The following is a 133947-nucleotide window of genomic DNA, read 5'->3' as shown; positions in this document are numbered from 1 at the left end:
GAAAAGAGGAGAGACGAGAGCCTGAGAGGGCCAAAGATCTGGACTCGGATCAGGACTCGGATTGGTAAGAGGGTGGGTGCAGGCGAACAGGGTGGGTGGGGGGGGGCGGTCTGTGGGCTTTAGAAGGGGCAAAAAAGGGATCTATTCCAGTCTCAAGAGAAGGTCAGTGTGTAAGCTGATAAAGGCAGGAGGGAGTGCGAGTCAGCTGACGCCTGCAGCTGTGTTTGGGACATCAATATGAGCCTTGTTCGGCCCGAGCCCCCCTCCCCCGCTCTCTCTCGCCCTCTCTCTCTCTCCCTCTCCCTCACCCTTTGGCATCCACTATCTCCTGTCTCAGCGTTGCCATAGCTGCACCACCCACACACGCTGACACAACTTTGACTAATAATATTCGTGTCAGCCAAAACATAGAGGCAACGTATCCATTTTCCCCTTCCATTAAAGGACACAGGTGTAGCAGTGTTTACTACGGCTCGCCACAGAGGCTTTGGGGTCTAATTGTAGATGTCATTGTCCTTAGGGAAATGTGACTCGTCCTTCAAACACAAACCATTCTGGGACCCTTCACATCTCGTTAAATCTTGAACCACAACGATGGGTCGGGAGGATTATAGTTACCGACTGTAGATGTTTTTGGTTTTCCCAACGATATCCTGTCATCACTCGCTTCGCTGTTATATATATTATTGCAACCAGACACAGAAAGAGGATGAGGAATGTCGGGCAAGTGTCTTCCCTGTTGTTACAATACTAGAATGTCAAGTATTTAGGAAAAGGTTGGATACTTGGTGCCGATTTTGATACCACAACAGTCATTTTTAACACAAAATATATGGTATTTAGAGGTCAGATTTGTCCTGTCTATGATACTTTTTACATCAATCATGCTCAAATGTGTGTCTAGTTTTGATGCTAGTTTTATAATAGATTTGTATATGTTGTTTTGATGCTTTTGACAACTCCACCAGGGACACGACGACACTTGAACCAGTTGCCCTCTGGTTGGTGGGTAAATACTTGACCCTCTGCACCCCTTTTCCCCCGATGACACAAAACCTGAAAGAAAGTCAATCCATTTCATTCTTTTATTTTGAACCCTGGACCCTTTTATACTTGTCTTTTTATTGAACCATCTAGTCTTTATAAAATAATTATAAATACATTTTAAAAAATCACAAAAAGGAAATTCATAAATAACTCAACAACCTTTCTTGATTTTCTGGATTTTAATATGTTTTTTTTTTATTGTTTTTTAGTTTTTATCATCATTGTTGCTTTGTGTTTTGTTCTTGTCTGTTACTACATACTATAAAACGTGGCATGACTGTGAACTGGTTTGTCCCTGGTTGTCTGAATAAACAGAGCGAAGTACATGACCTATAGCCACATTTCTTTTCTCTGGTAGTAAAGAATAGCATTGTGTTTATCTTGTTTACCATCCACTTTCCCTCCGTGGTGCCTCCTCTTTCTCTCCTCCTCCCTCGCTCTGATTTATAAAAGTAGAAAGTAGGCCATGTGCTCATAACTGCTGCATCAAGACGCACGGCAAACCTCCAGAGGCTCAGTGTTTACATCAGTCCAGACAACTGCAGTGTGTGTGTGTGTGCGTGTGTGTGCGTGTGCGTGTGTGTGCGTGTGCGTGTGCGTGTGTGCGTGTGTGTGTGTGTGTGCGTGTGTGTGTGTGTGTGTGTGTGTGCGCGTGTGTGCGTGTGCGTGTGTGTGTGTGCGTGTGTGTGTGTGCGTGTGTGTGTGTGTGTGTGTGTGTGTGTGTGTGCGCGTGTGTGCGTGCGCGCGTGCGTGTGCGTGTGCGCGTGCGTGTGTGCGCGTGTGTGCGTGCGCGTGCGCGCGTGCGCGTGCGCGCGTGCGTGTGTGTGTGTGTGTGTGTGTGTGTGTGTGTGTTATATAAAAACACAGGCTCTGCTGCAGTGTGTTTGTTCTGCAGGGCTTGAACTCTCACCACCTGGATTTCCACAAATGATGTTTTTTCCAAAAACTGCAGTGTCATTCCCACAAACCTGAGAGTACAGCCTATTGTGGTACTTCAAAGTAGTCAGGTCGAAAAGAATATATTTATTTTTTATGCCCTTAATCTTAAAAGGACACATCGAAACAAAGGACGTTTATACAATTTGATAGATATTTATTATGACTTCTGTGACTTCTCTTGTGACTTATCTTATCTATGAATTGTGAATATAATTGACGGAAACATCTTTAGAAATAGAGAACAGTCTATAAATTCAAATATAATTGAAAGGTTTGCTCAAAATCTGAAATTATACATCTCAAAAACACACAGTTCTTTGGAAGAGCTTCAGTGCTGGTCTGTGCTGCAGACAGTAGTGTTCTGATGGCCAGACGCTTGCTTTAGATAAACGTTATGTCCAGCAGCTCAAATAAATAGATTGAGTTTCAAAATGACAAAACACACAATCCCACGCCAGGTTGTCTTTTTATTCATCCCAAACTTGACGTGGAACATCACGTAAATCACGATTGGACCCCATTTTGTTCATACGCACGCTTTATAAAGGAGACCCCTGACCTGTAACGGCCTGGCAGCATCTTGTCTCCATGGAGATAACTTGATGCCATACTGTAAATGTAACAAGCAGAAATATCTACAAGCAGGTAGCAAATTAAGCGCATTTTAAATCCTGATTTGGCCTTGGTTTAGTCCTGGTCTAGTCCAGGTTTAGTTACGGGTTCAGTCCTGGTTTAGTCCCAATGTTGATGTGGCGAATGCTCCCTAAACCTTTAAATAAGCAGAAATATGTTACAATAGAAACAAATTACTCAAGTGCATGAACTGAAAACTGCTCACTCAATCTTGTTCGTTACTAAAACCTTTATCCACGCAGTTATTTTGACACTTTATCACAGATATTCCACAGCCTCGGATTCGCCGCTCTTTGTGTTGAAGCTTTTATTGTGGCGAGGCACTGGAGCATGAGCAGACTGCAACAAAGAGAAAACACAAACGCTGCCTGTTTCCTTTTATTGATTTATTTTTTTCTCTTTTTTTTCCCAGTCGGCAAGAAAACCATATGTGTTTATTTGGGCTGCAACGATTAGTCCCAAATGAAGCAACCACAGAGCACTTTGCTAACGGTTTCCACAACAATAGAATCAGGCCGCGCCAGAAAAAAAGGGCTTGAATGGACGTGAACGAAAGCGACACAACGCCAAAAACGCCCCGCAATTACGAATATACGACGATGAAACGTGTTTACTCATTTAATAACGGATTACATTCCTTCACACGCAGACCGGGGCAGACTGACAGATGTGTGGAGAAAGGACAAGGCTTTGGGGACAAGATTGAATCAAGATCGTGCACATGTAGGAAAGAATTATCTGAGATTTTTTCATTTTAAGTGTTTGCATTTGGAATTGACGGGGAAAAAAGGTTAATTATTGGTCATTTACACCTCTTGAGAAGCTGTAGTTCCAAAATGCAGTGTCACAACTGACTTTCTTTTAGTTCCAGTCCCTAATTTTATTGGGAAATATGTCTAATTACATTTTCTGAATAAGACTCACAAGGAGAACATTTGTGAAGGAAGTAACTCATCATGTTTTGGGGGAGGGGGGTTTTCTCCAGCAAACATATTAACCAATTTAAAAACTCAGTACATCATTTTAAGGGCGAAAAGTCCTCAAAATGTTGCATATTAAACATGAGGAATAAAAGGAAGAAAAAGATTTGCGGTAAAAAATAAATAAATCCCAAGTAATAACAGTGTAATCTCTTCATTTTACTTTTATTTTGTTGTCCGTCATTCATCAGTCAATGTGAGGCCTGCAGGATTTTGATTAAGACCAGATTTGGGAGTTGTCAGATGATTAAAATGACATGTCAACAGCAAAATCTGATCTGATCCCAGCACCAATATATTTCGGCTCATGGTACATTTGATTATATTTCACTGTTTGCACATCATTTCTTTCACTGACCACAGCCAAAGCCGGAAACACTATGATTTAGCGCAGACTGAAGATCCTCTACCGGCCGTTTTACACCAAATCCATGTAGCCTCTGATCTACCGGCTAAAGCTTTGACATTTGACATCATTTGTTCAAACTGATCCGTCAACTTGATCTCCATTATTTCCACTGCATTCGTTTTTTCTGCAGCCGCGAGATCAACTTCCAGTGACTTTTCCCCTTATTCTCAGCCTGTTTTCCCTCCGTGTTCATCTGAAATATGTGAATTCTCTGTACACTGGTGTGAATTTGCAGTCTGCAGTTGGACTTGGAGTTTTGGAAGATGGTTCTCAAGCCTCTGAACAAGGGAAATTAGTTTGATTGTCCTCGAATTGTACCTCCAGGTTGTCACAATCTCTTAATTTATCAATCAAGGACATGCTCCATCCAAGTGTTTTTGCTTTGTGCAGTATCATTCACTATACAGAGTTGGGTTTGTTTTAAATGTTATCTTGGGACCATTTTATTGTGTATTGTTATCTGATTTCCCGTTGCTTGTTCCGTCCCTCGATATGGTCGATGCGTGCTTGGTACTCTGCGTTTGTCCTTGTGAGTGACTCCACTTTTGACTCAAGATGATGTTTCTGAGAGGACAGCGCTGTTAACTTGATTGCAAGCTTGTTTGTCTCCAATTCTTTCTCTTCTTTCACTTTTTGTAGAGCCTCGAGATCAGCTGCCAGTGGGTTTTTCTCACAAATCTCAGCTTGTTTTGTTTTCCTCCAAAAAATGTGAGTTCTCTGCACGCGGTTGTGAATTTTCAGTCTGCTGTTCGTCCACTTGAGCTTTGAAACCAGAGATTAGCTGGTTTATAGAATCTTCACATTTACGGTCGCCTTATTTTTTGTGTCTTCAAGTTTGCACATCTGTTAACTTACTCGTAAACTCACATTTTTTCTCTGCATTCTCTTTTTGTGGAGCATCTTTGTCTCTACAGAGTTGGGATACAAGAGCGTGGAGTTCATCTTTATCTATTGTTGACCCACCCAACATATATATATATATATATATATATATATATATATAATATATATAAACATATATATATATATATATATATATATATATGTTTATATATATTATATATATATATATATATGTCTATATTGCCAATATCAACACACTCATGTCCCAAAAGGCCAATGGAAATGGAAAGGAAATCCCAGAAATGCAAGCATGGCAGATATTATTCATGCAGATCAACTCTCCACTGGCTGAGCTTGAAACGATGCTACAAAATGTGTTCAGAAATCAGGTTGAACCGGAGTCATAAGTTGAGTATCTCAAACTCCAAACAGCGATGGGCGCAAACATCAGGGGTGTGGAGCACCTAAGGGTGGGGCACATCACCCGCGGCAACGAGGTCCGAGACCTTGAATCTCAGAAACATTTCCTTGAGGAGAAAGTGGATTTACTCACAAAGATAAACACTGATTACAAAGCTTTTGTTTTTGTTGAGGGACTAAAAGAGCAATTTGAAGCCAGGCGTTCAGAGGCTGGGTCAACAATAGATAAAGATGAACTCCACGCTCTTGTATCCCAACTCTGTAGAGACAAAGATGCTCCACAAAAAGAGAATGCAGAGAAAAAATGTGAGTTTACGAGTAAGTTAACAGATGTGCAAACCTGAAGACACAAAAAATAAGGCGACCGTAAATGTGAAGATTCTATAAACCAGCTAATCTCTGGTTTCAAAGCTCAAGTGGACGAACAGCAGACTGAAAATTCACAACCGCGTGCAGAGAACTCACATTTTTTGGAGGAAAACAAAACAAGCTGAGATTTGTGAGAAAAACCCACTGGCAGCTGATCTCGAGGCTCTACAAAAAGTGAAAGAAGAGAAAGAATTGGAGACAAACAAGCTTGCAATCAAGTTAACAGCGCTGTCCTCTCAGAAACATCATCTTGAGTCAAAAGTGGAGTCACTCACAAGGACAAACGCAGAGTACCAAGCACGCATCGACCATATCGAGGGACGGAACAAGCAACGGGAAATCAGATAACAATACACAATAAAATGGTCCCAAGATAACATTTAAAACAAACCCAACTCTGTATAGTGAATGATACTGCACAAATCAAAAACACTTGGATGGAGCATGTCCTTGATTGATAAATTAAGAGATTGTGACAACCTGGAGGTACAATTCGAGGACAATCAAACTAATTTCCCTTGTTCAGAGGCTTGAGAACCATCTTCCAAAACTCCAAGTCCAACTGCAGACTGCAAATTCACACCAGTGTACAGAGAATTCACATATTTCAGATGAACACGGAGGGAAAACAGGCTGAGAATAAGGGGAAAAGTCACTGGAAGTTGATCTCGCGGCTGCAGAAAAAACGAATGCAGTGGAAATATACATATATAATATATATGTTTATATATAATATATATGTTTATATATTATATATATATATATATATATATATATATATAATATATATGTTTATATATATATATATATATAATATATATGTTTATATATATAATATATATGTATATATATATAAACTCATCATGCATTTTATCCGTCCCCATCTTTTCTGTATCATTTTGACTATGAAGGTCAATAGCCAGCAGTGGTGAGCTCTCTCTAAGTTCTCTCCTGTCTCTTGTGTTTATGTGAGTTTTATTGTATTAGGTTAGTACTACTATATGCACAATGTCTCTTGTGGTCACATGACCTTACATTTATATATGGAACACTATTACACATAACTGTGTGGACACAGTTGGACACAATCTCATGTGTTGTGTGGCATATGCCTTGTTCTTGTGGCGGCCAATCTGTTTCATTTTTGTTTTTCAATGTATTTATTTTTGTAACGCCCAAAATCACAAGAGCAGTGGCCTCGAGGGGCCACAATCTGTGCCTAGGGCCTCTCCAAACACCATCACACTAAACATTACCAAAGAGGGTGAAGTGCTTTACAAGGACCATACAATAGTAAATCTTTCTTACAATTGAGTTTCTGCAGTTTCAAGATAAAAACATGTATTTACATAACATATATAACATATATTCTACTGCAACTTACATACATCTTCCTCTTATTTCACATGATCAATTACCTTAATTTTGCTCTGAATATGTCGCCTGTGTACATCTGGGGGTGTGTCCAGACTGTTTCCTCACTGAGCTGGCCCAAAGATCAGACCAGAGTCGATCAAAGTCTTTAAGGAAATAATAAATTGTATTTACCCCAATTTAGTGCCTCAGAACGTCTCTGAGAAGATGCATCTGGGCTGAAATCAGAAAACTCCCTAGAAACGCTCCTGGTGTGCATTAGTTTTCATGTCGATTGCCATAGTAAAATGATCAAAGTAAAGCTTTTTGTTGCTTTGTTGTTGCTTTTCTAATACTCAAAGGGCGAGGTGCAGTGTTTCTTGTCTTTGGTGAAATCGACAGCGTTGTAAACTTTTCCACATAAAACACACTGAACGACTGAACGGCCGCTCTGATCACAAACCATCGGACCGTCGTGTAACCTGCAGACTGTGAAATGGAGTTCACGATAGCTTCCCCCCCATTGGCCGTGTATGAACGCTAACCCATAGTGCTGAGTCAACACGGGCCCTGCTGCAGTGAGACTCCAGCAAAACAAGGACGCTCACAATTAGAGGCTATTTTCAGTCCTGTTTCAGTCCGTCAGAAATAATGGGCACGGTGGCATTTTCAAAGGGAAGACGTATGTTCATTAAGTCAGCGTGCTTGTCCAATTTCCTCTCTGTAATACTGGCTTTATCAGGTAAAGTCTAATTACTCAAAAGTTAATGGTGCATGGTATGTTTTCAGTTCATTTAGTCTGGGCAGCCAGTCGTAATGTGCTTTTTCCCTTTTTCCCTGGTCTCTACATTAGTTTTATGAGGCTCGCTGTGATCTTATATGAGGTAAACATCCTGCTCCGAGTCAGTTCAATTAACAACAAACCAATTAAGAAAGCATCACATAAATTATAATTGTAAAGCAGTATTTCCCAACCTTTTATTGTCTCGAGTTCCCTCTAACTTGAGTAATGATGGTTCTGGTACGTAGGATGAGTATGCGCTATGTTACCAGTTATTATATTAAAGATGTAAATCGTTCAATACATTCAAATACAATTATATCTTCTTTATAAACCTGAAAAGCCCTGGTAATTGCTCACAGGTTGGGAAACACTGTATTATGTGTTCAGTTTACATTAGTCAGGGCTAACAATTAGTGAACTTTCTGGCCTAATACCTCAATCTACAATCTCTCTCATATAATTCTGCCCAAATATGGAGACTGTGGTGCGTTTGGCTTTGAGCTGAACTAGTGTCCAACTGTTTGGCAATCGTTTTTCTCCACATCTGAACGTGTACATTACAATTCTGTGGGAAAATGATGGGAGTTAATTTCAGTATTTGTTTCAAAATCACAGCATTCCGCAAACCAGAAATAGGAACAAGTGATGAGCGGACTGATACTGATATTAACGCAAAAATATCAAATGAAAATCCAGTGTTTGGACCAAATTTAAATACATTTTTAAATATTTGTTCCTATTTCAGTTTATTTTCACATATTTAAATCATATTTAAAGCAGTTCAAGCTGGGTTAGGCAGTGAAAGGAGTGAAATTAATATACACAATATATCAAATATGTAGAGCAGTTATCATTAACATTATCGGATTGATATTGCGATACCTGCCATTGTAGTCCGGTACTGGATCAAAACAAGAAGCACAGGAACCAAAAGTAGAACTGAATTTAATGTTGCTTTTCTGTACTGCACATGTCGCCACATAATAACGCTCAGAACACCTTTCATTTAAGCAAACAATCGTTCCAATGAACAATCAAGCTCACAGATCTTCCATCCTGGGCCCTTCCCCCTCTGAGTGATGCGAGGTTATGTTCTTATCGTTGCACCACATCTGTATTCATGACTCACTGTCGTCCCGTGCCTCGTGCGCCGACATCTTTAAAGCGTCGGCGCGCACGGACCCCTCTCATTTCTCCAATTTCCTTTACATCACGCCAAACAACGTAACGCCGATGCCCGGAGCCGTAAAAGCGCCTTTTTTCTTTCTTTAACACGAATCCTGGCATCTTTTTCTAATTCCATTTCTGTCTTAGGCCCGGAGCTTTGTACTGCCGCCACGTATTATTAATATTCTGTGGCAGGAAGGCGCACAGGGAGATGAAAGACGTCTCATTTTCAGTAACCTAAATAAACACGCACTTTTATCCCCCTCCGCCTCCTCCACCTCTGCTTCCCATCGCCTTTGTTCTCCTCTGTCTTTGTAGAAGTCCTCGTTTCCTCCTCCCTCGTCCCCTTCACTTCATCCTTGACGCCCACCACCCTTCTCGCCGCTCCCGTAACTCAGCTGTTACTTGGCAACGTGGGTCCAGCTGGAGCCCGCATCAGTACCAGCCTCCCATCGCCATGTCCTGTTGCCACGGTAACAGCCGGCATCCGTTCCGCTGTTGCTAAGGTGATGGAACGCACACTTGACGCTGGAGGAGAAGACACGCTGAGAGAGAGAGAGGGAGATGGTGGTAAACATATTCCAGGAGGTTTATTTGTGTTTAAAGCAAAAGGCACATGAAATACTGTTATTGTGAGGACAAAACTGGGACAGACAGAAATACATTGAATGGATGCATAAAAGTGACTGTGAATATTCTACCAGTTAAATATTGGAGCAACTGCCAAACCAGGCTTGTAACATGTCAGTAGTTTTGCACCTTTATACACACTTTTGTCCAGGATTGCACTATAGATGCGGTAAATGCAAAGTAACTAATTATCATGACTCACTTTACTGTAAATGTTTAGATTTTTTAAGGGTAATTGTTCTTTTTTTAAACCTGTACTTGTACTTGTAATTGAGAATAATTCTAGACATGCTAAAAGATCTTTAAAATCATGGAGTTACTGAGTACAACACAAGTCCCAACTGTCCCAATGCACTGCTGTCTCACCACTGCGTCTGCTCCTTTTACACCTACAAACACACAAAACACTGTTTTAATTGGCCAGAACTCTGGGAATATGTGGATTACAGTTTAAAATTACTTAATTCAGCTTTAAACTGTGAAATTAATCAAGATTTGTTTAAAAGTCTGCTACTAAAATTGTGTTAATTTGTACTTTTTTGTTTACTTTATACATTTACGTAAGTACAATTATAGCAGCAGTATTTGTGTATGCAGTTTTTTTTTTATGTTTGTATTTTTACACATTTTCAGTACACTTTCAACCACAGAGTTTAGTTTTTTGTTCAAACTTCAACCAAAATTGTCCAATGACACTCAAAAGGTCTAGTGATATATAACTGACTGTACAATCCATCCATCCATCCATTTTCTACCGCTTGTTCCCTTTCGGGGTCGCGGGTGACTGGAGCCTATCCCAGTGACTTCGGGCCTTAGGCGGGGTACACCCTGGACAGTGGCCAACTTGTCGCAGGGCCGACACTGACTGACTGTACAAATCTATCTTTAATCTTTGTCATTTTGATCTCGTCATGCAAAGTCTAGAACTCAGGAGGCCTAAACCATATTGAACATAATACGGAATGACTATTTTTCAGTTCTAAATATAAGACTTTGATAATTTTGTTGTTTTCTATGAATAAACGAAGGTTAAATGTAAGTCGCCCCTAAACGTATCACATCAGTTACACACTTCTATAGAGTCTATGACCATCATTTATCAACAACTAGATGCCCGTCTCATATGCCTACAAAGCAACATTTCACAAACCTATTATGTTTCATGGTTAAAAAAAACCTCCAACTGAAAAGAAGCTACAAACAGATGTGTGTTTTTTGTCATTATTTCTCCAAGCGCCTGCACCAATAACAGCATTATCTCATCTCTCCAGCCCAAACCCTTGCACCTGCAGCATCTTCACCGACGCTAAAAATAACCTCTGCTAAACACATAGCGACCGCGCCGAGAGCAGCGTGATGGATGCCTCTCGCCGCTCCGTTATAATTCCTCCGTGGATCAACGTCACCTGATCATTTCCCCTTTTATCGCTAATGTCTACGCTCTATATTTAAACTCACGCAAACACACGCCCTCTCGCTCTGCCTTCTGTAGGGGGGGAAGGGGGTTCAAACTAAAACAAACCCCAGTGTGCCCGCCCCGCCCGCCCCGGCTCTCGCATCTGTCGCCATGGTAACCGCATCCATCATCATCTGCCGGCGCGCGATCAATTGATTCATTATTGAGCGAGGCGCGGACCCCCTCCTCCGCTTCCCGTCCACGTTCGCTCCGAGCTCCTGCCTCAAATCCATCCATTATTGACGAGAAAAGAGAGAGGTTTTGGGCCCGTCCGCCGGGCCGAGGGGGAAAGGGCGAGCCGCGGAAAGATAAAGCGGCGCGTTGTACGGCAGTTACGGGAGCGGGAAAAAAAACGATATGAATGGTCCTCTCGTAAACATGTCATTGGACAAAAGTGCTGAGAGCCAGGCGCCATTTTTAGAAGCTTTTCGCGGGATCACGACAAGCTACAACTGAGCAATTTGTGCTAGTCCTTTCACAAAGTAGGAGTTGTGACCTTGATAGTATTTTTAGATTTATAGTCACCAGGCCTAATCGTTTGAACTTGTTGAAGGAGGTTATTTCACTCTTTTCATTTACTTGTTTAAGTCCTCTTCTCTGGCTCTATCCTGACAATGTTCAAATATAAATCTGAGAAAATGGATTTTATCTGCACTCTTCTCTTTTAAAGATGATGCATGTTTTATGTGTTTGTATTGTGATTTCAATGCATCTTTGCTTGTTATATAAAGCATTTTGAATGACTGTGAGAATGAATTGTGCTCCACAAATAAACTTGCCTTGCCGTAAAGCAGCGCCACGTAAGGCTGCTGAATAACTAAATAAATTACTTTAAATAAATTAAAGTGTGCCTTATAGAGCTGAAAATACGGTAATAATAGCATTTGCGGCCATCTGAGAATGTCTGATCTCGGACGTTCACACTTGTCCTGGTTGTGTCCTGGATTGAGGGCCAGTTTTGTCCAGACACAGGTTTGGTCCTGTTCTAGTCCCGATTTAGTCCAGGATTTGGTCAGAATTGAGTCCCAGATCAATCCCAATTTTGATGTGGTCTATGTGCAAGTGTTGGGTGGGGCCTTGACTTTACATTAACTAAATCAAAACTGGTCAAAATGATTCAACCCAAAACTACTCAAAACAATAACGACTGACATATATGTTCAGAAGTGATACAGATCTACTTGTTTTGCAGTGCAGCTGATACAGGAACGATGCAAGCACAATTCTCACAAAGAGATCAGAACATAAAGCTGCGACACACGAGCGTTAACTGTTCGGTGATGGGTGTGGACGTCTCTCGAACAAAACAAAACAAAACAAAACAGAAAAGCCGCTGAACTAAACAAAGAACTGGTAAGTATGGAAACTGCACAGAGGACGACGTCAGCTGGTCTATCTCTCTGGGAATGACATCACCGTTTGTCCCTGTGGCGTGGCTCAGCGCTGGGAACTCTCCGAGCGCAGTAAACAGGACGTCCCTTTGGAAGAATGGAGTGATGGGGCCTGCTTTTAACCCAAGCTTTTCACCCCCGTGGCCCCGCACACACACACACAGGCACACACACACACACACACACACATCGAGCATCATCTGCACTCTAAAAGCCGCGTACAGTGCATTAGATTAACCCGGTGTTTGTGATCAGGCAGAGTGCAGTGATCCGCGTGATCCGACGGTCACTCAACCCCACTCGACCCATAACCTCAATGTAAGAGGCCGTTCATTGTTCAGAGTCGTATAATACACGCTGGACGGAGGGGACGAAAGCCGAACAGTGGAGATGATTGTGCTAACATCCCAATAGTAATTACCTCGCAAAATGAAATGTTGTTTCTGCTGTTTTGTGGCGGTTCTCGGCGGGAAATGAGTTCAGGGGCTCCCCAGACGATAAGGGGTAAATGCATTTAGTAGTCTTAAACACGTCTTGACACCCTTTAAATGTAGTGGTAGGTATAGATTCCTGTTGTTGGCGTACAAAATTAAAGTTATAGATCCTGAAAAGAAAACCAATTAAGACTATTTTACTATTTCGTGGGGAGCCTGATTTTTGTGTTTTGCCATCGTAAATGCTAACGCTTTTCATGGGGGCCACGACTGAAGGAACCACAGATTGTGCTTGCTTTATATGAATACAAGTGTGATTTTCTGGAACAGTTAGTGAGGAGAACATATTCTAGACAGTCCTCCAAGTCAATCGACAATTTGCCGCATGTCCTTCCCCACTCCACATTTCACACTGCACTGCTCAACAAAGCTAACAGGCTAAAAAAGCGCATCCGATTTTCAAATCAAAGCAACATTGGGAGGTATACGCCCACTTTAATCTGATCCGTCACCAATAGACCTATATTCTTTTGTTTTGAAAGTGCTTTGTGAGTTCAAATGTGCCCAAGCAACAACTGTCATCCGGCGTTATGGACTTATATATATACGGTCTAATTGAGTGAGGAAAACTACACCGGGGGAGGCAGCAGATCAAAAGAGACTTCAATGTGTTAATGAATCTACCAGCTAACATAACAGGCCGCTCCTATTTTCAGAACCGATGTCAAGTCACCGCTGCAGCCGCAAATAGACTCCAAACAAACGGCGCCGGATCAAAGCGCGAGTAAACTAGGTCAGAGTGGCATCAGAGCGAGGGGAACGGGACCTGGAGTTTATAACGTGCAGTACGGGAGTAAATAAAACAGTAAATGTGTTTGAGGTAAACGTGTCGAGGTTATGCAATGACAAGATCGACTTAAGTGTGTGTTCATTATCAACGGACAAACGTGATGGACGTCGCTTTGAAAATTGGGGTCTAGTTTTACAGTGCAGTTATCACCAGTTTGTGATGTAATATGTAAACATGATTGATGAATGACATTTTTTTTGTGTTAGAAATAGGCTAATCAAATAAACCAATAAGCCCTTTTCATGAAACGCTAGTTCTGTCAGCGAGTAGGTGTTTTTGTCTCAAATCTAAAGGCTAAATCAAATGAACTGAAACATAATTAGACAACTTGAGAAAAGTGCTCTGAATGCCAAGTCGATTGTTTTTAGAGATTGGTTCAGTTTGTGGCGTTATTTAGCATCGACAGAAGCACCACTTTTTATAAACACATAGATTTTCCCCTGGTGAAGTATTTACTTTGTATTCAACAGTCTTAACATGCTTTATTTTTTTTAAGATTCTACTGATTCCCCAAAGAGAATGAATGAAACAGGAAGTGAAGAGCTGCACTATTAATGCAACAGGAACTAGCCAGGTGCATGATCATAATAATAATAGTAATAGAACAATTGCATACATACTGCCCTTTACACACTTCTCAAAGCACAACAGTTGGTCAGTATTACTTTGCTGCTCATACTCACATACTGTAATAATCTGCAACTGTAGCCACACCTGCCCTGGGACTGATGGTCAGAAACATGGGCATGAATGAAGTGTACTTTTATTTGTTCAACCTTTATTTTACCAGGTTGTGCGGGAACCTGTTCAGTGACAATGTGCATTATCTACAACAATGACAGCATGTAAATCCCTGTTTAAGTCAACGGGTTTAAGTGTTTAGTGATTAAAATGAAAGGTATCAAGAGAGTTTGTTCAGTAGTCAAAATTAAAAACAAACTAAATTCATGATGATACGATACAGAAAGTTGCAAAAGTTATAAACTGGCCACAGCAAAGAAACGACTTCCAACAGGGCCAGTTATTTCAGGCAGTTACTTCACATCTCATCCAGTTTAAATGTGACAGCAGGCAGAATATATGAGCTCCTTTACATTGCTCTAGATATCCACAATGTATTCATGCGCACGCTGGATCAACAGGGATTTGGTGTGGAATAAAAAGCAGGGCTGAAGCCGGGGAAAGCTTAGAGGTCCCGACGCAAAAAACAATCAAGATCTGGACGTCATTTGACTGGATTGAGGACAGGAGACAATCGCGTTTGAAGGGGCTTGATATTCAGATGTTGTGAAGTCCATATCTCTGCTGTCTTCCCGCGTACTTATATTTGACTGAAATCCCAGTGCAATGTCTTTATCCCACCCTCTGCGGGGGACGGTAATCTTCGTCACAGATTTGACGCGACAAATCCAGGCACGGATGACACATAAGAGCAGAATGTGCAGTTTCCTATGACCTGCACACAAACGGCATAACTTTAACACATTAAAAGAAGCTCGTTAGAGGTCTTTAGTTCTTCTTTTGCGCTGATAGCTAAATTAGTTTTGTTTCAGTACAGATATAGTGTAAAAGCAGACAAAAACGAGACCGCTGTGCACTGTCTCCATCAAATATATTATCAGCCACAAACAAGGAAGTGATGCTGGGGTGCTGTTAGCGTGCTAGTTGTTTTTAGCATTAGCACTAGCACTAGCATTAGTATTAGCGCCACTCTGGCCACTGAAAGATGGCGTGAGCGCTTATAAACACTTATAAACTCACTGCAATGAATAGTTAGGATGTTTTGAGTGTTTAGGAAACTATTGGAAGTAAAATGAACAGATAATTGATCATTAAATATGCTATTGTTTATAAAGAAATGCTTACTATTATCATTTTGTCAGTAATAAAGTAGAATTGTGGGTTAGCTTACATTGACTTTTGAAGATGTTGAAGATTCTCTGACCAAGACAAGCCTTTGGTAACACAAAATAAACCAGATTCCCTCACTGTGTCTATGTAAACTACTATTTCAGCAGGTATGAGGAGCTTCAACGGCTTTTTCTGAATCTGAATCGATGGCCCAATGCCTTTTCCGGTTTTGTTTTTATGTATTGGCGCTCTGTTGTTTCACTGAAGCACCAAAGAGTTAACAATAAAGGGGAAATCCATCTCTTTTGGTGTTGCTAAAAACAACAGAGTACGGCCAACACACAATGTCCCTGGCGGCCTGTTGCGTTTCCTCCAAAAGCATCCTCCTGAACCGACTGCACTGGGATCAAACACCGTTACATAAACATACAAATAACTGAAGGAGAAAATTGTAAAAAAAAACAAAAACAGAAATAGTGAGCGTGAATGAACACCATAAAGGAAGTACAGGGGCAGATAAGCAGCTCCCCGTGTGCTCCGGCTCAGATTCAAATTTAGCTTTTTGCGTAGGGAATTGATGAGACACACCGCTCAAAGCAAGAGTCTTCAAAGAGAGCGCGGTTACACAAGATGCAAGCTGCTGAACCTCTTTGTAGAGCGCACCGGGCAAAGCGAGTGGGTTTATGCAGCAAAATTGCAACAGGTTACGTAGTGTTCAAGGGAGCGGTGAAGGGCGCAGGGGAAGATCAAAATTGTTATTTTACTTTGCCACAGAATTTTGAGATGACTTTGAATATTGGCAACAGATTCCATTAAATCCCTTCTTCTTTCTTTTTTGCGCTGTAAAAACAATTGCTCGTGTATAATGTAAATGTGAACTACGTAACTGTTTGTTGTTGGATTCGCTACCTGCTTTCTTCACCTAGAATGTTCCAGAATATATTATTAAATGTATTTATCTCATTGGAAATAAGCAGATGACAGCATCTTGTTACGGGTAAGGTTTGTGGGGAGAAGACAGGGATTTTTGAGCAATATAATTAAATAAATACAAGGTATACATTTAATGCCATAGGATAGAACATTCCAGACAAAACAATAACATAATAGAACATTAAAATCTCGTACTTGCCCAATCTCTCAGCTCTCAGCAGCTAAACAGGACAGGGCCTGGTTGATACTATTGAGCTAACTCTTCTTCCAGTCTATTATTCAGGCCTAGGAGACTTCCACTCCTTAGGGTCCACGCTAACAAATCAACAGGAGCCCAGTGCAATGGTTTCTCATGAATTAGTAAGCAAAAAACAAGAAATATACCCATAAGTCTATAGTAACATTACCAAATAGCACTTTGGTCTGAATACAGCTTCATGTTAGGGATTGTCAACATAAAACACACCAGTGAGTGGAGACGTGAGACAAAGAGAATCAGATAAGCCGACAAACACTGTGGTACAAATGGTTTCATCAGTCAGAAAGAGGAGGGGAGGGTCCGGGGCTTTCAAAAGACTGTTTCAACTAGATTACTGAGCTGAGCGGTTTCACTGTTTCCCTGTTTTGAAACGCGACCGCTGGTTTTCCATTTCAGAGGCGGCCCCCGCTGTGCGACTATCTGAATCGCTCTAATGTGTGGACTCGTATTAAAGTCATAGGGCGTGTTTACCTTCAGGGAGATGCTGTGGACGTCCTATAGAGCGGAGGAACATCTGAGGAGCACATGTCCCTGTGGTTAAGGGGTCAGAAGTGAAAGCAGGGCCTCTATGTACATACTGTATGTAGCATGCACTTTATTCATATGTCGTTTCATCATGTAAGAGAGTTTGGCCCATATTACAATGAATCAAACATGAGGATCTTAAATGTGTTAGCCAGTCACACATAGTAAAAAGATAGTAGCGTAACCAAAATGGATGAATAAGGATGTACAGCTGAGTTGGCAGGAATGGGGAATCCAATAGCTTAAATTGGCCTCTACACCCCCGAAGCGTCATGGAACCAGTGTAACATTTTCTCACATTCGAGCCCGTCTTTGGTCCCTTCGGCCCATTATTTTTTCATGACAATGTGAGTGCGTCGAGGATCCTTCAAGACGAACGCGCTTCCCCCCCAACCCACGACACGTCTCACGGAACAACAACGGTAAGACAGATCACCACACGGTCTGACGGTGGAGCTATGTATTAATATTACATGCACCACTCTGGGCCGCGGTACAGCTGAGAAAGCAAAGTGAAAGTACATTCTTATGGAGGCCCCCGCGCGCACACTTCACCACACATTTAGGTTGGAACTCCCCCTCTGCCTACTTCCTCTCCTGCACTTCAGGCACCCACACCCACCGGCTTCCTGTGCACACCGACTACAAAAAGCGTTACAAGAAACTGCCCACTGCCAAATCTGCTTCACGCTTTTCTTATACTTGTGTTTTATGCTCATGAGTTGACGGATTAGAGCCTGGATCAAGCTTTCAAACTCTTAATATATCATGTATTTCAAAAGCTCTGTGTAAAAATGAGTGAGAATCTTACTTCCTGCGCCTTAAGAGTTGGGCGGGACGTGACATTCGTTAAAAAAAAGTACATTGGAATAACCTAGATTTATTACTTTTGCAGATTTCTGGTGTTTTTAAACCGCTCTTTGTCCTTTACTACGTCTGTGAGTTCATAAACCAAAGGGTGAGTGCAGTAATTGTCAGACATTGAGACATTTAAGCACAAATTCCAGTCGTCTTTCCATGGCGAGCGGTGCATTGTTCACATCACCCCCCTCCCTCTGCATCCATGAAGCAAGAATCAGGGGCAAAGGCAAAGCACGCCACCTGCTCAGCCTCCTCTGGTCGCATGGGCCGGAGCTACAGTGTGGGGGCCCCGGAGCTTGTAAACTATGGGGAAGTCTGTCAAGCTGCTCCCTCCCCTTAATCTCCTCCTGACATAGCTTCAGAGGGCAGGGATTTGCTACGTCAATGCAAGAATGGTCCTGCGGTGTGTATGCAAAACAACCGTGTGCTTTCAAAGGCAGCGTGAGACAGGAAGACACCTCACACACACAGAGAGAGAGAGAGAGAAAACAGTGCACATAAGTGAGTGAAGTTAACCCTTTCTTCACCTCCTGTTCGGCGTCTCTTCCTCTTTTCACCGGTGGAAAAACACATGACAGGAAGAATGCTCAAAGTGATGTTTTTGTATTTTTTTAAATTTAGAACAGAATATACAATGAGGTGTGAAAGGAACGTGATGAGCCTGTTACTAGGGCAGTAGTTTGATGTATTTAGAAGACTGCCGAGGGTAAAAACAGAGATCTAGACAGACAAGCGAATAATTATTAAATCACATGCTATCAAAGGTTGTCATGCTATTTTCTGCCACTAGATGGAGTCACGAGTTACAATAAAAGCTATGTTAGTCCAGAATACTTAATGAGATGTACTATTGTATGAGATAAAACTGTTACTAGGGGTTTTATGGTGTTTAAAAGATTCCAATTATAAACTCAGAACAATGTAGGGCTAAAACAAGTTAATCAATTCATCGTAACTACAAGCTTGATAATCAAATAATTGTTTTCTGTACATTACATAGACTTCAAAGCATGCCATGTGCTGTGGAGAAAGGGTTTATGAGTGAGACAGAGCAGCAATCATGGATTTAAAAGAAGTCCAGACACTGCAGCAAATGTATGAACGGCTGTGATACCACTTTCTGCCACTAGATGGAGCGAAGAGCCAAAATACAAGGTTCGTTAGCACAGAATATGAAACTAGGCGGGGCATTTGATGAGCTGAAGCTATTACAGGGACAATATGAATATGAATATGTTTGACAGTGTTTTCAAAATGGTCGACATGGACGATAAACGCACAAATAAATCGATCGTACCACTGTTTCTACCACGAGTCACAACCTCTTCTACAACGTCAGCTTGAATATGCAGTGATTTTGGATCCCAAGGGCACTCAAGGGACCTGCAGCAACATGGATAACAAGTGTATTTCTAAAAGTGATTAAGTTGTACAACATTCAGATTAGTGAATGATTGTCGTCTGCCAGTATTAAGATAGCATTACAACCATCTACATGTCTGTAATGTTTATTCATTCCTGACGCTATTGATAATATGAAGGCTATATTTGTGTGTGTGAGTGTATTTGGCATTGTAGGACAGAGAACCGTGAAGCTAAATCAGATGATTAGCTTTAGCTAATTAGCTTTAACTTTAGCATACTATTTTATGAAAATGTCAAATATAGGCCTAATCTACATGAACACTTTCTGTTTCTCCGCTTGAGCGTGCCACATCATCACATCCTGAAACCTCACACAACTCTTTCGACCCATATTTTTGCATCTATCTTTAAACGCACAACACGTCCTGGTGCATGTTTTGCAGTAGCCTCCTCCCTCTTTGTTAGAAACCTACTGTACGTTGTCATGGAGAGGCCGGCGCCACAGAAATATGAGCCGCACTCAGGCCTTTGCCAAGAGCCATAATAAAGACTCACTGCCACTTGTGTGTACCGCGGCAACACGATACATTAATTACCCCCGAGCGAGCAAGTGCGGCTATGTGTCATTCACCAGTATGAGGGCAAAAAAAAAAAAAAGACGCGATAGAAGAAAAATTTCCAAGGCACGTCCTGAAAATAAAGCGGGACTGTACGTGCTCGGGGTATTAACTTCTACTCTGATGACCCATTTTTCCATCTCAAAGGGTTTGCAGTGGTGGTTATAAAAAAAAAAGGAGAAGCAGAGATGGGGGGGGGGGGGCAGGCTACAAATCCTGGTGGAGTTGTGCTGTTCTGTGGTTGGGGCAATGCCCTACTCTCATCTGTTTTTCCATTTCCTCCCCGCTGCAGCCACTCTCTAATTTAACATATTCTACCGCAGTGGGCTTCCTCCGGCATGTGTCCACGGGCGGCTTGTTTACACTCAGTGTGTGTGAACGGGATTAAAGACTAAACCAGGACTACGCACAAGGCTAGAACCAGAGAAATTACCCAAATAGGGACAAATAGTTCCAAATTTGCCAATCTGCATATAGATGCAGATTGGCCACGAAATCGAGCTATTTCCTTGTAGCTCTTGACTCCATCTAGAGGCTGTGCAGAATATAGCGGTTATTGTAACATATTCGTACTTGTTCATTGTGTTATGTCGCTCCGAATCACCCAAGCAAGTTGCTATGTTTGTGAACTCTGTTCATTGACAATGGCAATAAACCTTTTCTGATTCCGATTCGTGCTGAGGCTGTGTAATTTCCGCATCAAACATCCAGAATTTTGCGGTAAACATCAAAAACATGACATTTTGTTGCCTATAAGTTCCTAGTTCGTACACTGACAATGGCAATAAAACTCATTCCGATTCGAAACTCTGTCATTGAACTTTGATTTAACTCGTGACTACCTCTAGTGGAAGTAAGAGGTATCGCGGCATTAGATGTTAAAATCCATTGTCTTTTTTTCATCTTCCCTGTTACTACCGCTTTGTGACGTTGCGTGTTCCCGTTCGTCCGCGAGCAGCTTGTTTAGATTCTGAGTGAGTGCAGATGTGGGTGTGGTGGACGACCTCACTCGGAGCAACCATTCAGCTCCCAGTCACAGCAACGACATCCAGCTCATATCTCCTCATCACTAGATCCACGATAAGCCGGAAATCCAATCGTTTGCCTCAGCGCTGGGGTAGACGGTCTTCTTTCAACCTGCCGATACAGACCAGCCTGCTTGTCCAAACGAGACATTGGCTTGGGTTCATTGACGCAAGCGTTCGTGTTGCTACATGTCGCGAGAGATATTGTGCAGTTAGTGTCAACTGCATGCTAAAATAGTAGCACTATAGTACAGTAACATAGTAATGATTCTGTTGAGAAACCAGTGAATGTAGTATTGTGTTATCATCATAAATAACCATGATATTGCTTTCCACCAATGGATGGATTATTGAGCTACAAATAGGTGTTTAACTGAAAATAACGCTAAGTCAGTGTGCGGATGATTGAGTCCATTGAAATATTAATCTTTCAAGGCAGTGGTTTTCAAATTGGAAATAGTCTAGTGGTCGGTCGGCTCTTATGGACTTAGGAAACGCATTTGTTCTCGTTTCATCCTGTTTACCCGCACACGTCTGGGTCAACCTGTAGTCGTATTCACTTCCCACTTTAGACACGGGCTAGTTTCTTTTTTGGTCAATTTTATCCATTTCCGAAAGGTTGCACTCGCGAGGGATATTTCCGACAGCAAACACGAGGATATTTGTGTTGGTAATGACCGGGACAGTGAGAGGAAAGAGGAGATTGTGGAGACTGGTGCAGAGCGAGGCTGCAGCTACGTGGAGCTGCCATAGCAACCACTTATAACAGAGCTATTTCTGTCCTCTTTCAACTCCCAAACACAGCTGCTCCTATAGAATACTCTCATCCCGCTGCTCTAGACATACAATCTGTGTACAGCATGTATGGCATGTTCAGCACGCTTTGTCAGACGGAAAGAAGACTGTTTTTTGTTATTTGGTTTGGACATTATCAATTGCGACTTGTGAAAAAGGGGTAACATCTTCCAGTCTAGTGCATCCATCCATCAATCAATCAATCAATCAATCAATCGATGTATGTATAGCAACTTGTTTTTATTTTGCAATTTGATGGTTAATACCTCGGATATCCATAGGTTTCTCTACATTTTTGATTTTCAGTGTTAAATTGAACAACAAAACCCCCAAAAACTATTATTTCCCTATTTTCACAATGGAATTGGGAAACAAGAAACTAGTTTTGTTTCTAATTTTGTATTTTCCATCTCAAAGCGAAAATCCAATTATACACGGAGTGATGAAAAGCACTGTCGCCAAAGCAATTAACAATCCAAAACACAATAATCTATCTTTTGAATGATCAACACAAAATGTCGCTTGTAAACAGGAAGTTGAGACCCATGTCACAAAAAAACGAGGAAAGTTGCATGTTTTGTTATATTACATTTAACATAATTTAACAGAGAACACAGAGGTCCATTTGGCAAGGCAAGTTTAGGAAAAAATGCATCAAAATCACGAAATTAATACAGTTTGAGACATAAAACAGAAGAGTGCAAAGAAAATAAGTTCACTATTTAGCAATGTGGCTTAAATACTTTGCATTATTGTGATTTAAGAACACATTATTATTATTACCATAATATTGTACAGCAAAACCAGTCTTGCCAATCGCTTCTGTGCATAATTCATGTCAATAATGATTTCCCAAACACAGACTCATTATTACTCTCCCTGAACATTTTGTGCAAAACCCATTCAACATTTCATTGGCAGATCAGGCCCCTGCTCTGTGTCCTGGGACCGCGGCGGTGCCTCCAATAACAGCTTATTCCCTGCAAGTGTAATTGAGAAACAGGGTTCATCTGTCACAGTGCAAACATCATTACCAAAAAAGGATTAGAAACTGTTAAAAAGCCGCCCTGGGGAAGCACATGGCCTCGTCTCTGCTGCGGGGCCCCAAACGCCATTGTTACCGCTGTCAAACCGGTCACCACTTTGTTCCCCTGACGCGGCCCCGGAGCAACAGCGCCCCCTGCTGCACGCGCGCGAGAAGGCCGCGTGTTTCGGTGCTAAATCCCGCCGCAAAGAGCTGACTCATAACGCGTCTGATGAGCCTCGGGACGTAGCGGGAGAGCAATTGAAATAATGAAGTTCATTTAGAGGAACAGTTGTGAGCGCTGTTTCTATTATCGCGCTCCCCGTTGTGCGAATGGGATTAAAAGTGATACTTGTGCCGCGTCATTCTCACAGCAAAGAGGGTTATTATGGCTTGAATAGTAATGATTGGGCTGTATTTTCTAGGTTCGTGAGATCAATGAAGTATGTATGAGAAAATATATTATGATCTCCAGTATTATGATAAAACCTTATGTTCATGTCTCTGCAGGGGGAATGGCATGTTTTATTATGTCTTATGGCTGTCTAGAGCAGGAAAGCTGCTGCTGGGAGAGAAGAACTGTCTACTCTGATTGTAAAGTTGAATAAGTGTGACACAAAAAAACAAATATACAGGAGTTAAATGACTATATCCACCTGTCTCATCATATATGTCAAATATGATGCATGCAAAAGGCCTACTGAAGGCAATATTGCAACTAACACCAATTCAACTTCACCTAAATGTAAATAAATGTAATTTCTGCTTCCGAATCATGATCAAGTTAGTCATTATAGCTTAGTTTATGTTGGTGTTATAAGTGAGGTCTTGTTAGAGTCAATATACAGCATGCCCTGATGTCTGTTTTGGGAAAAAAGTGCCATCAGTCTTGATACTTGTATTTTTTCCATGGGTGATATAAAAAACAGACCGATTTACGACCTGTAACTGGTCCAAACACCGTCTCAAGTAAACCAGTCCAGCTTGAAACCTGTTCCAGTGACCCAGTCTGCCACATTCCAGCCCCACTGGCATCTCCGCACCCATTAATATCAGAACCAGGCCAATGGTCCACAATTTGGTTCAAGGACCAGCTTAACCTTGCATGCTACTCCGCCTTCTCCTCCTCCTCGCTCCCATAGGACACATTCTGCAACGAGACATAGCACAGCAGGCTAGACATCCCACTTTTTTCCTTCTTCTAAATGAGTGCAAAAGTGGAAAAATGGTACACTGTCCTCCATTTAGTCCTCACTCGACATTTCTGGGCCGCTGTTCAATTTTCATTTTTCTCTCCAAATGTAGAAAAACTACTCGCCCACAGCTCCTGTTTCCTGGCAACTACCGGGGCATCTTTTTTTTCTCTCCCTCTAGCTGGGCCGTAGAGACCTTTAGAAAAACAGCTGCAGACAGGATAAAAATAATTACGGCTGTATTTGTCTTCCAAGAGGCACACTTTCAGACAAAATCCACTCCCTTCTCGAGCTGCTCCACTTTGCACTGGCACTCACAATGAAGCCATTCAAAATAGAGCATGTATGTTACTGTTTTGCCATATGGACTCGAGTGAAAACAGAGCGGCTACAACAACAAAGGCAATATAGAAGACATTACACATTGGTTTAGTTTTAATTCAACTCTTGACATATACGTGTTTTTGTTAAGATGATTTACATTGCTGGATTGAGATGTCTTAGGGCTTTTTCCATGTGCCATACAATGTAGTTTGCCTATAATAACGAGCCCCCTTCATATTTAGAACCTATACAGTTGTTCCATGCTATACTACTGCCCCCTGCTGGTGAAAAACAAACAAGTTAAAGATGGCCTTGTACAAGTTTTATTTTATATTTTTTCACCACGAGTAAGATATGCAAGAGACTATTGGTTAAAAAAAATGTACATTTAAACAAAACATGTGAACCCTTTAAACACAAACTACGTTCGGTGAACACCACATCAGCAATTGATTATAACTAAGTATCCCAAATTATAATTAATTTAGTACAAAATAAATAAACGATGGATTGCAACTGTGAAACCATCCTCATGGTGGCTTAATGTCATGAGTCTTTTGTCCTTTGCGCCGGGAGTGAAGCATCGAGATGAAGATTTGTCCAAAACCGGGCTGGTTCAGTCCACACGAGTCACAGCAGTGAACTAAACAGCCCTCATTTAAAAAGGTCTAAAATCCCTCAGTGGAACACGAACATCTCACTCATCATTCAACGTCATCTTCTGATAAAGTCTGGGCGCTGACGATACGCTGCAAAACACAAAGATCAAAGACATTTAGCAAAGTCCAACTTCTAAAATGGCAACGATTTGATTTTCACACATTTCATCACGTAATATAAAAACTTGTGTTCAAATCGTTTCATCATTCAGTTTGGCCCTTCAAAGTTTTTCAGACCAACAGAAAATTACAGATCTGAGGGAGAGAATTATAAAATGGTATGGGCCAAGCTTTGATAAACAATATGCAACACACATGTTCCAATTTCTAACATTTTGTCTAGAATACTCGCATCTATGTACATTATTTACTGAAGAAAACATTGCATTAAAAGTTATGTCTTAGGGGTGAAATAGCTGAGAGCAATGGAAATGCCCCAAGCTTTGGAATCCTATTTTTTTCTTGCACCCTTTCTTGTCCCAGAGGCAGAAGAGTAGACACTGGGGGGTTTTCAAGGATGCTTTGTTGCGTGTGCGAAAGGGCGTCCCACACGTTGGTTTGCTCACCTGGCTGATGCTGGGGAGTTTTGCGAGCAGCATCTGGAAGACTTGAGGGGGCAAGGTCTGCTGAAGGACCTGGAGGAGCTGCTGCGGCTGCCCACATACCGCGATGGCATTGGTCAGGTGGTCTACGCCCTTCTCAAATTCACCTGAGAGAGCATGTTACAGTGAGTATACAGACATACGGCGTACACAGGGGAATACTTGTGAGGCGGGGAAACAATGGACGAAAAGGCAATAATTGTATTAGAGGTGAAATAGCAAAGAGCAACGGTGATGACTCTCAACTTTGGAATTCTACGTTTTTATTGCATTCTTTCTTGTCCCAGAGACTATCGAAGTCACCGAGGGGTTTTCAAGGATGCTTAAATTACAACTTTAAAGACAATGTTGGTGTAATCCCTCATTCGTCCAGGCGTGTTCCATAGTAGACAAAGCTTCAGTTGTAGTCATCTGGACTCAGTTAGAAAAAATAGACGTTTCGACTCTCATCCAAGAGTCATTGTCAATAAATGAATTTAGGTCGCCTTTGTGAGACCCTGGCTCACAGGTACTCAGGGTGGGTGAGCCAGGGTCTCACAAAGACAAAGGGGAGACTAATAGCCCATTAAAGGGTTGAATAGTCTAGCTCAGTAGAGGGTACGTTTCTGTTGTAACAAACAACTCTTTCCTCTTCAGGAAGGCTCCTCCCAATGGGCTGGACTTACCACAGAATAGTATAAATATGGGAGTTCTATTTTTTTCTAACTGAGTCCAGATGACTACAACTGAAGCTTTTTCTACTATTTAAAGACAATGACAAAAAAAAGGACTTTTCTTGGAATTCTTATCATGATAAATATTAAACTGAATTGTTTTACAACCACTTAAAGTTGCACAGAGTAACTTCCGGTGGATTGTGTGCCCCCTGCTGGTCATGGCATAAAACGTTTCTATTGGCATGGAGACAAGCAGCCACAAGGAGGGGCGACCTCACACACAGTAAAAGTGCCCATTTATTAATAGGTATCTTAGAGCAAGAAAAATGCCTGTAATTAAATTATTGCAAGAAGAAAAGTTTAATGCCATACAGTGAAACATTATAAGCAACAACATGACACCGCTTTGAGAAGCACACCAGAAAACAAAGCACCCTTAAGTACAGTTTGACTTTTGACCTCTGGCCAGACTGAGAGTTTGAATCCTGACTTGCCTCATTTCACCCTGTCCACTTCTGTCTCATAAAGCCTATGGGCAACACACTCTTAAAGAATGATCCTTTTTGATAGTGTCTTGAAATACTGGACAAACTAAAACACATCTAGAGGCGACCACTGACCTTGTGCCAGCAGCTCTTCTCCGAGCTGAATCTCCTCCAAGAAGAACTTCTGAACCGCCTCAGCGTCCTTCAGATCTGGGAGCTTCAAAGTCAAAGAGAAAGCTTTGAGTATAAAATACATACTTTATTGAAACATGTCTCTGATTTGACGCACCTTCGCCAGGCCAGACGTCTCCCCCGAACTTTTCTGATTTCTTCGTCCTGCGGGAGAAAATGTACGTAGTGTGACTTTTTGGTTGAAACGAGTCAAACAAGTAAAACTACATTTCCAAACCAATAAATGGGCTCAAGACGCAATACACATTTCGGTGACACAATAATAAAAAGCTATAAGACTGTATTTTAACAAATTTACAGTCGTTTCTCTTTATGTAACCATGTGGTCTTCATGCACCGTCACAGAAAGGTCACATTTTGACCCGTTTTGTAATTCTTTTATCATCAAATACTACGAATATATATATTTGATGTAGATTAGTATGACACTTAAGATAACCAAAGGGAGACTTAAATGACCGTGACACACATGTAATTGAAATTAGCAGCGCTAACCGCATGTGGCTAATCAATGTTTAGACTCTTAAAATATGTTATTTCAGCGATGCATGATTGGCCCATCAAATCATGTATCACTGAAATAACAATACTCTGATTTATAGACACATTACATGTTTTAATGTAGTCGTCCTTGCTCTTCAGTGGTGCTAATGCTAACATGTTGCAGGCTAATGCGCAGCTCTCTTCCTTCTCTCGTGTGGAATGACGCGAGCTACTCACGTTCGCGTAGTTTTTGCTTGAAGTTCGGATCACTCCGTCGCTTTCTGTCAAAGTAAATACAATATGCAACAAACGCGACTCCACATACCCCAGCGACAATTGCACTCGTCCTACTGCTCATCTTCACTGAAACCACTCATGGGCTACGAGCTAAAGGCTAGACCTAACGCGGAGCGGCGAGGAGGCGGGCGGGGCCGGAAGCACGTGACGATCCACGCGTGATGCACTTCCTCTTTTCGTTGCTCTAGTTTTTATTAGGCCTATACAGTATTATTATAACTCTAATGTTCATTTGTCTCGCTCTCTCTGAACAGTTTCAAATGTATTATAGTGACATAATTTTTTGTTTAGGAGCGGTCTGTAGCAGAGCTCTCTCTCTCTCCTTTATTTTATTTTTTATTGTATATATTATATATTATGTCTCTCGGCTGGCCTGGGAACGCCTCGGGTTCCCCCCGGAGGAAGTGTCTGGGGAGAGGGGTGTTTGGGAGTTCCTGCTTAGACTGCTGCCCTCGCGATCCGAGGTTAAACACATACTATGAGTTTGCTCAGATGGCTGCCAACCACCATTAAATGCAACAACATTTTGTTTATAGATTTACTTTTTTTCCTCAGATGCGTGTCATAAAGAGGGTCTGATCTAATTGTCTAATAGTAAATGCATATAGAATATCAGATTTAAATATGGACAGAAACAATTCCCTTTTCAAAGCTGCAACAGATGTCACAGAAACAGATTTAGGGATTTTTTTTTTGTAAAGTAATGTGGAATGCCTTTAAAAGTATTTAAGTTGATCAAATTGCCTTAATTTTTTTACATGTGTACAAACTGATCCTGATTCTTCCCAGAGTGGTTGATTTGACTGATGTAGTTCTTTATGCATCATTGTAAAGTTTCAATTGACATATAGAACTAAACTTAAACCCATTTCTTTTAAATACCAATGTGGGTTGAGACATTGACATGTTTGTGCTCCCAGTGACTTCAAGCACACAGACCACTTCACAAACTATGGCATTTTATTCAAACAGAAGCTTCTGCTTTGCTTACATTTTTACAATAAATTACACATGACCATCGTGTGATGGGCCTAATAAATACTATTAAGCATTGTCCAAAAAGCTCCTTTACGTTCACTTAATCTTAGCATCAGACCATTCTCCATTTACGGCGTCATACAACTGTTCAGACCATGTACATGTCAGAAAATAGGTTAGCCCACCCAAAACATTCTTCTCTTACAAGCAGAAAACAAAACACAAAACAAATGCAAAACCTAAACTTAGAGGGAACAAAACACTGGAAAAGGCAGAAAAGTAAATGAACGAAAGTAACTAAGAAAAGCTGGACAAACATGCGGTAACCTTCTGTATTTACACATAAACTACAGTTAAAACCTTAAAACTGTCTTTACAGAAAAGTACATATTATTAACAATGCAAGATATTAAATAGCTTGACTCAAAACACTTCTCAATATACAAATGTATAACAAAAGCATACAATTACATACAAGTGCCGAACAAAAAAACATTTCTTCGGGGCATTATCATACAGTAGGGAGTCTGTACAAAGGAAACACTGGAGATGTCTTGTATGTACACACATACATCACTTTTGGATATAAATGCACATTTTACATTGACTCTACTCTGGTCTTAGCGCATACATAGAGAGACTCCGGCTTTTTTTTGGTAGGGACTGATGGAAAGAAGACTGAAGGATTGATTGGAAATGTGTTAAAAAGATAATAAGGACAAACCCGAACTGGTACTGTGCTGTGCAATGATCGAGAAATGAAATAAACTTCATGCATGCATTTTGGTAACACTGCATTTTAGACCCGTGTCCTGCGCCAGTTTACGCAGTAGATTTAGTAATGTGAAGCTACTATGATCCAGTTAAAATGTTACCAATTCTTCTTTGAAAATAAAGAAGATATTGGATGCGAGATGAAAACATGAAGAAATAAATGGATATACATTTGTGTCCACAGTTATGGTTACTTGAAATGTGGTTGTTACTGGCTCCTCAATCTATAAATGTCCAGAAAAGTGTCTGTTGCCGACATAATTACCTGACAATTCGTGATGTTTTCCTGCGGCTCTAAAATAATGGCCATTCATGAAACTCATTTAATAGACTACATTTAAAACAAATCTACACATAAATACCAATGATAACCACACTCCAAAAACCCTGGAGTAATGAGATCAATGCATTGAACTTTGCACATTTGTACTGCAGCTTTACCCAAGTCACGAGTCCTCAGTAGTCGATTACAAATGATCCAGTTTGTTGGATTCAGAATTGTTAAATAGAACCTGTCAGACACAGCCCTTGAGCTCATTCATGCAGCATTCTTCAGTCTTTGTAGGAGACATTTGTCCAGGAAACTCTCTGATTTGGGAAAGTGCCGTCCTTTCTCAAAGTGCCCCATGAACAAGAACAAGAAGGCACTAGTTTTATTCCTAATATTCACTTTGTCTGTGAATGTGCAACGATTTAAAATCCCATCAATAAACAATGATAAGACTCGATGGGACAATACAGGAGCACGGTCCTGTACTTTGTCGGCCATTTTAAGTTGAAACACAGTACAGGCCTTTATCAATGAGCGGGGAAACGTGGCTTAGTAAAACTGAGGCTGTGTTCCTCAGATTCCCTCAGAATAAAACAGGGGAGCACCAGCCCTCCATGTGAGGACAGAGCACTCAGGGCTTCTCTGGAGAGCATCCCTTACCACTACAACTTTATCAAATCAAATTATTGCTTGAAAAAAAAAACAATCCTTATAAATGTTTAAATACAGAGAGTGAAAAAACAAATTGGTATTTTTTTTTGACAAATTGAATCCCATACACAATCTTCATAAAAGTGCACTTAAGTGCCATTAGCTTGCCAAGAAACAGTTGTCAATAGAAAATAGTGCTTGTTTGTTTTTTGTCTCTGGTCTGGTTTTTGTGCCCCAGTAGTTACAGTTTGTACTTGTCAGTCTTGTTGGGTGCTGGTTAAGTGCTTAAGTGCAGCGGCTCCTGTGTGGGACGTCCTGTCACCTACACTCCACTGAGACCCCAGAAGTTTGAGAGGATGAAGAGGAGACGGGTGGGTCTGCTAACGTTAGCATGACTGCTGCTGTGAGGGAGCTGGAGGAGGGAGAGGAGGAAGAGGAGGAGGAGGAGCAGGCTGCCACTGCACCTGAAACACAAAGACATTTCCTGTTTCAATGTTTTTCTGATGAGAGTTCCTGCTTTTTGCTTTTCTTAATAATAAAGAGCCAGTGAAGTTTAGACTATAGTGCAACAGTGTGGACTTACTTTCACGTTCTTTCTTTTTCATGCGTTTTCGTCGTCGGTCAATGGAGGCCACCTCAGATTTGAGCGAGAGGTAGTGGTTCCTGATGTCCTGCAGTTTCTCCTGAAGAAACGATATCCTCTCCAGACCATTCATCTTCTCCAGATCAGCTATAAAGACAACAAGTACATGTTTAGAAGACGTCAATGTGTCCTATTTTATCATGTTTCATACACTAAACTAGATAAAAAAAGACACCAATGTGTCCTATTTTATCATGTTTCATACACTAAACTAGATAAAAAAGACGCCAATGTGTCCTATTTTATCATGTTTCATACACTAAACTAGATAAAAAAGACGCCAATGTGTCCTATTTTATCATGTTTCATACACTAAACTAGATAAAAAGACATGGTGCTGGTAGTAAAATGAATACCTTATGATTAGATTGCATTATATAAACATCTAAAACTAAATAGTGCTATTTCTTTTGCCACTTACACATCTGGAAGCTCCACTTGTAGACCCGTGGTGATCTCCCGTGGTGATGGTGCTCCCTCTGGTGGTGGGAGTGGTCAGTGTCACCTTGCTTGTGGTACTTGTGGCTGGAGGGAGGAGAGCGTCCGGGACACTTGGGTGAAACCACAGTCTTCACCTCCAATGGAGGGTTTTTGGCCTGTGGCGGTTTGGCCTCAGTAACACACTGGTCCTCGCTGTCACTGCTGTTGGCTGCAGAACAGAATAACACAGACTATTTATCAGTGGGGATGTCACGACGTAAAACTCTAGTGTTGCGATTATTTAGAGAAAATTAATTTCAAATGAACAATTATTGAGACTGTGACTAAACAAGAGTGAAATCTTTAACACGTTCTGACATGTTACTGTTCCTCAAGTTTGTGACCGGCTTTATGAAACTACACTTTCTAAAAGTTAAATGTGACAAAAACAGCCAGATAAAATTTGTTTTTACATTTAGGTCTTTATCTTTTTAGATGTTAGATTGAACTAAAAAGACGTAATATTGCTTCTAAATTTTGACAATTATTATTTTTGGGTTCTTATGATTATATTGTGACCTGTATAATCACGATTATCGATTAACCTATTAATAGTGACATCTCTACATCAGTAACACATTCAACACATTGTTTAGTGACACATTCAACACATTGTTTAGTGTACAACTATAGCAGTGGATGAGGTGAAGCCGCTGAGGCCTGCTCCAACTGAAATGTGAATGGCCTGAAATGTCAGGTGAGTGGGCGATCAGATGGGACTATTACCTGTTTTCCTGTTCTTTTTGGGAGGAACGCCGAGGCTCTTTCGGCTTGGCTTGTGTTTCTTAGCGGCAACTACAGGCAGAGCTTCTTTCTGCCTTTTCTGACATACTGATGCTAAAAAAGAAGACAGTGCAGAGACAGTGTGAGACTTAGAATCATTCCCTCTGAAGATGAGATTGGCTGTACCTTTGGATTTCTGCTCGCTTTCCTGCGGGCTGCTGCTGCTCAGCTCCAGGCTGCAGCTGCTGCTGTTGCAGGACAAACTGGGGTCAAAGGGTTTTGAGGGGGAGCCTGCCCCCTCGTTCTGAGGGAGGTCCTGCTCCCCGCCCAGACTCTCCACTTCCACAGTGCTGCTGTCCGACTCACTGCGGCCCGGGCCCTCCTCTGCAGTGGGACCAGGAGGCAGAGGGACAGAGACTGGCTCCTGGGGTAGAGCGGGGGGAGTGACAGGCCGAGGTGAGGGGGGCTGAGCGGGTCCCGAGTCCTCCACTGTGCTGCCTCCTCCTGAAGGAGACCCAGGTGTGGAAGGGGGCGTGTTCATTACAGAGTTACTGCCACTGCTTGGAAACTCCTGTTTGTCCAGTTCCATCTGCTCCTCCGTCACCTCGTCCTCCGGACCACCCTCGGGGTCTGGTGGGACGCTCAGACAGGATGGGACAGGGGGCGGGGGGGAGTTAGCCGCCTCTGTGTCGGAGTCAGAAAACAGCTCTTTGAGAGTCTTTTTGGGCCATTGGGCCTGGATACTGGACCACACGTCCTTTTGGCCCTTGGAGCGCACAGCGGGACGCTCCTCTGAGTTTGGAGACGTCTTGGTCCTTTTGTCTGGAATCTCCCAGAAGGCAGACTGTCGGGCCCCTTTATTCTTCTCCTTCATACCGTTGTACTTCTTTGAGGGGGCACCTTTGGTTTTGGGGCGACCACGCTCGCTGCTTTCTGGCTGAGCGTCTGTTGTGCTCTCGTCCTCTGAGCTGCTGCTGTCTCCTCCTGGGGCAGGTCCTCTCTCTTGCTTCCGAGGAGAAGTCCCAGGGAGCCAGTCTGCGCTCCTCGTACTACGGGTCTTGGCTTTAGAGTTGCCCTTGGGAGTTCTCTCCAGCACCCCGTCAGACTTCCTCTTCCTGCTGCTCACCTCTGGCTCAGTGTCGGCCTGGTTCCTCCTCTTCACAGTGTCATTGCCCTCTGCCCCCATGGCATCCTGGGACTTCCCTAGAGCAGAGGCAGGTTTGGAACCTTCAGGAGGGTCTCCTGACTCCCAGAGCTCTGCTTTGGAACAGGGGTCTGAAGGGGCCTTCCTGCCCCGCCCTGGTCGCTCCTCCTCGATGCGTCCTGGCTCCTCTTCTTCACGCTCACTCTCGTCTGTCGACAGTTCAGAGGCTGCAAACACAGAAACAAACTCTTTTTTAGTCACAGGTGAAATCACCAAATGCCATTTGACATCTGAAGCGCTCATTACCTTGAAGTCCATTTAGGATAGATGTGATTTCTATGGACTTGGCTGGAGACTGCTGACTCACTCTGTCCTCACCGTCGTCCATTTTGGAAAAGACATCCTGACTCAGACATTTGGATCGAGGGCCACGATTCAAGCCGAGACCTTCCCTTTGATTGAGCCGCTCCAATCTGTCCCGCTCTCTCTCTCCCTTGTTCTGTTTGTAAAACGAGCATCAGTACAGCAAGTCCAATCGCTTTTCAGAGTGCCTTTCTTCAAACTGTTACCTTTATTTTCCTGCGATGCTTTACTTTGGTTACATTCTTATTCGCAGGCCGTAAAATCTTGTCAGCTTTCACCCATTCATCATATCTAAAAGGCAGGCACAGAAAACGGGACATTTTCATTATTCGCATCACAAAACAAGCCATTCCTACAGCAAATCTACGCTCTTCACACCACCCAAACGTCTCTACTCCACCCCGACACACAAGTAGCCTCAACAGCAAAGAAGGCAGTGGTAGTATGAGGAAAAGACAAACCTTTACAATGAAGAAACAATATTACACCAAGAACCACCACACAAATTATAGTCAACATAGTTCCCACAGAAGCGAAGGGGCAAAGAGGGTCAAATGAGGAGAAGTGGAAAGATTCACAACAGCACACACAACAGACAATGCAGAGAACATCCCTGTGTCTTGGATAGAGAGCTAAAGGACAAACCACAACAGTTAAGACAATGAGAAATGCTTTGTATAAACCGTTTTCTCTAGTTGGTTCCCTAACTCTGAGTCTACTGAGCTCTGAGTTAACCCTGACCCATTGGGGAGGGGGGTGATGCGAGGTAAAGGTGAGTGTAGCAGCACTTAGGCTGGCCCTTTAAATATCCAAGAAGTCCTTCACATTAGTAGATTCATTTAAGGAAATTGGATAATGAGATTGTTAATGCAAATCCACTGCTTGAATTAATTGATTGCAAGCTCGACTTTGGTTTAAGAGACAGACAGGGGATTCAAGTCTTGTTTCCACTGAAGCAGTAAGAGTCAATATGCCAATAAGTTTCCATTTAAAACTGGCGCAGTGCCTCCTCCAAATGTACCACACTGAACCAAATTGGAGACAGTTTGGAGCCATGGGGCTAACAAAGATGTAGCAAACAATGGCCCGGGGCAATTAGGACAATAGAAAAGTTCACTCGAAAAAGACAAAAAGTCTCAAGGGACTTTAACTTGAAGCTTTTCTTGTTTTTTCTTTTCAGTAAATTGCAATTATAGAAAAAATGCATTTTAATTTCTCTTATATGTTTTGAGAATTGCATGTATGATTTTTAAACGCTTTATGGGAGTTTCCTGTACTAAACTGTGCCCTTCTGTCAGTCCTTGCCATACTCTTCAGGGGAAACAAGACTTCAGATCTAGAGGGAGTTGAGGAAAGACTAGTTTAGCTGGACCACTAGATGGCCTCGTTTGAGATCAGACGAGGGAGAGGGATGCACTGCTCCTGCTGCAGGGATAGCCCCTGTGGGGGTTATCCCTCTGAGCTGAGGTTAAGAGATGTTGTTTTAGGGTGATTGTGGAGTTAGGTGGTTCTCAGGCCCAGGCCCTGTCTTACCTGATGTTCCAGCCACAGTAGTGCACCAGGTAGAGCACCTCTCCCCCCTCCACGTCTGCCTCTTTCACAGTGGCCTCGTACGTCTTCAGAGAGCGGCCTCGCCCATACCTCACCTGCACCTTCATCCCCGGGGGGTAACACTCAAACTCCTCCCCTTCCTCCCCCTCCTGACTGCTGTCATCCCTGCAAGAAAAACAGTTCAGCACTTCCTGGCCCTAGGCTCATGTCAACAGACCACAGACACCCGTCCCCTGTCCACTGTCCACTCTCCATCTCATCTCTCTACTCTCACCTGTCTTAAATTAGCAACATCGTCTGTATAAAGACTTAATTAGCGTTCCATATGCCTCAAAGCTAATGTAAACTACACCTACCAGTCAAAACAAAACATGGAGGATAAACAAAAGTCAAATTAATATCTGTTCATGGCAAATAATCTCTCATGGTATTGTTTATCATCAGCCTCACACAACATACTCAATCCCATTCACACACAGTATAGCAAAAGCCACAAGGGGGAGCTAGTGAGAGAGCCAGAGGGGAAGGTGTGATGCCAGCACAGTACAGGCCATAGAAGGCACAAGGGTCCGGTTAGCGCAGCAAAGCACGGCTTGGCAAGCAGCGCAGCGACTCTACTAGTGTTAGAAAGGAGAGCACAGATGTAAAATCCCATGTGGTCCAGAGCCACGACAAACGGCAGCAAAACGGAGACATCTCCAAGTCCACCACGCAAGATGTACAGTAGTATGTGAATTTACTGGTCAAAATGCTTTAAATACATCACTTCCCTCACTTAAAAAACACTACCAACTCACAATTAACAACAAAGCAACAGAGCAACTTGAAGTGAAAGATGGTGTAGTAATGAATATTTTACCTGCCATTTAATGTATTAGATTAGAATTAGAATATTTCACTTTAGTAATATAAATTCTGTGCGTAGAACTCCTTCGTATTGTTGCATAAGGAGTGTAGAATTTAGTAAACTGCGTACAAATGTAGCGTAGTCATTGTCATAATCGATGCACAACAAAAACACTGAATCACAATATGACAGTAACACCAAAAAGCAGATCAGGGTTTGATTTGTGTTACTATTTGCCCTTTGTTGACGTAGATACTGAGTAGATAGTCCCAAGGAAAATATCTCTCAAGTCAATATACAAACACTAACAGGAACTCCTCTCCGAGTCCAGACAGACGTGAACATCAAACAGTGACGATAGAATCAGAAAAAGTTGTTATCAGATCATTATCAGCATGAAGGGCCGCGCTTGGACACCAAACTCCAGCTCGAGAAGTGAGTCTGAGAGACGCCGAGAGAGATTCTGAGATCAGGCGGATCCAGGCTGTCATTACCACCTCTCCACTGCGAGCATCTGCACAGCAACGCTCCAAAGTCTAATACAAACTTAAACCATGCATGAAGCCAGCTCGACTTGGTTGAGAGGGAGTTTGGAGTGTTTTCTGTGAGAGCTCAGTGTTGTCACATATTCTAATGATCAACTATTTGTGACATTAGCAATATTTATGAGCCGGCACAACACGGTATTAAATGTAGTCCCCAACAAAAATGAATGAAGAATGTATGTTTACATGTGGTTTATTGACAAAGTAAAACTACTTGTTAGTGATGGGCAGATCAATACCAAATATCAATATATCGATACTGACAGAGGGATCGAAAAGTATAACTACTAAATAGTTCCCCAAAAATGTAGTTTAAACAGAGGTTGAAAGAAAATAATGATGGCCAACGTAAGATTGTTCATAGCTGAGGGGTTTCATTTCCATTGCCATATTTGCCATAGTATGAGTTGGTATCGGACCTGTGGTATTGCGTATCATTAGTTCTTGTCTATTGATGGTTTACAGATATTAGAAAGTGATGATTGAATGTATCAAATGTTTTCCCTGTTGTTTACATGGAAACACATGTTCACACAAGTTGCAAAGTATCCAAGACTAAACCAAGACAACAGTCAAAGTGCACAGCCTCTAAATGCTCCACTCATCTCTGTGTAGTCCAGCATCGACAACACTCACATGTAACATTTAGAGAAGTCGAACATCAAAAGCCAAAAGACGAGAGGAGAGAGCGAGGAGAGAGCGAGGAGAGAGCGAGGAGAGAGCAGCAGGTTCAAGAAGAGGCCAGGAACCGACACGAGTGGACGAGCAGAGGCGTGACGTGTACAGAGTCAGAGAGAGAGTCAGAGAGAGAGAGAGAGTCAGAGAGAGAGAGAGAGAGTGAGTGAGAGTCAGAGAGAGAGAGAGAGTCAGAGAGAGAGTCAGAGAGAGAGAGAGAGAGAGAGTCAGAGAGAGAGAGAGAGAGTCAGAGAGAGAGTCAGAGAGAGAGAGAGAGTGAGAGTCAGAGAGAGAGAGAGAGTGAGAGGATAGTGAGTTAGAGAGAGAGAGAGAGAGAGAGAGTCAGAGAGAGAGAGAGAGAGTGAGAGGATAGTGAGTTAGAGAGAGAGAGAGAGAGAGTCAGAGAGAGAGAGAGAGAGTGAGAGTCAGAGAGAGAGAGAGTGAGAGTCAGAGAGAGAGAGAGAGAGTCAGAGAGAGAGAGAGAGTCAGAGAGAGAGTCAGAGAGAGAGAGAGAGAGAGAGTCAGAGAGAGAGAGAGTCAGAGAGAGAGTCAGAGAGAGAGAGAGAGTGAGAGTCAGAGAGAGAGAGAGAGAGAGGATAGTGAGTTAGAGAGAGAGAGAGAGAGAGAGAGAGTCAGAGAGAGAGAGAGAGAGTGAGAGGATAGTGAGTTAGAGAGAGAGAGAGAGAGAGAGAGAGAGTCAGAGAGAGAGAGAGAGAGTGAGAGGATAGTGAGTTAGAGAGAGAGAGAGAGAGAGAGAGAGAGAGAGAGAGAGAGTCAGAGAGAGAGAGAGAGAGTGAGAGTGAGAGGATAGTGAGTTAGAGAGAGAGAGAGAGAGAGAGAGTCAGAGAGAGAGAGAGAGAGTGAGAGGATAGTGAGTTAGAGAGAGAGAGAGAGAGAGAGAGAGAGAGAGAGAGAGTCAGAGAGAGAGAGAGAGAGTGAGAGTCAGAGAGAGAGAGAGTGAGAGTCAGAGAGAGAGAGAGAGAGAGAGTCAGAGAGAGAGAGAGAGTGAGAGTCAGAGAGAGAGAGAGAGAGAGTCAAAGAGAGAGAGAGAGAGAGAGGTCTGGTGAAGGAGGGCAGAGGGGCTGGAGGGTGTCGGCCCAGCTGATGCCACGGAGACATAATTATAGCAAAAAGGCCAAAGGAGCAGCTGGAGACGGAGAGAAGCGTCGGGCCAGAGCAGAGAGAGGGACGAGTGCGCCAGTGTTTACGGAGAGAGGCTTTGTCAACGTTCTAGTCGGAAAGAGCACATTACACACGGTGCTTTGCCTGGAATGTTCCACACTATAAAGTATCTCCATGGAGACGAGCAGCCACAGAGCAAAGTGTCGGGTCAGGGGTCTTATTCATAAAACAAACGTACATTACACTCTTGCAGTTAAAGCTTGCAGTTTTGTTTTTATTTTATTTTATTTTTACCATTTATTATGTATTACTATTTATTATTTTACTGTCAATATTATTATTATAATTATTTTTTTTTAACTTTATTTTTAAGATCCTAAGGGGATTTTGTTCACTGAAAATGGCGGTAAAACCTTTTCCGATTCAGATTCTAATGATAACGTGCGATGTAATGTATAATGTAAAATGCCCAAATAAAACGAAACTACGCCAACTTGAAAGTACGTAACCCACAGAATCCTGCGTAAAGTTTTATAAATGAGACCCCTGCCCTGTGGAGGAAGCGTGTTTCTAAGGCATTTTTGAGCAATAACAACACCCAGAATTGAATAAAAGTGTTTATATTCCAGGCAACGTAACAACAGCATGAAGGAATGTCTAAAACGTTAACTGAATAAATAAATAAATACATAAACAGACATACAAGTAGATAAATAAGCAGGTAGCGGACCTCACACCAGAACATTTTAGTGCTCATATTTTAGGCAAAATTTGGACTTTACAAATGATGCCCTGTATTTGTGGTACAAAAACATTTATACATAGATTTTGTTCCATTGATTCGTTTCCTAATTACACTCCAAAGAATCAAATGACACCAAGACCATTAACGGCCAAGTTACTTTTAATTTAGAAGCTGTAGAACTCTGCATCAAATCAATACCACTACAACATTAACGAGGATATGTTTCTGTTTTCTGGGCTGCGGATAATCGTTTTTTTCTTTGTTTTTTCCTCTATTGCGATGAAGAGAATCGTACATAAACCCGACGTGTTGACAAAGCCTCGACCGTGGTGTTGTGTTTGGGTAAAAACGTGTTTAACCGGCCGCTTCTGTCGCCTACCCAGAGTTGCCTTTGGCCTCCGGCTCCTCGTCCGGGTCCCGCTTCAGGTTGTCGGGCGCGAGTCGTCCCATCGAGGAGCCTTCATCCGCGTCTCCTTTATTCGAATTCACTTCCTCCTCGTCGTTTTCTTTTTGATCCGATTTGGAGGATTCGCTCTCCGCTTTGTTGTGCGCCTCGGGCTTCTCCTCCTGGATTTGATAGAAAAAACATTTAGTTCCCGTGTTGAGGTCTATCTATTTTTTTACTGGTTGTTTTATCATTGTTATTTGTTTGTTATGTTTGTGAATTCTGTTCGTTAGCAATGGCAATAAACTTTTTCTGATTCTGATTATTTTATGCTGGATTTCAATTTGTTCGAACACTAAAAGAATACAAAATAAAGCATTTTTTGTTGTGTTTTTGTTGGTTTTTACATCCAATAAAATAACAAATCCTCAATCGTCGTAAATCTGAGACATCAATCTATATATACATTGATTATTATGTATTTATTTATTAAGAACATGTAAATAGATGAACAATTAGTCAGACATCCAGTAATACAATTTGACATAAAAAGTGAATAAAACAAATTACCGGTACACGTTTGAAAGGGAAGTTGAACTAATTTAGAAAAATAAATGTTTAAAAGTCTTTATAAATCAAAATACACTGGACATTTAAGTGATGGTGGGAGATGAGGTAGTATCAATATTTATGGTTGGTTTTGAAAAAAAAAAAAAGTTTTGTGGAGGTGAGAGATGGTTGAGTACATTCTTTTTTTTACTTTTTCTAAATATTGTTTTAAAAAGGCTGTAAAAAGAGCCGATTAACAATATTTAGAAAAAATATTCAGTGTAATGTCCCAAACACGGTATAAAGTTATATTTCTTCACTCATTTTAAAAGTTTTTCCCTTTTTTGTATGATACTTCAACCTCAATCATATTATAGCAAAGAAATAGAGATATCAATTTTTGTTATTGCCGAACTAAAGTTATACAAGACAAAACTTAATGTTGTAGATAAACTATCTTGCTTAAAGGTGTAAAAAAGACGGGCAAAGACCATTACGTCTCAGGATTAGCAGAGACTGACCTTGCAGACAGCGGACTGCGCCGTTCCTGGTTCATCCTGGGTTTTGTGATCCTCTGGACCGGACACGGGGGCTCCCTTCTCCCCCTCGGACTTTCCTTCAGGCTTGGGCCCCTGTTTCAGCGGGAGGTCCATCCTGAAGCTGATGGCCGTGGAGTTGCAGTATTCCTCGAAGCCGTACAAGTACCTGAAAGAAGCAACACAACGTTTTTATTTGGGTCTTTGAACGAGGCACCCTGTTGTGTTCTGAGAGAAAAGTAAGAAGAACCCTGAGGCGGCGATTAAGAAAATCAAAATCAACTGGTAACACTCTTGAAGAACCTATAAATAAAGTATCTAACAGACAGTGTATCTGAAGTATATTGTAGCGGCTGCTTTATAGATATTAAAAAGGAGGACACTTTTGATCAGGCTGATATAAACTCTTATTAAAATATGTGTCTTCTCTGTGAAATTAACCTTTTCATCAATACTTGAAGCTATTCACCGCACCAATGACCTGATCAGAGATGGAGAGGGACTGAACAGCGTTAGGATTGTTTAGGACGAGCTCTTTAAAAATCAGAGAACGCCGTCTACACCATTGTTCAACCATTTGCACCTGGGCCACATAGTTACAAGAGCTTAACGTTACTGTCCATGAATAGCATTAACGTATAGAGAGAAGAGAACAGGTGATAAAACACAGCCCTGTGGCGCTCCTATATTAAGGATGACCTTCTCAGAAAAAGTCAGGGTCGAGCTGATCCTTGACCACTGCAGCCAAATGCTTACAGACCGCTCGCTCCACGTAAAAGTCTAAAGCTCCAGCTGGATTTGAAGTGGATCAAAGTGTACGTACTTGCGATAAGCACATTTGACATTGTAGCCGGCCGCTGAGTTGAGTATAGGGATTCCCAGATCTTGATAGATTTGTTTCCAAACTGCGCCGCTTTCAATCTGAACAAACGACAGAAAAAAAAGAACGAATCAACACGGAGCGGCGCCCAAATCCAGGCCGGGACTCAGGCCGGGACTCAGGCCGGGACTCAGGCCGGGACTCAGGCCGGGACTCAGGCCGGGACTCAGGCCGGGACTCAGGACGGGACTCAGGACGGGACTCAGGACGGGACTCAGGACGGGACTCAGGACGGGACTCAGGACGGGACTCAGGACGGGACTCAGGACGGGACTCAGGACGGGACTCAGGCCGGGACTCAGGCCGGGACTCAGGCCGGGACTCAGGCCGGGACTCAGGCCGGGACTCAGGCCGGGACTCAGGCCGGGACTCAGGCCGGGACTCAGGACGGGACTCAGGACGGGACTCAGGACGGGACTCAGGACGGGACTCAGGACGGGACTCAGGACGGGACTCAGGACGGGACTCAGGACGGGACTCAGGACGGGACTCAGGACGGGACTCAGGACGGGACTCAGGACGGGACTCAGGCCGGGACTCAGGCCGGGACTCAGGCCGGGACTCAGGACGGGACTCAGGCCGGGACTCAGGACGGGACTCAGGACGGGACTCAGGACGGGACTCAGGACGGGACTCAGGACGGGACTCAGGACGGGACTCAGGACGGGACTCAGGCCGGGACTCAGGCCGGGACTCAGGCCGGGACTCAGGCCGGGACTCAGGACGGGACTCAGGACGGGACTCAGGACGGGACTCAGGACGGGACTCAGGACGGGACTCAGGACGGGACTCAGGACGGGACTCAGGACGGGACTCAGGACGGGACTCAGGACGGGACTCAGGACGGGACTCAGGACGGGACTCAGGACGGGACTCAGGACGGGACTCAGGACGGGACTCAGGACGGGACTCAGGACGGGACTCAGGACGGGACTCAGGACGGGACTCAGGACGGGACTCAGGACGGGACTCAGGACGGGACTCAGGACGGGACTCAGGACGGGACTCACGTTGTCGAAGCCGCCGAGTTTCTGCACGAGTCTGTAGAGCTTAAACAGGTTCAGGTTCTTGTAGCCCAGAACGGGACGCTTGTTGATGGGGGTCCCTGAGGAGGAGCGAGAGGAGCATAAACGTGATGTTTAGGTAACACTTATATCCTGTTATATGATGAATTAGTGTGAGGTTTTAAGAGGAAATAACAACAAATAGAACAATATACAGAGTGTAAGTCTCTCATACGTCCCCACGTCTCATTTGTCCCAATGTCTGTATTAATCATTGACAAACAAACAAATTTACCAAATTAATAAATGCTTTGTATCTATGCCTAATTCTAAAGTAAATACCTTGAATTGTATTGAAAAAAAAAATGTAAATCTTTAATTTTCCTATTGATTCTTGTTTTTAACATAAAGCTATTTGCCCTCAGGAAAATCTATGCTAGATCAACTTGAGCCACAGAATTCCTGCCAGGTCTGTATCAATCTGCCCCAGAGCAATTGTGGCAACTTGAGAAGCTTTATCTCCGAGTGAAGAATGAATAAATAATGGATCTTATGTAAAGCAGCTTTCTACAGACGTATACGTTTTGAACTGGATGGTGTTTCGTCACTCAAACATTTCCCAAACATGATGTATGTGCGCGATGTGTGGAGCTCACCTCGATCCTCCATGAACTTGTAGAGCTGCTGAAGAAAGCTGTCCCTCTCCTCTGGGTACGGCTCCACCTCCTCCTGCTCAACACAAACACAAACACAAACACAAACATAAACACAAAGTTACATGCCGTTTACATGTGGCCTTTCCACCGGAGCATCGCTTCACACTCCAAGTACCCACATTATCGTGTATCAGCGTTTTAGTCATTATAAATCAGTTTATTCGTACGGTATCCTGTCAATTACTATATTTTCTTGTTTAAATGATTACTTATGCCAAAATGATCCCACGCAAACGTTATCAACGATGTAACATGTACCACGAAGCCCCAGTGACATATGACATCACGGTGTTGTTTCCATTGACTATTAATATTGAAAACACAACTGCTTGTAAAGTCTTTTGGTTTTGGTCCTAGTTTAGTCTTGGTTAATAAAGATTTTGACACAGTCCGACCAGTAACGTCTTAGTTTTATTTGAAATGTTCTCACAAACTGGGCTGTATGTATGTAGAACGACCATTATCGCAACATTCACATATGGCATTAGTGCAATATCGTGCAGCACTAATATCAACAGCAACAGTGGGTGCATTACCTCCTCCTCCACCACCTGTCGTTTGGCGTCTTCCTCCGGCTCCTCCTCCTCTTCGTCCTCGTCCTCCTCGCTGCTCGAGCTGTCTTCCTTCACTTCGGTTTTCCAGCCGCTCGGCACCACCATCTGCAGCAGGAAGTCCAGGGCAGCGTCCAGAGCTGCAGCGGACAAACAGCAGAGTGGAGACTGTGATTGTGATCCCATTTAAACAGACAAGCTTTTTAATGATTACAGCGCACATGGTTTTAATAAGCTTCTGCAATATTAAAAGATGCATTTCTATTCAGTGTCACATTATTTTTCACCGATTGATCTCGTCATTCAGACAGTTCAATGTCATAAAGCTGGTCCCACAGGCTCAGTGATAATCGTGAATAATCGTTCAATTTTGAAGATTTTTCTCACAGTAATTGTAACAGTAAAATTTGACATGACGACATCTCTAACTTGAACATATAACTGATGACTCGGACTCGGACTCGGACTGAACCAGACTCGGACCAGACTCGGACCAGACTCGGACCAGACTCGGACCAGACTCGGACCAGACTCGGACCAGACTCGGACCAGACTCGGACCAGACTCGGACCAGACTCGGACCAGACTCGGACTAGATTTGGACTAGATTTGGACTAGATTTGGACTAGATTTGGACTTGAGAGTTTCTAAGGGGCAGTGACTCGACTTGTGGCTTCAGGCCAGATGACTTGGACAAGGACCTGGACTTGTTGGACCAAGGACTCTGACAGTGGACTAGTTAGAGCTCTTAAATCCTTGGCACTGTTGATCCTGTATATGCTTTTGAAGTTGAAATGTACTTTTTAAATGCTATGGGAACTCACAAGAGGGCTCGTTAAATGGGGTGGACTTGTGACTTTAAGTTGGTTTTAGATGATCATGACTCAAATTGGACTCGGACTCGAACTCGGCTTGGACTCGGCCTCGAAAAATATTGCAACTTCACAATTCTGAAAAGTTCTGAAGTATCAACACATGGTCTATGGAGTATATGGTGTTGTCACCGTCTTGGGCGTCTGTGCGTTGATATTTTTGACAACCCAAACAGACAGTGACACATAAGTTTTGCTGTGTCAATGCCAGCTGCTCGTCATCGTCACTGCAGACAGGAAACTCAATACACACCGAGAGCATCGTCACCATCCGAGTCACTCCAAACAATCAACAAGAAGTGAGTTAATCCCTGAACAAAGACGGATGAGACGTCGACAGTTGAGAACAATTTGAAGGTGTCAGTAAAGGGCTTAACGTAAATACAAACAAGACTGAAAGCAAACGTTTAATGTCGCAGATTTAGAGATTACTTTTAAGGGCCAATACTCCGATACATTTAGGATCGATTAAGAGATTGATCAGTTTGAGAGCTCCAGAGCCAAATTTGTGGATAGGAGTTTATACTTTTACTATAAGTCGCACCTTTTTTCATAGTTTTTGCGACTTATACTTATGTTTATACTTTTATACTTATACTCTGGAGCAATTATAATTGTGATATAATTTGTTATTTTCACAATTGCAACTGCATTTCATACTTCGGTGCAACTTATATATGTTTTTTTTCTTCTCTATTATGCATTTTTGGGCTGGTGCGACTTTTTTTGTTAAATGTAAGATAATAATAAATCTCTATTGAATATGTAAAGAACATTTTATTCATTGTAATAAGACAAAATGACACAGAGAATCAGGATAAATAAATATGCGGGGGAAAACAAAAATGATTAGCCCAATGTCAAACTGACTTTTTAGAGCTTTTAACCAATGTAACTGTTACATAACATACCGGGAGCTGTGTTTTGTTTCATTTGTGGACATTATTAGTTCTATGCATGTATTTGGGTCGTCAGCATCTCCCTCAATGGTAAACGACACATTTGAATCCATAACGCTCCTTCATCTTTCCACGGAGCATATTCTTTAACCAGACGCTGCCGGAGCTCGAATTACATCCACTGCAGCAAATCTGATGCACTATCAAAAACCCGGTAACGCCATGAAATATTCATAATGATACGAGGATCCCAATCATGTTTAATGGAACCCTTTTCAAATATGATCATCATGTTGAAATTGAGTCACATTTTTCAATCTTGCAGCCCTAATAATAATAATAATAATCCAAACGGGGTTCAAGGAAATACTCTCTTGCACAAACACAAAATACCTCGTCTTATTCTGCACAAAAACTGATAACACTGTAGCTTAGAACTTCATTTTGTCAATTCTCCAAGAAAGAAGTGTTGAAAACGGGAACTTTGAACCAAATCCTATGATTAAAACGCAACAAAACAAACTGCAACGCCCTAATTACTACAATTAGATTCAACGTGCATACTATATGGTTTTATGACGTTTTTTATGAAGCCTATACTTAACTACCGTATTTTCCGGACTTTAAGTCGCACCTTTTTTCATAGTTTTGGCTTATATTTATACTTATACTTATACTCTGGAGTGACTTATATGTGATATTATTTGTTATTTTCACACTTGCAACCCCATTTCATACTCCAGTGCGACTTGTATATGTTTTTTTCTTCTCTATTATGCATTTTTTGGCTGGTGCGACTTATAGTCCGGAAAATACGGTATACACTTTAGTTCCACTGTTGTTGAACTTAATATTTCAAACCCAACGTATATCTCGATAACTCACTAAACCGTTAAACGTAAAGGTTTTATAATGACAATTCCCCCACGCATGCATTCTAGTTCCATTTCCCTCAAATTCTACCCCAGAATACGCACAACAACGACAGCGTCACCTCCGCATGAACAGGCTTGAAGAGGCCGTGACGCAGCGTGAGCTCAAAGCCCCAGAGTCACAGGTGTTTCCAAAGTGACAGCAAACCCTCATGTTCTGCTTCTGTACCAGCGCACGGGCCACCTGTGTGTGCGCGCGCCACAACACGGCGCGCTTTCCCAATGCAATTAACGGGAAAATTGGGTCACGGTTTAAAAAAAAAAAAGAAAAGCTTCAAATGAAAATAGACTCAGAAGTGACAGCGGCTCGAACAAAACAGGATCGTCTCTTTTTAGCCTCTGCAAACCTTTTTGATTTTCTGTCTTTTCTGTCCTCGACCGGCCCCAAAGAAGAGGTGCACTTTGTAAAATACTGCAGTTTTTAGTGGATTCTTGTCGTGAACTCACCTGGTTTGAGCGTGGCGTCGGCCTTTGGGGGAGAATCTGGGTTGATCTCTTTCACGTCTTTCCGTACGACCATGTGACTGAAAAACAAAAGCAAATTAAGCTAATTACATGTGGACTAGGGCTGTCAGACTTGTTAATTAATCGGTCGATGGCGTTTTAGTCGAATAAATAGTTTATTTAGATAACGGAGGGCCTTAGAGTTGATATATTTAGGTTGTTGCGATATCAATGCAATATCAATACTTCTGCTCTGTACTGTGCAGCTCTAATGCATTGTACTTCATGACACATTTCTGTCATAACCATTAACTACTTCATGAGTCTGACCAACACCTCTATTGGACTGGGGCTATTCTGTCTAATCTGACAAATGTTCATTTATTTACTTTTTGTCATTTTTAGTACATTTGTTTCCACATTTTTGCTCTTCTTTGTGTAATTTCTTAGGTAAAACTACTGTGGCACTGGTGTATTCCTAATTAAGACCTGGTTTATCCCTAGTTTAGTTTTAAAATAGTCCTGTTATAGACCTGGTTTAGAGTTGGTGTACTTGGACAGCCAAATATTTTCTTTTGTGGAACTTGGTGTAAAAAGTTAAAAGAACCACTGCTCTAAAACATGTCTTTAAATGTGGTAGTCAAGGTAAAAAGACAGTAAAATTACCCCCAAAAATGCAGAAATATAGTTTTATTTTTGTATTCGGAAGATAACAAGCAATTTTTTTTATTTTTTGTCTTATATTAAGCTCTTTTTGCAGAATTGAGCAGATATTCAAATGTCGGTGTAATCCCTCATTCGTCCAGGCGTGTTCCATAGTAGAAAAAGCTTCAGTTGTAGTCATCTGGACTCAGTTTGAAAAAAAAAAAAAAAAATAGACGTTTCGACTCTCATCCAAGAGTCATTGTCAATAACAGAATTTAGGTCGAGAACTCCGATATTAATACTGTTCTGTGGTAAGACCCGCCCATTGGGAGGAGCCTTCCTGAAGTAGAAAGAGTTGTTTGTTTCAACAGAAACTCCCCCCTTGTATCTACCGAGCCTATTCAGAATCTTAATGGGCTATTAGAATCCTCTTTGTCTTTGTGAGACCCTGGCTCAACCACCCTGAGTACCTGATTAGCATCTGGATGTCTGATGATCTGATGAAGGTAAAGGACATCCAGATGCTAATCAGGTACTCAGGGTGGTTGAGCCAGGGTCTCACAAAGACAAAGAGGATTCTAACAGCCCATTAAGATTCTGAATAGGCTCGGTAGATACAAGGGGGGAGTTTCTGTTGAAACAAACAACTCTTTCTACTTCAGGAAGGCTCCTCCCAATGGGCGGGTCTTACCACAGAACAGTATTAATATCGGAGTTCTCGACCTAAATTCTGTTATTGACAATGACTCTTGGATGAGAGTCGAAACGTCTATTTTTTTTTTTTTTCAAACTGAGTCCAGATGACTACAACTGAAGCTTTTTCTACTACAGATATTCAAATGTTTAAGTACCTTCAAAACAACATTCAGAATATTTCCACACAATCCCCTCTACTAATGCTAACTAACCCTGTCATTTCTTGCTCAAAACCTTACACTGCAAATGTCCTCGGATCAAACAAATGAACATGTGCCTTTTTCCACGTAAATGTGCTTCTGCTTCCATTATAAACTATACAACAGACGCCACGACGGAGAAATGTTCTGTTATTCAGCGTATTGCGAGGGCTGACTGACACCGACGCACATAAATAATACAAACACTTCCCCAAACTCCAAATGTGACATCAACTCTTTCTGTCACAGTGTAATCTGAGGAGAACGTCCTGAAAGCCGCAGTCTCCTCCTTTGCATTTGACCTTGCTTTTGACTTGCAGTGTTTTTCTAAGTGTTTTTCAGAAAAGGCACAGAGAAGAATGAATGGTTAGTGCCGAGACTGGGATTTGAATAAAGCATTTACCGGTAAATTCTGATATTAAGGAATAAAATCTCCACATGTACATCAGAGCATTAAAGATGTTAAGATTATTAAATTAGTAGATCATCATCACAATACAATCGTGAAGACTAAAAAAATCCCTCATTCGTCCAGGAGTGAACTGAAGCTTTTTCTACAATTTACAAACTAAATTAAATGTTTTTTTGAGTTAAATTAAAATAAAGTGATGACTTTGGAGGCAAAATTAAACCTAAATGTAAAGTACTTGTTTATCTTGCCGTTTATGTCCAATTAATCATTCAGAAAGTTTGATTTCATAATGCGTTAAGAAAACAAGAAGGAAAGAAAATGCAGGACTTTATTGTCGTTTTGTTAATAATGTTAATAATCATGAATAATTTCTAATAATCTCACTTACAGTAGAATTTGAAATCGTGACATCCCCGCTAAGCACACGTTGTTACAGAACATTTGAACACATTCTTCCTTCCAGACTGATCCAAATCTACAAAAATATACATGTCCCTTTCCGGGTGAATCTAGATCAAAAGTCAAACAACACTTTAAGCACATTTTTAGTAAGTAATGCCAATTTGTAAAGCTTTTTGAGCAAAAACAAGAATACAAATGTGATTTTTTTTACACCTCCAATGGAACAAAAAGGCCTAAAAGTTCATTGGAAGCTGGTGCAAAAATATTTCACAAGCTTCCACAAGTCTTTGATTTATCACCCCTGTTTGTATTCTCAACGTGTAAAACAAAAGTCTTTCTTGATGGTTTTCAGATTGTAAATGCTTTCTCTTGACCTCCAGCATATCTCGCATCTCCAAAAACATGCAGCTTTACTTGTACTACAACTACAGGTGTGTTTTGAAAGTAAAAAAAATCCTTCTCGACTCAAACAAACACCAGAGGGATTTACAGTGAGGTGGAAAGTATGTCCTTTTTCACTTTTATTCAAAACTTAAACCACAATCGAGACATTTATAGGCCGCTTTAGGCACATTTCTGATCAGATTTAAGACATTTTTAATCAATATCGACCCAAAACTATTATTTTGCGTCTCCCAAAAGCATAAAAACATAACTCACATACAACTAGAGCTGCAATTATTAATCAACCAATTGTATAATATAAAACACCTCATCGCAACAAAGACAGTGAAATAATCAAATCAAAATATAAAAAAAGAACTCATAATCATACACTTCATTCATAAATATCCTCAAATCTAGAAGACTTTGTGTCACGTGTTTCTCAAAAGCGGACGACATCTCTCAAATATTCTTAACAATAACAAATAACAAAATATATAACTTATTCTAGTACGTCGCTTGCTGACTCAGCAGAAGTCGGTAACGTTTCTCAGTCTGTGTTATTTTTATTCTTTCCTCGTAAGCCACCATTGTTTGTTTAGACACGAACAGACAATGCGTTTGTCTGATTGGTTATTCCGCCTGTCAATCAACTCTGGAGCGACTGGGTTGGATTCCAGACAAAATCTTCTGTGTAGATTATTTTCAAAGCGTGTGGTCTTGGCTGGTCAGGCAATCATTTTTGCGGGTCCTGTAAACGCACACTTTTAACAACCGCAATCACAACAACACACAGAAGAAACAGGTGTAATCGTCGCACCGAGAGGCACCGAAATATAGTCTGGAGCCCTCCGTGTACAGGGACCCACAGACGTGTCTCTAAACTGTGAACCAGCAGCAGCAGCAGCAGCAGCAGCAGCAGCAGCAGCAGCAGCAGCAGCAGCAGCAGCAGCAGCAGCAGCAGCAGCAGCAGCAGAAGAAGAGCGCTCCTGACAGCTCTTATTCCTGTTCTTACCACAGACAAAACAATCTGGTGCTGCGGTCTGGTGCCGGGAGCAGGCTCGGGGGAAACTACACCGCCAATATTTCACAGCCGGAAGAGAAACACAACCAAGCATCAGCTGAAACGTGGAGGAACCCGAGCGAGGACGCGAGGAGGTTTGAGTCGAGCGCTCGATTCCATTAGGTTCGAGAGGCAGGGAAGTCCTCAGTCACTGCTCATTTTCCAGCATTCACTCAATCAATCTACTTTACTTACACAGCACATGTCATGAAGAAAAACTGTTTGCCAAGTGACGCACAGAACATGTACATCAAATGAAGCACTGTACAAATACAAAGCAACGCTCTTTTTGACTAGTCCTTATTTAGAGCAATAAAACTAAATCAAATAAGAGCAAATCAATAGCAAATCAATCCTGTCTAGAGGCGGGTCGTGCATCAAATCCACACATAATGTATATAATAAAGTGAATGTTGATTTGGAGATAAGACATTTTGAGATAAGAAAAAAAATCAGCAAAAAAGAGCCAATTTAAAATAAAAAAGTAAAAAGAAAAGGGTTTAAAGTGACATTTCTGCTCTTCTGTGATTCATTGTAGACACATTTCAAATTTGTCTCATAATTAAATGTAACTTTACGCGTTTAATAACATGTTTTAACACATTTTGAATGGCTTGACATAATATCATGTGAATATTGTCATTATAAATATAGAGATTTTTGTCCCCTTCTCTAAAATGTAATCAATCTAAAACAAACCGAATGTGTTAAATTGTGACTTGTTGGTGGTTAGAATTTTTCACTTAATGTACCGGTAGTTTTATTTTAAGTTTATTTCCTTGATTTTGCTCAGAATAAGTGCCTAATTTCTTCATCAAATTGAGAATGACGTTTGAACCTGAACGAACGAGACTGGAGGAAATGTCCAGAAATGACACGAGAGCCACTCACAATTTGCCGTCTTTGAACGATCGGACGAAGACGTTGTCCTTCTTCAGAGCGACGTCATCGTGGCAGTCCGGGGAGATCACCTAGGCAACGCAAACAAAAGCAGAGGTCAGACCAGGGGCTTTTATTTGAGGAAGTGTTGACAGAGTTTACAACATTTACCAAGACAAAACGGGGAAAGAACGAGTATTAGGATAGAGATAGGAGACATAATATGACTTAAATATGACTTAAATATTATTAATAGGTAGATTTTACTGTATCATAAAGGTCTAAAAAGGAATATAGATGTTTAATCAGGTCATGTTGGATTCACACATTCACGGTTACTTTGAAATTTGCAGATTCAAACCACTGTATTTCATGTTTTTTTAATTTACTGCAAGTCAATAAAAGTTTTACACAGTTTTGCTGCACCCGTGGTATAAAGTAGAGTGTAAAATAGCCAAAATATGCAACAAATGATAATATACACTCCTCTTTTCCCCCATTTTCTGTCACTTTTCAACAATAAATGAGGCCAAAACATGCTTTAACTGGAAAGGGTTGTTTGATGTTATTTAAATGGATATTGTGTACCAGCATTAGCGATGATGAACATGAGGATGAGCAGATTTCAGTGCCGCTAAAGCGCAATAATCTCAGTAAACCCTTTTCTAACTGAACACCAGCTTAGTTCATTATCAACCCGGACAGTGTTATTACATCTTTATGTTATAAATCGACATCCGAATGTGAATCTTTGCTTTTCCTCGTCATTATCTCCGCGTAGACGTTAGCGACATTAGCGCAGCAGTGTATTTCTAACTGCAGAAGCTCAACATAGCAGCGCAGGAGCAGCTTCACAGACAGCAGGAGGCAGTAGAGAGCAACTAAAGAGAGAAAAACATCAGTACTATCAATATTTTAACTCTTCAAATGTAAAACTACAGTAAAAAAAAAAAACAGTTCAAAGACGTTATAGTAATCCCAGAAATGTACCGTTCGGTCTATTATTCGTAAACAATATGTCAAAATAGTAATTATTGTGACAGGCACAGCTGATGTGTATACATGAAGAGAAGAAAAAGTAATTTGTTCGCTCTGTCGTGCGGTGAATGATGAATCAGAACTGAAAGACGGGCGAGTTCTTAGCCGTCAGTGACTAAAGATGTTTTCATTCAAACAAAGGCCAATCTGATGAGTGACACGTCTCAGTCCGTGATGAAAGCGAGACGCACTCAGAGGGAGAAGAGGAGACGAGCGTGCCACCACTGCCAAGCTCGGGCCCCTCGCCACACTGGCCACTGCTGTTCACCAGGACAGGCAGGTGCAACGACGCAGCTCAGCAGAAAGGAGGCAGCAGCGAGCACGCTTCTCCATGTCATACGGTTTGACATGTCTGTCCTTTACATGTTTGAGAGACATCACACGCCAAAATGTGAACGTGTAAACCTAAAGTGCATGTGACAGGAAGTGATTATATTTAAGATTTTCCTCAATACTTTGCCTTTTTTTGGTAATGTGTACAATGGTACTTCCTGGTTAGACATGAGCAACTGTTACCTCGCAACCATACTGTAAACAAGGATCAAAATTCATATAAATTACACGATAGCTATGATTTGACAAATAATAATATCTGATATAAAAATCTTAACTTTGTTAAAGGAATGTCACGGTATCAAATTGCAGTGGTGTGATTATTGTGAGGAAGAAACATCACAATTTAACAATTATTCACGATTACTGAAATTATTAATTTTCCTTCATTCCCATCGTCTAACGTGTTACTATTCCTCGAGTTTGTGACCGGCTTTACAAAATTGTACTTCCTCAAAGACAAAATATAGTTAAAAGTGACAAAAACGGCAAGATTGAAAAAAGTTATTTAAATGTACATGTATTTTTGGGCTTTATATTGAACAAAGAAATGCTCACATATGTTTCTAAAATTGTCAGGATTATTATTGTTTGGTTCTTACGATCATTTCTTTTCAACTTTTTATCCCCACAAATTGACAACCGACTGAAATATTTACCACAGGAATGTACCAATTTGAAAAACATGTCATATGCACTTCAAGCGGATTAATTTATTAAGTTTAATTTCTTGTTATTGAAGTGTTTGTGTCCGAGATCATTTCTGGCAAACTTCAACAACAAGTAGTTTTTGGATGTTGCCCAATGTTGCTCTAACAAGTACGAGCAATAATGACTAATACTCAGGCTGTATTTAAACGCACATATCTGATCATTATCTGATTTCAGGAGTTATTACGTTCCTGAAATTTCATGTAAACGTTTACATCTGACGTGAGTAATCTGAATTATTGCAGATTTTCACACGAGGACAAGGAAAATTATGCAAGAACGTGTCACTAGGTCTAATTATTGGGTTATTTGATTATTCTGTCTATGTGAATACCCACTGACAACAAACTAACACAGATCCTTTCATAACTATACGAGCTAAAATATGTCACACTTGTGAAAAGCTAAAATCAGATGAGGTTCAGCAAAGGTATAGAACCTCGTGAATTGCAGTGTGTAAGTGTGTAAATATTTCTCTCGGTCTGATCTGTCTAGGCTTGTTGTCCATTAGTATCGTTCCACGGTGTCAACATTTTTACTGGCCGACTAATTATTTCATTAGGATTATACGGATTACATGAAAAGTGACAGTGGAGTAAATTAGCTTGAGTTTTGGAAACGACAGGACAGTTTAATCAGTCTTTTCACTCGTGCAGACGCTGCTTTTAGTACTTCTCACTTAGTTGTTTTGAACCTACTGACTTAACCATGTGCAATACCGTCATATTTAGATCGTCATACTCACAACGCAATAATGTCACATTCATGTGCATATAACTGATGTAAATAAGAGGGTTTACTTTACCATTATTATTAATATTATTTGTCTTATACCAGCTATTTTTTATTATTATTATTTTATTTCATCATATCTTTATTTTCTTCCCTCCATTCCCTATTAAGAGATGAGAGGGAGTTTTGTTAATAAGAGTTTTTGTTTTTGTTCATAAGAGTTCTTCTAGTTTCCCCCTGTATCTACTACGTTGTAACACCCAAATTTCCCCATGTGTGGACAATAAAGGCATATCTAATCTTATCTTATCTTAACCTGAACATTTTGTGAGCATTTTAGCCAATTAATCAAAGTACAGGGCATGTAATTAGTCCACCACAGCCTCTTTTTTTTACATTCATTTTTGACAACAAGCCAAGTGAGAAGAGTTTTCCTGGTGTGGCTCGTCTGCCTCTGCACACTGCTCCACCCTGCACTGTAAACACTGACACAGCGCTGTATCCTGCACTTCCCCCCATCAGCCGCAGGGAGGCAGCAGCGAGCGCGATCACACGGCCAAGAATAACAAAGCAAAGGAGGCGGGGTCACGCAGGCTCGCGCTGGCTCCACTGTTAAAGAGACAGTTCCTCTGCGCTGGCTCCACTGTTAAAGAGACAGTTCCTCTGCACTGGCTCCACTGTTGAAGAGACAGTTCCTCTGCACTGGCTCCACTGTTGAAGAGACAGTTCCTCTGCACTGGCTCCACTGTTAAAGAGACAGTTCCTCTGCACTGGCTCCACTGTTAAAGAGACAGTTCCTCTGCACTGGCTCCACTGTTGAAGAGACAGTTCCTCTGCACTGGCTCCACTGTTGAAGAGACAGTTCCTCTGCGCTGGCTCCACTGTTAAAGAGACAGTTCCTCTGCACTGGCTCCACTGTTGAAGAGACAGTTCCTCTGCGCTGGCTCCACTGTTAAAGAGACAGTTCCTCTGCACTGGCTCCACTGTTAAAGAGACAGTTCCTCTGCGCTGGCTCCACTGTTAAAGAGACAGTTCCTCTGCGCTGGCTCCACTGTTGAAGAGACAGTTCCTCCGCACTGGCTCCACTGTTAAAGAGACAGTTCCTCTGCACTGGCTCCACTGTTAAAGAGACAGTTCCTCTGCACTGGCTCCACTGTTGAAGAGACAGTTCCTCTGCACTGGCTCCACTGTTGAAGAGAGAGTTCCTCTGCACTGGCTCCACTGTTGAAGAGACAGTTCCTCTGCACTGGCTCCACTGTTAAAGAGACAGTTCCTCTGCGCTGGCTCCACTGTTGAAGAGACAGTTCCTCCGCACTGGCTCCACTGTTGAAGAGACAGTTCCTCTGCACTGGCTCCACTGTTGAAGAGACAGTTCCTCTGCACTGGCTCCACTGTTGAAGAGACAGTTCCTCTGCACTGGCTCCACTGTTGAAGAGACAGTTCCTCTGCGCTGGCTCCACTGTTAAAGAGACAGTTCCTCTGCACTGGCTCCACTGTTAAAGAGACAGTTCCTCTGCACTGGCTCCACTGTTAAAGAGACAGTTCCTCTGCACTGGCTCCACTGTTGAAGAGACAGTTCCTCTGCACTGGCTCCACTGTTGAAGAGACAGTTCCTCTGCACTGGCTCCACTGTTGAAGAGACAGTTCCTCTGCACTGGCTCCACTGTTAAAGAGACAGTTCCTCTGCGCTGGCTCCACTGTTGAAGAGACAGTTCCTCCGCACTGGCTCCACTGTTGAAGAGACAGTTCCTCTGCACTGGCTCCACTGTTGAAGAGACAGTTCCTCTGCACTGGCTCCACTGTTAAAGAGACAGTTCCTCCGCACTGGCTCCACTGTTAAAGAGACAGTTCCTCTGCACTGGCTCCACTGTTAAAGAGACAGTTCCTCTGCACTGGCTCCACTGTTAAAGAGACAGTTCCTCTGCACTGGCTCCACTGTTGAAGAGACAGTTCCTCTGCACTGGCTCCACTGTTGAAGAGACAGTTCCTCTGCACTGGCTCCACTGTTGAAGAGACAGTTCCTCTGCACTGGCTCCACTGTTAAAGAGACAGTTCCTCCGCACTGGCTCCACTGTTAAAGAGACAGTTCCTCTGCACTGGCTCCACTGTTAAAGAGACAGTTCCTCTGCACTGGCTCCACTGTTGAAGAGACAGTTCCTCCGCACTGGCTCCACTGTTGAAGATACAGTTCCTCTGCACTGGCTCCACTGTTAAAGAGACAGTTCCTCTGCACTGGCTCCACTGTTAAAGAGACAGTTCCTCTGCACTGGCTCCACTGTTAAAGAGACAGTTCCTCTGCACTGGCTCCACTGTTAAAGAGACAGTTCCTCTGCACTGGCTCCACTGTTGAAGAGACAGTTCCTCTGCACTGGCTCCACTGTTGAAGAGACAGTTCCTCTGCACTGGCTCCACTGTTGAAAAGACAGTTCCTCTGCACTGGCTCCACTGTTGAAGAGACAGTTCCTCCGCACTGGCTCCACTGTTAAAGAGACAGTTCCTCTGCACTGGCTCCACTGTTGAAGAGACAGTTCCTCTGCGCTGGCTCCACTGTTAAAGAGACAGTTCCTCCGCACTGGCTCCACTGTTGAAGAGACAGTTCCTCTGCACTGGCTCCACTGTTAAAGAGACAGTTCCTCTGCACTGGCTCCACTGTTAAGAGACAGTTCCTCTGCACTGGCTCCACTGTTAAGAGACAGTTCCTCTGCACTGGCTCCACTGTTGAAGAGACAGTTCCTCTGCACTGGCTCCACTGTTGAAGAGACAGTTCCTCTGCGCTGGCTCCACTGTTAAAGAGACAGTTCCTCTGCACTGGCTCCACTGTTAAAGAGACAGTTCCTCTGCACTGGCTCCACTGTTAAAGAGACAGTTCCTCTGCACTGGCTCCAGCTCCAGCATGTTATACTTCCATAGACAAACACTGGCTGTCACTGCGTCGGTGCAAACACAGGCTGACAGCCGGGGCGGAGACGACAAGCAAAGCACTACCATTGTGGCACTTGTTAGGGAGAAATCACTTACTTTTCCTCACACAAGAAACTGGGTGGAATGTAATGGAATATAATACACAACTACAGCTACAACCAGCTTTTTGGTACATTGTACGACAGCTTAATATTGTGCAAAAATCACAAACTTTTCCTCAAACAAGAAACTGTGTAGAATGTAATGGAATTTAATGGAATATAATGGAATATAATACACAACTACAGCGAAGGGAAGAAGTACTATAGCCTGCCTTCTGTTAACGCCCATCTCGCTGAGCTTAAACTCAAATATACATAGTTCATTGAGTCAACAAAACCTCTCACAAGATTCTATTCACACAGATCACTTTATTTTGACTCATTTGATTGACAACAAAATGCTCATATGTTTCAGTTTAACACAATCCGTTGCGCCATCATCCGCCGTGAACGTTCCCCCATCAATCAGTCCTCAGTACATGAATATCATAAACATACAGTATTCAGCTCAGCGATGTCACAACACTCTCGAATCCCAAACTCTATTTTGATACTAAAGGAGTAGTATTTTGATAACACAATAAGCAAAATAGTTCTCTTACTAGTTCTGGTAAAACTCAAGATCATACTAAACTGTTCAGGAAAGGACACATTTTCTACTCTTATTCGTTTTAGATTTGATCAATTGAGCAGCTCGTTTTGATACTAGTTTTAGCATTGATTACTTTTGGCAACCCCAAACAGCTCACTATCAACGCACATCTTAAACATCTTGGAACTTTTCTTCTTCACGTTTCTTGCATTTTACACATCTTTGCATTTAAAGATTTACCTTTTTTAAGCCTGATCACAATTCTTTTTGCCTAATGCTTTTGTCATTGTTTTATTGAGGTCCTGTGACCCAGTGGTTTTCTTTGTCTAAGTAAACATTCCAAATCATTCAACAAACATTTAAATATATCCGTGTTCATCGCATTCCCCTTCTAAACTCCGCTGTGGCCTGTGCTGCGGTTACATAAGCGGTGATCGCACAAAGCGGCAGCAGCAGCAGCAGCAGTGGCCCAGGCCTGAATGTGATATGTAACAACGCCGAAGCTCACCAGCGCCGGGTACCACGTGGTTTTCCTCTTGTCTCCCGTGACGACGCCCTCCACGCACACCACTTTCCCGAACAGGTCCTGGTTGGGCCTCTGGTTGCCGTCCTCCTCGTCGCTGGAGGATGAAGACAGCTCCTCCTCTTTACTGTGAATGAGACCGTTTGAGTTACAAAAGTGCACAGATTATTTAACCTCTCACCAAGTTATTAACATGAGGCTTTCAAAGTCGACTCGTAAATGTGCAGAGTATGTCACTTTTCTGGTATAAGCTGCAACTAGCAGTGAGTTCAGTGGTCGACTATTCGAACCATGATTTCTGTAGTACATTGAGACTTTTTAAATACATTATCAATCAATTAAAAGGTTGAACAATGGTGACTGAAGGCTTCTGAATGGGGGATATCTATAAATAAAGTGTATTATTGAAAACAATAGTTATAGTTTGCTCTTCTTTAACATTTTGCTATAATAAAGCCACCGTCCTTGCTATAAAATGTTCTTTTCAAATGTGTTCTAGAGTCTGTTTAGTCTGTTTTGCCCGGAATGTTCCACAGAATGGCATTAAACGTTTGTTCTACTACATGTGTCTTACTGCATGTGTCTTTATTGCTTAGTAAAACAAGACAAATATTATCTTAGGTGGTACTTAGGGTGAAAAGTTTGAGATCCACAGGACTAAATAAGGCAAATGTATCCACTATATCCCAAAAAAATAACACAATCACACAGTAAGTACCAAAAAAGACTATTATTTCAGATTTAACTAGACTTTATATCCAGGTAAAAACTAGGTCTAAATCAGAACCGAACAGTGTCAAAACCAGGACTAAAACATGAAAACAACTGGATTGAAATCAACGCCGCTGTATCAAAAAATAATAATAATGAAAAAGCTTTGGCGTACAACCAAAAAGTGAACTTTGCTTGTGGCCATAACATACATAACATAATTAAATGGCAACATGTTTGACCACCAGGGGGCCGGAGCAGGGAATGTGCTTGAATGTAGTGGATACATGTGTAATTACAGACTACATTGTTGAACAGGACACTGGCTTCTGCTGAACATTGTACGATGTTAAGCTCAAACGGTTCGACACAATCACACATTTGTCCTAAAGACTTTTAACACTGACTCGGATCAGAGTTTTGCATCTATTCTTTCCTTTCCTCTGCACGTCACTGCGTCCTGTAAAGCAAAGGGTTTTCCCCCAAAACCTCTGCCTCCACTACTCTAATGAAACTTCAAGAACTCGTTATATTATACAATTAGCACAAATGTAACATAGTTTTAAAATTCAATAAATGACAAGTTGCAAATTCCATCAGAAGCACTTTTTATACAAGGTTCTAACAATAAAACATCAAAAACGGACAACTTACGCAATGAAACAGTATCGTTTTGTAGTCGCTTATTACTTTTTCAATACATTTTTAACTAAATAGAGGTTAAAACGTAGTGACTGAAGGATTCTAGATGGAGAAAATGCACAAGCAAAGTGCATTGTTGATAAAAAATAACATTTGTTTTATTCTTTTTTTGCCACCGTCTTCATTAAACATCGTTTCAGAATCTGCATAGTCCAGATTGCGATTATTTCGACGGTGAGTAATCGTTGCAGTCGCAATAAGACACCTGAATTTGCAAAGAACATAATGAAAACCTCTACAGCGTGTCTCCTGCTGAACCGTTACCCAAAGACATATCCCACTGACCTAAATCTGAGCCTGGCAAACGTCAGACTGCACCAGCGCCCGAGCTCCTCTTGCAAAGGGCTCAGGGCGATGACGACTGGCACGTACGACACAGCGCGGAGACGTCCCGACATTAAACAACCCAGAGTGCGACGCATAAATGCACACACGCCGAGCTTTGGGTCAAATCTGTCAGGAGCTTTACGAGTCGTCAACACTTCTCTACTCGTGTCGCTGTTTGTACTCGTAGTTCATCTGATCGTTGCACAAATCCAGTTCAAATAGTCAAATGTGAAGAGGAACATGGATGCAGTCAAGTGTACACTAGGGATGTCAAGATTACGAGCTTAAGATATGATTATAAAGAACCGAAAAGTGATAACTGTGAAAATTTTAGAAGAAAAATTTGAAAAAAAGTCGTTTTAGTTCAATCTATTGTCCAAAAACAGATCTAAATGCAGTTTTTGTCACATTTAGTTTGATTTTGTTTTTCAGAAAGTTCTATTCTGTAAAGCCGGTCACAAAATTGAGAAATGTTATGAAAGGAAATAGTAATGGTCACAGTCTCAATAATGATTAAATCTAAAGAATACCGTATTTTCCGGACTATAAGTTGGAGTATAAAACGCACCAGCCAAAAAATGCATAATAGAGAAGAAAAAACATATATTATAAGTCACACTGGAGTATGAAATGCGTTTGCAAGTGTGAAAATAACATCTAAGTTACTCCGGAGTATAAGTACAAGTATATAAGTATAACTATGAAAAAAGGTGCGACTTATAGTCCGGAAAATACGGTAATTGTCTTTTCCTCACAATAATCGTAACACTAAAACTTGATGACATCCCAAGTGTACAGTGTGAAAACATTAACAACATTGAACGATAAACTGTGAGAAAATGATGGGAAATGTCACATAACAGCGCCCCCTAGCTGTAGCCTTTGTGAATAATATGCGAAATGTCAAACACAAACTGAAGAAGGAGCGCTCAAAAAACAGAACAATCCATCTCTTTTTCCCGTAGCGCGGGCACTAAAAAGATAACGACTCAATTATGATGTAATGACGGCTCTTTGGCAGATTGTTACCGGGTCATATCACTAACTGTTCCGTGTAATAGTTTTCATTTTGCAGTTTTCCGATGTTGTATTGGTTTAGTCAGGACGAGGAGGAGCCAAAGAAACACAATGGTTTTCTTTCCCCCAAAAACATTGTGTTTAACTAGAATTATAAACATTGTACTTTTCAATGTTGCATTTAGTCCAGATAAATAAAACATGTTCAAATCTGCACTGCCAAAACAAACTCGTGGATGAACATTTTAATCATCTCAACTATATCTACATTTGACAATATGAAACTGTGATTACGAGATATTAGGGCAATTTTCTATGTTTTATTTGGACTTTTCAATTACGACTTTGTATTTATCAATTGGCCTGTGATCTTATGTCTGAAGATATCAAACCATGTAAAGTAATGGCATATTCTAATGGCTAATTACATTTATTTGACTTGAGGCCATTTTCTGAATGTAACCACAGCTGGTGTCCACAGCTGGTGTCCACAGCTCCACAGCTGGTGTCCACAGCTCCACAGCTGGTGTCCACAGCTCCACAGCTGGTGTCCACAGCTCCACAGCTCGTGTCCACAGCTCCACAGCTCGTGTCCACAGCTCCACAGCTCGTGTCCACAGCTCCACAGCTCGTGTCCACAGCTCCACAGCTCGTGTCCACAGCTCCACAGCTGGTGTCCACAGCTCCACAGCTGGTGTCCACAGCTCGTGTCCACAGCTCCACAGCTGGTGTCCACAGCTCCACAGCTGGTGTCCACAGCTGGTGTCCACAGCTGGTGTCCACAGCTGGTGTCCACAGCTCCACAGCTCCACAGCTCGTGTCCACAGCTCGTGTCCACAGCTCGTGTCCACAGCTCGTGTCCACAGCTCCACAGCTCGTGTCCACAGCTCGTGTCCACAGCTCGTGTCCACAGCTCGTGTCCACAGCTCGTGTCCACAGCTCGTGTCCACAGCTCCACAGCTGGTGTCCACAGCTCCACAGCTGGTGTCCACAGCTGGTGTCCACAGCTCGTGTCCACAGCTCCACAGCTGGTGTCCACAGCTCCACAGCTGGTGTCCACAGCTGGTGTCCACAGCTCGTGTCCACAGCTCCACAGCTGGTGTCCACAGCTCCACAGCTGGTGTCCACAGCTCGTGTCCACAGCTCGTGTCCACAGCTCGTGTCCACAGCTCCACAGCTGGTGTCCACAGCTGGTGTCCACAGCTGGTGTCCACAGCTCGTGTCCACAGCTCCACAGCTGGTGTCCACAGCTCCACAGCTGGTGTCCACAGCTGGTGTCCACAGCTGGTGTCCACAGCTGGTGTCCACAGCTTGTGTCCACAGCTCCACAGCTGGTGTCCACAGCTGGTGTCCACAGCTCGTGTCCACAGTGTGAGTTAATCAGACAGACTTCTGCTGCTGCTTCCAGACCAAACAACAAACATCCATGAATCAAAGTCATAAACAAACAACAGGAGCCGCTCAATGGAAAAACATCTGACACAACAGAGTCACTGAGTCGAGAAACACATGTGCAACAATCTTTTTATTTAAATGTCAGATGCATTTCCTGTAACGCCTGTCACAATAATTACTATATTGACTTCAATACTCATAATAGATGGAACAATATAACAAGGAGCTTAATATTTATGCGTATAAATCTTAGTTTCTATAAAGAGTCATAGCAATTCATATTACTAACGGAAATTTAGTGAGACAAGTCGACAATTTCAAAATCGTGCTGAAGTGGGGCTCCTCCCTGCGCCCGTGTAGTGCAGTGTGCGGGGATCAAGAGCTGCAACATGGAGAACGCACGACTTGATATTTCACGTTGGGATTTCACACGTTTGATATTTGTCGTGAGTCGTTCAGCTGCACAACAAGCGCTTCTCCTCGAATGAGATTCAATAACACAGCGTGAGTTTGGGAGCAATTTTGGAATGACTTCAAATCGCACAGTGCAAGTCCAGCTTAGGAGTTTTTTTTTTTTTATTTATTTTTATTAGAAAAGGATTGACTGCTGGTGTGGGCAATTATTTTTTCCCTCAGGGCCATATTTGAATCTAGGCAAGAAGCAGAGGACAGCGATCACTGGTGTAAGAAATTCCCATTATTATAAGCACATTTCTGTAAAATATAGATCATTTAAATCTTTCTTTCAATCATTTCATGTAATAGTTATTAAGGACAGACACATGTTCCATAGATAAGACAATTGAAAAGAGAAAAACCTGTGGTGGAGATTAAAACATGCATAAAACCCATGTCTGCTTCACTGGGATTCTCCTGCTTTAGAGTTATTGTGTCAGTGGCATAAAGCGTTTTCAATATTATCATTTATTTTGATATTTTAAGATCCATTTTTATTATTCTTATGTAACACAGCTGTTTTGGGGCTGTCCAACCTTCAAAGAAGGAAAGTGACATTTCAAAAGGCCTTGACAAATAGAAACGAAAGAAAGAACATTTAGTTTCATTTCTTGTGACAGAGACATCCTGGTTTGTTTGCAGTTCGACACCCGCTCTTCTTGCCATTTATATTGTAATAAGCCAGAAGACGGAAACAATTCTTCGCAGTAAAGTTTACAGATAGTACTTTAGACTCCTGCATACTTTATTTGACGTAGAATCTCTGACTTACTCTTGACATTTCCCATTTCCCATTTTATAAGCGTCTGTGAACAATGAAATCTGAATAAAGCTAAATTGAACCATCCTAAGACACTGCTTTCTCTTCTTTTTAGACTCCGACCGCGCTCCGAGCTCCTCCACATCGTCAAGACCATAACGTGCGATGGGGTCCGGCTCAATATTGTATCAATGTGTCATGAAATATTGACTTTTGTGCAAGTGCCGCGAGCCAGGTGTCACCCCCTGAGATTATTTAAGAGAAGAACGTCCTTTTCACTACAGGGGCACTCCAAACCCTCTGCAGCTCCTATTCCCGAGCCGCGGGCGTCCCAGGAGGAGACCAGCATGTCTTAAAACCCACATTTTAGACGAGAAGTAGAACAGTGCTAGTGGGACAGCCAGATATAAAGACTGCTTTGTAATTGTGATGTTGCGGACAGCAAAAATAAAGCTGAAAACACTTCTTACTAGTTTGATTTAAGATACACTTCTGGCTAACTCGTTATGTATATATGCAAGAGGTTAATTTGATTTTACTAATTGGTAATAAGAGTTAGATTAGTGTTTATCAATGAGAAATGACTTTGTATTTGTGGTGTATACATTCTAGTGTCTTTTATTGACTGAAAGGTTTGCAGTGCTAGTAAAAGTCTAATGAGCAGAATAAGAGCTTAATGAAGAACAAAAAACAAAAACAAATTAACAATGAATTAAAAGCTTGTAGGCCAATTAGCAGCAAGTTAGAAGTTAATAAGCGTATCCTTAAATAAAGTGTTTCTTCTGAAGTTGGAAACAGATTGAATTTCAAAAACGCACAAATTCAGTTAAAAAAATATTTAGTCCAGGGTTAGTTTAAGTTTAGTCTTGTTTAATGTTGGTTTGGTACAGGTTTAGTATTAAACTAGGTCTTATTCAATCATGGCGAAGTTTGGGAATTTCACAGTATTAGTAGTTTCCAGGTTGTTATGGTAATTTTCTAGGTGTTTTGGTTCCGTGTTATTTGATTTCCACATTTAATCCTGGTTTAATTGTAGTCCAGGCTTACTTTAGTTATATTCAAACCTTAAAAACGGGTTGGTTTGTCAAAATGATCCAAATATCGCTCGTCGTGTTAGCACAATTTCAGCTCGAAGCAAATGCCGTTTCTCCTCGCGGTAATGCAGTTGTATCGGAGGCGGACTTGTCTGCGGCACCACAGAGGCTCAGAGCGATTAGGAAACTGGAGGAGGAAACCAAGTTCTGCTCTGCGCCTCGGGGCCGGTTTATGAAGAGGACGCAGCGAGTACATCTTTCATTTGGACGGCGTTCTGGGGGTGTCCCACTCATCACTTTAGGCTGGTGCACAAAATCCCCTCCATAAACAAATTTTGGCCTTTCTGTTCATTTCAATAAACGCTCGGGCCAAAAGCAAAAATCCATCACACTAAACTGAGGCGCTCAACGGCATTGCGACGGCAGGAGATAAAGCAGGGAGTCGGTTCAGGGGTAAATGCTACAAAACAATACGATAAAGGACAAATATTAGGCATTTTCTGTATTGTACTTGGCCTTTATAAATATTACTTAAAATATGTGAGACTACAGATGTAAACATTATAAGGTTTATCCATAATTGTGATTATCTAAGTCAGAATATAACCGTAAGAATCAGAAATGTATAAATGTAACTATTTAGAAGCTAAATTAAATGTTTTTTTTAATTCAATCTGTAGTTAAAAAGAATACATCTAAATATAAAGTAAAGTTTTCATCTGGGTGTTTTTGGCACATTTACTTTATTCGTTCAGTTAAATTTCATAAAGCTAGAAACAAACTTGAGGAATAGTAACGTGTCAGACAAGATTTCACACAGCCTCAGTAGTATCGTGAATTAATAATCGTTAAATTGTGATGCTTTTTCCTCGCATTAATGGTAACACCAACATTTGACATTGAGACGTTCCTGCGTGAGACGTTCCCTCACCCCGAGCTGTGCCAGAACTCAGAACAGGTTTTACTAAACAGGATGAATTAAGCTAAATGCTGCTCCAGGTATGTTTTTGATGAGAGAACAAAGTAATAACATGGCTACGAACATGGTCACGATCAAAAAAGCCCATTGAGCATATCATGTGTCCTTTAAATGTTCAAAAGTCTATTGAAAATGGAGCTAAACCATTAAACTCTGAGCACATTCAAGCCACTTTAGCCTTGAGTGCAGCACAGCGGGTCAGGCTTACGAACAACCATCACTTTTAGTGCAAACACATCGACAAGACACCCTCGTATTTTTATATTTACCATTTTTGCCCGTACATGCACAAACTGCTCACCAAATACTTCCTAACCACACTATTTGCAGCCCAGTCGTCAGTGTAAATTGTTAAATCCACTTTACTAGAAGATTAAGCGCTTCATATTTAATTCAGCCTTAAATGTAGTACTAGTTTAGATGTGGTTCGATCTTCTGTCAGTCTTCGACATGGAGTTAAAGATTAGGCCATGGGAAGTGAATGTTAGCCCAGAGCACAATTCTTTATCGGCTAGAAACGCTCTTCTTTTGCATCCAGCACCAGAACAAGAATCGAGTCGCCGCAAAGAGGAGGCACCACGCAGCAAACCACTGCAGCCACTTAAATGTAAATCCACTTTTAAGACTTTAATCTCAAACATTCAGTTACATTAGGCTTCGGGAAGTTTAGAGCTATTGACTTCGGCTGCCACATTAATTTGACGTCAAGTACCACTAACTAAATAAGAAATCACATTACTGCTGAGACTGTGGCGGCATTTACAGTATTACAATTATGTTTAATTATGTCAGGTATCACAAATTGCCAATATTTAACCCTTAAGAAGTCCAACGTTGGATGTAGCTGCACATACAACACGTCAAAACTAGGCCTGGACGATACTGACAAACATGTACGTCTCAATATTTCACCAATATTCAGACGATATTATGTCAATCCAACAGAAATGTGGTCAAACATGTTTTTAAATGTCTAAAAGAAGTTTAATTATCTGACGAATGTGAAATTAATGTGTAAAATTCATCACAAAAGTGCAGAAATATCACCTAACTTTTTTTTCCAACTATAAACATCTTCAAAACATCATTCTTAATATTATGTACATTTCAATATATCGCCCACACAGAACTAAACCAGGACAAGAACAGGAACAAATAAAGTAGGACAGTAGGATTAAAATGGGCTGGAACCAGGACCAAACACGGTGTTGGCAGATCTTTTTTTTACTTGTACTACTTCATTTTAGCAGAATAAAAGTATGACAGGGAGACCACGCACTGTAACTAGGTCCAAGCCAGGCCCAATTCCAATCAAACAGCTGTGGATACTCACACGGGGTTGGATCGGCGTCCGCGGTTGCCCTTCTTGCCGATGACAGGTGTGCCGAAGTGCTCCGGGTTGGTCAGGGGCAGTCTATCGAGCGTCTGCGGAGAGGACAAGCCAAACAGAGAGGCTCAGCGCCGCTTTGTCAAACGCCAAATTGGACGACAAAAGACTTTCCCCAGACAAACTCCACTCCCCAGAATCCTCATCAATAACATGCCTCTTTCCGGCGCACAAGCAAACACCATCGCAGCTGAAAATCTGCGGCAGCTGCTGATGAAATCACACTGAGGATGGTGCAATACAACCAGATCTGAGATTTGTCTTTGTGCTGTGGCCAATAAAGGCTTTAAAATGTACAGCAAATTGAGTTATAGTTAAGTTAAGTTTTTTTAATAATTTGTGTAAAAGTAATAACAGATGTATTTATTTCTGGGATACAAAATTCAGTGAATCCATAATTGTGGTAAAAATGGTAAGAAATACAAAAAAAAGAATTGAAGTAAGAGTAATTCCAGCTCAATCTTTCCTCCAAAAAAGCAAAACTACATACATATAAAGTGCTTTTTATCAGGCGGTTTATGAGCCAACATGATTACTTTTTCATCCTGAAAGTTTGATTTTATAACGCTAGTGAGGAAAAGTAATTCATTCAACTTTGTGAATGAAATGAAATGAAATCAAAGTAAATATTTGACTATAGTTTGGTCAATAGTAGTAGTATAATAGACGTTTCTTCTCACAATAAGTGTAACATTAAAAGGGACATCCATAGTTTTTATGAGTTGATTCATTGTTTTGTTTAATTTAAATCGAGCAAATATATAATAGATGTGGAGTGAGTTCACTGAAGATTTTGGAGGGAATCGCGACTTTAATCTAACTTGTATATATCGAAAATATAAATACACTTTTTGCAGTACTTTTTTGTATAAATACTTGTTTTTGCATGAACGTCTGTGCAGTTGTAGTCTTTTGAGAGCAGTTTGTGTCAGATACACGGAGACTTTTGCCACGCCCTCTTTTTAAATCGACTAATCTGTTGATCACTCACGTCTTTATAAAGTAGTTAGCAACATGAAGACACATGTTTTACCTTACATGTCTATAGTAACTCAATAGTGGTTAAAAAGTTAAATATCTCTAGAATCATCAATATCAGACGGATACAAATGCTGGCACAGATATATCGACCATGCCTAATGACAATACGGGGGAACTTAGAAACATGGGGAAGGGACTGACTGAATATTGCTCTTGACAAGGTAAAATAAAGTGTGTTGAATAAAAGTAGAGACAGGGGAGCACTTGCCTCGCTCTCTGCAAAGTGGCGCGCTCCTTTCAGACAGAGAGAGGAACGGCGCAGCGTCTTCTCGTCCCCATCGTCGAACACTGAGGAGAACAGGAAAACAAATACACCGTGAGGGCAAGCGTATGGAACAAGCGTATGAAACAATCGTATGAAACGCGGTCAGGGTTTCGACTCTGACATTTAAAAACAATGGCAAATCCACAAAGAGTGAGTTTTCTGTTATTTTTAAACTGACAAATAACACAGCTACAATACAATGCCAGGGTTATGACATATGATTACGTTAATAAAAAAACAGGAAGGGGTATTATTCATATTCATGAACATTCATTATACATTAAAGAAAAAGTGAAACTACAAGTCTGTTCAGTGCTACATAAAATGACGGTATAATTAAGCACACTGGTGGTAACGTTTGAGTGACACCAACACAGATACTTATTATTTAAAGTTAATTCAGTCCAAGCAACACGTCTATAAATGCCTACAAGTGAGAAACACAAGAACCTTCTCGGCCTGAGTAGCAGGGCTTCAGTTTTGGATCAGTCGGGGACGATCAGAACTGGTCTCAGAGCAATGTCTCGGAGTGGACACAGCCCTCTCCCTTTTGTCAGTTTTATCGTGCGGGATGTGGAGAGCCAGGCACTTTGGCATCCATCACACACTTTGTCCCGATCAAAACTCTTTGAGGAGCGATAATGATACAGTGCAAATATGGCCATCATTTTAAGCTGTGTAAATAAGAAGCTCTAAATCAGTGTTTGTCTCCTCCTCCTCTTCTCACTGACTCACTCAGACCAGGGGCAACAGACTGTGTGTCCTGCCTGTTCTCTGGACTAGAGCTGTCCACATCACTGGCCCACATGAATATCTATCTATCCATTATGTGAGCTTTATATGTGAGCTTTATTTCGTTTACATCATGCTGCTAACATAAAACGATGCACAAATACATACTCTCAATGTCGAAAAGCTGCAGTAAAACACATATCAAATTAAAGATTACCGTACATTTTTTGTCATGTTGCCCAGCCCTAAATTGACACTCTAAGAAAATTGAAATAGACTGACCGGTTTGGCATATTGCTCTCAATGCAGTAAAGAAAATACATTTGTACATTTCTGCGATAACAGTTCCTCAAAGCACATATTCTGCTTTATGTTCACAGGTATATTTCTGAAACAAACCTCTTCAATACTCTCAATAGGACAAAACTTTCGTGCACTCGACACACGCGACGAGTGGGAGTCGGATTCAATGGTGCGTTATCGACTTACCCACGGTGTATATACTGGCGTCGGTCAGCTTATTGATCGTGGCCTCCTGGTAAACTCCATCTTGATTCTTCACCTCCACAACAACTCCCACCTGCGGCAGAAAGGAACCGCTCTTAAGACTGGACTGGAAAAACTGGACTAATTCAACAGGTACTTAAGAATGAGGAAATACAGTACCATGTAGCTAATATGGCTCATTATTTGTATTTGTAATTGTGTGTAAATGTACGATGAATGTACGTGTGTATGTGTGTGTGTGTGTTTTTGTTTTGTTGTCTTCATTCACGGTGAACTAAAAGTAAAAGTCTTATTTTTTTGGAGTTTGTGACAGAAAATATATCATCAATCAAAAAAGGTTTCATTACATTCAAATTAATGAAGTAAATTATGACTAGGTAAATCCAAGTCATATATAGTTTGAATCATTGTCACGGAGTAAAAATGTTGTCTAAATTACTTTGCCTTTTTGTTTTCAACTGAATAATAGTCACTAATAATTGGCTGCGTGCAAACTGTTTAAAATGTAAAGCGTATAAAACTGTCATTACTTCGCCTAAAACTACAACTCAGTGCATTTATCTGAACAAATATAAGTTATTCTGGTAAATTGAGGATTCGTAAAGATCGACTGCTATATTTACTTTATCAGCGAAAAGGAGCCCGTATAGCTCGCTGGGGGCTTTTTAAGGGTAATTTATTTTAAAATATGTGTGTGCCGACAGAGTCCCAGCTGAGCCAGGTAGAGCGGCTCCTGCCTTACCTTTAGAGGCCCTTTGATGCTGTCGTCGTGAACCTCTGCCGTGGACAGATCTGCTTTAAAGGTCACCTGAGGAAGAGGAAGGGAGCCATCAGTCACAGAGCAAATCTCCCTATGAGCCGGTCCGAGCCACGGAAAACTCACTACAGCACCAGACTGGAAAAGGCAGGTATTTTAAACCTGTGCTGGTAATACATTTCATTTAAAGATGCAGTTATTTCAAATGGTCACGGATCTGCTGCTTTTTAATTAAGAGCCAGAAAAAGTGGTTTGGAGCAGAGTACCGTTTACACTTTGAAGGAAAACACTGGACACATTCTTCTATTAAATGAGAATGATTAATAGTCTGTCATGTTTATGGTCAACGGAATTATATTGAAATCGATATTGAAAGTACCGGTAATAGGAAAAAATGTAAATAGAACTGAAACTTGGGATTCAACGTTATGAGGAAAAATAAACTTTTTTCCCCCTTATATCGGCCTAGCCCTAACGCTAATGTTAATGTGACCAAATAACAGCAGTTTATCTGCAGTCTCGTGGCATATAATCAATGGTTTCAGAGTGATGAACATTGAATAATATGCTCTGGTTGGTTTGGACGTCGTCAAAGCTCTTCATTATTTTGTAGTTTGTCATGGTTACCTCAATCAAAGATAATCCACTCTGGAGAAAATTTATTAGGTAATCATGTATTTTAGCTGAAGCTCACTACTAGAGCATTTATCCTGATTTTAAAGATCCCTAGTCCAGCAGCTCTCAAACTTTTCACACCAAGCACCACTTAAGAACATATTTGGCCCGCAGAGTACAAACAGCTCTAAACAAAGTCAAAACAGGACAATTTCAGGTCTGAACTATGGCTTGAAAAGACTTGAGATTGGACTACACAATTGCTTTACTGGTTCTAAACAAGGACAAAACCAAAAGAGAACAAAAAGATGGAATAAAATGACTCGATCTTGAGCAAATATTTGAACTTTAGAAGAACCTGCGGACCGCCTGAAGGAGCCCGCGTACCACAGTTTGAGAAACACTTTCCAAGTCCATATTGTTCAGCTCCAGCCCATAGCAACAAACTACATCACAATAACACTAATGTTCTCAATCCGACAGCTTTTTAAAGAAAATGTATGCTCTTAAAGTCCTAAATTAGCCTTGATTTAATCTTGGTTTAGCTTTTGTTTGTCTGTATTGACTTCAGTTTCAATACAACCGAAGGTATTGTGCCAAAAAGTACTGAAAAATAAACCAGAGCAACAATGTATTGACAGCCATATGGCATATCTCAATCTTGTCCAATATTGCGCAGGCCTGGCTTTGGATGTTTGAGCCCCAGCTTAGAGCAGACACTCAAAACAATTACTCAGCTAAAGAAGGCATCGGCACAACATACCGTAGTTCATGTTGCCGTGCTAATCATAAAAGACAGGAGCCGCTGTCTGCTCCATTGTTACCGCCCCTCCCCCCCTCCAGGCATCTGCAGCCTCCCGGAGTGAAGCGCGCACGGCTCATAATCAGATCAGAGCCCGGTGAACTTACATTTGCACAGGGACCTGGCAACGCGGCCAAACTCCGACCACTCAGATGTACCTACTGTACTGTTGTATGTTTTCCAACAAGCGCACGTGTGAAGTGAGACGCTGCCAGGGAAAACAGAATCTGTTCTGTATTGCAAATATGTCGATATTGACTCGCAAATGTTCATATGCTTCTGTTTTGCCTTTGGGAAAACAAGGCAATTTCAGACCATCAGAGCAGAGTATTATGGCCATTATTGGAGTGCAATATTTTTACATCTGCCTTTTGCTGTATGTTAAAGATAAATATATATTTGTATTGTATATCGGGTGTAAAAAATAATAAATTGATAGCCTTTTTTTACATTGAGACTTTTTTAATACATTATAACCAAGCAAAGGCTGAAAACTAGTGACTAAAGGTTTCTAGGCAGAAAATATGAACAGGTAAAGAGTAATTACATACATTTTTTCCGCAATCAATGTTATAAAAGGTGTTTTAGAGTCTGTATAGTCCAGATAACTATTATAATTGTCAAAATACGTTCATATTTGACTGATTAATCATTGCAGATCTAGTACCTGTTTTGCTAGCTAAATTGTTATACTCAAATATCTGCTTTTGAGATTGTGTTTATTGTACTATTATTGAGCTACAGTACACAGTATCCACAGTTTGAAAAGAAAATGATTAGAAGAGAAAATAATGGTCATAATGTTATGATTGTTTGGTGAAATTACAGTGAAATTAAAGTGAGATTTTCAGAATTTAGTTTACCGGAGGCATCTTCAAAAGAGCAGCTTTTGTAGATCCTTATCGATGACTGCTGTATTTTTATTATTATTTTGATCTAATTCAGCAGTTCAGCAGGAATAAGACGTTAGCACAATCTCCAAAACAAGCCTCTGGGAAATCCATTTCAGACGAAGCTCTCGAGTCCATTATTCAATTTACAACAACGCCAGAAACCGCATTCAGAGTCGCAAAAAAAAACTAAAAAAACAGCCAACCTGAGACCAAAAAGTGAGAGATACAGAGTGCTAAGAGATATTGGATTGTCAGTTCATTAAATAACGTGGAACAAAACGCTTCCCTGGGTGGCTTTTCACTCGTTTGAAAATATGAACTTGTTTTTACCCATCTGAGGGCTTAACCATTATCTACAGAGTGAAGAAGCGCTCCACTCAGACACACGGACTACTGTCAACAGAGGCCGACCCTTCACCTCAAAAGATCTCCCATCGAGACAAAAGCCGAGGCGGCGTGCAAACAGGCCGCATCGTTACGACACGCGCAAACAAACGCGCAAAGAGGGTGTCAGGCTTCTCTACGAACCACGACTGTTAACATTATCAGGATTCAAAAAGTCAAAGCGATGCCTCAAACAGCAAACAGCGGCTGCAGGTGGAATTTGCGGCGACTAATCTTGGCGTACAAAAAGTAACTGTTTCTCTTGCAATTATTGTGTTGCTGCAAAAGCCACGGAAAATGTCCAGGCTTTTGAGACCTTCGCCCTTTAAAAGAAAGCATGTACCTTTGTTTCTCCAAATTGTTTTAAAGCCGAGCAACTTTATATTTATACATGAGTAGATCGATCAGATTGTAAAAGCAGTTCTTTGTACGGTAATAAAAAAAACGACCACAGTTTGCCGTCTAGGTTGAGTTGCGAAACATTTTTTCCTTCAAAAACGCTGAATAAAATACATGGTGAGTCACTAAAAGATGTTTTGAGGACGGTTCTAATGCACCAAAGCGTTCGTGAGAGCTACAAAACACATTATTTTTCATGGTTTCAAGCTTTAGAGTAACTATTTTAACGACACAGTCACAAATACCAGCATGTCAGCTTCGTCGTGTTCTTTATGGTTTCCTTATATAGTGTGTGACTTCCTAAACAGTAAAGTCATGTTGCGGCTGAACCACGTTTGCATAGTTCTATAAAGTGGGCCATACACTGCATCAAATTAAATCCAACAATGCACAGTTATACATTGTAATAGGTCAGCCCTAATTACCTAAATGAAACAAGCTAAAACACTCATCTTTATTTCTTTTCGCGTGCACTTCTAACAACGCAGCCATGATGGACAAATAGCCGTGACACGCAAGTATAATCAATATTCAATTTGTTTTAATACAATTTACATTCTCTCCAGATATCTTAAGAGATCTTATTAAGTTAAAGCTATTAAATTCAGAGCGTTCATCAAAAAAAAAATGTCCAGTAATCCTCGCTCAGTCAACGATAATCCACGTCTATTCCAATTATGTATCTCTTGGCTCCAAACTGAGCGTCTGCATTTCTCCGTTTGACCGTTCCATTAGTTCATCGCGATTCTGAGCGCATGGCTTCAGTTCAAGGCCGTATTAAACATAGTCCGCCAATCGCTCAGTTAATACTGTAATAGTATGCAATAGCTTCACCTTAAAAACCTTGTCCTTCTTTAATCAAAAAGAAATGTGGGTTATGCTATTTCATGCATAACCCTGTGCGCTTTGGAGCTCGATTAAAACACTTTAGAATTGACTTTTTTGGACATTTATGAAAGCAATTTGCATAACAGTTGGAGACCTTCACCTTCCTGCATGAAATAAGACTTGGTTATTCATACATTCCGCTTTTCTTGAAACCTATATTTCTTCACGAGTTAGAGTGTGGATCAAAAGCTGTTTGTCATTAATTCAGAGTTAAAAAAAGATAATATTTGGCATTAAAACCCCTCTAATATGATGTCGGTCTTTTTGAAAATGATTTAAAGAAACAAATGCAGTGCGTGGAGCTCGTTACACTGCCTCTGGGCCTCTTCTGATGGATAAATGTGATAACCGTGAGTGAAAGTGGCGCGGCACTGGTTCATTTTTCAAGTACAAATCATCATTGTCATAAATAAAATATGCCAAATCATTTTCTTTCTTTTTTCAGCAGGTTTTAAAAAATCACTCGAAAAAGGACACTGCGACTCTTGACTTTGTAACAAGCCAACGGAGATTAATGCTGTGCGGAGCTGCAGAGAAATTGATTACAACGGAAAGTCCAGCTTTGAATAATGGCTGTTACAACATTTGAGGCACAAAGGCTTTAACAATACATCGAGCCCTGAAAGAAAACCAGAGCTTAATTAAGTTTAGTGATTCATTTATGAAAAGAGACTGCGCGATTATCCTCCATTTTGTGTCATTATGGTTAAGATTATTGTCTCAGTTGTGTTGGAGGAGGAATGGCTATATGTGGAGAACTTAAAATAGAAATAACTAGGTGTCAATGCTTACTCACTGATTTCTGGTGCCATAGCTTGTCTCCAGATGTTTAATGCTACAGTGGAACATTCCGGGCCAAGCAAAAATATTGCCAAGTGGTGCAAGTACAGACGTTTTGCTGGCTGTTATGAAATGTTCAGAAATCGGGTCAAAAACTCCATCATGTTGAAGACCATTAATATTAGCCTAAATTGAATAGAGTCAATGGTGAGTAATGACATTCTTTCAAAACAAAAACTAAAATATAAAAGCCTACAACTCTGCTTACTATCTCTACTATCTTACTAGTTTGTACCTGACATCTTAAAAGAGAAAAAATAAATAAAAAAAGAGGGCAGTGTTGTTTTGACGGACGAAGAATAGGAAAATATGTACTTCACAAAGGAGGACCACAAAGTCACATGTCTGGACAGAGTTCTGTTGGAAGAATGTGAGCCGCTTCTTCATAACGCTGCGTCAAAGTGCTCACTGGAAATGTGCTCACAGAGAAATGCTAAATATTGGAGAAACTGTGGCAGCGGGAGGCAGACCACTGCCATGTGTTCCGGGACTGTCCGCTTGCTCAAAAATATGATATTAACAAGTCTTTGCAGATCGTTTTGGACACCATCATCCCACTCTATTTTGGAACTATGTATATGGGCTTCAAACTTCCTGCCATGGACACAATAAATGGATACCTTTGGCCCATACTTCTGGCAGCTGGGAAAAAGGCCATAGAAAAAAATGGATGACACAAACGGCGATTAAGGACTGGACAAACTAAAAATCACATTTAAACTGAAACTTTTCTTTAGACGCCTCACACTTACCTAACTTTCCCCCCCTCCATTTGATCTAATTTGACATCTAGAAAACAGATAACAGGATTATACTAGATACTTTGCAATGGCTGAAGCCATTGCATTCTTGCTAAAAGTGTTTAATAGTACAACATGTGTGTAAGTACTAATTTGTTGAAGTGTGAAGTTGTTTGAAGTAGTTTAATTGTGTAAAATTGCCTAATTTGTGTAAAAGTATTTTTTTGAGATCCCAAACTACTAAAGAATAAAGCCTAAAGAATAAAGCCTAAAGAATAAAGTCTAAAGAATTCCGCAGACACTCAATGCCCAAATTCATTTAAATGGGGAAAACTAATACTTTTGAAATTTCGACAATTCTGCAAAAAGTACAAGTTGTTCAAATGTCAAAAGTAATAGCACACGTACTACTGCGAAAGCGATCGTAATGAGGTATAACATGTTGAAATCGGTTGAAGCGTTAAGGAGTTCAAACTGGCTAAATGGAGTACTAGTACTTTTTACAGAATTTGCAAGAATTTGCAAAAGTATAAGTTTTTCAAATGTCAAAAGTAATAGCACACGTACTACTGTGAAAGCGATCATAATGAGGTATAACATGTTGAAATCGGTTGAAACTGGCTAAATGGAAAATATAATAATAAAAAATACGTGAAATACAACAACGTATAGTGCCTGCGTGACATCACGCAGACACTCATTTATCACTGATACTTTGGGATCACCCACAATTGAATTTAAAAAAGATGTTTCGCATCTGTTTGCAGAGGAAATAAATTGTTGCAAGGAGAGTTTAAGTGTCCTTTATCTCCCCCATGCCATGAGCAAACAAGCCAGTTAAGCTCTGCACAGTTGCCGCAACAGATACTTTTAGTTTCCAATTTGCAAAGTCAATTTGAGCAAAACAACAGCTCCACAGACAAACATTAAGACAAAAAAGGCAAAGAAACACATTTTATTAGTTGTGCTGCCTATAATTGTGCCATAATTTTTTCTTATAAAAGAACTATGACCTTGGAATGAAATATCAATAGAGATAATCAACACAAGCTTTGTTTCCTGTTAAAAGCTAAATTAAGCGATTATGTGCAGATGAATTGTGATGATGTCTAAATTGTGACCTATGCGCACTTGGAAAATCAATATAAGAAGCAGTGGAAGTTGGTACTTTATCGTCCTCGCAAGGGAAATGGTTTGTGGCGATTAAAAGCATTTATTCACAAAGATAACAGGACTTTTCTGACCTCGTCCACGTCTTGCAATCACGCACTCGCGGTCGTTCTCGGGATGATTCTCCCCACATTTTATTGTCATTAAACTTCAGGCTGAGTAATCACGGAGCGCGACTCACCTGTGGTATTTATCATGTCACCATCGTGATTTTATCCGCTCGGTTCGGGGGTCTGTGTATCTGTAAAGTGTTCCAAAGCATCACATCTCTGTCCCTCCCACGCGCTGTTAGCAAAACGAAAGACAAGCCATCCATCTCCATTGTGTTATCCAGATGCTGCGGTTCCACGGGGAGAACACGCACTGCAGGACGTGGATCAAGCAAAGCAAAAGACCGTGGGGACGTCGGAGCAACCGGCGTCACAAGATGAAGAGGAGAGCGAGGGTGCACGGCGGGCCCTCGACGGTTTACAGAGCAACTGAGCGGGACTTAAGCCGCCAACGAAACAATTAAAGTTTATCTTGATGAAACACGAGCATCAGTGAAAGGAAGCCCCAAAGGAAAAGACCATTTTAGAGGGAGTACAGTGCGGATATCGCAGACGAAAACTACATTTGACTGGTCGCAATTACACAATCGCTGCTTTTATTTGAGTACCATCGTTTCCTGAGCACGTCCAGAAAATGCTCGAGTCTGATGAGGATTTATGGACTTGAAAACAGCACAGACGAATCCAGGATCGAGTCTCTACCTTTTGTTTCACAAATATGGGAATTTTCAAACCAAGACTTTTTGTGAGGCTCAGAGAAGGAGCAGAGAAGACGACGCAGTAAATCAAATCAAAGTGTAAATGAAGCCAAATACAAGGGAACGATGTTTTATTATGGTTAAAGAGTGTGAATTTTGCATATTATGTGTACTTTGATTCTCCTTGACGTGTTTAAAATGTGCACGTTGAAGAGAATTTTACAATTAAAACATGAATTGCACATATAATCGCAACGTGTGTTAGAAAAATTGCAATTAGATGTAAAAAAGATATACAATATAATATACAAAATATTTAGAACTAGCACATTCATTGAAAAATAGACACAGTATTTTCCGGACTATAAGTTGCACCTTTTTTCATAGTTTTGGCCGGGGTGCGACTTATATTTATACTTATATACTTATACTCCGGAGTGACTTATATGTGATATTATTTTGTTATTTTCACACTTGCAACTGCATTTCATACTCCAGTGCGACTTATATATGTTTTTTCTTCTCTATTATGCATTTTTTAGCTGGTGCGACTTATACTCCAGTGCGACTTATAGTCCGGAAAATGCGGTACTTAATGTAATGATTAATGTGGCAGGAATGGTTAAGACTTTGCAATATACGGTATTTCTTAAACTGTATAGAGATTTGAGGCGTTACAGGTCGTTTTTTTTGTGTTGCCATTGATCAAATGTCCTCGTTAGACAGCATAAAGCGAGATATGGCAATAGTTTTCAAATGGTTAAAGTTATATTGCTACAGAAGAAAGACAGCAGTGTAAACAAGCGCAGACATTGATCCCAGCTCAAAATGTTGCAATGACCAGTCAGTTCAGGGATATTTAACTGCTTAAATTATTGAACTACAACGTTATCTCTATGTCTTAATGTGGATGTGTTTTTAAAGCCACTTCTGGACAAAAGAAAGTAATTTCATTGATTGATTTATTATGCAAATGGTTTATTGCTTATTGGTTTATCTTTTTTCAGATGCTTTTGACTGCGGTGAGTATTTTAGACCTTATAACGTCTCAATACTCAAGCATTCAAACTCTAACCTCATCGCCCATTAACCAAACGTATATTTATCTTGGATTTAGCGAAGCTTTCCAAAATATTCCACCAAGTTTAGACCTCATCATAAAATGCCCCATACCCCGCTTTAAAACAAGTGTCCATTTGCTCAATTTAGCGATTCTGCCAAGCCTCCGTGTCCTCGTCCAAAAGCAGCGGCGGGCACAGAACACGTTAAATATTGGAGCAGCTGTAGAGTGACTTACCTTGGCCTTGACCAGTCTCTTGGCCGTCTTAATCTTGGCCTCGCAGAACGCCCCTCGGTATTTGGCGCTGACGTCCGTCCCCACCGTTAAGTAGGGGGGCTCGTCCAAAGTCTGTGAAGGGAAAAGCCAATGTGTTAACACAGCTCTTGTATTTATTATGTTCAAATATATACGGCAACGTCGACAAAGAGTATCACATTTGAAAATAATCTTAACCCAAAGGAATGTTTTTTTTAGTTTTCAGATGTTGTGAATAACGCAATTCGGGACTAGAATGTAATGAGCTCTGAGCCAAGTCAAGCCCCAATTCAATCTAAAATCAAACTTAAAAAAATACCTTTTCAAAGCTGGTGAAGTAAAAAAGTAAATAAATAAAATATCCTATTAAAGTACTTCACAACAATGAACCAGGCACGCATTCACACTCTCAAATTAGGGACGTAACAATGTCAAATGATAGTTTTACGATTATTGTGTGAAAAAATATAATGATTTAATGATTATTGATTCTAAATGTTACTGTTCCTCAAGTTTGTGACCGGCTTTACAAACCAGAACTTTCTGAAAGACAAAATAAAGTTAAATGTGACAAAAACAGCCAATTAAAAAAAAACAAGTTACATTTAGGCCTATTTTTTGGACTACAAATTGAGCTAAAACGACTTGATTTTGCTTCCAAAAAGTCACGATTATTGATATTTGTGACCCCAATAGTCACGATCATCAATGAACTGAATAATATTGACATGCCTATCTCAAAGATAATCGAGAAAGGTGATGCGTTTCGCCAAAGGAAACGAGAGCAACATACACACAAGTAATCGCACCCACAAAATCCAACATACAGTAATGTTGTTATAAGTATAATATTGCCAAGTATTTATCCCTGTCATATTCAGATTTAGGTTGTCATCACCTTTCAAAACAATATGCAATACAAAAACAATACCTAACGTTGCACTGTACAACATCAGAACTATGAATCCGTCACATTTTTAATAATAGCTTAACGTAGCTTAAACAAGCGGGCGTACGATGCAAAGGCGGGGTGGACGCGAGCACACTGGGGCTCGATGTGCTACTCGCACCGTGAACCATCCAGAGAAAACGCATACCATCTGCTCCTGCTGCCAAAAAAAAACAAGGAACAGAGGGGCACTTAGCCACTGCTTTGATGATTGCAGCAACAGATGAAGCCTCGTCACATAACAACAGATCTGTCCGGGAACGATCTTCGACTGGAGGCTACCAGACGGCTCAACTGTGAGACCCAAAAGTCAGCCTGAGGATTAATTACTGCCTTCCATTCATTCTGGCTTCTGACTCGACTCTGACAATGATTCGTACTTGTGAAAACATTGCATTAAACACGCAAATCTAATTATTGTTCAAGTTGTTGAGGGCAAAACAAAACAAGGGAGTTTTTTGTAATAATGCACTAAATATCAATGTTCATTTGAAGAAATTGCACAGATATTGACTTCTGAATTTAATAATTGAATGATAACAAAGCTTAGTTTTACAATTTACTATAAAAAGTCGTGCTGCACATTCTTTGGTAGAAATCTCAAACTGTAGCATCTGTAGAGTGTAATAAAATGTATTCACAATCCAGTGCTGCAGATCAATTTGTTTCCCAGAGCATCAGGATAGAATGAAAATGTATGACTGTGTTGTACTCAAACAAACACATTTGACTCTTTGCACTTTAAAAAAAAAAAAAAAAAAAAAAAGATATACCCAATATTCGAAATTTGCATTAATCTACAAATCAGCATTCACAATATTTAAGATAATTTGTTATATTGGCCACCTTTATTTGAAATCGTCTTGTGGGAAATAAACCTAGACACACAGCTTCTTCCACTAAGACAACAACAACCGTGTGAACTAAAAGATTAAAAGAAAAGTAAGCTTGAAGAACACTTGAGGTTTGTAAATGCATTTAATAAAAACAAATGTATGTATCTTTCTGGTTACAATGGAACAGGGCAAAATGAACTCTGAACTCTCATTGTAATGTGTCTAAACTACTGTCAATTGAGCTGAAGTGGGACAGAACTCATTAGGACGCATTTAACGAGGCGCTTGTGACTGACTCATTCATTAATGCACTCGTTCAATGCAGAATTTAAATAATACTATAGTAGCAGAGCGTCAAAGTACAGCTGCTTTCAGAAATATATTTTTCGATCAATAGGAGGTTTTTTTGTTAGTGAATGTTAATATTGACTGATTTAGACAAGAACTTTTTCATTCACAGCAAAGCGAACGCGTTCTGCTGGGGCCGGAGTCAGGACTAATCAGTGTTTCAATTTTATGATCTAATCTAGACTGAAACGGTTCTGTTTCACTGTGCATACCACTGACAAGATTTTATTTGTACCCTTCTCTTTTATGTCTTTCTGTTTTGTGATTTTAATCAATCATTTTTCCTGCTGCATAAAGCACTCTGAATTGCCTGTTGTAACTCTATCTACGGTACTTTACTCAAGTCATTTTACTTTTTACTTCACTACATTTGAACACACTTATCTGTACTTTCTACCCCACAATATTTTTAACTGGAATGAAAAGCAAAAACAACTTTTCATATGACTAGAGGGGTTATTTTTGGCACATTCATAGTGACATCCTGACTAAAGGATTGAAGTTCAAGCCACAGCTTTAAGCAAACAAAAACATACCTACAATTCACTAGAACGTATCAAAGTTCTCAATATCGGAGTTAAATACTTTTACTGAAGTACATTATTCTTATAGTTCAAGTAGATTTTTGTATGTGCTACTAATACTTTTACTCAAGTACAGATACAGGAGCAAAAAATACTCAAGTAACAAAACTGAGCACTTTGTTTTTCCACCACTGAAGGCAAACATCCATCCAATTACTATCTTTTATTCGAAAAACTCATTCTATTGTACCATAAACCATAAACTATGATAAACTATTTGCCCATCACTGACATTCTCCATTAACAAACATCTATATTCTACCTATACTTGCTACTGCTGTGAGGTTTGATTCTAAAACGGCACAGATAAACAAAGCAATCATATTATTTGCACATTCATCTTTCGGCGCTATTCAAACCCATCTCATTTGCCACCTGTTGCATAATTGTGCAGCTTATCTAATGCAATTTCAGGTCAAAAACAACTGCCTGACGATTCCTTTCAGATACCAACCAGCGAGGTCACGCTGTTAAAAACGGGAGGATTTGCAAAGCCAGCGCCGATACTAGACAAGTGTTACTGAAGCTATCTGCCAAATCATCACGCGAACGGCCTCGGAGGCTGGAAGAATGACGACTCGCAGCCAGGAGCGGATGGAACGTTTAAAAAAAATGAGGACGAAGAATAATAATGGCAAATTGGTTACAAGAGCCGGGTTACGAGCCGGAATCGCGTCTTCCGTGGGAGGGAAAGTGGGCCAGCGTGACAGATGGAGGTCCGGAGCCCACCTCTTCAGATAAACACCCCATTAGTCCTCGGAGCAGGCGGCCACCGACAAGGCCGGGTTTACTCTGTGGAGCGGACGCTGTCACAACTCCACCGCGGAGCAAAACAGAATGCAACTGAAGGAACTGCACAAACGTTGGACAATGGAGAGCGTAATTTGTGATGTTTTGGCTCGTCAAAAGTGTCGATAAAGACACGAGAGCAGGGCAATATGGTGACAAGAATGGAGTCGTGAGCTAAGTCCAATGACGCAAGGTAATTTTGGTTAAATCGCCATAGATCCTTGTTGATTTTAGTTTCCGGTGAAGACAGTTTCCTACTTACTTCTTCCTACTTGGGTATTCTCTGCAAAACTTTGAGCAACAGAAGGTTTTAACCAATAGTAAAGAAGCAAGCAAGATGATTTTATTCCCTCTTAAAGACAGTAAGTTTACATCAACTGTGACTAAATCAAAATTATGAGCAGGCTTTAAGAATATTGTGATTGTTTTCTTATTGCATAGTACTACAATGACAATACTACAACTGTATCAAGTTTTAGTATCAAAAGCATCAATACTGGACTCATTTACAGAACAAAGAACAAACAACTATGGAATGGTACGCTATATTTTATAATCATTATTGTATCAAATTTGGTATGACTTTTCCTTGGTTTAGTTTGAAATGTTTATCTTGACACTTATTTGCAATGACACGTCAATCATGATCTGCATTGACAAGTATTTCTATTCAATATAATCTGACAGTCAACATAAAAATATGTAGAGTATGTTTAATAAAGTACTAACATAAGCTCTACAATATCACAGATGATGAATACATATTAGCACAGAAAACGAGTCACAAGAGAAGAAATGAGTAGAATGATCTGGATGTGAATATTAGTGAACATCAGCAGCACCATTGAAGTTTTAATAAGCTCTCCACGTTGTTTAAATAATAACCATAGGTATTTTATTGTTTTTAATTAAAACAAGCAATGAATTTGAAGTTAAACATTGAGCCAAGTATGCCATCCACACTTTAGGAGAGCATTTCTGTCTGTGATCAAATCCCTTGTGAATAAGTGTCGCCATAACACAATAGAACAGATGTAACTGGAGATACAGTATGGATTCCACTAAACTATATTTATAGTAAAGGCCAACTTTCATTTTAAAAATACTACATCGGAGGAGTTGACCTTCTAAGGCAGTGTTTTTTTCTCACAGCGGCCCCTATTTTACTTGAAGATATGCTGGTGAGCAAAACATCCTACATGAGACTCTGCTGTTTTATAAAAGGTAAATGTATTATTTTCAGGTTGATAAAAGGTGATAACAGTAATTATTTCATATTTATGTAGAGCTTTCTTGCTGAACGGTGACTCACAGTACGGCTGTAATCTAAAGACATTCTTGGTGTAATTAAAACTTGCTCTGTGCATTGATTAGTCGACTAAAAGGGAACGCTCTCAAAACATACTCTATGATCCAACCGTATATTTGACCTAAAGTGAACTGACGAGATAAGAAAACTAGTAAGTTGCATATTTGTTTGTGAAAAAGCAGAATAATTGCACATTTCTTTCCCAAATCCCCAGTTAACTCACTCCACACCTTCTCCTTTCAGCTGCGCTCTACATAAATACTTTATAATGTAAGGGAAATAATTAGCTGACCAATACAATTTATAATTAATTTAACCTTTATTTAACAAGGCAAAACATTAAGAACAATTTTGTGTTTACAGTGTTGGCTTGAGAACTAGTACTTGGACTAGACACTATGGACTGACTGATGGACTAAAGGTCTACAGCCCTAGTTCCATGACGTTTATAGGTGTAAATAAACCCATTCCCTCCAAAGTCAGGCTTCTCCACCAATTGAATAAAAGTCGTGGGCACTGCAAGCTCCAGTCTCACTATTAACACCCATTACAACCTGAGATGTTTGGCGTTGCTTGGGCCATTACGTTTATGTTCCCGACACACACACACTTGAATGAATGTGCTTTTCATCTATTAAATACTCAGCTGCTGCATCTGGCGAGCTTCCACCACTTTTAAAGACAGGAGGAGGAGATAACACGAAACAGAAGCCAGGTTCACTTTTCCTCGCACAAACCAAAACATGCTGCTGCTGCTGCCTGTGTGCATTCAGCCAACGCTATGAATAAAACACCCCACTTACGATTAGAAAGCACTATAACCCGCAGCTTTTGTTTTTAATTTTTGCTCACACTCAACGACTGGCGATGTTTTTCCCCCTCGCACTCAATGTTTGTGCCGGTTTGTGATGACTAAGCGAGTCAAAGGCGGAATTCCGGCTTTATCGTCAACGCTCGAGACACTAAACGGACGCCAGGAAAACCGGATAACGGGGCTGCTCCAGTTTCTAAACAGGATTTTCAAAATGCACGTAAACCCCGGGACCGACGCTGAGCTGAGAAGTCTTATTTTGAATCTCAGAGAAAACATCTGGAGAACTAGAGGCAGCGACAAAAACATCACATTTTAAAAGAATGTAAGATAGATACAAGTTTAATGTCTTACTGTGGAACATTTTGGGCAGGGCGGCTCAATTATGGCAAAGATTACAATAACAAGTATTTGGCTTATACAGTATTTACCTATTTTAACACTCTAGGCTCAAAGCGGCACAGAAGAAGAATCTGCACTTCCTCTACCTCTGGAGTTTGTGGAGTTGTTTAGAAGTGACACAGAGGAAGAAGAATTCAATGGATTTAGTGATTTGGGGTAAAACTGATGCTTTGGTAAACTTGTTAGCATGTTCTTTATGCTATAGTTATCGTTACCATACCAGACACTTACCACAGTTCTGTCTGTGCATCATGTAGCTGAAGGTGTTAGCGTTAGCATACGTACACCTATTCACCATGTTCTCTCATCTGTTATTTTAAATTGCATTTCAAGATGAAATGTCTGTTCTTGATTTGGATTTTATCAAATCAATTTCCCCAAAAATGCAACTTACACTCCAATGCGACTTGTGTTTTTTTTGTCACGATTATTTCAAACAATTACTTCTATACTGCCAAAATCAACATGTAGAGCAAATATAGGCCAGATACATTTGATTTGTAATGCTTTAGAAAAGTGCCTTTGCTTGTTTTCCAGTGGCAGAAAGAGAGCGTTTACAATCCTCAACAAAACGCATTTCATTGTGTTTTTTGAATACAACGTTTGTCATTGAACAAATATCAGACTTATACATGCTGTTCACTGCACAGCTAACAACTCCTGTCAGGCCAAACAACAACATCTCCTTAGAGGCAGATCTGCATCACAACATTTCCACAGCGGACCTTTAATATTGTACAATTCAGCTTAAGATACAGTAGATTTCATGCCAAAGTTATGCATTTCAAAAACGTGTTAATCAAATTTACTACAGTCTTTTTTTCTCTTCCCTGCAGCCGCTACCAAAAACAGCAAGCTTTGTGGGATTATCAGTGCAGCTGCCATTAATATGTTGACCTAAGCAAAGGGATTACAAAGTCCAGGTGACATCAGTGTACATTTTCAGTCATGTTTATGTGGTGGTAAATCGATAATTGTGATTATTCTGGTCACAATTTAGCCATGAGAACTGAAACATAACAATTGTGACAATTCTAGAGGTGAAATTATGTCAATCCCATTCAATCCGTGACACAAAAACCTAAACTGGCTTTTTATCTGCCTGTTATTATGCCATTTCACTTCATTATAGTTTGATTTCATGAAGCTGGTCACTTGATTGACAACAGAGAGGAAAATAAAGGAAGGATTTTACGGTTGTTTGGTCACGCTGTCAGTGATAGTGAATCCTAGTTAAATCGTGTCGTTGTCCTTCAAAACAATCATAACACTAAAATGTGACGGGGCTCGAGGACAAGAAATATTTGGTTAGCGTCGTAATCCGAAAAAGCAAGTAAAGTGGAAGCCTGTGTTTTGATCATTACCAAAGGAAACACTTGAACGGTGCTGAAAACCGTCGCATAAGATCACTTTCGGCTCAATAAAGGCTACAGTTATGAAAGATTTAACAGCCGGCTCCGGATCACACACTCAAAAAAGCCACTGCCACTGCTTTTGGAGCATTTCTGAGACACTTAACATTTATTCTTTGACTCAAAGAGGAGGCACTACATGGATAGAAGTGAAAGAGGTAATACACTTTGATGACACTGAGAAATGTGGAAGAGGAAATCGGTTTTGACCTCAGACTTTCAATTAAAAGCATGAGATGGTGGTCCTAATTAGTTAAGTCGATTAGTCATTTATCAGTCAAGTTAGTCTGACCAACAATAAGAGTGGATAAGGGTAAATTATCCACTCCTCAGGTGTGTGACAGGAGGATGTGACGGCTTTAGACTGTAAGACATTGTAAGATATCATTTGGACAATTTTTAAATATATATATAAATATATAAATGTGTATGGGAACAAAAACACCCCACGCGCTGTAGATTTGTTTGAAATAAATGCTTGTTATTATTATTTTTTTAATCATGCGATGCATTTGTGGAGACAGCAGTTTTAAACAGAAGAGACCGGCACGTCTTCAGTTTACACAGGGAGAGCTTCAAGAAAAGGGTTTGGAATCACTGCTCTAGACGTCGCATAATGGTTTTAATAAACAGTTCCAAGTCCACGTAGAGTAATTTAAACCATCAGAATTGAAGAAACTATATATATAAAAATATTCACAAACTTAGGAGTAGTTGACAGATTTCAATATTCTCTAGCCCTGGATCCTGGACGACTGCAGGATTACATTCAGCAGAGGTGACCGGACCACCCATGCCATGTCTCACCGCCAGAATGGTTTATTCCTATTGCCCTATTACTCTTTATGGCAGCATCACAGATTGTGCAGATTATCGTCTTGCACCGACTATGAGCTGCCATATTGTTTTATTGGCTACTATAATTGCTACTTCCACACTTATTTTGACTTTATAGTCCAGATGCGTCTTTTCCAACTTTTTCTCTCCGACTCAATTCCTGCAGATTCAACACAATAGCATTTTCTTATGACGGCACATCACAGATCGGAGCTGTAAAACAAACAGGACTTTACTCTTAGTTTTTTACACTTGTCACTTGAAATCTAAACTCGTAAAAGTTGAAAAATGTCTGCATAAACCTCTGCACGGTCAGGTGTTGGACTTTTTAACGGATCGAGTTGCTAATTGTTGCATATAGGGCGAGCTTCAGATCAGAACAAGAGCAAACACAAGGGGCACACAGGAAAGACTTAAACTCACACGTCCCATAATCCCTCTGTGAATCGCCTCTTTGTCCAAACGACTCACCTCCATCCAGGCTCCGCTGTGCCAAGCCTACCGCAGTAAACTTTGACACAAATGCATAACTTTTTGAATGCACGTGTTCTCGGGCAAATCTGGGACGGCTCTGAAATGAGTATAATTGGCATCTATTTATGTGGCCACTTAGGTCTGTTCTGAAAGAGCCGCCCGAGAAAATTTAGTGTTAATACAATAATTCAACTTTGGCTGCACGCTGGAGACAAGCTGCTCCTCTTGTGCCATATTAATGACTCATTTATGTCAGCGACCGACTAATGCCATTTAAGTCCATGACAAATGTGTTCCTGTGCAATTGCCAATGATCCCTCTATGAACACAGGGAACGGGCAGAACAACAGCCTGATAACTATTAGATCATGCTTTTTGTTAGAATTTTACACACTAAAACACAATAAAACAATTTTCTTTTACATTTTGTTGCAGCATTTTTCACTTGGAAATGGGCAGCACAAACATAAAACATTATTTCAAGCTTTCGGTTCCAAACCATGATAAACAGAACAATGTATTACACATCAGTCAGTTTATTAACAACTACAATGTAAACGCCATGAGCATAAATCAATATAAACATCATTATCTTTAAATGTAAATAGTACTGTTTGAATAACTGCTTTTTAAACAAACTTGTCTGCAAATAATGTCTTGGGCTACGGTTTTAATAAAAGCATGAAGTTATTGACTTTCAGTTCAGTAATATAATTCCAAAATAGGCTTTTAATCAGTTAAAAAAGAACATTGAGGGTGACCTGGCAGTAAATTGGCTATTGGCTTGACGGAGACAGCTGCAGAACATAAGTTAAAGTAACATTAAGTGCTTAACTTCATGAATGAGTCGTCGACAGATTGAGCAGATGCTTCCCCAAACAACCCAACAACAACTGCTGCCAGTCGCCTCAGACACACATAGTGAACACGGAACATTTAAGACCGACACTCGCTCTGTCAGCGCAGCAAAAAGCAGCAGCATAATAAACATCTAATAATATAGACCCAGTGTAAAGATCCAGCTGCCTTTTAATGCACTTTACATTAGGGTTTGTTCGCGCTGACACTGGCAGGAGCGGAGGAGACATTTACCCAAGATGCAGCAGCAGCATGTGTTTCTAACCACGGCCTAAACTCTGCATTGTGATGTGCACTCAAACAATCACTTTTCCTGTGAGTCACATTTATTATGTAAGCCCGATCTTCTGCAGCCAGAGAAAGGCTGAACAATGAGGCGCAACTGAACACTGGCCAACAGCGATACTTTTAAGACGAGACGCGGTTCGGCGCCGAGTATTCATTCAGAAACAGAACTATACGCCATTGATGAAACAGCTGCGGCACAATGAATGATCAGTCAGTTTACATGCAATCTGCCATAATCAAGTTATAACTGGTGTTTTAACGTAGATGCAACTCTTACAAAGGCTGCCATTTTAAAACAGAACTAGTGTAATTGCTATAAACCAAAAAGTGCCAACATTTTACATAAACTTAAGGATTTGCTGGCATTGACACATCTAAATAAACTTTATATTCCAGTTTATTATGTTGTTTTTCTTTGTACAAGCCACACTTATAAGACACTACGCTGAAATAGGAAACCTGCAATAAACTAAATACAGCTAACAAACAAAACAACGAGTCAAGCACAACCTTCAACAAAATACTCAAACATGAACACATCAGATCATTTTCTCATTTGCATGTACAGTAACCAAGTGTGTTCGCGGCCACTGTTCTGCAGTGTTTAATTGGATACTTTAGTCGACTCTTTAGCCGTCTATAACGAGCAGTGGTATAGTTTAATTAACCACAATAATCGTAGCACCATTAGCCGCAAAACAACAAATCATTACAAGAGCAGCCTCTAATTTGTCCAACTCTCTCCAATCTCCAAGTACTTTCATCTCCCACCTGTTCTACAGATTTCCTGTAATTCAAACTAATGCAATGATATCTAAATCTGCTCAGAACAGCGCTGTATTGTTTCAAAGTGAAACCAGCTTGCAGCTCGATGCACACTTGCACATGGCTCTCCTAGCAACAAATGACAGGCAGGACAGGATGCAACAGCCAGGAGGCCCAACACAACTGCAGGACACTCACGTTTAACAACTCGCCCAATGGAAACGGCAACACGATATTGAAAAGCGGATTTATCGTACTCATACACATTCCCACAGTGTAATAGACAGTTATACAGCTGTAGTTGCTCAGCGAGAACACACATTTACAACATAATATCACCCGTCTTGGTATATAATGTAATAACAAAGCATAAAATGAAACAGATTACACTTCACAAACACAGCTGAACCCACTCCAACCTCAAAAGCATGCTTATCAAAAATGAATGTATTACTTTGGCCAGCCTCCAAAACAAAACCACAGCAAAAGAACACTGGCCCTATTGTGTTTGGCCCAGAAAACAAACATGGTACATTACAAAACAATCATCATCATAATGCCATATGTAACAACAGTGTGTGTTTAAAAGTACTGTACCTTCATCTCTCTATTAGTCCTCTAGGTGTCCAGTGCCTCGAATCTGCGGCAGAGGGAACAAACACAAGAGGGGAAAAGGTTTCAGAAGTTAGAAGACGCGTCAAGTCGAGTCCGCCACAACAAGAGACAGGTTATAATAAGATGACATCACTTTTTTCTGCTCCGGTGCTCTCCAAGACTGGTACTTTTGCACATCTTTATGATCTTTGCAATGGCTCTAACGCGACTGTAAAACTATTGCAGAGCGCGTTACCGGGGGCCCCTGCTCCCACCAGCACGCACAGGGCCGGCCGATCGCGATAGATTTGGGGACAGATCGCAGTAAATAACGGTTCAAAGTAAAAGAACCGTCCGAAAATATGTACGTATGTAACGCCCGATGTGGTGTGGCGTGAGCCCGCAGACAGAAGAAGTAGTACCACCATGGACGGGGGGGGGGGGGGGGGGGGGGGGACAAACGCACTCGGGACACCGTGGAGGACAGCGTCGCGTCCTCGGCTGTGTCTCTCTCTGCGCTGCTGGAACGCCACGGCGGCGGCAGATGACGCCATTTCTGTGTCTGACAGCGGAGAGAAAGAACGAGAATGCCACGGGAAAAGCCTTTCAACACGGGCTCAAAAGTAACATGTTGGGTCGATTCACCTGCCCGGGACCGGAGACATGACGGATCACCGCGCGGGGGACGGGGACGCGCTGCGGGGGAGACTCGACAGCGGGATAAATACGCGGTTACGACGGACAACACTTGTTAAAATGTCACGGGTGGAGGCGGTGGAGGGGGGAGAACCGTGCGTCGTTGCAAACAAAGTGCAACCGAGCCGCGCAACCTCATTAAAAAGTCACTTTTCTTGCCCTATACAAAATGTTCCCTCTGTGTTATGGACGCGGCGGTGGCGTTTCGCTGACGGTTCGCGGAGTCGCAGCCGCCGCTTCTTTGTCAAAGAAACACGTCGACGAAACGCTCCGCAACAAGGTCAAACAAGCCCCGCACTAACGCGAACATAACACCGCATTAGTTGCAGCCCACAACGTGTTTTTTAGTGTTCAAACAAAAGACAAGGTCGGAGTGAGCGAGTCCTTCTGGTCCGATCGCGGCGGTGGAGGAGGAGGTGGAGGAGGAGGACACAGCCACCCGCCCCAGACAATGTCCAGAGTGAATAGACAATAATAACATCATCCCCGCACACACACACGAGCTGAACCCGGGGCCAACACCTGCCAACTCGGGGGAAGAAATAGAGCCGCACGAGCGCGTTCAAACCCGCTCCGTTTGTGTCCGTCAACTGTGACATCGGCCGTGCGCAAAGTCACGGAAATAGGACCCAAAACGCGAGCGTTATTATCACACCGAGCAACGACCGTGAAGAAGAAGAAGAAGAAGAAGAAGAGGTAAATAATAATACTTCATCTTGTAACATCGCCCTACCGACCGTTGGAGGGGGGGGGGCGACCCATCGTGACCAGCCCACACTGGTCAACCCAGATCGCGGCGGAGGGCACAAAAGAAAAGCCTGACTACGCAGTTTACCTGTTAACTACGCGGTTTAAGTCGCTTCCCGAGCATCCGCGCGCCGATCCGAGCGACCGCCGTCGGACAATCGCGTCAAAAATCATCACTTTTTCGCGGGTCCAAGTCTCCGTTGCACCGCGGCGCTCGACGGCTGCGTTTTGCAAAAGATTCCTCCGCTACCAAAACACGCTGTGCAGGCGTAAAACTATCCAGCTGCTTCCCCCGTGCGCCCTCGACACTGTCCGCGACGCTGTTTGCGGTCGATCGAGCCCAGCGCTGCGCCTTAACTTTGCCCTTTCCGCGTCCCCCCGGCGCGTCTCATTCATTCCCCCCCTGAACTAGCCCGAAAACAAGTTAGCGACGTCAAGGTTGGCGGAGCGAGCGAGTGAAAATGTGCAAAAATAGCGACGCGTTTCTTGCAGAGGAAATCCGACTTACCGATGCTGTCAGTGTGAGAAATACTCCTATGTTTCGATAAAAGAGTAGTGGTAATCCATAGGAGCATTTATGTAAGGAATCTGGCCGGTTTTAGCGTCGTTTGGTTGGTTCGGTGTTGGATGCGGATGGTAAAAGTCGTATTCGCAGCCTGGCTCTTGTTGAGTTCTCCAGCCTCAGCTCTCCGTGATCCTTTCCCCGCCTCACGGCGATGATCGACGGGTGCAATGATCCCGCCCCCGCCCGAACGCTGTCCTCCTATTGGCCGAAAGACGGAACAGAATGCCATAACGCGATATGATTGGCTGGCGTGGTGAAAAATAGCTGTGGGAAGGCGAGTCGAGGCGCGCTATTGGACGGTTGACGGGTTGCCAGGTTTTCAAAAAGCAACAAGCGAGAAACCCTTTGAAAAAGCTTAATCATGATCTTACTCGCAGTTGTGTTTTGATTGATTTGTACATGTTCGAGTGATCCTTTATTGTACTGCATTTGATGTTTTCACCTACCCCCTATCCCCGCCCACATCCCTGTACTTAGTTGTAGGCATTTGAAAAATGGAGACCCTAAGTCACATGCATAGGGTTAAAAATGACCAGTGGACATTATTCAAAGATAAGAAATGAGAATCCGCTGCTTGTTACATGAAATATCACTATGAAGAGGCGTGGCTTATCAGTTTTGAACAGAAAGACAGTCTGTTTACAAAATGAAAGTGAGAGAACAAAAAATCCTCGTAACAAATTACAAACGACTTCTATTGCAGCCTGTTTATTACAATATTATTATTAGCAATAGCAATATTATTCATTATTAATACACTAGTATTTTATAATTCCATTTTTTATGTATTATAATTGTATTTTGTGTGTGCAGTAAAATGTTGTATGTTGTATGTGTGTGTTTTTGTGCATAACTGATTTGAATTGAGATCAGACACAAAAACAAAAAAGAAGAAGACGCCCAAATTTGCTATAAAGAAGCAGACTTGGCAACTCTGCACAGTTTATGAACGCTAGTAGCCCGGAAGCTAAAAAACTACAATACCCAGAGATGATTGTACATGTGTTTGCTCGATTTATTCAGTAGCGCAGCCCGGTGTAAACAGTTCTTATGCATGTACAACAAAGGCGGTAAGTTCGGGAGAAAATATGACATACATTTAAGCAGCTTCAAATGAGTGACAGCGCCCCAAGTTAACGCTCCGTTGTGCGCATGTGTACTGAATGAACGCCGCATATAAATGTAGCATTAAAGCTAACTTGCCCCAGCAGTGTGCAGCAGCGATAGCGGATGTAGCGTTGCCAGTTTTATGCTTTTCTGGGCATTTTTTGTACAGTATAAAAACAACAACAATCAAGTGACAAAGCGTGCCTCCTTGGATTTATTTTAAAGGCGAAGCTTGTATTTTTAAAGCGTGTTAAATGCAATGTGGCGGCCATTTGTGATGTCTCATGCTAGTTAGCAAACGTGGCTAACACAAACATTGGCGTGGCTGACAGCAGCTGACTGGAGCAGGTGGGTGGAGTCAACCACGTTACAGTGCCAGGAATGAAGTAATGGATTATTTAAGTATTTAACATAACTGTATTAATCATGTTATGTGTTTATTCACGTAAACTTGCAGTGTTGTATTTTGAAATCCTGTGTAGGTTTGCGTGTTTTAAAATTCTGTTTTCACACACCCCTTACTTCCACCACTACTTTGTATTTACTTCTGTTAAAAAATAAAAATAAATAAAAAATCATAAATGACTCTAGGTCTAGTAGCCATTTCATAAACATATTTAAATTGTAAACGACAAGACGTAAGTAATTGTAATTCTGCTGCTTACTATAAAGCCTTGAAGCGGTGAGTCATATCAGCTCTGCAATTTTGAAAAGGAAGTCGTTGTTGTTGTTACTTTTAATGGTGACAACCAACTGAAAAGGTGTGTTTACCGCCACCTACTGTAGTTGTGACGTCTTCAAAGTACTGTATAAGTTTGACGCTAAACCGTGAAAAAGAGAATAAGCGCTGAAGAGGGAGTCAATGGACTTGTTTCTATTATTAAGCCATTTTAGATTAATTCATGTATGTCATTGTTTAATTCTAAATACTCGAGAAACAAAAAGTATCTGCTTTCTTTATAACACTACAAAATTATATAAATTATTATCTTGTGCTTCCTGATTTATTGTCAAATGACTAATATTTGACGGACCCTGAACTTTCTGTCATAATCAAGTGCCACTTTAGGGAGAGACACTACAGCTAAAACTTCTTTTCATTTGAGTTTTTTTCAGTTTTCACCTTCTTGAAGTAGGTTTTGTTGACATCCAATTTCAAGCTTGAATTAGAATGTTTATGCCAGTTTTCTGTAAGATCTAGTAAGATATCCAAAGTCTCTTCTGTGTTCTTTATGCATTTATTGTATCTTTATATGTCAACAAAACTAAGCATTTAAAAAATAAATCATATTTACATATATAATGCCTATTTTAAAGTATCACATTACACGCGCAGTGTCTCGCTTTTAAAAGACCTGGCATTGCCTGATATTTAAATGGACATGAAGACACTGCTCTTTTGGTGGTGCCTGTTTGGCCACTGGTGACTCATCAGAAATGTAATTATTGTCATGTGATCAGTGTGTGTCACCGCAAACAAAAAGTATCTGCTTTCTTTATAACACTACAAAATTATATAAATTATTATCTTGTGCTTCCTGATTTATTGTCAAATGACTAATATTTGACGGACCCTGAACTTTCTGTCATAATCAAGTGCCACTTTAGGGAGAGACACTACAGCTAAAACTTCTTTTCATTTGAGTTTTTTTCAGTTTTCACCTTCTTGAAGTAGGTTTTGTTGACATCCAATTTCAAGCTTGAATTAGAATGTTTATGCCAGTTTTCTGTAAGATCTAGTAAGATATCCAAAGTCTCTTCTGTGTTCTTTATGCATTTATTGTATCTTTATATGTCAACAAAACTAAGCATTTAAAAAATAAATCATATTTACATATATAATGCCTATTTTAAAGTATCACATTACACGCGCAGTGTCTCGCTTTTAAAAGACCTGGCATTGCCTGATATTTAAATGGACATGAAGACACTGCTCTTTTGGTGGTGCCTGTTTGGCCACTGGTGACTCATCAGAAATGTAATTATTGTCATGTGATCAGTGTGTGTCACCGCGCACTTAGGGATTTCACAGTTGTGTGCACACAGCAGACTGCACCGCAAAACTATTTCATGTGACCTTCTGGTTTCCTCTACACTGAGAGCTATATTTATAAGTGCAGACTCTGGGCTACGAGCTGATTCTTTTGCAAGCTAACAATTGCTCTCAGTTTGAGTGTTACTATAGTCCTCTGCATTGGTGTAGCTCAGTTTGAGTGCTACTATAGTCCTCTGCATTGGTGTAGCTCAGTTTGAGTGTTACTATAGTCCTCTGCATTGGTGTAGCTCAGTTTGAGTGTTACTATAGTCCTCTGCATTGGTGTAGCTCAGTTTGAGTGTTACTATAGTCCTCTGCATTGGTGTAGCTCAGTTTGAGTGTTACTATAGTCCTCTGCATTGGTGTAGCTCAGTTTGAGTGTTACTATAGTCCTCTGCATTGGTGTAGCTCAGTTTGAGTGTTACTATAGTCCTCTGCATTGGTGTAGCTCAGTTTGAGTGTTACTATAGACCTCTGCATTGGTGTAGCTCAGTTTGAGTGTTACTATAGTCCTCTGCATTGGTGTAGCTCAGTTTGAGTGTTACTATAGTCCTCTGCATTGGTGTAGCTCAGTTTGAGTGTTACTATAGTCCTCTGCATTGGTGTAGCTCAGTTTGAGTGTTACTATAGACCTCTGCATTGGTGTAGCTCATTTTGAGTGTTACTATAGTCCTCTGCATTGGTGTAGCTCAGTTTGAGTGTTACTATAGTCCTCTGTCATGGTGTAGCTCATTTTGAGTGTTACTATAGTCCTCTGTAATGGTGTAGCTCAGTTTGAGTGTTACTATAGTCCTCTGCATTGGTGTAGCTCAGTTTGAGTGTTACTATAGTCCTCTGCATTGGTGTAGCTCAGTTTGAGTGTTACTATAGTCCTCTGCATTGGTGTAGCTCATTTTGAGTGTTACTATAGTCCTCTGTCATGGTGTAGCTCAGTTTGAGTGTTACTATAGTCCTCTGCATTGGTGTAGCTCAGTTTGAGTGTTACTATAGTCCTCTGCATTGGTGTAGCTCAGTTTGAGTGTTACTATAGTCCTCTGTAATGGTGTAGCTCATTTTGAGTGTTACTATAGTCCTCTGCATTGGTGTAGCTCAGTTTGAGTGTTACTATAGTTCTCTGCATTGGTGTAGCTCAGTTTGAGTGTTACTATAGTCCTCTGCATTGGTGTAGCTCATTTTGAGTGTTACTATAGTCCTCTGCATTGGTGTAGCTCATTTTGAGTGTTACTATAGTCCTCTGCATTGGTGTAGCTCAGTTTGAGTGTTACTATAGTCCTCTGTCATGGTGTAGCTCAGTTTGAGTGTTACTATAATCCTCTGTCATGGTGTAGCTCAGTTTGAGTGTTACTATAGTCCTGTAATGGTGTAGCTCAGTTTGAGTGTTACTATAGTCCTCTGCATTGGTATAGCTCAGTTTGAGTGCTACTATAGTCCTCTGCGTTGGTGTAGCTCAGTTTGAGTGTTACTATAGTCCTCTGCATTGGTGTAGCTCAGTTTGAGTGTTACTATAGTCCTCTGCATTGGTGTAGCTCAGTTTGAGTGCTACTATAGTCCTCTGCATTGGTGTAGCTCAGTTTGAGTGTTACTATAGTCCTCTGCATTGGTGTAGCTCAGTTGGAGTGCCATTTTGACTTTGAACTGGACAAAATGGTTTTAAGCTGCCATGATTAGTTTTACTCTTAATCTTCTAATATATTCTTGTTGTTGAATGTAGCTTACTGGCTGTGATGACTAGTATTAGCATATAACCTTCATTAATAACTTTTGTCCAACCTGTGTGTCTTGCAAAAGGTGTAAATGAACTGCACGAGGATGGACAGGAACTCGGAGGAAGCGTCGGAGCGGATTCTCCTCGAGCCGTACAAATACCTGCTGCAGCTGCCTGGTACGTGACCATTTCTACTGCTGCGGGGGTTCATCTGACATTCACAGCATTCTTAAAGCCGGGGTTCCTGATTTTTCACACGTAAAATCTGTCTAACCGGCTCACAAACCCTCGAGCACGTCGTTATTATGCATGTGTGTTCATTTAAATACGTACGCACAGCTTTAGAACAGATGTTTTGCAGACAGCGATGTGTCTGCTTGAGCACGGCCAATCAGAGCGCTGCTTTCGGCCCTCACTTCCGGGTTGACGAGAAATTGTTAAACTAAATGATAATACTTTACTTTTCTTTTCTAAGCTGCAGACTAATTTCGTCACAAAGTTCTGCCTTGACAATAATCTCATAATTAACAAAAAAAAACTTTTCTAAAAATTACTTTTCTGTATTTGTCATGCATGCTCAATAAAGAAAATAAAGATTAAACGTTGTAGAGTTGGCAGACATTTTCCCCATAGACTTGAACATCAAATGAGTTTAAAGGTACAACAGAAGCTAATTGTCTTTGTGTTTTAACCTGTTGCCACTCACCTGTCTGCCGGCGAGCATTTTCTATATCTCAAATATTCTCTTACATCATCACTTTTTTTTCCGTGGTCAATACCAGCAAGCCATACATCATTTTAAAGCTTATTTTCTCAACAAAACGAATATGTCATTGATTTACATTGAATAATATGCCCCAATTGCCAATAGTTTGTGAGAAAGTCTCAACTTTTACAAACGCATGTCCTACCTGTTTGCTGTTTATGACGGACGAAACGGCTTTAATTCTGTACATCCTTGTACTCAGTCTGTCCGTAAGGAAACATTGAAAAACAATATCCACTTGTATTTTTCCTGAAGTTATCCGATTTCGAGATATTGTCAAGTAAACAAACTTTTCTTCGTTTCTCTTGTCCGGCGCATTTCTCCGTCCATAACAAATTACCTGTTTGACCTATAAAATAATGTTGGGTATCCTTCTTTTCTTCAGACTGTTAGCTACAGAATGAGACCATCCACCAATTTTTCTGTCCACGGGTTTGTTTGCTACAGTCTCCGCAAAACAAAATGCACCGCTTGCGATGCACATGAATTCCACTGTAAACAGTCTAACTCTAAATAGGACTTAGCAGACTTTGAATGACATATTATTCTAGCCAATAAGAATAGCTTTAGAAAGAGGGGTGGGACAAAGGCCTTATTGACACAGAATCTTCTGTATTCTCGTGCGTAAGGCTCCGGGAAGGCTGTAAAGAGCCAGATTTCTCGGCAGGATTTTGCGCATAACGTTTTCTGATTTTATTAGCCTTTTGGACGTGCATTTTGTTAGATATATGTATTTTCAATCAATACATATGTATGTATCAATACAAAAATAAATAAAAATATTATTTATTTTTTTTAACCTCTATATAGGAAATTCATGGGTAAACTCATATTTACACATTTTCACATATTGTTTTTAGCAGTTATAATTGGTATTAGTGGCCTACAAAACATCAAAATGTATGTTTTATGATCATAGAGGAGCTAAAATTGTAATAAAACAGTTTGGCACAGTTGGCACATATTTGGATCACTTGTTCCGAATATACTTTTTGATACAAAAAGGTCAACAGCACCAAAATGCCTGTTCCTAGAGATCTGAAACTTTACACAGTTGTTGTCAACAAGATAAACATCATGTACAGTGAACAGCATATGCACACAATGAAGTATGTCATGCTCAGGACCATTACAAATTGACAATATTCAGGCGAGACTAAAAATGGATGTTTTGTTTATGTTTGGGCTTCTGTAGTGTAAGTTCTGAAGCCCTGACAGTGTGTCATGTGCACATCTGCAGAAACTAGAAGGCCTAAGCTTTCTAATGATGCATCACACCTGCATGTGGAACATAAGATCCTCTTTTAGTAAGCAATGCCATTTGGGTATGTCCAACCATTGTGCACAGGGCGAAATAGGTGGATGGTAACAGGTTAAGGACGCTATTTTATTTTCTTATTTCTAAAATGGAAAGCTAGAATGAGGGTTGCAACTCCGGAACCAGAAGTTGTAAAAGTAATTATTATTATTTCCAAGTTCAGCTGTAAAGTTGTCACAGACATGGTTCACTTTCTTTTCAACAAACTGCACTTTTGCAGCCTAATTATGTAGCTGGAGTTGTTTTTTTTTTTGTGGTTTGTACTAAATTAGACCCCCGAATCTTTAATTACAGCGTGTTTGTGCTAATAATGCACTGTGTTCTGCGTTTGTCAAAAACATAAGGTCTTGCTGAATTCCCAGTGTCTCACTGTCAGTTTAATTACACGGTTTACAATGAAACAAAAGGACAAGGATCAATAGATAATCACTGAACGCACTGATTGAGTTGTCGCGGTGCACGCTAGCCCAAATCATTACAGAAATATTAACATGTTTACTTTTGATTGGTCAGTTTGATTCCGTGGTGAAATTAAAGCTCCATCTTATGTGGGTAAATAGGACAAGCCCTGGTGGTCTCGCTTTATTTTTTACTACTGCTGATTAGCCTCCATCAAACATTTAAACTCTTAAAAGTCCATGTGCCAATTAAACTGTTGACAAACCTCAACAAATGTGTGAGCCACCGCGCAAACGCAGACTTTTCTGGGATGAGTTTAAACGCACTTTTGACAACTTTCGGTTTGTTTCGGGTTTGTTTGTCACAGTTAATGCCAGCACCACATCAGCGTTACGTCCAGGTTCACGGACAGTAAACATTCTTTCTACCGTATTTTCCGGACTATAAGCCCCACCTTTTTTCATAGTTTTGGCCTGGGTGCGACTTATACTTATATCTATACTTATACTCCAGAGCAGGCCGCGAAATAGACGGAGGCCCGGGGCCCGTAAGCAGTCAAATCTCCGGCGGGCCCGCGGTTTGATTTAGGAGGGGGGCCCGCCTGTATCTAAATTCCTCGAAAAATATCAAGATTTAACTAGTAATTTGGCCATATTCGGGGCATTTTCATCGCTTAAGTTTCGTTTTGACAGACATGCCCACTTCGCACGTCTCATCGCTTCTCATTGGCCGAGCGGTGCCCGTGAACTAATTTTGATGAAAGCGGGCATCTGATTGGCCGCTGCGTTCGGTCTTGTTCGGATGTACTCGGAAATGCCCGGTCTAATTTTAGCATCGGGGCAATGTATATATGTTTAGTAGTTTATTTTGTAGGATGTGATTTTATATATTCCACAAGATCTCCTTCTGTCAAATGCTGTAAACAGTATTTATTTTGTATCTAAGAAACATTATTATATTGAATTAAACAGTATTGAAAGATCATGATCTCTGGTTTATACGATTCAGTATTTGTGCTTTTCCTTCATACCAAATAAAAGTACTTTAAATTGTTTTACGTGCTAATAACGAGGTTTAAAACAACACATTTATCTTGTTCTTATGACACCACGATGCCGCGCGCGCTTGTGGGCCCTTGAAATTGCTGGGGGGCCCCCTAACTTTTTTATGTAGGGGGCCCCCCTGGCCCCTAACTTTGAAAATCTATTTCTCAGCCTGCAGAGTGACTTACATGTGATATTATTTATTTTCACACTTGCAACCGCATTTCATTCTCCAGTGCAACTTATATGTTTTTTTCTTCTCTATTGTGCATTTTTTGGCTGGTGCGACTTATACTCCAGTGCGACTTATAGTCCGGAAAAAACGGTAATTGGTTGTAGAGTGTGCACAGCGGTCCACGGAGAGGAAGAGGCTGGACAAAGTCATCAAGAAGTCCAGCTCCGTCCTGGGCTGCGCTCTGGACTCGGTGCAGGAGGTGGGGGACAGAAGGGTCCTGGCTAGATTCACATCTATGCTGGACCATGAGTGTCGCCCCCTGCAGGACACTCTGTCCGCTCTGGGGAGCAGCTTCAGTGAGAGACTGATCCACCCTCGCTGTGTGAAGGAGAGGTTTCGCAGGTCTTTCCTTCCTGCTGCTGTCAGGCTTTATAACAAACACTGCTAGCCCTGAACATGTGCAATACTGAATTAACCATGTGCAATACCTGTAAATAAGAGTGTTCTATTTTGTTCTTATTCAGTTTACTTTCCTGCTAATAGTATTACCTAGTCTTGTCCTAGCTATTTTTACTTTATTTTATCATTATCATTATCATCTTATTTCTATCTTTTTATTTTTATTTATCTATTTTATTTTATTTCCCCCCCTCCATTCCCTATTAAGATAGGTGAGGAGTTTTTGTTAATAAGAGTTTTTTAGTTTTTGTTCATAAGAGTTCTATTAAGAGTGTTTTTGAAACTTCCTATAATCTGTCCTTTCCTCCTGTTTCTACTGCGTTGTAACAACGAAATTTCCCCTTGTGTGACATTAAAGGATTATCTTATCTTAACTTTGTTCATAAGAGCTGCTTTTACATTGTACCATTGGGAGAAACGTTTTTGGGCAAAATGAATGCGAGCACTCGAAGAAACACGATAAACCTTTATGACCTTTTCGGTTACGCCGTCCTCTTACGCGCCATTAGCATAAAATATGGCAACTTTTAAGCGTGTTCACCCTCTGCAAAAGTTTAACTGCTTGTGGAGGTCCGGCTAATATTTTCCAATCATTTTAGAGCCGTTTGCCTTCAGCCTCGTTGGACTCTCAAAGTAGTTCAGTAGCTCCAGCGCGCTCCATCTCTGCAGCCGTGGAGATGATTACAGTCTCACTTACTTATTATTATTATTATTATTATTATTATTATTATTATCTTGACTAAAATTGCGACAATAAGACACACACAGTAAGAGAGAAAATTACATATTTGTTGGTGGTTTGGCTATGAACATTTAGCTTGCACCACCCACTGTCTGTGTTAATGTGCTTTTGAAATCATACTAATCATTGCCAATAGAGGCCATAATATCCCCTTTATTAGAACTGATGGAGTCATTAAGGGTTGTTTGTTAGCTGTCAACATTCATTTACTTATTAAAATAAAGTTTGTTTGCTTTTCAGGCAAACAGGTGCGGACTAAGCTCTCCCAAGCCTTCAACCACTGGCTACAGGTTCCAGAGGACAAACTGCAGGTGAATAAACACTTTTAGAATGCTAAGTCTGTTTTTGGATGTCTGCTGTGTTGTCGCTTCGGGAGGAGCAATTTATTCAGTAATGCAACCAGAATCTTTTGTCGGAGCAGGTTATTTTCTGTGAATGTTAATGAGCGTATTGGTGGTGCAGTTTGGAGATTTTTAATGGAGGAGTGAAGTGACAGGAAAACTCTTTGAAATCCACCTGTCCTGTAGCTGAGAATGTTCCTGTAGCTAAAAAAATGTTCTTTCTGTAGCTGAAAATGTGTTCTTTCTGTAGCTTTCTGTTTCCATGAGTTTAGTCTGGAACTGATCCTGAATATGTGTGGGTCAAACTGAGTCTGTCCTCAGGCAAAACACATGAACGTGCACACACAGTGTGTTCTTCTGTCAATCTGTCCCAGATATTTTATGTCAATTAATTGTATGAAGTATGAGTTTGGTATAAAACACATTTGAAGAAAGAGAGGTGCAGTATATTTCTTTTCTGGAAGCTGCCACCTGTTTGTTTCTGTGAGGATGTTATTGTTTTGCCCTGAATGTTCCACTCTATGGCATTAAACTGTTTATTCAAATTCTAACAGAACCAGAACAACTTGCTTTTTTACTGTGAGGTTCACCTCTCCACAGATCTGACGTGTAGCTTGGCCTGATGGCATCTCCTGCTTGTCTCCATGGAGATGAGTTTAATGCCATACTGTTGAATATTCCAGGCTCAAGACACGATATGGAGACTCTCCATAAGAAAAGTTACACATTGCCCTTTAAATGAAGAAGTGCCTCTAACCCTGGGGTCAGGATGATCTCAAACAGAAGCTGCAATTTAAATAGCTGCAACTGGCAAAATAATCCTGTAGCGCTGACCTCACAACAAACATGTTCGCTTTGTGCTATGGTTTATTTTACAATTCAAAGTGACGGATGTATCAACATGTTCACAGACAAAAGGGCAGGAAAACCTTTCTAATCTTTAGAGCAAAATGATATTGTGATATTTCTGCAATATTTCTTTTCAAAGTCCTTCAACTCTAATGGACTTTTTACTCTCATCTCTGAATCACAATCAAACTTTCACTTGCACACAATTCTTTTCTTAGCCACAAGCAGCGTTGAAGTCTGCTGTGAACACTTTTTGTTTTGGATCACTGTCTGGATGGGAATTGTATCAAGGTGGTCTGAATTCTCTGCGTCGCTCCGGTTACACGTACATGCTATTGTGTGTGCGAGTATGAGGAGCCTAATGAGCCGCTTTGATGAACTGACTTTGAGCTCTGGGGCGCAAACTCACACTCTCAGCTCTAATATGAAGAACTGCAGGGTCGTCACTCTGCTCTTTCAATGTTGCACCCGTCTGCCCTGTCTGGACTTTACTCCTGACCCCTACACAACTGTGTGCTGTCTTCAGTTCACTGGGCTTTTCACTTTATGCCTGTTGTTTTTAATTAGTTTTTTATGTTTTTATTTAGATTTTTTGAATGTGAACAAACGATCAGAGATGGAAAAGTAAAATCAAAAGGAAATGAGAAATGGTGCTGGGATTCGAACACGATTCGATACGATACACGGATGACGTTACGATAATATCATGATTTTGCAGTAATAGATATGATATGCTACGATAAATCACAACTCTTTAAAATCCCCAATAATTTTAACAAAAAATGTCTTTGTTAAAATGACGACCTTCACAAACTCAAAATGAAATGCAACCATTTTAATCATCAAAACGGTCAAAGTGTCAAATGGTTTGCATAAACGGGTTTCTATCAAAATTGTGTCACAAAGTAATTCGGGACATTCTACCAAAAATTATATATCCGTACAGCAGCCCACGATATCAATACTGCATCACGATATATTGATGTTTCGATATTTCGGCACACCCCTAGAAATAACATGCCCTCCAGTGTAAGGGTCCCATCTGTCCCAGTGTTCGTCACATCTGTCCATGTTCAAGTTCAGAGTCAGGTTTTCAGTCCTTCAGTCGGCTCAGTTCCCCAAATCCATTTCTACGTTTCTGCCTTTTTCGCTGCAGCCAAAAGAACACTCCACACGTATCCATTAATCATCTCCATTGCAGGAGTGTCAGTTTGATGCGTTTTAGGCGTCTGGTGGCTAATGTTTCAAGAGCCGCTACGTCACTGCCTTTTGTGTATCAGTATCACAAGAGATATTGATACACATTTATATAGATGGTAGTTGATGTGTGAAAATGGGGGGTAGGTTACGTCTCCCTACTCCCTTTCAAAAATGTGTAATTTTATTTATTTTGTATTTGTTTTTTACTGACTGTGTGACTAATTGTATTAAGTGCATTTATCTACATATTCGAAACAAATGGATACATAAAATTACATAGCTAGCACCAGGAAGATCTCTGGGCTCAGGGGTTTAAGCTTCAGCTACATAAGTAATAATTGTAATTGTTTTATTACAATTTAAACATTCAAAAGTAACTGTACTGGGCAAAAAAAGTCTGTATGAGACAAAATTATTGAAAGTATTTGTACCAGAGGTTTGTATATTTTGCCACAAAAGTACAGCACATCCCAAAACATGAAAACATAGGGCCTCCAGATACATGTGGAGATATTGATATTATAAAAGGGCCCAGCTGCAGCCTCCTCCTCCAGGACACAGTTATTTTAGGTGCCATAGACCTGCCTGATTCACTTTTTTCACTCCGTATTGATTCCCGTCCAGTGCCTCCTCATCCCCCTCTCCTCTCCTCTCCTTCCCTCCTTCCTCTCCTCGCCTCTATAATCATGTGTCTCTGGAGCATTCACAGAGCCAGGGTCACTGTCATTAACTGCTGCTGCCGCCCTCCTCTGTCTTTTCAATCTTCACTAAGGGAAGTTTATTAACAAAATGCCCATTGCTTCGTTTCCTCCTTTTATGGAGCCTTGTGAGTAACATGTGCCAATATTATTCATGACGCCAGGTTTAATTCATCGCTTTGAGACGAAAAGGAGGCGTTTTAATACAGCCGGGGTGTTTTTTGTGCTCGGGAAATGAAAGATATTATATTATATTTTTGGCCGCACAGTCGATCATTTCCCAACGCATTTTCAAACATGTCTTTCAGTCTCCTCGCTCGTTTAATCCGGGTGTTAAGATTATTCAGACGCACCATTTGCCGAGCTGTCGTCACGCGGTAACGCACTCTCGGACCATGTCTTTATTCGATTGCCACAGACGTATTGCGGCGCACGCACAAGCTGACGGGGCCCGGCCTCCTCTCGCGGTCCGGACAGATTGATGTTGGTGGAAGAGTCGCCGTTTGCATTGAGCGAGCGAGACGAGACGCCAAGCCCCGAGGAAACCCAGACTTCAGTCCATTGACCTTTTTACACTGATGCTAGTTGTTTGTGTTGACGTTCGAGCTTCACTAGTTACAAAGTGGCTTATTATTATTTTGTGTATTCAAATGTATTCTTACGCTGGCGCTGTCTGTAAATGTCCAAAAACAACCTTTTGATGTGTTGGAAATAGAGTTCACACCAGTACCAAAAAGAGTGCAATACATATTAACTCTTTTATTAATAGTAATAAATAAACAAATAATTAAGGATTTTGTCATTTAGTTGATTAATACTTAAAATCTTACTATAGTTGATACTATAGTTACCCCATTTCTTCCTCCAAACCACTCCAAACATACTGACTGTAGACCACTCGATTTAAAATGAATAACCCAACCATATCATTGACTATTAGATTTGACTCAATCTTGATTAAAACTTGATTAATAGCCCACCACTGCTCGTACACCACATTCATATGAGATTCAGAAAGATTAGAAATGAGAGCCGTTGCCAGTTGGCAATTTAAGACAAAAATAAACAAAACCTTTTTTTTTTATTATTATTATTTTTCTTTACTGGTGAAGTCCTCAGACTGTTTCCTTGCAGGAAGTTGAAGCTCATGAAGAGTCAAGGAGGATGAAGTGTCTTAAGAACACAAAAACTAATAGATCCTCCGACCCTGACAAACACTTTAACCACTGCTTTAGAAGGTGATCACTCAAGATTAAATTCAGCCTGAGAAATGTCAATTGAAGTACACATTCACTTTTGGCCTGCACTTTAATACATTTGGCTTAAATGTAGTCAAAGCCTGATAGTTTTGCAGTTGCAAACAGCTCTGCTTTTGCTCTGAAGTGTTTCTGCAGTCTCCCCTGTAGTCTTTTCATCTTCAAGTGTGCGGTCATAAACCCGCTCTCCTGTGGAAGCTTGTTTCAACACTTCATAAAAACAGGTTCATGCTGCAGGACTGTAATAAAGGCCACAGTGTCTTCAGAGGAATTATCCGTGATTTTAAAATCAATGCCGTCATGTCCGCCCTATTGGCTCCTTCTGTTAATGACAGAGTGTAATGCATTCTGTGGGCCATCATGGGCAAAGCAAGAACATCTCCATGGAGATGAGCAGGTGGTGGACCCTCCTTCCGTGCAATTTAATCCCTGAAGAAGGCTAAAGGCAGGCGGGCGTAGCGGGTCGGGCGTAGCGGGTCGGGCGTAGCGGGGCGGGCGGGCGTAGCGGGGCGGGCGTAGCGGGGCGGGCGGGCGTAGCGGGGTGGGCGGGCGGGCGTAGCGGGGCGGGCGGATGGCGCGGGCGTAGCGGCGCGGGCGGGCGTAGCGGCGCGGGCGTAGCCGGGCGGGCGGGCGGGCGGGCGGGCGGGCGTAGCGGCGTGGGTCTCATGTGTGTCATAGAAACATGGGGGCTGAGAGGAGCACACTCTATGCAAAGTGACACTTTGATTATCTCCATGTTACATCCTGCCACTGGTTGTGACTGAAGCGCTGACATTTTAAATGGAGAGGGACGTGAGGCTCCTCGGGGCTAAAATCAAAATCATCTGTTTTCTCTCTGCGTTTCTTCTTGTCATTCATTTAGCACACGTTATTGTACCCACTTCAACTTGGCATCAAAGAGGCTCCTGAAAGCAAAATGTACAATTTTATTCTGTGGCTGTGTTAACTGTCCAACCCCTGCCAGTCTCAGCACCACAGAACACAGTCACTTTTCACACCTTTTGAAGCTTTACTCTTTGCTTGTCACATGTGGTTTTGGCTAAAATATCCAGTGTCAAACTAAAAACTATTTTGTAAAGCGGTTGTGGGAAGAGGTGTGACAGAAATAATGAAAACGTAAATTCATCTTCTCTTCCTTGTTATGCCACAGTTTAGAAGTTCATCCTTAACTCTGCATGTGCCATCCCCAATAATAAACCCCTTCATCCTCTTTCATCTGCTTCTGTCCACTGCTCTTCTCTTCCTTCTCTTTTTCCCTCTTTCTTCTCTGTCTCCTCTTTTTCTCCATCCTTCTCTCTCTCCTCTTTTTCTGGTCTTCTCGTCTTCCTCCTCTCCTCATCTCTTCTCCCCTCATCTTCCTCCTCTCTTCTTCCCCTCTTCCCTTTCTTCTCTCTCCTTTTCCTTCCCTGCCTCTGCTCTTCCTCTTTCCCCCCTCTTCCCTCTCCTTTTCCTTCTCTGCCTCTTCTTCTCTTCAGCTCTTTTGTCTCATCTCTCCTCTCCTCTCATCTTCCTTCTCTTTCTGCTCTTTTTCCCCTATTCCTTCTTTTTATCCTCTCTTCTCTCCTCTTCTCTTTATCCTCTCTTCTCATCTTTCTCCACTCTCTTCCCTCTCTGTATAAACTCGAGCTGAACCCTCCTCGCAGACAGAGAGCTCTCACCTCGAGCATGCTGCTGCCAGGGAGTCGCCGCCATGGAAACCACCCTGGCTTCACATGGGGCCAGCGTCAGAGCCTCACTCACTGTCGTTCATTCACTGGTGCATTTTTCATGATGTCCCCGCTGCTGCACACTCCCCGACATGACTTTAGGAACCTCCTGTGCTCCACCTGCTCCACGACTTTTAGCACGATTTCTGAGCCATGACTTTTTGTCGTCTGCACCTTCGCCTGCACTGCCTGGACGACTCCACGACTCTACAGAATGGCTGTTTTGACGCAATGTTGACTAAGTATTAGAACCATTGCAGTGTAACGACATTACTAACATTTAAGACTTACCTTCGCTTGAGCTGAGCTAATACTGTTTGTTTTGATATTTGCTGTGAGTTCAAAGTAGTTTTGGGCAATTCATGCATTTTTAATGGAGATTCGGTCCTGTCTAATGAGATTGTCAAAATGCTTTTTAATCCATAGCTACAGCAAATCTTCTGTCAGTAAAAGCATTTAGTTTGGAGCAAAGTTCAGTTTTTGGAGGAAACAATTAATTATGAATGTTTTTAGCTGAATGTTTGAATGTTTGAATCACTCTCTGAGTTTGTGCACTATAGAGTCCATAAAGCGTGAGGGACTATTTAATGAGTGAGAGGTTTGGGGCAAAGGGGAGTCGGCCTTTATGTCCCTGTAGGGAAATGTGTTCCTTTTTAATTCCTCTGGAGTGCAGCAGTTCAATGACCTCGTGCTCCTGTGGAGGATTAACCTAATGTGTATGTTTGGGGTTACAAATGCAGTAGTAGTATGAGCTCAGGTACGTTTTCAGCAAATTTTTTATCATATTTCCTCGTGGCGTGGATAAATCATTTGTCCTACCACGTATCAATCATAAAACGCACCTACCGCTCACCTGCAGCCGCGTCAGGCTTGTCCCCACGTTTCCGCGTGCCTAAGCGCATTGATATATCATAATATAGTTCCCTCAGTGTACGGGGCAAAATGAAGACTGAGAAAGACAGTTCGAGCTGACGCAGAAGTGGACAGAAATCTACGGGAGACGAGCGATGAGATGCGCTCCGTTGCGCTAATAAACAAACGCACGTGTGTGTTGTATCAGTCCGCACGGGGGAGTGCGCATGCGCACTTCCGCCTGCCTTCTCAAATCGCTGAAAAATCGTCCATACCGCCTTTAACTTCTACTGTTGCGCTGTACATTCATTGTGCTAAATATTCAAAGAGTTCTTTTGATGTGACCTGTGCAGTCATTGTGCCCATGGGCAAGACACTTCACCCACATGTCCCCATGAGTGTGTAATCTGTGCGGCTATCCAAGTGCAGCTCTGGCTACAAGAGCAGAGCACTGAAGTGAAGGATGTTGTTATTGTAAAGTGACTTTGAGGAAAAGCCATATATTAGTCAAATGCTGCATAATTTGTTATAATAAGGTAAGGTAAGGTAACTTTATTTGTACCCGAGGGTAGATTTGGTTGCAGGTAAAAAAGAGTGAGCTGCTCACACACACACAGACAACATTAATGACATTGACAGAAGACGGACAGTGACATAACGGAGACAACTAGTGCTCCAGACATAGACATGGATGAAAAGTATACAAACAGTTATTAGTGTCAGAATACAGCGGATAAACTACAGAGTAAAAGCCATCATAGATTTTTTTTTTTTTAAAGAAAAAAAAAAGTCAAATAAATAAATAGGTTAAGAAGGCTGTGCAGTCTGGCTATTTAGTATTTTAATAGCTGAGGGAACAAAATTGCCCCTGTATCTCTTCGTTTTGCACAGAGGCATTATGTACCTTTTATGTATTCACCATTTAGTGGATGGGATCCGTCTTCTAAGATGGACCCAACGAGCCTCTGTAGCTGTCTAGTGAGGAGGCATTCTGGGTTGGCTGTGGCTCTCCAATCAGCCTACTAGCCCACCTCACAATTTGGTTGAGGGAGTTCTTATTTTTTAGGGGTAGGTTGCTGAACTAAGACACCAGGCTGAAGGAGATGACCGATTCAATAAAGCAGCGGTAGAACATGGTGACCATTGTTCTGTCTATGTGGAAGGAGGACAGTTTCCTCAGGCAATGCAAACGCTGGTTCCCTTTTTTATACACAGCTTCACAGTTTGCCTCAAACTTTAGTAATATAATTATCTCTTTTTCATGTGTAAGTGTATCACAGCTTCTGTAAGTGCCCCTTGTGTTCCTTCACCTGTACAATCCATACCACACACTGCTTTATGTCAAGATTAGCTTTGAGAAAAACGTGTGCCTTTGACTGGTCTGACCAGTATGTTCAATTTGATGCTGAACTTAATCATCCCCACAGTGAATTTTGGATGAATAATCATTTTAGAGCTGTCCACATTTTGAGGCATCCTTCAACACGTGTTGACACGGCAACAGTGCAGCAACTGTGGCCCAGGGACCCATCTACAGATCATGATGAGGCTTGGTCAGGACCACATTAGATGAAGGACTTTACCTGTTGTGCATGTTTTGGGCTGATGGGGGGGGAAAGTGCTCAGAGTAAACGCCCCCAAACACTGAGAGGAACCAACACTGCACAAATCCTTCTTGATGTGAGGCAATATTTATGTACTTATTTTATTGTATTTACTTTTCTTCATTTATACTATTTCTATTGCATTTATTTTTGCCCAATAGTTCATGTACGTTATCGTCCACCTTTGTGTCTGTGTGGGAGCACTAATGAGCTGTGTTTTATTACTGTGGTAATGGCAGTGGTCTTCAACTCATTTAAAGTTTTAGTAAATCAAATGTAATACTTTTGATTAAGTCTTAAGGTTTTCATTAAGCAACTCTACAATGGCGCCTTTAATGGGTCACATTGTAGCTTCAGGATGCTTTTAATATTTTTTTTCCCCCCACAAAGCAAAGTGTGATAGAATGCAGAAATTTGTTGATCTCTTTTAAATGTCCTGTTCATCAAATTGAGGGGCTTTAGGTGAAGAGGTCGGTGCATTCCTAATGGCTCACTAATTGTAGCTTTGGCAAACACGCTCTCGCTCCAATTTTCCCTCAGAAAATAGACTGTGGCGTCGAGGGGGGGCTCTCTGTACCATCGAGGGGACTCTCTGTGGCGTCGAGGGGGCTCTCTGGCGTCGAGGGGGCTCTCTGTGGCGTCGAGGGGGCTCTCTGTGGCGTCGAGGGAGCTCTCTGTACCGTCGAGGGGGCTCTCTGTGGCGTCGAGGGGGCTCTCTGTGGCGTCGAGGGGGCTCTCTGTGGCGTCGAGGGGGCTCTCTGTGGCGTCGAGGGGGCTCTCTGTGGCGTCGAGGGGGCTCTCTGTGGCGTCGAGGGGGCTCTCTGTGGCGTCGAGGGGGGGCTCTCTGTGGCATCGAGGGGGGGCTCTCTGTGGCATCGAGGGGGTCTCTGTCTGTGGCATCGAGGGGGTCTCTGTCTGTGGCGTCGAGGGGGTCTCTGTCTGTGGCGTCGAGGGGGCTCTCTGTGGCCTCGAGGGTGCTCTCTGTGGCCTCGAGGGGGCCTCTCTGTGACGTCGTGGGGGCCTCTGTGGCGTCAAGGGGGGCTCTCTGTGACGTAGAGCGGGGGCTCTCGGTGGCGTAGAGCGAGGGGGGGGCTCTCTGTGGCGTAGAGGGGGCTCTCTGTGTCCATAAGAGACCACAAAGTCCACTGCTATAATTCCTGAGTCAATATTAGCATGTGGTGACTTTGCACATTTCTTTGTCCTACAGCCCTGGATAGTTGACCTACTTTCATTGGACTTTTATTGCAGTTTTGACAAGTGCTTATATTGAGAGCACTTTTCATGATGTTTGACGCCTGTTGATCTGAAAACAAGCGATAAGCTTCCGTTCTGTTATAAACCAACACCAGAACCCATTTCTTTGCACATAATTACAGAAAATCATTAACATTTAGTTTATTGGCAGCACCACTGTACCAAAATGATCAAGCATAAAATGTTTTATTATTACAATTACACCAACTGTAACATTTGGCCAGGGTGTGTTGGGAAAAAGGCCAGAACTCTCCCAAATTATTTTTTGCATTATTTTACACTCAAAATCCAGAGAAACGTAATGTGTTCATCAAACAGGGAAACGATATCCTGCAAGTGGAAAGTATAGATTTAATATTTACTTTTTTTTTTTAATTATCCCACACAATTTTCAGACTTTATTATTCTACTTTTTTAGACAAGCCACTCTAATAATGTCAATGCTCTTTTTTTTTTTTCTTCTTTTTTTTTAAATAATTGTCAGCTTTTTGCAGCTGTATTACATAAACAGCACTTTTGATATTCATTTGAATGTGTCTTCCAGCTCTAACTCCTTCCAGCCCACCAGTCTTTATCTCCTTGGTGATGCGTTCAGGCTCTCTCAGTAAAAGGTTGTGCTCGGAGGGTGAACTGCTTTGGCGCCTCAGCCTTGGCCATCTGCCTGACCCACTGAGCCGCTCTTTGTGCTCCCGGGAATCGCACCAGCAGCTTTCACTACAAACGCCACACTTGTGTGTCAAACCAGCGACGCACTCCAAACCGGGTGTGCAGCCAACTCTAGACAGCAGACACACACTGACATCAGCCAGATCATTATGACCACGACACAGGTGAAATAAAGCACTGCTGCACATCTTTATTACAAAGACGCTCAGGGCCTTTCAGCTGCCGCATAAAGAGGCACATCTGCCAACTGCACATTAACTTCAGCTTTCTGACTCGCCTAAATCACCTAAATCAGACATGACTGTCACGTGAACTTTGAAAACACTTAAGACTAAATGTTTAAGTTCTTCACAAATCAGCGGTGCTTGTCTTTACAATAGCAGCAGTTACCGTCACAAAGTGGTGCTGGTGCGTCCATGCTCCTGCATAATGTGACGTATTGTAATGTAGATAGTGAACTAAGGATCTAAGCTTTTAAAAGAGGTATTTTTATATAACATGTCCATATTGGTCAAACGGGCCGTGGTAAAAGTAAGATGACTGTCGTGCTAAGGAGGCTACTGCAGTTGGTCCAAGCTCCCTTAAGCAGCAGAGATGAAGTAGACTGAATAAACTGACTTCTAGAAGATATTTAGTGTAAGGCAACATAAATCCCTAACCCAGTGATCCAAGGAGGGAACAATGTTGAGCCAGGCACAGAAAATGTTATTCAAATAGCTTCATGAAGGCGGTGCTGGTTCTGAAATGTTGGAGCACACAGTGGTGGTCTGTTACGATATAAGAGGCCTAAACAATCCCACATGAACATGATCACATGGCTTTTCTTTTAGTGGAACAGTGCAAAGTAAAGCCAAGCCTAAAGTTGTGTCATAAACTCTCTTGATGTGAGTTTGTCGGTCTTCTTCCGTTCTCGCTGGTGCAGTAAACGCGCTGTAGATTGATAGAGTGGTGTTTTGATAAAGCCGCTGGAGCATGTAGTTGGCAAAGGTTAATCACTGTTCTCCTGTTACGAGCGCTGTCTGGAGGAGGTGAAAGTGCACGAGGCCATACTCCGCCGCTTTGATTGCCCGACCATGTGTTGTGACTCACTGTCGTACTGTTGTCGGAGCACTAAAGAGGCCCTCAGGATTTTACAGCATGTTATGTAGTGAATTTGGAACTAAACCAGGTCCAAATGCAGATCCTACGCCACAACTAAACGGGAACCTTACAGGCCTATTCTAGGACTAAACTGGAGTGTGGGGCAAGTGAGGCTTGTTTTGAAATGCACTGAACAAAGAAAGGTCTGAAATGGGTCTAGGACGGAACCAATTACTAAACGGATCAAACAAGGATTAAACCAGGCGTAATGTGGACCTAAACCAGGACAAAATTGGTCTTTTCTTGAACAGTTTTAGAATGATTTTGAGCTTTTATAAGAACGTGTACGAGACCACATGGTAACAAAGTACTATTGTTTTGTGTTGAATAGTAATGTCTACTTTCATGTTTTTGTTGTGGTAATTGTGCTATGGAGTCAATTCCTTGGTATGAAAATTGAGTTTGAAATTATTGGTCAAATGACGGGACTAACCAGGACTAACCAGGACTAACCAGGACTAACCAGGACTAACCAGGACTAACCAGGACTAACCAGGACTAACATGGACTAACCAGGACTAACCAGGACTAACATGGCCCATGGTTGGTGTTTGAGTCCTTGTGTTTTCAGGCAGACTCTAGTGGAAGTGTCTGTAACTGAATCCCTCTGCATTAGGCCTGTGCTCCATCTGTGAGTGAGTGAACTCTGCTGCTGCTGGAGACTCCCTCAGAGGCAGAACAGTGAGGTGGCGCCCTCTACTGGACTGGATTTGTAATGCACGGTGTTACAGCAGCGTTGTAACTAATGACACCGTTAAAATTAGACAAGTGCAAGTGAGGCCACAGTCTTCAGAGATTACTCTTTTGTTCACAATGTTTTGTATGATATTCAGTTATTTAAATTTTGCATTGATTTTGATTTGTTTTTCCATCATTTGTTTTTAATTGTACTCATTTGGCATTGTTGTTATAGACCTTTTTGATTAACACTGTGAAACCACATAATAACTTTGTTTGGATACATGTAAAATCTTCAAATGACCATTTGTTTTAAAAGTAGTTCTCAACTGACGACTCGGACTCAAAACTTGGTCTCGGTGTAATTTTCAATTGGTTATTTAAAACTCTATTTTGATACTTGAACATGCTCAATCCTCCACACCGATGCCACAAATGATCATTTTAAAATGCTCTTTTTGAGATGATGCTGTCGTTTTCAACACAAAATAATGGCTCTGTCTTTGTTACCATGTGCTCTTTATACTAGTTTGGATAAATATCAAGATCAAAGTAGTTTCTATACTAGCTTTAGTATGATTTAAGTATCAGATTTTCTATACTTCCATAACCCATGTAGCAGGCCTGTGCCAAACATGCTAAATAATCTTGCATCTTTCTGTTTCCAGGTGATCATAGAAGTGACCGAGATGCTCCACAACGCCAGCCTGCTGATCGACGACATCGAGGACAGTTCAAAGCTGCGGCGAGGCTTCCCCGTGGCCCACAGCATCTACGGCATTCCCTCCGTCATCAACTCCGCCAACTACGTCTACTTCCTGGGTCTGGAGAAGGTCCTGACGTTGGAGCACCCCGAGGCCGTGAAGGTATTTAGCAGCCAACTCTTGGAGCTGCACCGAGGTCAGGGGCTGGACATCTTCTGGCGCGACACGTACACCTGTCCCACGGAAGAAGAGTATCGAAACATGGTGCTGCAGAAGACCGGGGGGCTGTTTGGCTTGGCCGTCGGGCTCATGCAGCTCTTCTCCGAGTGGAAACAGGACCTCAAACCGCTCTTGGACACGCTGGGCCTGTTTTTCCAGATACGGGACGACTACGCCAACTTGAACTCAAAGGAGTACAGCGAGAACAAAAGCTTCTGCGAGGATTTGACCGAGGGCAAGTTCTCCTTCCCGACCATCCACGCGATCTGGTCGTGTCCGGAAAGCACGCAGGTCCAGAACATCCTGCGGCAGCGGACGGAGAACATGGATATAAAGAAGTACTGCGTGGACTACTTGGAGAAGGTGGGCTCGTTTGAGTACACCAGGAAAACTCTGTGGGATCTGGAGGCCGAGGCGTACAGGCTGATCAAAGCGCTCGGAGGGAACCCGCAACTGGAGAGCCTGGTCAAGCAGCTCAGTCAGATGCACCGCGAGGCCAGTGCTCGGGACAGTGCAGCAGGGGGCAGCACTGAGCGGGAAAAGCTCTGACCGTACTCGCTTCCTGTTAGAGAAACCATTCATTCTTCACACTCCTTAAACGACACTGATGTAACACAATAAATCACAAGTGTTCAAATAAAAGATAAATGTACAGCTCCATTCACAAAACTGTAACTGTCTCAAGGAGATAAAACATCAACTAGTTATTTGCATATTGTTACAGTCGCCTACAACATCGTTTTTGACCTTCAATGAAAACACAGTGGTGAAGAAAACGGGTGTAATAAGAATTCAATATATGGGAACCACTTGATAATAATCACAAATGAATAAGCCTTAATAAAGTACTTAATTCATATTTTATAATAAAGGAAATTGGGTTAGGAGCTGAATTATTTCATTGAGTTCATTATGAAGTCTTTGTTTATGCTTTATTAAGGCTATTAAAAGTGTAGTTATTAAGTGCTACAGAAATATATTTCATTCATATACAAACTAGACATTCAGTATTTAGTCTGGTCTAAACTCTCAGGTCTGTGGAATCATTTAAAATGCACTTCAAGGCCAAACAAAACTGAAGATTTTTCAAAGTCTGCAGATAAGAATTGTTTCCTCTATACAGGTTTCCATGGTGCTTTCACACCTGCCGAGTTTGGTGTGAAAAAAACCCTCTTGGATCGCGTATAATGTGCTCACGGAGAAGAATACGCCTGATATTTTTGAATTAATTGGTCTCATAGAAGCTGCACCTGCTGAGCAAAACGTCACGTCATTTTTAAAGGCTCTGAGGGATGTTGTCGCCCAGACTAGTTATGTTCCTCCATGGAGACGAGCAAGTGACTCCACCAGGTCATGTTACAAGTCAGATCTGTGGAGAGGCGACCCCGCTCACAGTAAGAATGCAGGTTTGAGCGGCGAAAACAAGCACATGGTGGACCTGCTTCTGAATAAAGTTACATTAATGTGCGTTTTTTTTAATATAACATTTGTGGCTCTGCAATCAATCGAATTATTCAACGACTTTATGTTTTTAATCATGGGCAATGTGCAAGATCATGAAATCAAAGTGTGCAGTGAAATGAGTTTGATTTTGGCATAAAAACCCTGCAGCATGCAACTGATTGTGATGCACTTTGTTCTATAGAGAGAGAGAAACTGTCAAATTGAAGAGAATTAAAAACGACAAAAGCTAATTGGTGACACGAATACTAAATGAAACATAATTGGCGATGCAAAAAGAACTCATTTGAATTCAAACTAAATTTAATTACATATCTTTGCAAATGTAATTGAAGGCACTTTACACTTAAACAGTAGAACGTGATGAGAACAAGAATGTGATGAGCTTCTACTGTTTGGAAGACAAACTGTCACTCCAAAGTGTGCAACAAAATGCAGATGTCATTTTTTTGTGTCCAGAAAAACATCCATGACTGTACATTATTGCTCTGAAGACCCCCAAAGGACACGATCACTTGTCTCACTTGTCTCGCTTGTCTTGTGTGGACTGTTTTCTACATTCCTGAACACTTGCAGCTCTGAGCTACACTTGAACCGGAGGAAGTCGCTCTGAACCTGGACTCCTCATGTTGCCTTTGTCTGCGGTGGACTTTTGACACTTTTGTACCTTTTATATTATTATACACAAAACGTTTGCTGTGGGTAACTTTGGAGCGTTGTTAAATCCTGGTTTAGTCCCGCTTTACCCTTGTCTTAATTTGGATCGGTGTGGATTGATATAGGATTTAGCTCTGGTTTAGCCTCAGCGGTTTAGGCCTGGTTTACTCTGTAGACCTGGTATAGTTTAGATTGTTTGGACCGGCTTTAGTCCCGCTTTTGACCTACTTTAGTCCCGCTTTAGACCTACTTTAGTCCCGCTTTAGACCCGCTTTAGTCCCGCTTTAGCCCCGCTTTAGTCCCCTGTAGGCCCTCTATAGTCCCGCTATAGGCCCGCTATAGTCCCACTATAGACCCGCTTTAGTCCCGCTTTAGACCCGCTTTAGCCCCGCTTTAGTCCCGCTTTAGTCCCGCTGTAGGCCCGCTATAGTCCCGCTATAGGCCCGCTTTAGTCCCGCTTTAGCCCCGCTTTAGCCCCGCTTTAGTCCCCTGTAGGCCCGCTATAGTCCCACTATAGACCCGCTTTAGTCCCGCTTTTGTCCCGCTTTAGTCCCGCTTTAGCCCCGCTTTAGCCCCGCTTTAGGCCCGCTGTAGGCCCGCTATAGGCCCGCTATAGGCCCGCTATAGTCCCGCTTTAGTCCCGCTTTAGTCCCGCTTTAGCCCCGCTTTAGCCCCGCTTTAGCCCCGCTTTAGCCCCGCTTTAGTCCCGCTTTAGACCCGCTTTAGCCCCGCTTTAGGCCCGCTGTAGGCCCGCTATAGGCCCGCTATAGTCCCGCTATAGGCCCGCTTTAGTCCCGCTTTAGCCCGCTTTAGCCCGCTTTAGCCCCGCTTTAGTCCCGCTTTAGACCCGCTTTAGTCCCGCTTTAGCCTCGCTTTAGCCTCGCTTTAGCCCCGCTGTAGGCCCGCTGTAGTCCCGCTATAGGCCCGCTTTAGTCCCGCTTTAGTCCCGCTTTAGTCCCGCTTTAGCCCCGCTATAGGCCCGCTATAGGCCCGCTATAGGCCCGCTATAGGCCCGCTTTAGCCCCGCTATAGGCCCGCTTTAGCCCCGCTTTAGCCCCGCTTTAGTCCCGCTTTAGTCCCGCTTTAGGCCCGCTATAGGCCCGCTATAGGCCCGCTTTAGGCCCGCTATAGGCCCGCTATAGGCCCGCTATAGGCCCGCTATAGGCCCGCTATAGGCCCGCTTTAGTCCCGCTTTAGTCCCGCTTTAGTCCCGCTTTAGTCCCGCTTTAGTCCCGCTTTAGTCCCGCTTTAGTCCCGCTTTAGTCCCGCTTTAGTCCCGCTTTAGTCCCGCTTTAGTCCCGCTTTAGCCCCGCTGTAGGCCCGCTTTAGTCCCGCTTTAGTCCCGCTGTAGGCCCGCTTTAGCCCCGCTGTAGGCCCGCTTTAGCCCCGCTGTAGGCCCGCTTTAGCCCCGCTGTAGGCCCGCTTTAGCCCCGCTGTAGGCCCGCTGTAGTCCCGCTTTAGTCCCGCTTTAGTCCCGCTTTAGTCCATTCATGTCACAAGTGCATTGCAACTATTGGAACTAAAGTCTCAATACGTTCAGGACTAAAGTATTGAATATAAATGTACTTTGAGCGATGCCTCTGAAACGTTTTCTCTGGGACTTTTGTGTTTTGTTTTATGGCGTGAAGTGCGATTGGGGAGATGCTTAATCATTAAACTGCCACGGTGCCAATCCGGCTGGAGAAACACTCTTATGTAGTAAAGTCGGCGATATGCAAAGTACTTTCCACGCTCCGAGTGCTTTGTACACTCGGGTTATTCACCTTTTCTTTCTGAATCCAATTGCGTAACTCGTATTCATTATTATTAAGCTGTTCGAAGTTGTATTGTCCATATGTTGAATAAATAAACATATTTAAATGCAGTGGGTTGTGCTTTTTGCAGCGAGAGTGAGGAAATGGACTGAAGACTAGCACCATCTACTGAGCAAACGAGAGTATCTGAACCCATGACTACATTACCACAGCTGCACCAGATTTATTCACAAGTGGCACCGACAATTTGTCTTTATGGATTTAGTGAAGAGGCCGCTCTGCGAAAGGCCTCAAGTGAGTCTCTCTTTTTCCCATCATCAGGACTAGAATCTTAAAACGACCAATAAGAGATGATGAAGATGCAATGCGAGGAGATTATGGCTGGAACAGTTTTCACTATTAATTATTACATTGTACTTAAGAAATATTCAAAAGATAAATTCAAAAATGCTGAGGTTGATCTATAGCTATTCATCATTGTTCTGTTTTTAATCGTTTGGATAATTAAGACCAAAAAAAACGTCTCGATCTCCACGGCCAGCCAAGACAATGATGCCACCAGGCTGTGTTACAGGTCTGATCTGTGGAGAGGCGAAACTGCTCTCAGTAAGAATGCAAGCTTTTCAAGGTATATATTTTCAGTGACGAATAAAGCTGTAGTTATGGGGTGATAGATGAGTTTAATGCCTACTGTGGATCATTTTACACAAAGAGACCAGTAAGTGGCGGACCCCCCCTGGAAAGTTACAGGTCTGATCTGCGGAGAGGCGACAATGCTCTCAATAAGAATGCACGTTTATTTTTTGTGATGAATAAAACTGTAGTTATGGGGTGATGAGTTTAATGCCGTACTGTGGATCATTTTAGGTGAAGGAGACCAGTAAGTGGCCGGCTCCCCACTAGGACAGTTACAGGTCTGATCTGCGGAGAGGCGACACTGCTCTCAGTAAGAATGCAAGCTTTTCAAGATACATTTTTTTTGTGATGAATAAAACTGTAGTTATGGGCGATAGATGAGTTTAATGCCGTACTGTGGATTATTTTAGACGGAGACCAGTAAGGGGCCGGCTCCCCACCAGGAAAGTTACACAGTGCGTCTTTAATAATGCAGAGCGTCACGTGGGTTCATGGCAGATCATTTGTAACCACCAGATATGTTTATAACTCTTACCTCCACTGTGCCATCTTACTTTATTATGCAAAGTGTTGTGCATCAAATATGTATTCAGTTCTACTTTAAAGTGAGTTGAAGTGGAGCGCGGCCTTGATGTCTTGTCAGTTATGCCAGAAGTTAACAGAAATGATTAAAGATTTGAATCATATTCATACATTTCAATCTGTTATGTTGAGAGTCTTGTTACTGACTAGTTACTTGAACCAGGGATGTGAAGATTATTCTGTTAATTAATTACTGGGATTAATTCAAGTTCTGTGTTTATTTGAACAAAACATATAGATTTTTTTAACGCTAATTGGGCTTTTTCAATGTATTTTTTACTTCTTTAAAACTGAAGCCTGAATGTTAAGTGTGTTTTTAAATCGTCGCATTAACTTTATCTTGCAGAACATGTAACAAGAAACCAAATGGTGGAACATTCATTTATTATTAGAAAATATGATTTGAATGTGAGGATTTCTCTTCTTTCTGTTACATTTCTTCTCACAATAATATTAAAATAAAACATTTGATAGTGTGAAATTCCTTGTCAAGTCTTTACATTTACCCCGCTTTGCTGCGCTGACTAAACATGAGGAAATCAAACAATCTGATCTGGTAATTTAAAGGTTAAAATAAAAAAAGATTTGTTCAAGCGAGTCCCTCAATACCACAAACGACATTCTTCACTGAATAAATACTAAATATTCCACTTCTCATGGCTATAGGCTTACAGATGATCCTCTCGCTACCATTTTTACCCATAATCCTTATTGCACCATTCAGTGTTTGAATCATTGCTAAACCAACCACAGTGATGTAAGCTGCTGCTGCCTGTGTGTTTGCATCCAAATCCTGTTTCACCTTTTATGTATGAATATAGTAAAACTCCAGCTAAGATCTTGATGATGTCAGTTTATTGAACGTCATGGTAACTCTGACGGAGCCTGTGTCCATTATGCTTATTTTTATTTATTTATTTTAATAAGAAAATGTAATGTTCCATCCATTAATACACAAAATGAAAATGATCTTAACAGTAAAGGTGCAGTATGTCACTTTGGAAGGTCCGCCATCTGCTTATATCAATTGACATATTCCACAGTGTGTCTTTAAACTTATACTTTACATTGCTTTTATGAAAAAATAGATAAAAAATGTGTTTTTATTGCCAAAAAAAAAAAAAAAAACTTGAAACATTCTGACATCTGGAGTCATTTGGAAATCTCTGAACTGTAGATATCGGCATGACTTTTGTTTTAGCAATAAAAAACGTCTAATTGAATAAACGCTTGACACGGTGGAACATTTACAGTGACAGTTATTGGCAGAGGCTCTCCATCAGAAAAGTGACACCTTTAAACCCAGTAATATGTACCACCAGAGGCACATTACAAATAATATTACCCATAATCCCCATTGCAACATTCATGAAGTGTGTAACGCATTTGATAAAACCACAGTTTATGAGCGCGACTGTAACTACTGCCTCGCCGCTTCTTTGTTGGAAAAACCTTGACTCGAAATTCACACTCTCCGTTGCCATGGACGCAGGGATGTTTTACTCCGAGTGTTGTCTCAAGTACGAGCCACATATTGTTGAAATTCATCTCTTCTTCTGCTAATGCTGTGGAGCGCCGCCTCTATAGGATCGAAGACATTGGAATCTTTTTTTTGTATTTCTTTTTCAATATTTTAGAAGAATAAACAAAATATGGACACGGCACAACTTGACTAGAGAGCGAAAACAAAAAAAATACAAATATGTATCAACTAATCCAAAGAATCCAAAGAAACAAAAGTGTAGTTGGAGATGTAATCGCTAACTTAGATCCGGGAGCAGGACCACGCCTCAACCTCTTCCTTCCCCAGCAACCACACCTCCACTCTTTAACCACACCTCTTATTACCCAGAAGGCCTATATATGCACAGACCAATCCCAGCATCTCTTGTTGTCTCTGCTCTCTCGACCCCACCCTCCCACCCCATGTCTCTATCATCGTCACCTTAACACATCACCATCCATGGAGGGGGGGTTCTGAATCGGCTGGGCTGATTACCCGAGACAGAGCCACCATCCTGAGTCTCTACCCAGCCATCTCATCGAGCTCTCTCATCTCATCGATATCTCTCTCATCTCATCGAGCTCTCTCATCTCATCGATATCTCTCTCATCTCATCGATCTCTCTCTCATCTCATCGATCTCTCTCATCTCATCGATCTCTCTCTCATCTCATCGATCTCTCTCATCTCATCGATCTCTCTCTCATCTCATCGATCTCTCTCATCTCATCGATCTCTCTCATCTCATCGATCTCTCTCTCATCTCATCGATCTCTCTCATCTCATCGATCTCTCTCTCATCTCATCGATCTCTCTCATCTCATCGATCTCTCTCATCTCATCGATCTCTCTCTCATCTCATCGATCTCTCTCATCTCATCGATCTCTCTCTCATCTCATCAATCTCTCTCATCTCATCGATCTCTCTCTCATCTCATCGATCTCTCTCATCTCATCGATCTCTCTCATCTCATCGAGCTCTCTCATCAAGCCCTCTCTCGAGCCCTCTCATCGAGCTCTCTCTCATCGATCTCTCTCTCATCGATCTCTCATCGATCTCTCATCGATCTCTCTCTCATCGAGCTCTCTCTCATCGATCTCTCTCTCATCGATCTCTCTCTCATCGATCTCTCATCGATCTCTCATCGATCTCTCTCTCATCGATCTCTCTCTCATCGATCTCTCATCGATCTCTCTCTCTCATCGATCTCTCTCTCATCGATCTCTCTCTCATCGATCTCTCATCGATCTCTCTCTCATCGATCTCTCTCTCATCGATCTCTCATCGATCTCTCATCGATCTCTCTCTCATCGATCTCTCTCTCATCGATCTCTCTCTCATCAATCTCTCATCGATCTCTCATCGATCTCTCATCGATCTCTCTCTCATCGATCTCTCTCTCATCGATCTCTCATCGATCTCTCATCGATCTCTCATCGATCTCTCTCTCATCGATCTCTCTCTCATCGATCTCTCTCTCATCGATCTCTCATCGATCTCTCTCTCATCGATCTCTCGCTCATCGATCTCTCATCGATCTCTCTCTCATCGATCTCTCATCGATCTCTCTCTCATCGATCTCTCATCGATCTCTCATCGATCTCTCATCTATCTCTCATCGATCTCTCATCGATCTCTCTCTCATCGATCTCTCATCGATCTCTCTCTCATCGATCTCTCATCGATCTCTCATCGATCTCTCATCGATGTCTCATCGACCCATCATGACTTATCAATAAACATTCTTTCGTATTTCATTGTTGTGGCGTGGTCCTTGCTAGTGAATCATGGCATAGTTCAATTAATATAACAATTAGTCCAAAGTCTTTATCCTAAAAGCATGAGTGATGTCAGGATGTGGCAGTTTTTTGTATTTTGTCCATTTGTTTCATAGTTTTTAAATACAAATAAAGAGAATAAAAATGTTTTGCCCCTGAGCAAGACTGATAACTAGACTGGTGATTTCTGGTGATGGTCAATGTGTAAATCACAAGCCCACTTTATTGAATACTCTTTTACTTTACACTCTCCCAATCGTTTAGGTAATTTTTGCTGCGTCTTTGTCCCAAGAAAGCGACAAAAAATTTCACACATTCCTTCCCACAAATGATCAGAGAACGTGGAGAGTGGACGCCACATTTCTGTTTTGAAATGTTGACGAGTGACGAGTGTTTAAAGTGAATATGACAAGTTTCTACTTTCACTAAAACATATATCATTGTTTACAGTTAACATAATTATATTGCCTAGTTGAGTGTCTGCTTTGTCATAAAGCAGACTCTATATGTTCTTGTATTTTTTTTTTATTATATCAGGATTTTCCTGATTTATGACGCGTTTCAACTCCTTAACACTTTCACAGATTTCAACAAGTTATACTTCTTTACAATCGCTTTCACTGTCTTAGGAGGGCTATTACTTTTGACATTTACTTTTGAACAATAGACTCGAGCATTCCATGAACATTCCATTCCATGGCTCGAGCCGAACAAGAATAAATTCTTTACTACACGCATGTAGTACTTTTATGCAAGAATGCAGACCAAAGCCATTGCACATGATCTAGATTTACAATGTTGGTGTAGATTCTTCTTTTCATATAGATTGGCACCGTAGAGATGATTTCATCGCTGTCTGCATGTATGTCTGAAATCTGATCCCTATTTGATTTCTGGCATTATCAGATTACTGTAATATAATCTGATTTATTTCTGATTGTACGTGTGCAGGTTTTGACCAGGGAAAAAACGCAAAAGAAAAAAGGACAAACTATTGTGGCAAAGACAAAAATGAAAGAGAACATTTTAAAGATGGAAAGAGTTATTTTAAATGTAATTTTACATTGTTGTTTTTTTCTTCTTCATCTATAATTTCAACTCTAAAAAGCCATTGATTAACTGTCACATGTCACCAAGTGTTGATCAGATTTCTTTCCGGGCATGTAAACACACACCAAAAATCTAAAATAATTATTGGATTATCAGATTTTTTACTGGTTATGTAACTCAAGTATACTGTCTAACTTACACTCTATTATTTAACAAGTACAAATACATGACAACACCTTTATTAGTTTGATTGAACATTTAAATTGTCAGAAAGCTGTGGTCCTGGTGCGTAAACGTTGCATATTCACGACCTTGAGGATTTCTTTAGAATTCCGCTCTACCTTTTCCTCATAAACATCCACTTTATCGATTTAAAACTCAGATAAACATGTACCACAGATGCTATCCCACCAAACGAGGCATTTTTGGCACTGTAGATCTCCTCCGTTTTGACAGATGCAATCCATCCATCCAGTTTAGCATTTCACCACAAAATCACCATCTTCAGAATGTCAATACCTGCGCGTGTTTATCTCTCTGAAGCGTTTGCGGTGTGAAGGCATCGAGCGTGTGCCAAGCGTCTTTTCTCGTGTCTGACCGCCTTGATAATCAAAGCTTCTCATTTTCTACTCTGCCTTTTTGCTAATTCTGGTTTAGTGAGATCGATGTCTTTGGTCCTCAGCGTTTCAGCCGCGTGCAGAGCCTCACTCGGGGTTTATATGAAGCGACACGCCTCACTCCCTCTGCAACACTCACAACTAGATTCAACCACCAGAATGAAAAATGCCCAAAGGCTAATACTGTCTTAATACAAAAAGACAAATGCGTTTTTTGTTCTGATTACAGTTTTAAATGATTTTGAATTTTCACCTGAGGCCTGTGATTTAAAGGTGCACTATGTAACTTTTCTAGTGGAGGGTCTGCCACCATGAATATATAAATAATACAATATAACCGTTAGGTCCTGGCTTCGTGGTGGCGTAACCTACTTGTCTCCGTGGTGATGGATGTGTTTATGCCAGACTCCAGCACAAAAGTTCACATTTAAATTGCCCACATTTATTTCGTTTGCACATATGAAACTTCAACAACAAATATAAAAATTTGGTCCAGGAGGAGGCAGAGGCTTTTGTTAAAAACTCCCCCTAAAGAATACGTTCAATGAACATGTAATTGTAGCTGCGCATAAATAAAATCACATTATTCATATGTGAAGGCTTGTTTTTTATTAGTTTAATTGCATTAACCACTTTCCATTGACGTAATTAAACGTTGTGTTATGCTGAACTCAAATTTAACAGGTTTTACTACTACTACAACTGCTTAATACCTGCAATAATATGTATTTTGTAACATATTCTTATACATTGTCTTCTGAATACTGTCTCATTATTAATTGATGATTGATTATAGTGAAAAAATGCAACAGAGGATTAAAAGAGCTTTTTGTTTGTCTCACCATTTCTTCTGTATTTATTTATCACTGATCGGAAAAGAACAAATCGCGCTCACAATCGCCACGAGAGCCGTGTTTTCCAGTTTCCTCACTAACGCCCTGCAGCTTGAAGCCTTACCCACATGATCAACTACAACTGTGTATTCTTTTTATTTTAGGAAAGGAACAGTCTTCATTGGTTTCCTGGTATTTGCAACATTTAGAGAACATTTATTTTTTTTCCCTTTCAAAACATGGTACATGGATAGTGACCAGAACAGTTACTCAAAAATCACAATTCTGAACCTGCATTTTCACTGATATATTTACACTTTGCGCTGATTATAAGGCGTCCTCTCCGTCGTGTCTTGTTGTTGTTATGTACCGGTGCAGTCGAGTGGTTGGAGGAAGCGTCTGAAATCCTCGCTCTAGTGCTGGGTTTGTTCCGGATTTGTTGTTCGTCTTGGTCTTCCATCTTGTTTTGACCAGATTGATTTTCCCCTCCCACAGAGTCCAAACAGAATAGGCCTTGTATGAGGAACCACATCCCTCACTCTCTCCTCCTCTGCCCCTCTGCGCACCCTGCTTTATTTATCACTGGGGTTCTGTGCGCGTTTGGGAGCTCTCCGTGGGATACTACTTCATTAATATTCTGAAACGAGAAACACCCAATTTATAGCCGCAAATACAAATAGATACAGTAGTTTTGTTTGTTGCTTGAAGTGGAGTTGGGAGGGAACAGGACACTTTTTCATTCTTTCCTAAGTTTTCTTGACATACACGGTTGTATCTGACAGCTGCAGGCTTTGGGGATGCTGGCTTCACTAGAGCAACTGGCAGGATCATTCTATAAAGGATTTCTGTAGAACCAATGTGTGAAAAGAGAAGAGCCGTGTCTCCCATAAAGCCACACTGTAGCTTTGTATTATACTGCAAATGGTAAAGATGCAGCAAAAAGTCTTATTTTTGCTTGAGGTCTCATTTGTGTATTCCTGGTCTATTCTTACTCATTTTTATTCATTTTATCAGCCTGGTGTTTTGCCATCTGATCATGATTATTGGAATTATGATAACATGAACATTATCAACACAGAGAATAGCTAACACAAAACAACTTTCAGGTTTACAGATTTGGCACTTGACCTGCAATGTCCTCTGTTTCCACAGTTATTACACTGTATTGAAGCAGATGTGCTGTTTTTGTCAGTAGCAATGTGTTTGTTTGCTCCACATCTGAAGCATTTGTTTTGTTAGTAGTTGTAGCTTGTTTCGGTCATGGGCACTTGGCTTGGAGAAACATGAATCTTCTTTTCCCCTGTTCAATGGGACGGCCCAACGGCCTGAACTGACACCTTAGGGCTTGTTTATTAGCTGTTAGCAGCGTAGCATTTGTCCAATGTCAGTTTGTTTTCAAGCAGGAGCGTATCTCGCACAGCACTGAGCTATGTATTTCAAATGAGTTGATCTCTTATCATCTCAGCCTCCATTGCTCCAAACTCCCCCACTTACTGAGTAACCATCTTGTCACTGAACACGATGTCTGAACGTTTGTCTACAGGCCACGACATTGACTTTTGGGAAGGAATGTTTTTCCAACGCGGTCAGTGATGCAGCCATGGTGTCACCTCGGTCCTGTAAAGTGTAGTGTTCTGGGACAGGCGCACAGGCCGTATTCAGAGTGAACCAGGAACCAGAGCTGGAGACCCAAGTGAACGCCTTTAGACACTGGGAATTAACAGCAGTGTTTTGTTGGAACCTCGAGCACGGATCAGACCTCTGTCCCACAGCGTGCACCAGAAAACCTCCTGCAGCATTCTAACTATTTTGGAGGAATGAAAAATTGATCATGAATTGTGCATGAAGAGAAGATAGACATGGAGTTTACTACATGGAATAATGAGACCGCGGATGATCTAGGAAGAGAGAAAAGTCTATTATATATTATATTATATGTATTTATGTATATGTATGTAACTAGACATGCATGCTCCATGAAATATGCACAGGCCGACGCTCAGTCCTTCTTTCATTGCTCTCAAAGTGCATGAGCAAAATGTTTAATTGAATGTTCAAATGGGGTTTTCTTAAATGCACTTTACTACATTTCCAAACCAAACTGTAACTGAATGGGTTGAAACTGAACATTTGCAGTTTGTCTTATTTTCATGTATTAAAAATCATTATAAAAATGAATAATTTACTGAAACTTGTGCGAGAATAAGTTCAAAGCCATGGGACGTTGGGAAAGGAGAAAAAAGTGATGAAAAGTCAAGGAAAGTGCTGCCCGGTGGTTGAGCGGTTCAGACGCTGCACATATGCCAGGTCCAAGTGCAGCCGGCCACAGTGTGGTGAGTTTGAGTCCTTCTCTCTCATTGCACTCTGTTCTTTCCTGTCTATAAAGCCTACGGGCCATAAAACCACAGTCCAGTGAGCAGGCTGGTACAGTAGTCTATAAATGTATGGACAAGTCTGAATTAGACACTATACCTTTGGTTCTGTCAATATTTTTAAATGGTAAAAAGCTGCTGATGTTATTGAGTTAAGGCTGCAACTGTCTATTATTTTAGTCATTGAGTAATCTATTGATTAATTTCTTCGATTATTTGAGTAATCTATTCAATTTTTAACATTAAACCATTTTTAAAAATACCTTTTTTTTAAATAAACATTATAGTTCATAGTAATGAACAAATATCAAATCAAACATATCACAAGTTGCTTCAAAGAGCGACAGTGAAAAACAGAAGAAACAATGTAGAAAGTATAAACCTGAGGGAGTTCTCCAGTGGATGGACAGGTGGAAGCGCTTCTATTTACAGATCAAATGTGGAGCCGTAAGTACTCTGGAGGAGAGAGGGCGGTTCATCTAATAAGACAGTTCATTAAGGCAGGTGAAGAACCATTCATCTAGAGTAGAGACTGTTACTTCAGGCAGTTTAGGAGCAGCTGGATCTACAGGTCAGTGTCTGAAACAGTATCGCTCTCCGAGAAAAGTGTCTGAAGTGACTCCATTTCACATAAGTTTGTCTCTAAAAAGCAACATTTCACTTCACAAGTCCAAACGTCCAGGAGATTTCAGTCTCTTTGATATTGAGAGTTGAAGCCATTTGAAGAGAACCGTGTTGGTCAAACAAAGAAACAAACAACATTGATTTAATTGTTAGAATATACAGTATATAAATGACTGATGAACTTGTCAGCAGACTGTGTCGTAAACAGTTACAGTATGAATACATTTGCATTTGTCACATGACTTTGGTCCGTGAGGTCAGAGATGGTTCACCTTGTGTTGTGTTTGAGCTGTAACTCTGCAGCTGTTGTGATGATTCTTCACTGAGGTCGAGTCATTCTGCAGCTTTAGCTCCGTTAAACCTTCACTTTAGCCTCTGTGTCTTGTCTCGTCTTCCCAGTCACACTCGTAAGTTTAAAACCGGCCCCTCTCTGCTGAGTCTGTTGTTCTCATGGGTCTAAACAAGCTCCATATGAAACACACTAGTAGTTCCATGCGCCACAGATTCACACGGTTTTAATTAAATATGCAATTTAAACAAATCATCGAGGCAATAAATCTGTTTTTGTAATCGAATGACTGAGTTTACTCAATCATTTCAGCCCTATTATTGAGTTGATGTGGCTGTTAAAGTTCAAAAGATTTCTAGCTTATTTGTAGGTTTTAAAGCAAGCGCACTAACACTTTGTTTCTGTGGCCAAAGACGATGATTTCACTCTTGTTTGAGTTTAACTGGAGAAAGTAGTTTTGCATCCACCCTCTGTTCTGTTGTAGCTCCACCATAGTTGTGATTATAAATAAGTTGTCATCACGAATCCACCGCTGACTCCAAATGCTCTGAACACTCTCTAATGTCTCCTTAATTACCACTCAGACACATAATCATCACCGATGTCACTGAGGGTCAAACTGGCTTTTAAAACGGCACTTTTTTCCCCCGAAACACGGCTTATTATCTGCCGTATTTAATAGCTCAATTTGCCCCTTTCTCACAATTACGCAGCTGTGTTCTCCAAATGTTTGCATAGAGCAACAGTCATAACCCCAAATAGACCCCGATCCACGAGCAGATACGGAGATGAGGAGGCGCCAAGTGCTCAAAAGGGTGCGTCCCATTAGGGCACAGTGGTGCTTCTAATAATATCCCGCCTTTGCTGTGAATGGGAGGCAGAGGTTTTGGATAGCGGGGGATATGAATAAATGATTTCCGGCTGGTTTCAGTGGCAGCGCTCAGAGGAGGATGGTTTGATTGACAGCGAGAGGAGAAGTGGAACTCGATGAGTTTCTGCAGATGGAGAATCTCACAGAAGCAATTTAATGTATCTGTCTGAAACAGCTGGGACTTCTTCTAAATATGGTACAGTATTTTTTGTTCTAGGTTAAGGTCGCAGCCTCTGTAGCAGAAGTTGTAAGTGCATTTTGTACAGTTCAGGGTTCTTACAGGTTCTACTGGTGGTTTGTTGGATTCTCTGCATTGTTTCTTTAGACTGTTTAGAGACAAATCTATTAGGATTGCAAGATATAATGCAAATTACTTGAAATTGCAATTTGAATGGTCACAATTAGCTAATTGAATCAACTGCAATTATTTAAGACACACATTTTCCTCTGCAAATAGAAAATATCTATGTTTTAAACCCTTTAGACCCCTACAAACATGAAAAGCATGTAATCCTTGTCATATTTCTCTCAAATGTCACTGCCCCTGAAAGTGTTTAATGTCACTTCTGAACTGAATCCTACGATTAAAACACAAATCGCAAATCTAATCGCAATTACAAGACTTTGTTTTTTTAATTAGGCCTAAAATCTTTGTTTTTGCTCTTCTTTGCTTTAGTGTCTGGGTCAGGATATCGTGATATGTGTTCATATTTTCTAATTTTGGATTATTTGGTGAGAAATTTGTAAAAAAAAAAGAAAAGAAATTGTGATAATGTAGTGGTAGTTATACAGTAAATACTTGTTACTAATATTCTAGTTTATACAAGAGATAAGATCTTGTATTTGTCCCATAGTGGGGTTGCAAAGTATAAGAACAGAAGAAAAATATGCAATCAAACCATTAGATTAAGATCAGATTTGATTCAAATATACTTTGAATAAAATGAAATGGAGTAAAGCCCCACCACGTAGAATATCAGCCAAAAAAAGACTGATATAAAGGCATTTATTTCCTTACTAGAGGCGTTTTATTGCTATTGGTTTATATGATGAAGTGGACACAAAGTTAGAGGATCCAGATAAATCCATTTCTAATATAATTCACACCGATATCAAACCTCGTCTGCATCTCAACACGATTATCATTCACAAAAGGGCATGCTACATTCAAACCTGAAATTGTACTTGTTCAGACACTTTGTTGAGCTAAATTAAGTTTCTTTGAGTAGAAAAGCGCTGGCGTTTGTTACGTCGACGCTCTCCATAATCACTCTGCGAAAAGATGATGAGTTTTTGGTGGAGAGAGGTAAGTCCGCCGATGAGTTGCATAAATAAAATTAGCTCTCGTGCTCCAGTCGTGTGGGTTTTTTCTCTGAGCGGCGCTTGTCACCGGCTAAACGGATGATTGCACTTTCTAAATATTAATAGAGTCAAAGTAAGTTGGCGGCCCAGGGAATTGCAGGAAAGATTACATAAGCTTTAGGGCATATATGAAACTGTCTGAGCTATTTATAACCAGAGATACAAAAAAATGGTAATTAAAAAGAAACTGGCTGTCCTGTCCAGATTATTTCAATGATTATAATGCATTTGATTTGTACAGCACTTCTTTGGACACTTAAAGACAATTAACATGGGCCAATCTGCACCACACAAACCTTTTCTGACTTCCTGCTGGTAAAATCAACAGTTTTGTGCAGCTTTGCAAAAGTAACAGTTGTTGGGACAAAAATAAAGTGATTTGAAGGTGGGTGACGTATATGTTGCCTAAGGACACGCTGGCATTTGGTGCAATTAGGAATCAATCCCGGTTGATGAACGATGGTCTAACAACGGAGCCATTTGTATTTAGTTGTTTATCGTCTCAAAAAAGCTGGATTTGCCTATTATATTGGATGTTTTTCTATTTTATATTCTGTCTGTTTAATTCATTCCAAAAATACATGTCACTATAATTAACAAAGAAAGATGTATATTATTACACTCAAGACTCATGTTTGAGTATTGTTTACATCAGAGTAGGTCACTTTGAGTTTTTGTTCAACGCAATTCAAAGTGCTTCACACAACAGGGGAAAAAATCCGTTAAAATTACAAAGACATGACAGAAATCACAAAACCTTCATTTCTAGTCATTCAATTTAACAATTTTCATTCAATTTAACAAGGGGGAAAGAGAAGGTTGAGACATTAGACACTCGTTTGGATCCATTTCAGTCTTTTCTTGATCAGATGCTGTGATATCTTCCTTTTAATAACATGTAGTACTTGAAAAAGGAAACAAATATATATATATAAAAAGTCTGATAAAAACTGATGTTTTAATGGTTATGGTCCCGTCAACTAATATACCGTATTTTCTGAACTATAACTTGCATCTTTTGTCATAGTTTTGGCCGAGGTGCGACTTATACTTACATTAATACTTAATACTTATATATACTTATACTCCGGAGCGACTTATATGTGATGTTATTTGTTATTTTTACACTTTCATACTCCAGTGCAACTTATACATGTTTTTTTCTTCTCTATTATGCATTTTTTGGCTATTTATTCATTGGCGACTTATACTCCAGTGCGACTTATAGTCCAGAAAATACGGTACAAATAAACTTTGGTGCATTCACGCTTGAACACGGGACCAAACCAGGTCCACGTTGTCCTGGACTGAACTGGGCTCAGAGCCGTGTCAAACCAGGACAATAGTATTCATACCAGAAGACAGTCACACGCAGCATATGGACAAAACAATTCTCAGATGAAGAGTTATTTATACCCAGGCTTTGTAGTTTGTGATTAGGTTCCTGTTTCTTCTGCTGCAAATGTAAACACATATTGATCTCGGGGAGAACAGAGGAATATTTGAGGAGTGTTTTCTTTGACACTCGATTTCACACCGACGACTCCGGCTCGCGCTGCCACGAACTGATTTGACTGAGCAAACGCATTATTTTGTAAAGTGGAGGCAAACAGAGCTGCGGGGACGGCCCAAGAACAGGAATACATTTCAAACGGTATACTTTGGAGGTAGACGAGTTGCAAAGTAAACCGTGCTGCCGTGTTGACCAGTGAAAGTTGAAAAGCCGTAGTTTGACTGGAATAAAAATGTCCTCATTGTAGTTTACTTGAAGACTTTAAGCAGCAAATGGATCAGTTCTGGACAAATCTG

At 41.2% G+C, this 133947-nt stretch overlaps 3 protein-coding genes and 2 non-coding genes across 8 annotated transcripts; 1 reads left to right on the top strand and 4 right to left on the bottom strand.

The window, feature by feature from the left end:
- Positions 1–24784: 24784 nt before the first annotated feature.
- tomm20a (translocase of outer mitochondrial membrane 20) lies at positions 24785–27976 on the bottom strand. Its single transcript, XM_072437230.1, has 5 exons — positions 27792–27976; positions 27169–27215; positions 27015–27096; positions 25703–25845; positions 24785–25226 (listed from the first exon to the last, which is right to left on the bottom strand). Exons 1-5 carry the CDS (start codon positions 27910–27912, stop codon positions 25182–25184), a joined length of 438 nt encoding a protein of 145 aa, XP_072293331.1. The 5' UTR covers positions 27913–27976; the 3' UTR covers positions 24785–25181.
- On the bottom strand, positions 25527–25659 carry LOC140351702 (small nucleolar RNA SNORA14). Its single transcript, XR_011925395.1, has one exon. It is a non-coding gene; the product is annotated as a small nucleolar RNA SNORA14 (small nucleolar RNA).
- LOC140351701 (small nucleolar RNA SNORA14) lies at positions 25936–26063 on the bottom strand. The gene has a single exon (XR_011925394.1). It is a non-coding gene; the product is annotated as a small nucleolar RNA SNORA14 (small nucleolar RNA).
- Positions 27977–28793: 817 nt separating the features above from the next.
- arid4b (AT-rich interaction domain 4B) lies at positions 28794–92978 on the bottom strand. 4 transcript variants are annotated; one of them, XM_072437297.1, is made up of 24 exons: positions 92776–92978; positions 90828–90870; positions 79551–79661; positions 70760–70825; positions 70000–70090; positions 68722–68801; positions 67419–67510; positions 58690–58831; positions 51825–51904; positions 47135–47211; positions 43970–44124; positions 43374–43443; positions 42724–42818; positions 41657–41754; positions 40819–41002; positions 39743–39930; positions 35412–35594; positions 34085–34169; positions 33822–34014; positions 32558–33742; positions 32375–32485; positions 31590–31817; positions 31109–31255; positions 28794–30989 (listed from the first exon to the last, which is right to left on the bottom strand). In XM_072437297.1, the coding sequence occupies exons 2-24, from the start codon at positions 90831–90833 to the stop codon at positions 30844–30846; spliced, it is 3813 nt and encodes a 1270-aa protein (XP_072293398.1). In that variant the 5' UTR covers positions 90834–90870; positions 92776–92978; the 3' UTR covers positions 28794–30843. The 4 variants fall into 4 exon arrangements, with proteins under 4 accessions (XP_072293398.1, XP_072293396.1, XP_072293399.1 ...); XM_072437295.1 differs by having other exon boundaries at positions 32375–33742; XM_072437298.1 differs by lacking the exon at positions 35412–35594.
- Positions 92979–93994: 1016 nt separating this feature from the next.
- ggps1 (geranylgeranyl diphosphate synthase 1) lies at positions 93995–116369 on the top strand. The gene is made up of 4 exons (XM_072437141.1): positions 93995–94287; positions 97763–97856; positions 102822–102892; positions 115494–116369. Exons 2-4 carry the CDS (start codon positions 97769–97771, stop codon positions 116295–116297), a joined length of 963 nt encoding a protein of 320 aa, XP_072293242.1. The 5' UTR covers positions 93995–94287; positions 97763–97768; the 3' UTR covers positions 116298–116369.
- The last annotated feature ends 17578 nt before the right edge of the window (positions 116370–133947 follow it).

The sequence above is a fragment of the Eucyclogobius newberryi genome, unplaced genomic scaffold (genome assembly GCF_026437365.1).
Source record: "Eucyclogobius newberryi isolate DKJ021-1_F unplaced genomic scaffold, fEucNew1.0.hap1 SCAF_8, whole genome shotgun sequence".
Lineage (NCBI taxonomy): Eukaryota > Metazoa > Chordata > Actinopteri > Gobiiformes > Gobiidae > Eucyclogobius > Eucyclogobius newberryi.
This window is presented reverse-complemented; position numbering and strand designations above follow the sequence as displayed.

Coding starts and splice junctions, on each gene's coding strand:
- arid4b (XM_072437295.1), bottom strand. Junction 43,444..43,969: donor GACAGGTGGTGGAGGAGGAG/GTAATGCACCCA, acceptor GTTGAGCAGGAG/GAGGTGGAGCCGTACCCAGA. Junction 33,743..33,821: donor TATCCTAAATGGACTTCAAG/GTAATGAGCGCT, acceptor CTGTGTTTGCAG/CCTCTGAACTGTCGACAGAC.
- ggps1 (XM_072437141.1), top strand. CDS start 97,769: ATGAACTGCACGAGGATGGACAGGAACTCGGAGGAAGCGTCGGAGCGG. Junction 97,857..102,821: donor ATACCTGCTGCAGCTGCCTG/GTACGTGACCAT, acceptor TTTGCTTTTCAG/GCAAACAGGTGCGGACTAAG. Junction 102,893..115,493: donor TTCCAGAGGACAAACTGCAG/GTGAATAAACAC, acceptor TTCTGTTTCCAG/GTGATCATAGAAGTGACCGA.
- tomm20a (XM_072437230.1), bottom strand. CDS start 27,912: ATGAGCAGTAGGACGAGTGCAATTGTCGCTGGGGTATGTGGAGTCGCG. Junction 27,216..27,791: donor CAAGCAAAAACTACGCGAAC/GTGAGTAGCTCG, acceptor TTTCTCCCGCAG/GACGAAGAAATCAGAAAAGT. Junction 25,846..27,014: donor AGAAGAGCTGCTGGCACAAG/GTCAGTGGTCGC, acceptor ATGCTCTCTCAG/GTGAATTTGAGAAGGGCGTA.